The sequence below is a fragment of the Pantherophis guttatus genome, chromosome 7 (assembly GCF_059756535.1).
Source record: "Pantherophis guttatus breed Tessera chromosome 7, ASM5975653v1, whole genome shotgun sequence".
NCBI classification, from domain to species: domain Eukaryota; kingdom Metazoa; phylum Chordata; class Lepidosauria; order Squamata; family Colubridae; genus Pantherophis; species Pantherophis guttatus.
In genome coordinates this window covers 32,855,791-32,977,686 of record NC_142069.1, presented here as the reverse complement: position 1 = coordinate 32,977,686, position 121,896 = coordinate 32,855,791, and the positions used below count along the sequence as shown (strand labels likewise).

Sequence of the window (121,896 nt, the reverse complement as noted above, 5' to 3'; positions counted from 1 at the left end):
ACACTTTATTAGTGTGAAATGTAGAGTGATGACTGCATAAATGCAGTTTTCTTGGCAGTGTTATGCCTTCTGCTTTCTTCCACAGTGTTGTTTTCAACTTCCCAGTTGAAAAAGCTAGTTAAAAGTCCTGGGATTCCCAAGCAGTTCTTCATCCATGTTCTAATACCAGTTGACTTGGACCAGCTTCTGAGACAAGATCAGCTAACTGCTGCCACCTATTGAAACATGCCAGTGTTACTTGATGTTTATGAAATGGGATGTAAAGACCAGCTCAAGAAAGTCCTGAAAACATTCCATCCAAAAAGTGCATTGAAGTCACTTTTTAAATTAGAATTAAAAACAGCAAGAGGGGTAAAAACACACAGTAAGGCTCAAGAGTAGATAAAATCTCATATTTATAAAGCTAATTTAGAATGAAAATGCATCTAGATTTTTCTGACTACATGAAAAGAGCTCCCCCCACAAAAAAAATTCCCAAAGAAAAGGAAAAAAACCTTATTTTGTGCTCCTTTTGGAGAGAAGCAACCCTTTTCTTTTCTTTTATGAGAACATATGAGCATATGCACCAAAATTCCTTGTGTGGCCAATCACACTTGGCCAATAAAAAATTCTATTCTATTCAAGCTAGAGCAGTGTTGGTGAACCTTTTCGGCACTGAGTGTCGAAACGGAAGCGCGCATGCGCACATGTGCCGGAAACTGGAAGAGCAGCACCCGCCCCCGCACATGTGCATGCTGGGCGGCTGCTCTTCTGGTTTCCAGCACATGCATGCGTACCAGAAAACTAGGTGGCTGACAAAAATGCACGTGCCAGAAACCAGAAGAGCAGCCACCCGGTGCGCACATGCGCACTGGGTGGCTGCTCTTCCCGTTTCTGGCACTCCCACACACATGAAAACCAGTTGGCTGGCATGTTGGAACCCAGAAGAGCAATGGGCGATGGCTTGCGTGCCCAGAGAAATGGCTTTGCATGCCACTTCTGGCATGCGTGCCATAGGTTCACCGTCACGGGGCTAGAGTATCTTTCATAAGAGCACACATTTGATAATCACAAATTATCCCCTTTCCCGTTGAAAAGTTCCTTTTCTCAGTCTCTTAATTTCAAATATAAATGCTGTTGTCCTCTGAAAAATGTGTTTCTCACATGCAATAAATTTGAGTGCTTCACAGGTTCTTCTGGAGGGGAGGAATTTTTAAAGGTTGGCAAGCTTTGTTAAGATTTCAAAAGATGTTTAGAAATGATTTGATCCACTAGGAATAATGGTCAGTTCCACGTGGCATCTCTTAGTGTGGCATCCTCACTGATGTCAGTCTATCCTTTGAAATTTTAATAAGGCAATTTGTTTCCTGTCGTGATATAAACATATTCCTTAAGACTATATGCTAACTATCTAGTTCAGGGTATAGACTGCCTTTCCAGCGACTAGAGAAAATAAGAGTATTCTGAACAACATAGATAGCTGAAGATTTCCAGCTTTCTAGGTAAGAATTCTGGAGGTAATCAAGATTTTTTGTTTCTTGTAAACTGCTTGATCAGGAAATACAAATTCTCTTGCAGAAATGTTTTTGCTGGATAATCTTCTAGATTATGGTCCTGGATTTCCTCAAAAATATTTTGCTCAAAAAGTGCCTTCGTAGTTTTGGTAGTGAACAGAGAGCAAAATAAGTATAGCTTCCATTATTCATACTTAGAAAATAGCATAATGTTTTAAATTAAAAGACTTTTGCTGATGCCATGTTCAATGAAAACTTGTTTTCAATAAGATTGCTTTATTGATGGGGTCTGCTCTCCCCCTCTCCTGAGAACTACCCTACTCTACCCTACTCCTATCCCACCTATTATTTATTTAATATATATCAAAGGAAAGGGCTAAGTAGTTCTCCCAAAACTTGAAATGGATGGGAATTGGACACTACTATTGAGGACAATGGAAAACAGGAGGAATGGTGTTGCTTTCATAGTTACAAAGCAAAGGCGGGAGGTTTGGTATATGGAGCCAATGTCTAACTAACTAGATTTCATGAATGACCATTATGATTATTCAAGTTACAGCTTCAACTGTTGATGCAGAAGTAGAGGAACTTGATGAATTTTAGGATCAATTAAATTGACAGAACATGCAAGCAAGAAGTATTGAAAGTGTTTGGAGGCTAGAATATTAAAGTTGGGAATTATAAGGTGAAGAACATAATTAGACTGTATGGCCAAAAACCAGGACTGGAAAAGCAGCAGGAAAATCATTTATCAATATTTGTTAGTCCATTGACATTGCTAACATACTCTTCAAACAATAAAAAATGATACATATACATATTCTACCAGATGGAGATACAAATTACAAATTTGTAATTACAAAATCAAATTATATTATTGTTACAAGGAGGTGGAAGAGCTCAGTTATAAAAGCAACAGCACTCAGGCTAGGAACCAACTGTAGAACAGAATATAAACTGGATGAATGTGGAAAAGATTGCCAAAGAATGAAAACAGAAGAAAACTAACTAAATGCCACAACCAACAGTAGAATTTGTCGAGAAGCCAAAGTTTAAGAATGACGTTTCACTTCTCATCCAAAAAGCTTCTTTAACTCTGAAGCTGAAGAAGCTTCTTGGATGAGAAGCGAAACATCTTCAAAGAAAAACCAGAAAGTCCATTTGCCTCTTGAAAAAGCACCTTTGGGACAACCATGACCTGGATGACTGATAATCTCCATAGACATCAAACAAAGATGGAAATGTATAATTAAATTCTGTACAATAGACATGTCAACATTCAAAATACTTAAGAAGATGTTTATTAAAAAATTTAGTACTAGGAAATGAAGTTACATCAGTATTTCATATTCCGGGATGTGGCTATACCTCAAAGAACAGAATCATATGGGCAATGGTTTTCCCAGAGAGACACTGTGGAAGTCAAAGTTGGACTTTGAAGAAGCAGGAAGTTTATTAACCCCTTTGAATATTGATGTTGGAAAAGTCTCTTGAGAATAGCCAAGAATACACAAACAAATAAATAGAAGAAACAATTCAGAGTTTTCACTCTAGGAACAAATTATTATATTTTGGGCACTCTATGAAAGTGAAAGTTGGACTTTGAAGAAGCAGGATAGTAAAATTATTAACCCCTTTGAATATTGGTGTTGTAGAGGACTCTTGAGAATAGCCAAGAGAACACAGTTTAACTCTAGGCACAAATGACCAGATTCAAATTAACATTTTGAATTGATATGTAAAGACCTAGCTCCCTTTTAAAATCCCTAGTGTTGCAAACAGTGGAAGGAATACACAGAAGAGGACAACAAGTAGCAAGGTGTATGAGCTCAATTACAGTGGTAGTTGGAAGACCTGTCCTGAAGGGGTTCAGAATAGATTACCCCAAAGATAATATGTGCAATCACCAAGAGTCAACACTAAATTGATGATAGATTATCAGTCAATCAGTCTATTTTATCCATTGTTTTCTACTACCTTCAACCTTTCCAAGCATAATCATTTTATCTAGCTCATCAACAGCTCGTGTCCCATGATTAAAATGTATTACTTTCTGTTCATTGTTCATGCCTCTAAAGGAGCAATTAGCTTTTATTCAGTCCAGGAGTAACTTATTTTTCTTACAGTCCATAATACTCAGGACCTCCAAATTTGAAGCTATGTATCTTCTTTCTCTTGCTCTTTCTCAGTGTCAAGCTTACAAAGCTACACCTTGCCATAAAAAGATAATAGAATTAAGAATTCTAATCCTTTCTATCAGTTAAATTGTTATCTTTCACAATCTTGTTAACTTCTCTTCCTTCCTAGGATGACTTTCATTTTTACTTCTCTGGTACATTGCCCATCTATTTTTGAGCTCAAGCAAATCAAACCATCTACCATCTTCATGTCCTGTGAACTGTACATTCAAGCCTGCTGGTTGACATTGCTTCTGTTTTCTTAATAATTAATCTTAACAGTTTTTTCCATTTCATGTTCATAATGAATCCTTCTAAATCTTCTTTACTTTCAGGAATGTGGTAATGTCTTAACATTGCAAACTGTTAGTATTTGGCTTTCTGAATTTGTTACTGTTTATTCACAATAAACTGAGTCCTAGAGTTGGGAACAACTGGCACATATGTGCGAGGGGAACCTTTACCTTTACCTATTCACAATATAAGAAACTGGGACAGCGCATCATTGTCTCACTCCTTTCCTTGTTCTGAACCATTCTATTTCTTCAGATCCAGATGTTAACAGTTGTTACAGTTATTCATAGTAGATTCCTCAGAAAAATAATCAGGTGTTCTGTCCTATTCCTTAACCTTAATATGTTAATATGTTAACATTCTGACACAATTTACACTGTTATCAATAACAGGAATAAGCCTTCTAGTATTCTCTTGCTCTTTCCCTGTTAGCAATGTGATCTGTGTTCCTCTTGTATTTTAAAACCTGTTTATTGGCATTTTACTTTCCATTTATGGATCAGTTCTAAGTATTGTTCAGTACAGGATCCACTGAAGAGTCTCTGAGAATTTACTATACTGCTGCCCTTGTTGCAGACTTCCATGATGAAGAACTCACTGCATTGTATGGCAGGCTGTTTTATTGATTGACAGTTTATAAAGTCAGAAGTCCCTTCTGAGAGTATTTTTATATAGTTTTAATCCACTGGTTCCTCTCCAATTGGAATCAGAGAAGAAATCCATCCCCCTTTTAACCCTTCATGTATGTGAAGACTGCTATCATATCACCCTGTCCGTTGGCTCATCCATGGGCTAAAATCTATTAAGACCCTCTAACTGTTCTTTATAGGGCTTGGATTCCAGATCTGTCACTATCTTGGTATTCCCCCATCCACCACCCCTTTCAACTTGCTAAAATTTGCCTTCTTCCAAACTGTGATGCCCCCATAACTGATTTCAAATCTATGCTTTTGTTAATACATTTCAAAACAGCATGGCCTTTTAGCAGCTGCATCATACTCATGTTTAATGTGGCCTTGCTTGTCCCTTTTTGGTATAGCTGTATAAACCAATCTTTTCCTGTCTCTGGGCCATAAAGGATATTTTGGAGAATGAATAAATGGGTCTGCAAGCAACAGATGGCATCTTCTGGAAAGAGACAGGTTAATTTTATATTCATCAGTCAATTTGATTTCGAGAAGTTTTGCTGAATTAACTGAAGAATGTGGCAAAGTGCTTAAGAGCAAGTTGATAATTAAATAATTGAATTTTGCTTCCTGGAATTACTTAACTGGGTGAAGTTGCCTAGAATGTTGAAAAGTCACAACAGTAGTATATGCATTTATGAGGAACCTACAATTCCCTAGCACTAAATAAATATGGCTAGGGATTGGCTACAATGCAGTATAAGATTACAAATTTTAAAATAAACTCTGAGTAATAAAATGTGTTTACTTGTACATGAATGTGACCTTACTGTGTAATAAGAAAAATTCGGGTAGACTGAAATAATTAATACTTTTTTGGAAATCTGAGCCCTCAGAGAGTAGGGAATTTATGCAACTTATGTGAAGCCATGCTATAAGTATGAATGGGGCAGAATTCCCAATTTTTTTTCTCTGACTTTCAAGACTTCTTTGACACTTTTTCCTCTCTGCCTCCCCATTAAACCTATGTTTTAAAAGGAAACGATACCAATGTTTATACCTTATAATTTACTGACTATATGCTTTTCTGCTTCAGATTAGTTAGAAATATTGCCATTGATTTTCAGCACATATCTAAAGGTGGGTCTAAAAACTGTAAAAGAGATCTTTCAGACTGACATTTAAAAAAAAATGAGATATTTTTGGGACCATTCTTCTTTTACAAGGCAATGATATTATGTAGACATGTATTGTTCAAAAATCATATCTGTCATCAATCCTGTGGGGTAGAAACTTAATGATTCTGAAAGTAATATTTGTAACCTTACAATTGTACAAACATACATTAAAATTTTAGGAACAAGTTCATGAAGATCCCAAGGCTTTTCTTGATTTCTTCACTACTTTGATACTATATTCTCTTTCTTAAATCTTTTCCTCCTGCTTTCCCTTATCTTGCTACATTTTTTTCTATTGAATATTTTTTCCTTTCTAACTTTTTTGTTATTCTGTATTTTCAGAAAATCTACAATGAAACTAGCAAAGGAGTAAAGAAAGCAGTCAAGTTGACAACAAGCATGATTTCCTCTAATTAAAAGTTTCAATAGGTGTAATGGTTTCTTTGAAAAGGAGACATTTGCTTCAGCCCATAAATATAAGCATGTCAACAAGCAGGTGTCATTTGCCTGACTCGTTCTTGTCTTATTCTCTATAGTCTGTACAATTGTTGCTAATGCTAATACTGGATTTTAGGAAGTAATATCCAATAATTTTATTATACTACTGGTCTCCATTCTTGTCAACATAATTTTTCTTTGTTTGAATATATGTTTTATGTAATAACAATGAAAATAGGCAAATAAAATAATATTTCTGTCTATAGATAATTCTGTTTCAATTGCCAATATGTTGATACTGCTTTTTCTCTGTTCCTTTAATTCTTCCCTTTCTTCCACCTCATCCAAAGGACATTTTGTCCAATAAAAGTGTGAATTCAGGTCCCACACATTTGGACAGCAGCAAGTTGAAAAAGAGTTTCTCCTTTAACCAGTTTGATAAAGGAGAGGTAACTATAGCAGATATACTATTCCCATCAGTTTTAGGCTATTATATAATCACCTTTCAGTCATGAATTAAAAGCCTAACTTGAAGCAAAGTCCCTTCAGCTATTTTTCTAGGGCAATGGGAACATTTTGCATCTATATCAGCCCGTTGTATTTTCCAGAGTTTGAATGAGAATAGAATAAATTCCAGGTCACAAATAGTTTCTTCCAATAAATATCACTCTTAATGTAAAGTAGCTTTTTAAAACCAGCTTGTATTAGCAAATCCATGGATATGGTAAATAAGTATTGTTAAAATGGCATAATGACAGACATACTAAATGCCATGCGAGCCATATATAGGTTCCATTCAGATTAAAGACTGGCAACCCTTGTACAGGCAAAAAAAAAAAATGTGTGGTCTCCGTTATTGATCTATATTCTGTCACAATAAAATATTAGTAGATGATATTGCCCTTATTTAAAGAGGCTAAGTGAATGAGTTTGTTTTCCATCTCACCAAACACTGGAAAACCTCCATCAGTTTCTTTCTCCCTAACATAAGGTAAATGGGGTGGAGTGGGCATAGAATGATGGATTTAGCTGCCTATTAAGTTGCCTGACTAATATATAGTAAGTACTAAGTACTGTGTATGCTTTGTAAGTACCACACATGGAAACTGCAGCCTGTTCAGGTGATAAATTCTCAGAGATAATAAAAATTTAAAAACACAGCCATAGGGAACCCCTTATTAGTAGAAGCTGTGCAAATCATACAGTGCAATCAATGGTGATAGTTTATTGGGCTGTAAAGGGGATGTGGGGGCGGGAAATTATACTCTTAGACTTGCAAGAGTGATGCAGGCTGTCCTCTTTTTTTATCCCACTGTTCCTTTTGCAGCATCTCTTTATCTAGTCTCCCAAGGTTTTCCACCACATACCATTACAATATGTTAACAAGTGCTAGATGCTCTGTGTTTCTCATTTGGTAACTTATATAATCTTGTCTATAAAATAATGGCAATTATGTTGTAGGAGCCTGATCCAAAGTCAGGTTTAACTTCAAACTTGAAAAATATATCAGGTATGTATTGAATTTATTGAATTTAATTCAATAAATAAACCTTTTCCAGACTACAAATTGATAATGTACTGCATCTGAAGTTTGGGGTTCTCTTCATATAAAGTTTTAAAACTTGTTAATTATAATTATTAATTAAAGCTAGAATTTTCAGTTAATACAGAAACTAATGCAATATTTTTTCTTGGTTTATAATTTGAAATTCATATACTCATTACTGTCATTATTACATAATAATTTTAGTATTGATTAAAAGTTTTAAAGTTGAAGTAAGGTTTTCTAATATGTATAGCTGAATCCCTGTTATCTGAAAATATTTTATCTCATCTCACAATGTTTGTAAATCTTGCTCCTTTCTTTTTTAATAACTACATTTATTAAAATTAAACTTTTATTAAATATTTATTAAATATTTATTGATTGACACACACTTTCTAAATTATATTTCCAAAGCATAAGCGCAGGGGGCATGCATAAGCGCACCAGTGTGCCTACTGTTCCCATTTATTCGTACTCATTTCTTATGTATATACTTATACCTGTTTATACTTATATGTTTATATGTTATATTCATACTTATGCTTGTTTTATCATACATGCTTGACAAACTAAATAAATAAAATAAAATAAAATAAAATAAAAAAGAAAGAAAGAAAGAAAGAAAGAAAGAAAGAAAGAAAGAAAGAAAGAAAGCAGTGCAGAGCAGTAACATATGTGTCTTTCCTTACTATGATGGCACCAAAATAATAATGTATGATGATGCCACCAATGAAAGTGTCATCCTTTTACATTTCCATTGGAACATCATATGCTTGGGGGAGCTTGTATCATATCTACATTTCATCACTTCCCCTCCCTTTTCTTCCCTCCCTTGCAATTGCCTACTACCCTAATATATATTGTACGAAGTATGAAGCTTGTATATCTTATTTTACATTGTCTGCAGATATCTGACCAACCACTTCGGGTTAGATAGATTAGATGGACCATTGATCTAATAGAGTTTTCATGGTCTTCCAATTCTTGACCAGCCATTATACCCTTCTAACCATGCTCATTTTGATTCATCCCATCCATTTGATTAGAATATGGCTGATCATAAATAAGAATCTTCAGTTCAAAAGATGCCAATGATAAAAGCAATATTCCAAGTAGATTTTTATTTTTAAGAAACTATGAAAATCATGTGAAGTTGTTCTCCATGCTACTCCTTTTTGTATATTCCTGCTGAGAAATCAGGAAAGGTGCTTGCTTGACATACTATCCCATTGGAATCTAGGAAACTCTCTGGGTTATATTTGTATGGTTTCATTCACATGTTCATCAGTTCTCAGGCTGATCCTAATTAAGGTGCAATTTTTAGTATTGCACATTTGATAAAAAGAAGTTCTGGATTAAAGTTAAAAAGAAACACTACATAAAAATCCCAATTTGGCTATCCACAATGGAAGCGATGATCCACCTAAATAATTTAGATTTGAACATAATGTTAAAATATGAAGACCTATTAGATAACCATGGAAAGCTAAAAAACAATACAGGACCTCCAAGAACAAGGGCTACGAGTTGACTGGTGGGCTTATCTCCAATTACAAAACCGATATAAACAAGATATAAAAGATTATGGAATATATCTTAAACCACAACAATCAGATAAAATTTTATTAGGACCAGACCAAAAAAAATTACTAAAATTTACAAATATCTTCTGGAAGTAGAACTGGAGGAAGAAGTAGTGAAAGGATGCATGATTGTGTGGGGTCAAAATATTGGACACAGCATAAAACTATCAGATTGGGAGAACATATGGAACAGAAACAATAAACTAACAAAATCAGCATCATATAAAGAAAACACATATCAAACATTCTACAGGTGGCACTTACCCCCTTTGAGATTAGCGAAAATGTACCCTAAAATTAGCCCCATATGTTGGAAATGTAAAAAGAAAGAGGGAACATACTACCATATGTGGTGGTCCTGTCCTGAGGCTCGAAAATATTGGCTAAAAATTAAAGATTGGTTACAGGAAATTACTAATGAACAATTAGACTTAGAACTGGAACTCTTCCTATTGGGGATCTTTAAAAAAAAAATGTTAAGGGCACAAAATATCTAGTACTACACATATTAACCACTGCCAGGATTGCCTACACTCAATGTTGGAAACAGCCATGCACACCCGCAGAGAAACTGGTCATACAAAAGATAATGAATTGCGCAGAAATGGACAAATTAACACTGAGTCTAAAAGATAAAGAGGCATCAATATTTTACAATGTGTGGGAACAGTGGTATAACTGGATAGAATGGAGATAGATTAAAGATAGATACTTATTAAGTATAAGTAATAGATAAAATAAGAATGTAAATACGCACAATTTAATTTTTGTAAATAATGCACGAATTATCATCACAAGAAAACCCCCACAAATAGCTGTTGTTGAGTGAAATAATTTTTTATGTTTTTAATGTAATAAAAGCTTAATAAAGTGTATTGAAAAAAAAGAAAAACAATATTATGTAACAGTTTCAAACAATTCTCACACGAAGCAAACAGAGGAAGATTTGTTTTTATTCATGTATATTTATTATAGCTGCCCAACTCCAATGGACTCTGGGTGATGTACAGAGCAAAAAAAACACAAAAAGAGATAAAACATAAAACTAGATAGATAGCACTGAAATGATCTAAAAAGACACAAACAAAACATTTATTGGTGGCCCAATTTATTTTGGATGGAATTCTTTGTCATAGGCATGATTAATGACCTGATTTATTCAGCATAAACAGAAAACTTGTCAATGTCTCTCAGAATTCATCTGAAACAGGCCACCAATAAACCTTTTCCATGTATTTTGGAGTTCATCTCCTCAGTTCTTGTAGAGTACTGCCTAGCTTTTTCTATTTGTATTCTATTTGTATTTTGTATTCTATTTGTATTTTGTATTCTATTTGTATTTGTATTTTAAGACTAAGCAGAGAAGCATATTACACTGTAATCTCTTCAAGAACATAGATAATATACTTACAGTTTCTCTTGCAATCCTTTGTACAGTTACATAAGAACTACACTAACCAGTCTTTTTGCTCTTAACTCTTGCTGGTTGTGAGATGTGTGAGAAAGACCTTGAGAGATGGGGGAAAAGTTGCCTAGGGAAAGGTCAGGTCAGCAAACAAGGCATAGCTTGCAACAATGGCCTGACAAAGAGAGCTCAGAAGAATCCTCCCCAGCTAGCTTTTCAGTCTGTAAAGGAGATGCCAGGAGATTTATACACTTGAAAGATGCTGTTAATCTAGCCCTACAATAAAATAAAATTAGTTCATCTGGTCATGTTTTCTGTCTGTTCTACTTGGGAAGCTTGTCAGGAACTATTAATCACTGTAACGTACTAGCCTAATGAAGAAACAAGTTGTATCTTTCCAATTGCTTTGGCTTATTCAATGAGCTTTTGCCACCACACAGAAGTGGAAAATTGCCAGAAAATTGTCTATCCTTGTGTTTAGCAGACACAAAGGTAGACAAATATGTGACTATGTACAAATGACCTTGGGAGACAGAGTAAAGAGTTGCAGCCAAGGAAACATAGATGTATATATGATAAAAGACAACTTAGCCCACAGCAGGACTAAGGGCAGGGCAAAGGGTTCCTAAGAGCTCCTCCCTAGTTCCTTGGGCTGTAAAGGGAATGGGGAAGAAAGATTTGCAAGATTCTGCTAATGTAAAATCTGGCAGTTTGGTTTACTTTACCAGGCTGACACAAGGTGCCTGAAAATTCCACCATATGGACCAGAAGCATCTAACTCATTTTCATAGTGATCACAGTCCTGTCTTTTTGTGTGTTTTGTGTTTGCGTGGGTCAAAAAGCAAATTTTTAAGAAATGTTTCAAGATTAATGTCACAGCGCTTCCACCACACATAAATCTCTACTCCTCCCACCTCTCCCAGAACCGTAAAATCACTCTGGCGAAAGTCAACTGTGTTGATATTCCCACATCGGGACACTCAACTTCCGGTTTGGGCGGTAGCAGAGCCAATCTGAGTTTACTAGGCAATGTTCAGCTTAAATTCTCTCAACGCTGTTGGTCAGCATCCGTAAGTGGGTAGCCCACTCTTCCAGTCATAAAACTAGAGATTAGCCAATCGTCGGTCACCTTTAGGTGAATGTCATAATTTTTAGCCAATAAAAATATTAGCCACTCCGGAGGAAAGGTTGAGGGCCGGGTTTGTTTAGCTCAATAAGAAACATGGCGGCTGCCGGGGCTGGGAAGGTGGCGGGCGCCGCTGTCGGAGCCGTAGTAAAACCAGTCTTCAGTCGGGATTTGGCTGAAGCCAAACGGCACGTGAGAGAATTATATAGAACTTGGTACCGCGAAATCCCAAATACTGGTGAGGGGCCGTGATTACGCTCGCGATCTCCGCCGTCAAGGTCGTAGGGATAGGAAACGTTTAACTTGGCTTGAAAAGGAGCATCGCAGTCCGGAGTTGTATTTATATTTCCTTCACGACTTCTACGATCTGAAGATCACAAAGGGATACTTTCAGTTTTTCACGGAAATTCCTTAAAGGGAATGGGTACTTTAAATCGCCTTGATGACTTGACGCATAAATAAGTAGGAGATAGTAATTTGGGATTAGGTTCTTAAAGTTGGAAGAACCTAAGAGGTCATGTACTACAACCCCTTCCATTCTGCAGCATTCATTACACTACACCATCCCTGATAGATAATTATTCAGCCAAGATTAATTAACGATATATATATATACATATATGATTGTATGCATTTGAAATAAGGATTCATGGCATAAGTATAATTCAAACTGTTTTATTGATTAATATCTTGTTTTTCTATTATCTTGCCCCATCTTCTTTGGTTGCTAGGATTCATCCTTATTCATTCATCTTTATATTCATTGTCATTGTTGAATATTCAGTGTATTCTGAATGTAGCCGGAAACTAAATGGAACTATGTCATGATCCAGATATAAATGTGTAAATATTAACTGCATGCTAGGATATAGTACAGGACATTTGTTTGCAGAAAAAATGCATGTGAAATAGTTGGTGTTAATAGTTTCATAAATAGCCACAGAGTGGAAAAGCTTTAAAAATTAAGGTAGATTTAGAAGGCCACAGGGGTTTCAAATGTATGCTTGTAAATTGTAGTTCCAAGTTTTGATCAAACTGATCCTCAACATAATTTACTTGAGAATCCCAATTATAAAAAACTGCCTTGTAGTTTGAGATTTTGTATTGTATTGCATTACCTCAAATAATACAAAACTTTTGCTTCTGCTTAGTAAATGAAAGTAACTGTGCTACATACATATAACAAAAATGAGGTTTTTAAATACCTATAGACTATATTTCCACAGGACGTTATCTAGTATTGTATTTAATTTTGGGGCGGGGGTGGGGTTGAATTTTGCCTGTGGAGAACCACTTGTTTAAGTGTACTAATAGCTCTAAAATATAGTTAGACATGGCAAACTCAGAATAATCTCGTACTTTATAGTGGTTTCTGATTTTCCTGCAGCTTAAAAGATCTTTTTCTACTAATTAATTTTTTCACGCATGTCCCATAATTTTCAGTAAAACAGCCTGTGAATTAGTTTCATCAGAAGTGGTGATAATGTTGACAATTGATTTACATGGGATTATTTTTCACTCATGAACATTATTTTGCTTCTGGTCTAGTACATACATACCAACTGGAGATCACAGTGAAACAGGGGCGTGACAAGGTGCGAGAGCTCTTCATGAAGAATGCCCATGTTACAGACCCCAGAATTATTGATTTGCTTGTTATTAAGGTAAGACAATACTTGTTCTAAATTCATAGCAGATGAAGGATTAGGGATATTGTGATGATAATTATTTCATCTTTTGTCAATTCTGTGTGAAAAGAGAGTGGAAAGTTGTAATTTACATAAAATACTTATTTGTATCAGGTTTTTTTGTCTGAGTTTTCTTCCATGAATGCTAAACATATTTGGTAATATATTAAGATTCTAGCACAATTGATTTGTAACAATCTCATACTGGCTTCTATTAATTGTAGCTTGTCTATCCAAGTGCTTAGAAACATGTTGCTTGTCAAAAGACCAGCTAGCCAATATAGATGTCAAGTTGCGAATGTTGAAGTTTCCTAACTTTTTCCCCTTTTAGAGATAGGGATGACATTTGCTCTCCTCCAATCTTTTGGAACCTCATCAGAAGTTCTCAAAGATTATTGAGAGCAGGTTCTGCAATCCCCTCCATTATTTTCTCAGTATTCTGAATGTAACACATTTTGGAGCCATCTATTCAATTAAATTAGTCAAATGTTCTCTTTTAAGTCTTTTTGTGTATCCTAAGCTCCTTCCTTCCTCACCATTATAATTATGATCAGCTATGACTACACTTCCTTTCTGAGAGAAGACAGATGTCTTCACTAATTAACAATTCATCATTTGCTCCTCACAATGGGCGCACATTCTCTTCAGCTTCCTTTTATTTCTAATATACCTATAGAAACATTTTCTGTAATCTATCAGAAGCTTTAGTTTTTGTTACGTCAGAGCAGGGGTGTCAAACTGGCGGCCTGTGGGCCAGATGTGTCATGCACAGGCCACACCCATCCCAGCTCCGCAAAGGCAAAAAACTTCACGATATATCACGTGACGTGATCAAGTTTGCCACCAGTGAGTTAGAGCTTTCTTGATGGTGCCTTTGATTACTTTCTATTCACCTTTGTATTTTCTCCTCCAATTTCCTATATGTGTTCCTTTTTATCTTCAGCATTCTATAAAGTTGACTCACATCAATGCTAGACTATTTAGATTTATCTCATTTCTCCTTGTAGGGATTTTTATAATTCCACTTTCAGTGTACGGTTGCATTGAATTTACCAGCTTTCCTGAATACTTTATAAAGATTTGTAGTCATTGAGTCCAACCTATTTTCCTTCAAAATTTATCAAAACCCAATCTTCTGATAGGCAGCATTCAGGTCTATCTTCTTCTGGATAATATGATCACTTTTCCTCAGTGTGCCAATCACTTTTACTTCTTCAACCAATTCTCCTCATTAGTGAGGATTGGGTCCAGGATATTGTGCCCCCCCCCCCCTTTGTATTTTCTTCCACTTTCTGACAAATGAAGTTGTCAAGAGAGATGAAAAGAATTTGTTGGAGTTCTGACTTGGCAGAGTTAGATTCCCATTGCATATCAGGATAATTGAAATCCTTCATTCAAGACTAAAATCTATATCACACAGGGCCAGGTTATCAGTGGGACCACATTCCCCTATCTACCCGTCCTACTAGATCAGATACGGTGGGCACACTCCTAGTCCCGTCCCTTAAATTTTGCCATCTTGTGGGATGTGGGAAGCATGCTTTTTAAATGGCTACCCTGCCTTATGGAACACACTTCCCCCTGCAGTGTGTCAGACCTCTACCCCCTTAGCTGAACATCCAGTTTTTTCCCTAAGTCTGGGATAGGGTTATCTGCTGCATGTGAAAGCTTAAATTTGGCACCAGAGTTTTAAAGACTCTGGTTTTTAATAGATGTATATATCTATTACAGGTAGTCTTTAACTTATAATTGCAGTTGAGCCCAAAATTTCTGTTGCTGAGACAGACATTCCTCCCATTCCTCCCAGTGGGAGGAAGATGGCAAAGATCAGCTAGGGGCAGTAGGAATGGTGAAGCACAGGACATCAGGAATACAGGGCAGAGCATAGAGTGACGGGGTTGGCAGAGGGCAGGACAGCCGAAAGAGCAATGCTGGGGGGAGATAGGCAGGTGGGAGGAGTTGAAGCATCCCTATAGTTGTAAATGTGAGTGGGCTGCCAAGTGCCCAAATTGGATCATGTGACTGCAAGGGAGATGTAATGGATGTAACTTTGGGGACTGGGTGTATTCATTCAATGCTGTCATAACTAAATGGCCGTGAATGAATGGTTGTTAAGTGAGAACTACCTGTATTGCATGACCCTTTGAAAGAGTGGTCATCTAAATTAGAAAGACCTCTATCTTTTAACCAGGTGGTTCTACAACAGTATCACTTATTCTTTCCTTTTACTGTTATCCAAATGCTTTTAACAATATTTCCACACCGATTCCTGAATTTCCTGTATATATTTGGAACAGTACATACTGGATCTGTTCCCCCTGAATAAGTTGCTGTGGGCCACTTATAAGCAACACTCTGCCGTTTCAATGTTGTCTATGACTGCATATTTGTCTTTCTAAGGTCAGATCCTTTGTTCTCCCAGTTCATTTTCCATATTCTAAATTTAGTATAGAAACATTTTTATTAGCATATATATTGCCATCTCATGGGGACACAGTGGCTCAGTGGTTAAGACACTGAGCTTGTTGATCAGAAAGGTCAGTGGTTCGAATCCCTAGCGCCATGTAACAGAGTAAGCGCCTGTTACTTGCCCCGGCTTCTGCCAACCTAGCAGTTCGAAAGCATGTAAAAATGCAAATAGAAAAATAGGGACCACCTTGGTGGGAAGGTAACAGTGTTCCATGCATCTTTGGCGTTTAGTCATGCCGGCCACATGACCACAGAATCATCATCAGATAGCGCTGGCTCTTTGGCTTAGAAATGGAGATGAGCACTGCCCCCTACAGTCGAGAACGACTAGCACCTTTACCTTATTGCCATCTCCTTTATAGTTCTGAAAAACTCTGAATCTCATCTTGATGTCCTGCTTCTCACTTTGTGTTCTGTTTTCTTGGCCCAAGTCCTTGGTTGTGTATTTGGTTCTGGGCTTTTGCCTCTTTCTCTCCATTGTAATGCCCTCCTGATGAGACCAGTTTTTGGAAGATATGTCATTTCTCTTCCCAAACCTCCTTCATAAAGGGATTATAGATAGAATCCAGACTCTTTTTGGTGTTACTATGTGCAGAGCCTACCTACAGAGTACTAAGACTCACACTAAGCTAAGGGTCTCTTGCAAGGCAGGAGGAGTGGACTGTTGACAGCTTTTTTCCCAAGATTTACAATAGGCAAGAAAGAGGTATTGCCAGAGGCAAAAATGTAACTTCTTACTTCCTTTGTTTCCTATTACAGAGCTAACATGATATAACAGATTTTATAGCACATGTCTGATTTCCTAAAGAGGGTTTTGAAATTAGATGGGCCATGGGTTACTTACCCATTCTGATTTTCTCCTGAATATAAACCTGTTTTTTTTAAAATCAGTTATTACCAATTTTTGATAATTTTGTTCTTAAAACTGATTTGACAGGTATTATCACCTCGTATATTGGTAATTTAAGTAATAATTGTTCTCTTATTCTTGGTATAGGGAAAAATGGAATTCCAAGAAACAATCAATGTGTGGAAACAAAAGACCCATATAATGAGATATTTTCATGAGACAGAAGCACCGCAACCCACGGATTTCCTATCCAAGTTCTACATAGGCCACGATCCTTGAACTAAATCATCAATAGAGAATAATGACTATGGTTTCTGTTCCAAATAAATGCCTGTATCTTAACACTCTTCAGCAAGAAAGTGTTCAAGTAGGCATGCATTATTTATATTGAGTCTGAGTATTTGGTGCTAATATTTCATCCTGAATTCATTTTGCAAAATCTACTTCTTTATAGTTAAGTATGTTATAGCACTTCTACTGCAAATAACGTCTTAAATAATATATAACACTGCCATCTAAAAAGTAATACTAAATTTATCTTTAATATATGGTGAGATTCTGTTAGATACATATGCAGAAAAGATTTTATTTTGGAGAAAAAGAACCAAATGCAATTTAAAGTATTACATTCTTAGGGGTTTAATGAATTTTTAAATATTTATTTTAGGGGGTACATTACAGTTTTCATGTGTTTACTGCTGCAAAATTCTAGCAATATTCCCAAATTCTGGAATAAAAATCTCACACTGCTTAAATGTTGGTAGCAGAGATGGAGGTTACTTATTAGTTTTTAGAAATTTAGCAACCTATGTAATACTTCCATTATACATCCTAATCCTATAAACCTAAGGTATTAGGTTTATAACAGCTGCATGTAATACAAATAAAAAGCTAGGTAACAGGAAAAATCTAATAGTTATACAATAGATGTCTAAACAGTTTGCTTTCACCAAAATTATAATTAAAACTTTCTCAAAAGTTCTATAAAAATGTGTATTTACACTGGCAGCTGTTAAATATTATATAGCTGATTCAATTGAATCAAATAACAAGATTGAGGAGTTGCTTTATGTACTTTTCTATAGGCTTGTGATTTTATTCCTTTCAGAAAGAAAGCTGACATTCTATTTTATATAGTATCAAAGATGGATAGCACAGTCCAAAGCATATTCATTCAGAAGGACATCTCAATTCAGTAAAACATACATTCCCAAAAGGATAAAGACAACAGCTTAGTATATAAAAGAAACACAAGAGCCTTGATCTCTAATTCTTAATTTACTATTCAGAAGAATTCTTCGTATTAATTAGGGATCCAGTGTATTCAGAAATAAGGTACACTCTAAGCGTGCAACAATTGTTAAATCAAGACATATGTATTCTTAAATAGATATAGCATTTAACCATTCTTGTTTATACATGCACAGAACAATCCGTAGTACAATGGGAAGTCCAGCTGTTCCCAAAATGTTCATTAGCCATCTGAGAGGAGCGGTGATTAAACATTGATATCAGAATATTTTATTATGGCTTTGTTCCTCTTACTGCCACATTGTAGACCTGTAAAAAACAGGAAATATTTCACACTGTGGAACTATTTTGCGATTGCAGAGTATGAGTTATTTACTATACAGAACTAGTAAAGCTTAGGATAAGAGACTTGAGCACAATTGGATAACACTTTTAAAATAGGCAGCTTGCTCTAAAATAGCATGAGGGAGTAATTATTGCCTGATATTATTTAATTTTTGGAGTGCTACTTCAGCCCGAAAAGAAATGGTGTATACCTGTTTCCTGATCAGAAAACAAAGAATGCATTGGCTCAAATGGAAAAGATTCATATGCATATCAATATGCACATCACAAACATCACAAACACAATACTGTTGCATGATCACATATACTGTTAAATCAAATTTAATGTGTCTATTTAATGTAACATACCTCTACTAGGCTATTACAGAATAGAATACCAAGTACCTACAAAGTCTTGGAATATCAATTTCCATTGTGTTATAATTATTATACAAAGACTATGGACATATATAATTAAAAATAGGTAAAGCATAACTTGCATTTGCTTACTTCAGCTTTACTGCAGAACTGGATGTAGAAGATAACAGGAAAAAGAAAGGAAGGCATCAGAAGAACAGGGACCATTCATGCTATGATAATGAAAAGATGTTAAGATATGGAAAAGATATAAGTGGATGGGTTTCTGTCCCCAGTTTGAAGCTGCAAGTTTTCTTTAGAATATGTAGGCACAATTACATTATAAAGTTGTTTGAAGTTGGCAGCAAGGAATTTTTAATTCTCAATTGTGTAACCATAAATAATCCAGTTTCTTCATCCTAAATATGTAAATTATGTGGTCAAAAATACATGAGGGAAAAACAAAAATAGATTTTGTTCAGTTCTTTCAATTCATTCAAATTTAATTTTTACTTGGAGCTATCAGGTTTTTTTTGTCCTAGACCAACTATTCATTTAACCACTTCCCCAAACCTCCCAGCATGGCAGTCATAGGCTATATGCAGCTGTTAACACTGAAAAGGGTTGGGCAGCTATAACTGTACCTGTTAGTCATCATCATCGTCATCCTCTGGTACAAAGATATCATGTTCTTCAAGCAAGGCTGCAAAACTTTTGCTGATTTGTGTCCCAACGTAGAGAAAGGGAATTACAATGGCAAACACACGAATAAGTCCAAATGGCATCTACAGGGATTAATGAAAAGCTGGTTAATATCTCTTGGCATATATACAAATGAACACATGAACAAATTTATAGCTGCCAGAGTATAACTAGAACTGATGGAAAGAACACAAAGAATCAAACAGCTGCCTCAGTATATTTAACTATTATCTTACTGTACTTATTTTCAGGAGCATTTTTGAAAATTACTTCAAATAAAGAAATCACGAAGCATCCATAGACTGAATAGGTACCCAACACCCTTAGAATAATAAAGATAGTTAATAAAATACATCTTCAGGATGTTTCCTTTGCTGGGCATGAATAGAATAGAATAGAATTCTTTTTGGCCAAGTGTGATTAGACACACAAGGAATTTGTCTCCCTTGCCATAAGCTCTCAGTGTTATGTACAACAATCTACAAGGAAATCTACTTGTTTCAAATTACAAACACAGAGATCAGGGAGCACAATGGTATCCGCGTTTGGATTATCTCAACTTCCATATCCCAGTCTTTGTGCCCGGCTACTTTTTTGGTTCTCAATTTATGCGGGACTTTTGTGTCCCCTCTACGTCAGGGGTCTCCAACTTTGGCAACTTTAAGCCTGGAGGACTTCAACTCCCAGAATGCCCCAGCCAGCAAAGCTGGTAGATGCCTTAAGCAAAACTGGCTGGGGCATTCTGGGAGTTGAAGTCCTCCAGGCTTAAAGTTGCCAAGGTTGGAGACCCCCGCTCTACATCGGTTCTCCTGGAATCCCAACCACTTGTCAGGCGAAGCTGCCGCTGAGTTTCTAAAATAACTGCAGCGCGGTTTTCGGGGATGACAGAATAGGAAACCGCTTGCAACGGGATAATGGCAGCCCTAAAGATAAAGACGGCCTGCTGCATAATTAATTGGCCAACCGAATTAACAAAAAGCGTTTACTTCAATCACGACAAGGGCAAGTTCTAGTAATATTTTCTCACACTGACTTAAGGGGGGCGGGGGAGCACGACTTGAGCTTTTTTTTTTTTTAAGTAACTGTCGCGGGGGGGGGAGGGGGGGCGTCACAGAAAGGAAGAGAGTCTGGCTGCTTCTCCGACACGAAATAAAGTTCTCGCCCTTTAACAACCTGTTATTTCCGCGTCTGCCCCGAACGATTGTTTTATCGCCAGGCAACGGTCGAACACCAACAAAACCCGCCTTCCAAATAAGCTACACGCGATTGGCTGAGACAACCTGCCAATTTACCTCATCCTTGCTAAACGATTGCTCGGTTTGTTCCTACCCGTTTCTCCTTTTAGAAGCCACGACTATCTTTCACGCTCAACTCACTTTGACGGGCTTAGGCAAGATGGCGCCAGTCCGAGTGACGGTCATATTTCGTGAGGATAAAACTGTTGCTAAGGGCGCCTTCTGATTCTCGACGGGTCGCGACCTTGCCCAAGAGCCAGCCGTTGACCACAACCGCGAAGCCATCTCCTCTAGGCAGCTCCTCCCCTAGGAATCGGACACTTTCTCGATAACCGGAACTAGCGACAGTGGGCGGTGCCTTTTCAAACCTCGCGAGATATCAATAGGCGGAAGGAGAGATTATTTAAATCGCGGGTGTCTGAAAAGTTTGAATTAGGTGTTTTTTTTAGTTACCGTTTAAATGACATGTTTAAATTCTTCTGGAGCGGCATTGAAAGTTACCAATAAAAATAGAAGAATTTAATAGCTTAGTAACGGAATTGTGTCTTATCTTTGTATCTCTGCTGTCCTCTTGTGGTTCGTTGGAGTCTTGTAACCTGGGCTTTCCAGGCTTATTTCTCAGTCTCTTCCCTTCATCTTCATGTGAATTGGGCTGGGCTGCGGGAGGGTGGGGGTGGGGGGTCAGAATGACCAAGGTTTTGGTCTGGATTCAAGTCACCTTTATCTGATTGTTGCCTTTATAAACGATCTTACCTCTGCCTTCCAAGGTCGTCCTCTATGAAATTTAAACAGGAGAGGGAAAACATGAGTGTGGCTTCTGGATTTAATTCCTTATAATAGTGATGGGAAGGTAGATGGAGGTGGGCTAAGAATGGAGACCTCAGCAAAGTTCTGGATTCCTGGTACAGTAGAACCTCTGGTCACAACCATATTTCGTTCCATAACTTTGGTCGCAAACCGATTTGGTCATGACTCAAACCTAATTTTGGAAATTTGGTGCTTACAAAAAAAATGGCGCTGAAGGGGAAATCAGCTGCAGAAAAAAAAAATTGTGAATTTTTTGGTCGGAACCCGATTTGGTCGTGGTCAGAAGCATTCGTGACCAGAGGTTTTATTGTATTTTCTTTGCAGCTTCTGGCCAGTTCCAGTCCAAATTAACCCTGTACTACAAAGAAAAGACCTGCTTTCCACTTTAAAGTCAGCTAACCCTTCTAATTCTTCAAGGTGCACTTTCACCCTGTTTTGTTCCCCAAATTCCCTTTGAAAATTTTAAAGCCTACCTTGCTGCCAACTTTGCTGCAAGCATTCTGTTATCTGTCCAATAAATAAATGGTTCCATGATTGGACATTCAACCAATGCTCACTTCACATGCTTCATGTTCCATACTACAGTGGCCCCCAACCTTTTGGGTACCAGGGACTGGTTCCATGGAGAGAGATTTTTCTGTGGACTGGAGGGGTCGTGGTTTCGTGTGCTGCCTGCATCCCACAGATGGGGCTTCACTTGTTTGCGCAGCCCAGTTCCTGGTATGCCACGGACTGGTGCCAGTCCATGGACTAGAGGTTAGAGACTTTTGCTGTACTTCCACTGTGATGGGAGGTTGAAGCCAGCAAGGCCCTTTTTCTCTGCATAAAGGATTGGTGAAATCCTAGCTATTAGATAGCTGCTGAACCTCCCAGTGACAGTGGTGGTGGTGGAGGGAGTATCTAGAAACAGGCAAACAGAAGTTCCCTTTTAGTGAAAAGTTCCTTCTCAAGAGCTCCAACATGCCTACTGTAAAAAAAATTCCATTACAGCAATTCTTCTTATACTGTGGTTGAGCTGGAGAAAAGTCAATTCAATCATCAAGTTTAGATAAGGGCATAGGAATGTGCAGAAGCTAAACTGATAAGAGCAGCACAAACAGCATGTAGACGCACCCTCCCATTCCAAACAAGAAGATAAAAACAGAAAGTGATAACTTTACCAAAAGTATATCAATAAAGAATAAAACTGCAATTTTGGGAATCACTACAAAATGTGATGGCCTTCCATGATAAGGCAAAGATAAATTATCAGAGACTGCCACATGACAATCTATATGCTATTTCTAAATGCCAGTTGCTTGGGGGGAACAGCTGAGAGGCATTGGTGACCTCTCTTTTTCTTACGGGCCACAGACTGTTAAGTTTCTTTATTCTTTTACAAATGTATAATTTTGATAAATTTTCAACTCTAAAGTAAAAAGTTTTCTCAATACTTTTAAAACCAACACATTTATTATTTCATATTTTTGTGTAAATAAAGTAAAACATGATTCATGAAAATCTGTGCAATTCATAAATTTGTTTCCAATGTAACATACTTTTCTTTGGGTTAAGATAGACACCCTTCTGGAAAGTATAAAGTAAGTGTACACTGCTTTAAAAAAATAATTAAGTTTGAGCCACAAATAATTATGAAATAATATTGTATCTTCCTATTTTGGATAAAATGCAATTTATAAAACACATTTTATTTAAAATAACATGCAATGTATATGTAATATAACATTACCAGAATGTTATAGGAGGTTATTAGCTTTATTATACAATTTAGCATGCTTTTTTTAAACTACTAATAACAGTGTTATTGGTTGTGATCAAAACTACTGGAGGAAAAAATGAACCAGGTATAAGTCACATAAAGTAATTCATACAATTCCCCGAACTTAATTTTACGAGTAGGTATCATGGCAATTTAGTTTTATCTTACTGAGCAGTCAAGATAATTCTTTTTCTTTCTGAAATAATAATCTTAATTAGATTATTGCAAATGACCAGTAAACTACTGGTAAGTATATAACTGCTGGCTATTACTAATGCTGTATTAATCTGTAAGGTAATAAATAATTCTTGTTTCATTAATTCAATAATTAGTTATGTTCAAGGTCATAAATGTAGGCCATTAAATTGTGAATGGGCCTCCACAACCAGAAAGCAGCAGAATAATAGATTATGAATGCTGAACACTAAATTAAACTCATAATCACATGAAATTATGTAAGATTGGTTTGGATGAATATTTGTCATTAATCTGTAGCAATATTATGGATGGAACTAGAACAAAGTACCAAAAGCAACAAATACATTTAGTCGAGTCTTAGGAAACTATTGTATAAAAGTGATATTGAGGGATGATTAGATTATCACACATTACATTAACAATTTGAGAGCAGCTGCTGTTATTTGGCTTTTGATATCTAGATTGTGTTGCTTGGGTAATCTTACTTGTGCTTTTTCTGCCTTTTGTGTTAGTATACGTAATCCTTGATTTATTACAATTGACCCCAAAATTTCTGTTGGTAAGCAAGACAGTTGTTAAATGAGTTTTGCCCCATTTTACCTTGTTTGCCACAGTTAAGTGAATCACTGCACTTGTTAAGTTAGTAATGTGCTTGTTAAGTGAATCTTACTTCCCCACTGACTTTGTTTGTCAGAAAGTCACAAAAGGTGATCATGTGACCCCAGGATACTGGAACTGTCATAAATATGAGTCAGTTGCCAAGGGTCTGAATTTTGATCATGTGGCCTTGGGGATACTGCAACGGGGTTGGTGTGAAAAACAGTCATATTTCAGGGGTGGGTTGTACTTACCTTTACTACCAGTTCGCAATGGGGCTGCATGCGCATGCTCAATTCACTCGCGCGTGCATGCTTGTGCTTCTGCACATGCGCAGAAGCTTCCTGATGACGTCGGGGTCGGTGGGTGGAGCTTCCCGCCGGTTTTACTACTGGTTCTTGTGAACCAGTATGAACCGGGGGCAACCCACCACTGTCATATGTCAATTTTTTCAGTGCCAACAAACTGTTTTAATTCAATGTCTGTATATGAAGATTAAGTTCCAAAAGATAGAAAAAGCACAAGTAAGGTCAGCTAAAGGCATACCTAAGGTATGACTATGAATCATATACTGTTCTTACGTTTTATGAGGGCTGCCCAGTGTTGCATTTGACTCTTATGAGATGGAAGTTCCTGAATAATATATATATATATATATTGACTATAAATTCTTGAGATGGTCTTAAGGAAGCAACTTTTCACAGCTTTGTCCTTCTGCATGAAAATCTAAAGTATATGAAAAGCCTATAATTAAAATATAACGTATAAATTGTATGATCTGTTTTTTCTAATGAGTAATTAAGCCAACTCACTACTATACTGTTCCAGCAGCTATCAAAATAGCTACAATATACAGATGAAATACAATTAATAGTACTACATGGAGCAAAAAGGAGGAAATGACACATGGATTCTTCTCTTGCATCAAGAAGTAGACTTTCTGAAATAAAGTTCTGGAACATTCTTTTGAGCTGATACAGCAATTTCTTAAAAATATCTTCTTGAATTCTGAATGGTGCATAATTAAGAGTATGCTGTTTTTAAAATTCCTGGCAATAACATGTAGTGGCAATAAATAATAGAAAGCAGACTTGAATTAATCATCCAGTCTGGAAGATGCAATAATGGTGTTTCTTAGATTTTATAAACTAGGAGTAAAACCTGAAAGTAAAATAAGGACTCCTGTCTTGGGCAGGGTGTTGTACTATAAGACCCCCAAGGTCCTTTCCAGCCATATGAGAATCACTTATAGATTCAAGGGGGCTTGCAGAAACCTACCTTAAGGTCCATTTCTCTTCAGTCCTGCAAAATGCATTTTCTTCAATGTGTTCCTATTTCTACTGTCTTCTTTCTTTCCATCCACTCTCTTCTCACCTCTGCAATTTCCTGACCATACCAATTATGCAACTTTGAGAAGCAGGTAGTCTCTGGAGATACTGGACTTTCCTGTGTGGCAGAGGCAGACCCAGCCAAAAATGCTCCACCTACAGCACTGCCTATCAGTTTTCGACGAGGTGGTAAAGGTGGGGGCTTCAGAAATCCTTCACTGAGATCAGAACTTGCCATTTCTGCATGAGTGCAACTACTGTCCCATGTGGAGTAACCATTCTCCAAGATGACAGGATGCTCTTGAATGGATATCATCATGGGATTTGATAAATGCCTTTTGCGGCCTGAAGACAGTTTCTTTGGTGATTTATGGCTAGCAGCTAAGCTCCTCTGAGCATCTTCCAGCTGTTTCTCTAGTTCCTTGACTACTAGCCTCATATAATCAAAGCTGGCCCGTGAAAGTGCCTTCACCCAAGCCTCCATGGCAACTTGGCAGTCGGCAACCAACACATAAGATTTGCCACCACTGCTATCAAAGCGGATGGCAAAAGCAAATTCCTCAGCAGCTTCGCATAGTTCCACTGTGCATCCCTCTAACACAATGAGACCCAGGGGGGTCTGGGTCTCCCGCTCTTCAAAGTAGAACAGCAAGTTGCCCTTGAGAATGAACCAGCGGCGCTGGTAAGAGGGGACATGATGGTTGTGGTGATGGCGCTCCATTCGCTTGCACAGAAAGCCAGTATGATCGGCTGGAGAGTCACATGTGGCATAATGTACCACGCTACGTTCATTGAGTTTCATTGTAGTAATATCTGCCTTCCAGAACAGAATGAGAAGAAATGTACTGAATTATCACATGATGCGTATTATTAATCCAGATAAAACTGAATATAAAACTATGCATACACATATGAACTATTGCTTTAAAATACTGATTGCCATTTGGGGTGATTATATGCAGATGGCCATCACAACCGTGCAGGCAAAGGCATGACTCTTTTTATGTGCACCCCAAACATGATCTATTAAAAAGAGGCAGGGCTTCAATCATGTCATCATGCACACCACTTTTAACACCCACTTTCCAGCGGATGCTCCTGTCTGTTGTTTAACCTTCCTTTCTAAGGATCTTATTGTGGATATTTATAAAGTAGCAAACTCTATGGAGCTTGCTCAATAGTAGTAACTGTGAGAGGGATCTTGGAGTCCTAGTGGACAACCATTTAGATATGAGCCAGCAGTGTGCAGCAGCTACCAAAAAAGCCAACACAGTTCTGGGCTGCATAAACAGAGGGATAGAATCAAGATCACGTGAACTGTTAATACCACTTTATAATGCCTTGGTAAGGCCACACTTGGAATACTGCATTCAATTTTGGTCGCCATGATGTAAAAAAGATGTTGAGACTCTAGAAAGGGTGCAGAGAAGAGCAACATAGATGATTAGGGGACTGGAGGCTAAAACTTATGAAGAATTGTTGCAGGAACTGGATATGTCTAGTCTGATGAAAAGAAAGACTAGGGGAGACCTGATAGCAGTGTTCCAATATCTGAGGGACTGCCACAAAGAAGAGGGAGTCAAGCTATTCTCCAAAGCACCTGAGGGCAGGACAAGAAGCAACGGGTGGAAACTAGTCAAGGAGAAAAGCAGGAGTGAAATGCTCCCAGTTCGGACCGGATCGCCCGATCCGGTAGCGATGGCGGCAGGTGGTTCGGAGAACTGGTAGTAAAAATCCCTGCCTCCCCCCCCCCCCACATGCTCAGCTGAGCTGCACGATCAGCAGAGGCTTTTTTTTTTTTACTTTTAAAAGCATTTTTTCTACAATTTCTTCCAACAAAAAATGCTTTTAAAGGTAAAAAAAAAGCCTCTGATGATCGCGCGGCTCAGCTGGGATCATCATAGACTTTTCATAGCATTTTTTTCTGCAACCTCTTGGCCGAAGAGGTGGTAAAAAAAATGCTTTGAAAAGTCTCTGACAATCCCAGCTGAGTTGCCTGATCAGCAGAGGCTTTTCAAAGCATTAGAAAACATGCTTTGAAAAGTTGGAAAAAAAAAAAGTTGGTAGACCCCAATTCTGCTCTTTTTAGGCTGTTAAGACCTGTCTTTACCCCTAGATATTTGGATCCAACAGCAGTCCCTTTTGGTTGCTTTTCATAACAGTATTGGGCTTGATCACCATTTTTTATCTAATATTTAATAAAACCCAGTTTGAAAAAAATGGACTCACCTATTGCCCAAATCAGAATGACTATGGAACACAATGCCCAAGGAATAGCCAGCAGAGGGATGCCCACACCGGTCTAAAGTGGCCAGTAAGTGCCAGGCTGATCTTACCCCTGACTACACCACAAAGGAACAACTGGTGAAGCATGTGGGATTCTAGCTATCTGTCAGGAAAAAGTGGAAACACTAACGGCAAGGACCCCCTAAGGCAGCCTGAGATATGAACTGGGAATCAGATGAAGGCACCGTCCTGAGGATACAAAAGAAGTTGTTGCAGTTATACAGGTTCCTAACAAACCTAGCAGACAACTTTGTTTCCCAAAAAGTAGAAAAGGGAACAAGGGGATCAGCCATATTGGACTTAATTCTCACTAACAGAGATGAAATGACAGAAGGTGTTGAAGCTACAGGAACCTTGGGGGCAAGTGGGGGCAATATTGGAATTCAACATAATGCAAGCACAAGTAGTAGAACTAGAGTCTTGGACTTTAAGAGAGCTAATGTCAATAAAATTAGAGAGAGCTTGGGAAAGATTCCATGGATGAGAATCCTCAAGGGGAAAACAACTCAAGAAGCTTGGGAAATTTTGAAAAGTGAGATTATAAAAACCCAGTCTAGCACAATACCAATGAAGAAGAAAAATAACAGCCAACACTCCAGAAGTTACTCCAGGCTTACGATACAGAAGGATCTTGACAGACTTGAACATTGGGCGCTATCTAACAAAATGAAATTCAATGGTAAAAAAAGTAAGGTTCTACATTTATGCAAGGAAAACAAAATGCACAGGTACAATATATGTGGTACTTTGCTCAAGAGTAGTAACTGTGAGAGGGATCTTGGAGTCCTAGTGGACAACCATTTAAATATGAACCAGCAGTGTGCAGCAGCTACCAAAAAAGCCAACACAGTTCTAGGCTGCATAAACAGAGGGATAGAATCAAGATCACATGAACTGTTAATACCACTTTATAATGCCTTGGTAAGGCCACACTTGGAGTACTGCATTCAGTTTTGGTCGCCACGATGTAAAAAAGATGTTGAGACTCTAGAAAGAGTGCAGAGAAGAGCAACAAAGATGATTAGGGGACTGGAGGCTAAAACATACGAAGAACGGTTGCAGGAACTGGGTATGTCTAGTTTATTGAAAAGAAGGACTAGGGGTGACATGACAGCAGTGTTCAAATATTTCAGGGGCTGCCACAAAGAAGAGATAGTCAAGCTATTTTCTAAAGCACCTGAGGGTAGGACAAGAAGCAATGGGTGGAAATTAATCAAGGAGAGAAGCAACTTAGAACTAAGGAGAAATTTCCTGACAGTTAGAACAATTAATCAGTGGAACAACTTGCCTGCAGAAGTTGTGAATGCTCCAACACTGGAAGTTTTTAAGATGATGTTGGATAACCATTTGTCTGAAGTGGTGTAGGGTTTCCTGTCCAAGTAGGGGGTTGGAAGACCTCCAAGGTCCCTTCCAACTATTCTATTTCTATTCTATTCAGTTTTACAGGGCACAAGCTCCAAGTATAAGTGCCACTGTGTTGTAAGCAAGAGGCTGCAAGTTTAATTCCTGGCATCTTCAGGTAAAGATAGGAGGATGAACCCAACTCCTGGCTCTAGAACAGCCCTCTCCAACTTGGGCTGACTGTCCAGATAAGTGGAGCCTGCATTTCAGATAAATAAATTTCCCAAGCGCCTGGGGAAGGCCAAATAGATGGTTTCTCCAGCAGAGTCATGGAGTGTACTTCCTCATCTCAGGCAGTCACGGAACATTCAAAGACTAAAAATTACCCTCGAAATTTCCTTTTTTTCCCTTTTCTCTCAGATAGAAAACCCTTTTCACAACCTTTTAATGACACAGAGGAAAAGGCAGGCTAGTTAGTTCAGGAATGTGTGGAAGTGGAGTGAAGAGGAATCTCCGTATTAACGGAATTGGAAACCTTTTTTTAAATTCAGGGACAGGCCTATCCTAAAATGCTTATCCATAATCGTACCTTGTTCACACCACTACCGAGAACGACGTTAGCTTCGGCTTTCTCTGCTCCCTGCTTTTCTTAAGCAGTCGCGTGTCCTCCTTCCTCTGCTGGACTCCCCTGTTTCGGTGCCCTGGTCCTCGGGCAAAACCCGGAGCGTAGGATCATTAGAGCAGAAGCAAATCTTGCCACTATCCTGGGGGGAGTTTTTTTTTTTCGCAATCCAGATTTTCCAATAGCTTCCCGAGGGGAGGTTTTCCTCTTTTTAGCCCCCCCTTCTCGTGGGGTCCTGAAAGCCAAGTACGAAAGAAGCAGGCCGTCTGTCAACAAGTAAAGGCTGCTCCATCGTTTTTCTCTCCTGCGCGGTAGTATCGCTTTGCATTTAACATAAATTGGGTGGGTAAGCTCCCAAGTCAGCCGAAGTTTTCTCTTCGCAGCCCGAAGAATGTTGCTTTCACTTGGAGAACCTGTATTTGAGACATAAGTGATATTTATTTTTCTATGCACTCCCACTTTTCCTCCAAAAACACATGGTCACGGATAAGAGTCCCTCCCTCTCCCATTTTGTTTTTCCGACAATACGGAGGAGATCGGTTGGGAGGCGATTTCAAGTCACCTGCGAGATTGGTCACTGACTGGCATTTGAATTTCGTCTTCCCCAGTCCCCGTCCAACCTCCCCTTAGTGTAACTCCTTGTCTACCACAACGCATCACCTGGAAGAGGCGAGGTAACTCCCCGTTGTGACTACTCGTGTCCTACCTACCTATAAACCCCAGCGTTTTTTTAGTGCGTTAGTTTTATTTTCGGCCGCGAGGGGGCATCGCGAGGCCACGAGTACATCTGAAGCAGACGGAAGTCAGGAAGCAAACAGGATCCGCAAGCAATTGCTAGGAGGCGGATTGCTTTAGCTGGGCGTCGTGAGTCGGTCGTATATCTGAGGAACGCTTCTCAGTGTGGGCTGGCACTGGAGAGTACGTGTTAAAAATATTAATGAAGTCGACTTTCTGAGTCCGAGAACGATAGTTAATGAACGAAAGGTATTGCATACCTGTTCAGAAGGGAGAAGTACAGCTGCTGCAGGGGGATTTGAAAAAGATGAAAAAAAGTGGACTGAAATTAGGCATTGCTTTTTGTTTCTTCTCGGCTTCCCCTTCCCATCTCTGAAATGAACTCATTAGAAAGAGAGAAGACAACCTGTAGTGGCCCAAGAAATTCTGCAACACCTCCTAGCTCTCCCTCCTCCCAAATTCAGCAGAGACGTTCCAATGCCTTAAAATAGGATTTGTTTCCACTAATGGGAGCAGACTAGTTTGTAGGTACAACATAAGGTATGTCATGTGTTCTGTCCCGTCTTAAGACATACTTTGGTTCTCTCAAGGCTCTGCCTAACATCTGCTTGCTGCTCAAACACATTCTGCAGTTGAATTATATTACTATCACAGAGTACCAATCATGCATGGACACACAAAAAAAGCCCACTTAAGCTATCAGTCATTTTATTTAAGCTGGAGCCTTTGCCACCACTGTTGATCTTGCCATGCTCTTAAAAAACGCCAGCATTTCTGGAGCTGGAATATCACTTGGGAACAATTTGAGATTGAATAGAAAATTAGTGATGGTAAGAAACCTGTACTTGGCTGAAACAGAAATCTCATGGTGCCTAGTAGTAAGTAGTAAGGCCAGCCTAATTATTCAGACATAGTTCATCTTTTCATTCTATATTCTCACCTGTCATAGCTAATATTTACTAGAAAGGGGGAGAGGATGGGTGAGTTTAAAACAGTGCAGAAAGGGACAAAAGAGATCTGAAGAATGGATTCTGTAATTAACCTGCCACCACTGGATATTCACACTTGCATCTCTGGTTCATGCTATGTTAATTCCTCAGGCATAGGCATAAAAGCAACCTGAAGCCACTTTTACTAGTTTGTTTTGTAAACCTTGGACCACTTCAGCTCATAAATGTGTCATCAGAAGAATGTCCTGTATTGTGAGGAGACATCCAAGCAAATTAAAACTTTTGAGGCAAGGCACTTTCCTAATGTCCCTCTTTATCCATTAGAGTAATAAACAGGGGATGCATCTCTGCTAAGAGACGTGAAAGAGACGGGCACTACTCTGAACCTTGGACGATCCAAAACCTCCCTTGGAGAAACGGCGCATGAACTTCAGTTCCGTCCAGCGCAGAGTGAAAAGGGCTGAGCTCAAACGACGCTCGCGTACACGTGTCACAGGGAGCGTCTGCTTCCTCTTCTCCTCGGGACAAAAGCGAGGGCGGTGGCGGAGTTGACGGGGCGCTGAGATCAGCAGTTTATCGACTGTACTGGGGGAGCGATCGAAGGGATCAGCTGATCTGTGGAAGGAAGGAAGGAAGGAAGCACGTGATTAGCAGCCTTGTGCAGGGAAGCGACCGACTTGCAGGCTTTCGTTTGCGGCTGATGCAGTACTGGTTGCGGCTTAATGTCTGATAGCGTAAGTGTCCCGAATGTGTCTTGAAGTTTGGATGGCTGATATTACGGTCGGAATGGGGAACTGTCTTTTTCTTCTTCTTTTGTCTGATCAAAGATTGCAGTGTATGAAAAGGAACAGAAAAACGAATTAATTGTTCCAAGAGCACCTACTGATTACGATTACAGTTATAGATTTGAATTAATTTGGGCCGTTTGTGCCATCCATGAAATATGCTTTCATTAAATGATAGAAATACCGAATTTACACAATTATGTCCCCCCACTGTCTTGATGCATCCGGAAGAAGGCTTCTTTGTAAATGCAGAAGCTGGCTTGCAGCAGCCATGGGCAGAAGGAAAGGGGGGGGGTGGAGAATGGATACCTGGGAATTTCATGGCCACAGCGATAGATTTGACAACAGTTTGCAAAAAAAATTCTATTGCCTTCCTTCATGATTTTTTAACTTTCAGGTTAGCCCATCTTAATGGTTTCCCATTCAGATATAACCAGGTCCAGCTGGGCCAGGTGCTGCAATTCTGTTTCATCCCAAACAAGAAAATTGCATGTAATGCATCATTGCCAAGTTGGAAGTGGAACCAGGCGTTATGCCTGATTCTGCATCTGCACATCCCAGAAAGGTTTAAATTATTCATAGGAAGCTACTTAACACTGAGTACATAAGATTTATCTTAGTGAAAACTATAATCACATGATTGAAAGTAGGTCTCCACAGACCTCTGGCTGTGCTGTCTGAGATTCTTTCATAGCAGATGTCAGATAGTGAACTTGGGAATTGCTATATGCTAATTATCCTACCACAAGCCAACTTTCCTAACTTGATGCCTTTCAAAGTGCCAGGCTGTGTCATTTCATGAACTCCACAGAGATGTACAGCACTTAATTTAGTGAACCTGAGGATTCAGCATCTTCTTTATAAAAGTGTAGTGTAATAGATGCTAGTTAGGAATGCTGTGTCTGTAATTTTGCTTCCATCATTGTGTGTGCTTCAGGATCCTGCTCTAACAGCAGCATGAGTCCCAGAATGCAACACTGGGAACTTGTGTGTGTGTTGTGGTGCGAAACAGGGAAGGGTAAGTAGAATCCAGAGTCAGTGTCTTTTTCAATTGTTGTCATACAAGTTTGCTGAATTCCTCCTGCAAATTGGGTGGGTCACTCTCAGATACCTAAATCACAAATAAGAGCGATAAAGAGCATGTGGATTATAGATAAAATAGCCAAAGAAAAGAGCATTGTGCTGATGGCAACTAGTGGCATTATAGTGTGAAATGGAACAGTATTGGTTGAGGCACTGTTTTAGAAAGTAAATTTAGACAGAGCTGGCACAGGGTGGTTGGTAGATGGATGTGAGCTTCTACCAGGGCTGTAGTTTATTATTTGAAAAGGTTGTTTTATTGTATTGTGTTTGCATTTTGTTTGCTGCCCAGAGTTATTTTGGATAAGCAGCTATATAAATTTCTTTAACAAATAAATGTGGGGTATATCAACAGTGCTCTTAAAATCAGTGATAAGATTTAAAATAATATGCAAGAGAGAGTCAATTTGGTGTAGTGGTTAAAGCACCAGGATAGCAACCAGAGGTTGTAAATTCTAATCCTACCTTAGGCACAAAACTAGCTGGATGACCTTGGGTCTCAGCCCTAGAAAAAAGGCAATGGCAAAATATTTCCAAAAATCTTGCCAAGAAAATTGCAGGCCAGTTACCAAAATCAAATTTCACTCAAAGGAAAGAAAAAAGAGCAAGGACTTAATGACAATTTATAAAATTTTATCTTGGTGATATGCATGTTTTGATTGTGTAAGATGTTCGTTTGTTCTGAAGATGATAATCCTAGTTTCCGGGTACAAGGCAAAAAAGGTAACTGTCTAATTGAAGATTTCAACATTTTTTTTTTTAATTTGATTTATATGCCGCCCTTCTCCGGAGACTCAGGGCGGCTTACAATGCATTAAGCAATAGCCTTCATACTTTTGTATATTTATACAAAGTCAGCTTACTGCCCCCACAAATTGGGTCCTCAATTTACCTACCTTAGAAAGGATGGAAGGCTGAGTCAACCTTGAGCCTGGGGAGATTCGAACTAGCAGTAATTGCAGGCAGCTGAATGATAATAACAGGCTATTAGTCTGCTGCGCCCCCAGGCTCTTACAACATTTCACTGCTGCATATCGTGAAAGAAAGAAAAAAGGGTGCAGGTGGAACTGAAAGCTTATAAATATTTAACTTCATTAGATATGGGTGAATATTTCCTTATGTTTCCTCCCCACTCTGCCCATCTCTTTTGCAGTGGTCACCCCTCAAATCCATGGTCATGAAATGCGTTGCCTTCCTTCTTTTACTCCATGCCTTCTCCCTGGCTTTGGAAAATGGACTTATGAGAACGCCTCCAATGGGGTGGCTAGCTTGGGAGCGCTTTCGTTGTAATATTGATTGCAAGGCAGATCCCCATAATTGTATCAGGTGAGTGGAAGAACCTTGGAAACGGTACAAAATCCAATCTTTTTCCAGATATGTTCCTGAGTTTCAAAATCCTGGGATTCAAGATGAGGGATGGCATGAAACCTAGAACATGTCAAGCTCCAGGGCAGCATCTGCCTCCCCTAAAAGTCTTCATGCTTCTCTGAATCTTGTTGCCAAACTGTAATTTAATTTTCTCATTGTGCATAGTTGAGAAAAGAATGCTGAATCGTTCTGCTGTATAAAATATTAATGAAAATGAAAATATGAGGAAATCACTAATTAATTTACCTTGTATACAAACATGTAGTTGTTTGAAAGAACCAATAAAAGAGCCCAGCCTACAAGCTTTTAGTTTATTCTCATAGTGACATTGGTTGAGTGGGGCATATTTTAAAGAAAAAATAAGAAAAGGATCCTGTCCATAAAGAAAAGCGTTGATGAAAACATAATACTGTAGGAATCTCTACTTTAATTTTACTTCCAGATTATTGCAGCAAAATATTAAGTATGAAAGAGTGGTAGTGGGGACCTGACAGAGAAATGAACCTTTTTATCTATTATGGAGAGTAAACTACTGCATGACTGTGGCAGATTATGTCAGTGCAGTGTGAAGCCTGACATTGTCAGAACAGTAATTTTTATGCTGATAGTTCCCAATGGCTATTCTGCATTGTCCACTTGGCTTGTTGTTCTTGTTTCCTTATAAACTGCTTTTCCATTTGTGGGACAGTGAGACTCTCTTCATGGAAATGGCCGACCGTCTGGCAATGGATGGTTGGAGGGAGCTGGGCTATGAGTACGTGAATATTGATGATTGCTGGATGGCAAAGAAGCGGAATATGATGGGACATCTGATTCCGGATCCTGAGAGGTTTCCCAGAGGGATCAAAGCCCTGGCAGATTATGTAAGTGAATATTTCTGAGGTGAGAGTGAGATCAAGTGATCCAGCTGTGATTTTAAAAAAAGATCAAACATTAGCCAACATTCCAGAGAAATTCCAGAGGAACTTTGTGAATTCTCCAAAAGATCAAGGGCTTGGTTCTTAATTGCTGTAGAAGATTTTTCAGGTCTGGCCAATTTTCAGCCATAGACCGGGATTTGTACAGTAAATTGAGCTGAGTGAAAGCACTTTTGCTCTAAGTCAGCGGTTCTCAACCTGGGGGTCGCAACCCCTTTGGGAGTCGAACGGCCATTTCACAGGGGTCGCCAAAGCCCTCTCTCGCCCCCCCCCCACGCCTTCACTCACCCTCACTCTCTGCTCTGTTGGATCACCGGCCGTTTGTTTACCCCGCCCACTCCCAATCTATTTCTGCCTCCGGAGTCTCAGCTGATGGCTAGAGGAAAAAAAACTGTTTAAATTCTTGCCGCGGGGCTTCAAAGGGCCGCCCTATAGCCAGTGGTGCAGCCGAACTGTTTGTTAAATTGCTGGCTTGCCCCGCCCCTCCGCACCACTATTTATTGCCAATAAATAGTGGTGGGCGAGGGGCAGGCAAGCCAGCAATTTAACAAATGGTTCGGTGTTTTTTTGTAATTTTATTGGCCCGCGGAGCTTCAGCATAGGCTAATTAGCCCTTGATTAGATCGGCTCCTGACTCTCAGCTGATTTGCTCTCAGCTGTTTTGCTCAGGGCTCTGCGGCTTCCTTGCAAAGAGTCCTGGAGCAGATTTTTTTTCCCCTAGCTATGCTGAAACATGAAACTGAAAGTAAAGCAGGCTGTTGGCTTTGCTGTTGCTGCAACGTTGGAAAATTAGGCAGGCAGATTTCTTTTCTTTTTCCTCACCAAAAAAGGTAGGTGCAAACAATGGGAAATTTAGGGAAAAAGAGGAGAGTTCAAGATTTTAAAACACAAAAGAAAAAAAGCTCTTTAACTAGAGAATTGTAATAATTGAGATACTATTAATTGTATATTGTGTTGAAAGCAGAAATGGTTAAGTTGTGGTTTGGAGGAATATATGGGGGAAATTATTTGGTTTATTATTACTGGTAAATATAATTAATTGATTTGTAAGAAATTGGATTGCATGGAAATAATTGGAATATTCATGTTCATATTGATTAATATACAAAAAAGGTAGTTATATAACTAATTGATTTATATTAAAATGTTGAATTTATATTAAACAACTGTAATATTACATAATTAACCAATGTGAGGATGGATATAAAAATAGATGACAATGGGAAGGGGTATAATATAGAATAGAAGGGAAAAATTGAATTTGATTAAGATTAGAGATGAGGATGAAGGGTAATATTGGTTTTTACAAAAATAGATGAGGAATAAATATGGCAAAAAGGAAATATAGAAATTGTAAATTTAATTGAAATGAGTAAACACTGTTTAAATTTGTGAACCAGCCAAATACTCTGTTCAAAGTGTTGGAAGAAATCTCCTTCTAGGTTCTGCTCCAAATGGGGAAAAAGACACTGGAAACATGGAGACTGCTTGGAAAGATGGTTTAATGGAGGACAGGATCACATGGCTTGCGTTCCTGAACAGAAAAGGGCAGATACAGTAAATCCTCGGGTTTTTATGCTCTCTCTGGCTCTGCATTTCTTGGGACTCCAAAAGAGTATCCTGATTGGTTGTCAGACTCCCAGGGGGTGGGGATCTTAGCTAGCCTTGCTGGCTGATGGTCACATGTGCTTCCCAGGTCACATGTGAGTTTCTGTTGCTAGATGGGTAGAGGGCTAATCCTATCTTTATTGGATCTTTGGCAATTCCTACTATGGCTCTGCCTGAAGGAGGTAGATTTTTGTTATGTAGAATAGACTGGCCCAGGCCTTAATGGCCCATTGACAAAGGGTGGGGGCAGGAAGATGGGAGCTGCTTCAAAACATGCTTATTCCAGGGAAATATAATATTCTGCCTTTTTCATATTTCCTAAAACATTTCACTCTTCCAGGAAAGGGGTGGGTGCTAACTTCCTACAAAAGAAAATACATTGTATGTTTGTATGTGTGTTTCTAATTATTGCTATTTATTCATATTTGTTCTGTTTTATTCTTTAAAGTTTAACAATTCATTCTTTATCTTAATATCTTTATATTTGTTTGGGGTTGGCTTTCTTCCCTTTCATCTTTTTTATTGTACAGCAATCTTTCTCCTCAAACCTACCACCTCTCTCTTTTCTTTCCTTCTTACTTTTTCTTGCTCCCCCTCTTCTTCTCCTCCCTACTTCCTCTTCCTTTCTCCTTCTCCTCCTCTCTTCCTCCCTCTCTTACCCTCACTCCTACTCTAATTTCCCTTCCCTTCCTTCATCCCTCTCTATTGCTGCATCCTTTTATGCATATGGACTACTCAGAGGGCTGAAAAAGTTATTTCTGACTGATCCTCACACTTTTGACCAGTCCTCGAACTTACGACTGTCCTCACATTTTACGTTTTTGCCCTATCTTGTCACCATGGTGAAGAGAAGCAGTTGTGAAATGAGTGACATGGTTGTTAAGAATGCTACAATGGGCATAAATGATGACCAATCATAAGTGCGAAGACCGGTCAAAAGTGCGAGGACCTGTCAGAAATCACTTTTTTCAGCCCTCTGGGTAGTCCGTTTGTGCATATGGACTACTCAGAGGGCTGAAAAAGTTATTTTTGACTGGTCCTCGCACTTTTGACCAGATCTCGAATTTACGACTATCCTCACATTTTACGTTTTTTGCCCTATCTTATCACTATGGTGAAGAGAAGCAGTTGTGAAATGAGTGACATGGTTGTTAAGAATGCTGCACGGGCATAAATGTGAGGATGGTCATAAGTGTGAGGACCAGTCAAAAGTGCGAGGACCTGTCAGAAATGACTTTTTTCAGCCCTCTGAATAGTCCCTATAAACATAGCCATGGCCACCTGGTCACATGACCAGCTAGCCACGCTCACCCAGTCACATGACCTCCAAGCCACGCCCACAAAATAAGCCACACCCACAGAACCGATAGTAAAACAATTTAGAACCCACCCCTGGTTGGGGGTCACCACAACATGAGGAACTGTATTAAAGGGTCGCGGCATTAGGAAGGTTGAGAACCACTGCTCTAAGTTATCCAGTGAGGAACATCCAGAGGGCCATGTTGCTGGGCCAGAAACTCTGCATCTAAACCACTTGATTATTCTTCCAATTCAAACTCTATGTTTTCAAACATAATCCTTGGCAATGGATATTTTTGAAAAGCTCATCAGTTTTCTGTTGTGTCAACCAGCTTGGTACCCTCCAAATATTTGGACCTTCAGTATTCCTAACACATTTCCAGCATAGTGAATGGCTGTGCTGAATAAGGATGATAGGATTTAAAGCCAACATATCTGAAAAGGATTAGATTGGAAAAGAAAGGGTTGGTCATTGAGTAAGAAGCAATAATGAAACATACCTTTTAAATTTTTTCTGTCTGTCATCTTATACAATAATAGGCAGAAGCACAATTTGAACTGGCCACTCAGTCAGCAGAAATGTTTGAATCCTTATAAAATGGGGAAAATTCTGTCACATAATAAATATTGATGGGGTCTACTGTTTTAAATTGGTTTTTAGTCTGTTTTAGTCTGTTTTAATTTGTATTTATTGGGATTGTTTCATTTGATGTGAGCGCCCTGAGTCCTTTGGAGAGAGGGCGGCATATAAATCCAATAAATAATAATAATAATAATAATAATAATAATAATAATAATAATAATAATAATAATAAATATTGCTGTATCAGTGTTCTATCTAGTTCACATTCGTATCTTTCCATTGATGGAAACTTTTACAAATTTACATACTGCAAAAGAAGAGTTCATCCTTGGGGAGTTTGTTTGGTTAACTAGTTATTCATAGTTTTAACACCCTACTCATTAGGTAACTACTCTTCCAGTAACCAATTTCAACTTAAACTAAAATTGTTGAGATAATCTGCAAATGAGGAGGAAGAGGAGAAGATGAACTTTTGAGGGAAGTGATTAAAAAAAGACGCTCACCAATACCAACAATAACAATGTTTCTACTGTTTCCTCCATTGTATATATTTTTCCTGCGTCTTCTGTCTTGATCTCATAAATCATGACATATTTTGGCAGGTTCATTCACGGGGTCTGAAACTTGGCATTTATGGTGACCTAGGCACCCATACTTGTGCAGGTTACCCAGGTACTACATTAAATTGTACTGAACAAGATGCTTTAACGTTTGCACAATGGGGAGTGGACATGCTGAAACTAGATGGTTGCTACTCATCATCAGATGAACAGGCCCAAGGTAAAGTTCAAGGCTTTAGCATTCCTCTGTTCTGCTTCTTTTGTCAGTGCACCAAAAGCTGCTAAAATAATATATTTTAATTGGCTTTGTTTAAGATGTCAAATGTAGACTTGGGATATTAATTACATTAAGCATCAACCAGCTAAAATAATTTGGTTTAAATGAATTATGACTTTAACTCAAATGGATAATTATTCTTGTTTTCCAAAGGTTATCCTAGAATGTCCAAGGCCCTGAATGCAACAGGTCATCCCATTGCCTATTCCTGCAGCTGGCCAGCCTATCAAGGGGGACTTCCACCTGCAGTGAGTTGTATTTGAGGAAGGATGGGGCTGATCTTAAAGCTTCTGTCCCTTGAACTTCTTCAGAATTTTAAATGAAGGTTTTGCATCACATTTTAACAATTTGGTGTGACATGGGTTCCATAAATGCACTCATTTAATTTGCAAGGGACACACTTCTTTAATCTTGTATTGGGGTTTAGCATCAATCCATCTAGATCTGTTGGCACAATGTTTTAGTTGGTTGAAGCAGTAATTTTTATTAACAAGCTTATTACTACTATATGTGGTACTACATAATAATATAGTGCTATTGGATGTTACATATTTTGTTAATCATTAGTGATACAGTGATACTGTAATTCTGAGTGATAGTTACTCTGTTAACACATCCTTTGAACAGTTCTATCCATTTTTCTTTGCTGTGGTGACACAACTATGTTGCTTTAGTTCAGGGGTGTCAAACTCAATTTCATTGAGGGCCGCATCAGGGCTGTGGTAGACCTTGGACCGGCCAGGCATGGCCAGCCTGGTGGGTGTGGCCAACTGGGTGTGCGTGGCCATCTTGATGCCATTCCCCAAACTGCTGGCATGTTTCCTCTTCACATTGGGTAGACGGGGCTGAAGCCATTCTGGCCCGATCTTTCCTCTTCAAATTGGGTAGATCAGGATGGCCCCACGGGCCGGATCTGACCACATCCTGGACCGAATCTGGCCTGCGGGCGTTGAGTTTGACGCCCCTGCTTTAGTTGGATAGCAAAGTAATTAAAGCTAATCGTTTAACTTAGGTTTTCTTCTTTCCAATATATACAGTATTTCCCCTATATATTAAATACATCCAGAGGAGCCAAAATGATGTAATTTGATCATCATTTCCAAAAGATAAATCATGCCAAGCTGACTGTAATTATTCTGTTTCATGCATTTGTTTTGTTTTAGGTTAACTATACGCTTTTAGCAAATATATGCAACCTCTGGAGAAACTATGATGACATACAAGACTCTTGGGAAAGTGTCCTCTCTATTGTGGAATGGTTCTCAACAAATCAGGATGTACTTCAGCCAGCAGCTGGCCCTGGCCATTGGAATGACCCTGACATGGTAATGTTGAGCTGAAGAGGATAATATGAAAGCTAAGTGGATGAGAGAGGCTCTCTTTGGAATGCTAAAGCTAGAAAAAAGCTAATGAAGTTGACTGCTGGCAGGAATTTATATGTTCTTTCACCTTGTTTTCAACTCTTGCAGGTAATTTAAGTAGACAAGCCATTTGTGTTACATTTATTATTATTATTATTATTTATTTGATTTATATACCACCCTACTCCCGAAGGACTCAGGGCAGTGAACAGTCAAACAGTAAAATACATAGATACAAAATTTAAAAAACAAAGTAAAATCGAATTAAACAATTTGGCCCAGACAAATTAAAACACCCCAATCATTTAAAAACCGATTAAAATTTGCATAATTAAAAAGAGGGAAAAGATTAGGCCAGGCCCGCCTGGTGGAATAAAAAGGTCTTAAGAGCGCGGCGGAAGGTGCACAGATCTGGGATCCTCCGTATCTCCGGGGGGAGCTCGTTCCAGTTAGTAGGTGCCCCCACAGAGAAGGCTCTCCCCCTGGGGGCTGCCAGTCGACATTGTTTGGCCGACGGCACCCAGAGGAGCCCCTCTCTATGAGAGCGTACCGGCCGGTGGGAGGCTATTGGTGGTAGTAGGCGGTCCCGTAAATAACCAGGTCCTAAGCCATGGAGCGCTCTAAAGGTGGTAACCAAAACGTTGAAGCGCACCAGGAAGACCACCGGAAGCCAGTGCAGCTTGCGCAGGAGAGGTGTTACATGGGAACGCCATGTCGCTCCCATTCTTAAATTTGTTGCACATACCCGTTATTTTAATCTCAGTGAGTATAACCTACACTAGAAATACCATAGAAAACCTGAATTCTATTAGTAAAATAATTCATACAAATAGGCATATATTGCTAATTTTTTCAAAAACATGTTACATTGAAAGGATAAGTAGCTATATATTGTACTGATTTGGATACCCTGCGGTCCTTTGAAAATATAGCTTGTTTTGCTTATGTATGGATTTTTTTTTAGTTTTTAAAGCTTCATTATCCCCTTCTACCCTCATTAATTTAGTAATTTTTGTACCTAATGTTTATATTAGGAAACTGACATCCCTAGGATGCAGGACTTAATACAGGTAGTCTTTGACTTATGAGCACTATTGAGCCCAAACTTTCTGTTGCTAAATGAGATGTTTGTTAAGTGAATTTTGCTCCATTTTACAACCTTTCTTGCTACAGTTATTAAGTGAATCATTGTAGTTGTTAAGTTAGTAACATGGTTGTTAAGTGAATCAGTCTTTCCCATTGACTTTGCTTGTCAGAAGGTCTCAAAAAGTGATCATATGACCCCAGGACACTGCAATTGTCATAAATAGGAGTCAGTTGCCAAGCATTTGAATTTTGATTGTGTGACCATGGAGTCATACAATGGCCATAAGTGTGAAAAATGGTCATAACTCACTTTTTCAGTGACGTTGTAACTTTGAACAGTTACTAAATAAACTGTTGTAAATCAAGGACTACCTGTAGTTATGTCTGTGTTTACCCAGTGGGATATTGGAATTCAGTCAGCCTTGATATTATTTCCTAAACTTTCTTCTAGAAGAAAATTGGGGAAGGTTAGTCCAATCAGAAGCATTGAGTAAACATACCTAGTTATCTTATTTATTTAGCATATGAGTAAATAAATTAATAAAAAATAATAATAACAATAATAAATAGTCACCTTTATTCAACAAGAGTTCTCTTGAAACCAGTCCATATGCAGCTCTTGTTTTCTTTTGCTTTCATTCTTGACTTTATTACTCACCTCTGGGTTAACCTCTTCTTTGTTCTGCAGCTAATCATTGGAAACTTTGGTCTGAGCCTTGAAGAGTCCAAGTCCCAGATGGCTTTATGGACAATTATGGCTGCTCCTCTTTTCATGTCCACAGACCTCCGTGTTATTTCTGAAAGTGCCAAAGAAATTCTACAAAACAAATTGATGATTACAATTAACCAAGATCCCCTGGGAATTCAAGGGCGTAGAATCCTTCAGGTAATGAATACCAAGCGTCTGGAGAACCTGGCGTGAATCCCTGGAATTCAAGGATGTATATTCCTGCTTTTTGACCCCCCCTTATGTGGGAAGATCATTAGTCAAGCCAAGGATATTTATTACTGTACGTTCACGCTCCTCTCTTCTAAGGCGCTTAGGAGACAATATATTATCTTTCAGCAATTTGGCATACTGCAGATCCATTGTCACTGTTGTTTTCTTAATTTATCTGTAAGGAAGAATGGTAGGAAGCCTGTGTGTATATGGTGATGTTTTTGGCCCAAATTACAGCACTATGAATTGAGTTAGATTGAATAGGAGCTCCATAACTCATAACAATTTTAGTTGAAGAATTGTCTTTTCCTATATGACGACATCACCATTTCCTGTTTATGTCCTGGGAAAGATTGCCTTTAGAAGAACGTGCTTTTCAATCTGATTTTATAGGAGAAATCTCAAATTGAAGTATTTCTGCGGCCCCTTTCCCACTCAGCCAATGCTCTGGTTTTCTTCAGTCAGAGGACAGACATGCCATATCGCTACACAACTTCCCTTGCACAGCTCAATTTTACAACGAACACTGTCTATGAAGTAAGTAAAAAACCCACCCGTATGTGGTCTTCCTCTCCATTGCTGAAAACATTTTATGGGAGGGGGGGGATGACAAGCTGACAATCTCAAATACTACACAGTATTGCTTATTTATATTTTGCCCCATGTTATTGAATTTAATATGGCCATATCTTGGCTTTAAAAAAAACTTTAATAATCATGTTATTTTCTGGAGTGATAAAACTATATATAGCAAAATAACTCATAAAGCCTAAACTCCATCCCCTCCCCCAACACTACCATTCATTTGTGACGAAGGAGTAACAAGATTATTTACTATTTTAAGACTTTAGAATTCAAGTTGTACAGCAAATAAGCGTTAGTATTTTTCATTGGGATAAAACATTGCTATGGAACAGCTACTAGAATTTGTGAGTAGTTCCATAGTAGATGCACATATCATTTATCCATTTATCTGCTTTTGTTTTTGCTAGGCACAGGATGTGTACACCAGTGAAATAATCAGTGACCTGAAGATTGCTACCAACTTCACAGTGGTGATTAATCCCTCTGGAGTAGTCATGTGGTATCTGTACCCAACAATGAAGTTGGAGCAGCCTTTCAAGTTCATAAAGCAGCAGGAGAAAGCAAAGAAATTCAGTCCCTTTAATCTGTGACAGCCAGTAGTTGAATAACTTATTGGAAAGCTGCTAAGGATTAACCATTCCCTATTGGTACGCTTGTGGTACCTCAACAGAGGGGGAAAAATGGTTTGTGTAGGATGGCAGTTCTACACAATATATAAATTGAGATCTACCTCTTCACACAATGGAGATGCTATCAGTTCACTAGTATGCAATCCAACACTTCTAAGTAGACATAAATAAGAATATACATGTGTTTTTATTTATGTAGATTAGACAGCTAATGATTGTCACATGCATTGAGATAATCAACCAGAAGCCGGTTGCCCATATATAAGCATAAGAAAAAACCCCATCATAATTTGTATAAGGAAATTCCTATAGGTCACTGAAAGATAAATTTCCTGGATTCCAAAATTGAACTGGAATTGTCCTTTAATGCACAGAATTTCAAACTATTGCACTATAGGTGTTTGCTTGTAATGCTATCAATGATGTCAGTAGCTGAAATAATTGCTAACTTAATAATTGCTAATAATAAAATAACTATTTTTTCAATAGTTGAAAAAAGTTCTTTTTGTTACCATGCTAGCATTTCTTCTATAGTAGCTTCTCTGGCTCGCTTGCTTAATTTTCCAGGATTTTTGTAATTTTTATTCTTTTTTATAAACAACTCTTCAGGGACTGTTTTTTTTTCACCGTATGTTCAGATGTTTATATTTTAAAATCAGGTTTTGAATAAAGATTGTTTCAGAAATGATTTGATTAAAAATGAATACAATTCCAAAGTATCGGCTAATTCTGTGATTTATTTTTTCTTGTACATTTTTCCTAGTCACATACTGTATCTTTGGATGTAACTGAATCCCAGAATTGCCAGCCAAAATATAATCTATCGCATCTGGAGATTACCAAAATAAGTTTCCTTAGTTTTATCCACCCCATTGTTGAATAAGCTGCTTTTAGTACTGTGACAGTATTTATCTAGAAACTATTATTTAGGTTATTTCTTTCATAACAGAAAACATGGACAGCATGCCACTCAATTTTATATATATGAAATGGATTAAAAGGCAGCACTGAAGCACTGATCATAGCACAAGAACAGGCACTAAGAACTAGATCCATAGAAGCAAGGATTTACCACCACTAGATAAGACTCATGGTGCAAATTATGCAGAGGCCTAAAAGACAGTCTTAATACATAATAGCAGGGTGTAAGATGCTGGCAGGAACAGCATATACTGAATGATACAACCAAGTACCAAGTAACAAGAACATGTGCACAGTATATGGACAAGACGCAAATCCAAATGGGAGATCCTGCATAAGGTCATGGAGAATAAGAGGACTAAGATCATGTAGGAAAGCGGTGCCCAACCTTTCTGGCACTAGGGACTAGTTTCGTGAGATAATTCTTCCACACACGGGGGTGGGGTGGGGGCTTCACATGCAACCTAGATCCCGCGCATGCGCAGATTAAGCTTTGCTTGCTTGCCTGCCACTTGCAAGGCCCAGTTCATAACAGGCCATGGATCAGTACCAGTCCACAACCCAGGGGTTAGGCACTCCTGCTGTAGGACTTCCAGATCCAAGATAGACAAGTACTAACCAATCAAGCAATCACTGTGATAGACAAGAACCAGAAGATAGCAGTGGCAATAGAGGTACCAGTGCCAAGTTATAGCAATAGGAAGGAGTAGGAGAAGCTGGATAAGTACCAGGGCCTGAAGGAAGAACTAGAAAGGATGTGGAAAGTAAAGGCCAAATGGTCCCAGTCATGGTAGGAGCAATCAAGGCTTAACTCCACCTGACATGGATCTACAATGAGGAGTTTGGGATGTCATTCAGATTGGAGAAATGTGACTTGATGGTAGTCAAAAGAGGGAAAGTAGTTTCAAATGATGAGGTGGAACTCCCAGTGTAGCAGGTGTACAGGCCAGTTCAGGCACCTTGGTATCCCAGTCACATGAGAACCATGAAGAGGCAAGGAAGACAGCAACATCAAAGTACCACAGAGGATAAGACAGGTTCTGAACAGCCAGATCAATAGATAGATCCATGTCATCAATATATATGCCCTGCTAGTTATCAGATACCTTTCCAGTATAGTGAGCTGGCCAAAGGACATGGAAGCTGCTGGTGTGAATACCTTAAGGCTCCTCATAATTTACAGAGGTTTCCACCCCATGCCCAACTTGTAGAAATTGTACACTAATCAGAAAGAGGGTGGGCAGGGTCTAGTGAGTGTCAAAGCTACTGTCCTGGACGAAACTCAGAGCATCCACAAGTACACCAATATGTTGGCACCAGGGGTGAAATCCGACTGGTTCGGGCGAACTGGTAGCAGACATTTGGCTGGGTCACTGAACCGGTAGCGACAGCTGGCTGGTCACGCTCCCGAACCGGTTGCCTGGTCGCCACTCACTCGCCACGCCCTACCCCATCTCTGCTCTGCAGCTTGCCTGCCTGAAGAGCTGCACCACAACTGAGTGGCCCTGATCTGCCTGCCAGGTAAGCCTGTGAGTCATGACCTAGTTAGCTCCTCTTGCCCCCCCCCCACCATCCCAGCCTGCCTCCTCTACTTCATTCCCTGTGGCCCGCAGCCCCTACATGCTTGCCTGCCTTCCATGCAACCTTCCCAGTGTCCCCGTGGCCAGCTTGTGAAGTCAGGCAAGTGGAAGGGCGAGTGGAAGGCAGGCAAGCATGTTGTGGCTGCCCAGCCACTGGGAAGAGAGCTAGCAGCCTACTCCCTTCCCCGCAGCCCTGCCATCCTTGCCTCCCTTCCACGTGGCCTTCCCGGCGGTCTCCCATGCCTGCTTGCCTTCCGAGGTCAGTGTCTATTCCGGCCCAGCCAGTGGGTGGGTAGCCGGCCCTTGATGGAGACGCAGCCGCTGTGCTGGGGCTGAGGGGGTGGGGGCGGCCACAGCAGCGGTGTTCCAGAACATCCACCTGCCCCCCCCAAAGCTCTGCCACGGTGGCGGCGCTTGCTTTCTTCCTTCTCCCACCGCAAAATGAAATAGGATGGCAGCGCCGCAGCAGGCGTACTGCATGTGCAGCACTGGGATATCCCCCTGCCCTCCTGGAACACTGCCGTGGTGCCACCATTCACTTTTTTCCTTCTCCTGCCGTGAACGTGAACGGCAGGAGAGGGCAGGCACACCGCATGTGCAGCACCGGGATATCCGCCTGCCCTCCCAGAGCACCACCACCATTGCCGCCCCTCTCAGCCTCAGAGCAGCAGATGCGTCTCCAAGGGCCACCCATCAGCCTTACCAATGCGCTGGCTCCCTTGGGATGATGGGCATGCTGAATATGCCAGTGGAGGATCTAGAAGGTAAGGCCGATGCTGGCAGCGAGAGGTGTGTGTGAAACCCGCTGCACTCGGCCAAGGAGCTGCCTTGAGGGGACATGGCGAGGCTCGTTCACCTTTTGGGCGAGAAGAAAAAAAAGAGGAAGAAAGGGAGAGAGAGAGAAAAGAAAGAGAGAGAGACAAAAAACAAAGAGGAAGAAAGAGGAAGAAAGAAAGAGGAAGGAAGGGAGAAAGACAAGAAAAAAAGAAAAAGAGGGAAGAAAAAAGAAAAAGAAGAAAGAGGAAGAGAGAGACAAGAAAGGAAGGAAGAAAGAAAGAGGGAGAGAGGCAAGAAAGAGAGAAGAAAGAGAAAGAAAAAAAGAGGAAGGAAGGGAGAAAGAGAGAAAGAGAACGAAAGACAGAGATAGTCCTTGACTTATGACTCGCCCTCTGGAACAACCTCCCCCCAGAGATACGTACAATACCAGACCTCCGGACTTTTCGTCGGGCCCTGAAAACTTATTTATTTCACCTAGCCGGGCTGGCTTGATCCCACAGTTTTGGTTAAATTTAATTGATTTTAGTTGGGTTGTTTTAAATTGCGGCCAAAAATATTTAATTATTTTTAAACTGTTTTTAAATTTTGTATGTTCTGTTTTATTCTGGCTATTCACCGCCCTGAGTCCTGCTGGAGAAGGGCGGTATACAAATTAAAACAAACAAACAAATAAATAAATAAATGACCAAAAATGAGGCCAAAATTTTGGTTGCTAAGTAAGTGTTGTTAAGTGAATTTCACCACATTTTACTCAATCCATGACATCTCCTGGCTCTAACAGTGAGTGACGTGAGTGATGTCAAGTTGGCCACGCCCACCCAGTCACATGATCACCAAGCCACGCCCAGCAAGCCATGCCCACAGAACCGGTAGAGAAAATTTTGGGATTTCACCACTGGTTGGCACCCAAAGATGAACTGTTGAGAGAACGCCTACGGCAGCAGTAGACATGGAAAGGTGAAGCAGGAGTGCCATGGTAAGACAAGACCTTGCATGGAAAGTACCATCAATAGATATCTGAGATGGCAGTTTAATATTGTACATTAGTCTTGGCAAGAAACTAAGTCTTCTATTTAACTTGATCTCTAAACCTTAATTGGGACTTGAAAGGTTTATTTTTGCAGCTTGTAAAACTCACATGCTGCTGACAGCAAAATAGTACAAACATGATTGTACATTTTTAAAAATCTTTATTTGTGCTTTATTTTTTGTGCTCTATATTGTAATTCTACTTTGTAAGTTTCATTTAAGAAATTTTATTTAGTCTGGGTCACTGACGTGTAATACAGAATGTGATTTGAATGTATGTACTGGTATGTAAGCAAAGTTTGAAGCAGGCAAGAGCAAACTACTTTTGAATTGTTACCAAATAAATCTAAATATATAAAAGTGAAAACCACTCACGCATTAATCATGAAATGTCCAGAACCATAAAGCCTACAAACTTGAAATTGGCCACATATATTCCTGTTGGCTTCTAGGTGCTCACTAAGAAAGAATTTTTTGAAATGACACGCTCTGATGCTAATTAGTTAGACGTTCTACTCCTCCTCCCACCTTGAAAATAACTCTGGAGAGAATGAGATAGCATAGAACAGGCTTCTGTGGGGCAAGCCTCATGGAGAGAAGGGGCTAGAAACCCTGAGGGAGAGAGCGGGATAGGATAGGAGACGTTTCTGTGGGGCAAGCCTCATGGAGAGAAGGGGCTAGAAACCCTGAGGGAGAGAGCGGGATAGGATAGGAGACGTTTCTGTGGGGCCAGCCTGAGGGAAAGAAGGGGAGAGGCTTCTATGGGGCAAGCCTGAGAGAGAGAAGGGGAGAGGAGAGGATCTATGGGGCAAGCCTGAGGGAGAGAAGGGGATAGAGAGGGGAGGCTTCTGTGGGGCTAGCCTGAGGAAGAAAACGGTAGAGGAGAGGCTGATTGTAACTAGTTATTAATTTTCAAACTCGTTAAGTGTCAATTTATCAAGCCCGATCACATTTGTAGCGGAGCACGGGTATTCAGCTAGTTAGTCATAAAGTCATTGGAGGTCAAGTTTGAGGAAGATCTTAACCAAGCACAATATTCAAATAGATCTTGTTAAGGAGAGTTTTCCATTCTTTAAAGAAAGGAACTATATCGCCTCCCAGCCCACACCAATTGAGCCTTGCACAAAATAATAAGTTATCAACATACCAATGCAGACACAAATATAAAAGTTTCAATATTTCTGTATTAAAGTGCAATTCAAAAATAATATAAACAGAGTTAGCTATTTAGTTATGGAAAACAGTTACGCTTTTGTGTTCAGAATGAAGGTATTTGTTAGAAAAAAGTTTATTTCATACTTTTTACTGTATAATTATCTCATTTACTAAAGGGAAAATAGATGAGTATCCATAACACACCAGTATGTCAAGTTTTTTCTCTGTGAAGTAAAAGCCCTAACATCAAGGAAGAAAAAAGAGATGTCCTATATGCAAATTATATTCTCCACTACATTAGTGGAACAATAGTTCTTTTAAGAACAAATATAAGAGGAATATACATATGATAAGTCATTATTAAATAACAGTTTAACATAACCCAGAATATTGGTTGCTTCTTTCTAGCTCGGACAAAAACTATTTTTAGTTTTCTCTTCCAATACCATTTAATTACAGAACTCTTATCAAATATAATTTCTTACTCATGTTTGGAGTTTTAATATTTTTCCACCTCATTATCTCTGGCCTGATGGTGTAGCTCAGCTAAATCTAAATAGAGGCCTAAACAAAGAGAAACTACTTTGACATCTATGTCTGGCTTTACCAACATACAGCAGTGTATAAATTCCCATTTTCTGTAGCAGAAAAAAAGTATTTTCCTTTTAGATATAACATTTAGTATTGTATTAGCTGCTGCTAGTTGGAAAAGAATTGATTTCCAGATCAAAGATTGAGTCTTGTTCTTAGAATAACCAATATGTTTTTTTCTGGATCAGGTATTATGTTGTTTGCTAAATTACATTTTATTTTAGTCCTCTCAGTTATAAAGCCAATCTTTGGTTCCAGTTCACATAAATGGTTTCAATTCCAATTTTATTTCTCCTGTATGGATAGGGCAGACAGATAATTTGGCCTAATTTGAGTAAGACTCGCTGCCCTACTCTTATACCAGGCAGATGATGTTTTAGAGACACAGAGATACATAAAGACGTTTTAGAGACATAAACCCTGCAGCCAAATTGAAAGCAGAAAAACCTGCTGTGCATTCCTTCAGATGTAGATACAGTAAAACTATTTCTACCTGGCACCCTTCTGCAAGGACAAAGAACCAATATTGCAGAAAATGAAATCTTTAAAGCATGGTTGGATGTGGCAAACCAGAAGGCAGCAACAGTTACTGAGAAGAAAGGAATTGATTAACCTTTTGGATCTTCTTGTCATCCCTTCCTCTTCAGATATCAATTTTTAGAAATCAGTGGAAAGCTTTCTTCCATTCTACTTTGCAGGAAAGATAAAAGTCTCTGAAAATTCCCTGTTATTCATTAATCTGCATTAATGAATAATGGAAGAAAGCAAGGAGTGAAAATACCATGCAGATATAGATGGTATTAAACATACAGAGATGCAGAAAAACAAAATGCTCCTTCATGAATATCTGTGTCACATTAAAGTGTTTTGTTATAGCCTACCCTCAGGACAGAAAACATATAAAGTACTACTGTCACCGCTCTTGTATTGCCATTGTGAAAGTGTAACAGCAGGTGTAACATCATCCAATATTATGCATGCTACTGACATAAGATGGTCTAGAGATTAAAAAAAACAAGGCAGCAGCAACGGCAAAATCTTCAAAGTCAGGAAACATAAGAAAGTGGCGCTGAGGCTCCTGTTAGTTGTTCTTCTTTTCCTCAGGTGGTGCATAAGGAGGTGGTTGATCCTAAAATGAAAATTAGGCACATTTAATTAAATTGGCACATTACTATTAAACATTTTGAGTTTTGATTCTGCCCACTATCAAAATATCTCAGCATTCTTAAAATTATTCAATATTAAATCAGTGTGTAAGACATTTCAATGCAGTCTCATATGTGATCTATCTCCTAAGAAGATGGGCAACTATAATGAAGGACCTCAAGTCCCAAGATTTCATGTTCTTCATACCTTTATAAGGAAAGTTCTTGTTACTCAGTAATATGTTATAAGCCAATATTATGCAACATAATATGTTATAAGCCAATATTATGCAATATTTTGCAGCTCTCTGCAAAAGGCTCTAATGCATGGAGAGGTGGAAAGAGAAGGGGACAGCCAGCAGCAAGGTTCAGCAGATGGACTCAGTTACAAATGGGTGTGCCTTTGGAAGGTCCGAAAGACCAGTTTAGGAACAGATCATCATGGCAAAAATCTATGTGGTTAAGTGCCTTATTGGCACATAATCTGTCAACGTTATTATCACAGGGATGGGATGAGATGGGATAGAAACAGACAGTCAAACATGGATGTAGCTGTTTCGTTTTTGTTTCTTTTTTAAAGGAGAGGAACAGCCTGAAGTGAATAAATAGAGTGTCTGTTGTGTGTGTAATTTCCTCTAGAATTCAAAGTTTCTCAGTGTTACTATATAGAAAGCAAAAATGGCAGATGCTTTTCGTATAATGTTAACATATTCAATGTAATTAGCTGCAAATTTTATTTAACTAAATGCCAGAACAACAAAAATTTTAGAACTACAAAGCTAAACCTGCTCCTCAGGTTGTGCTACAGGATGTCCATTCTCACTCAGTGATTGTACCTAATATTACAATTGATAATCAGCTAGTTCAGATCCAATCGAGTTAGCACAACAGAGAGTAAGTCTATGACCAAACTCATTACTCATTTCTCAGAAATCCCTCTCCTGGTTTTCTCAGATAAAACAGTTCACCTAAAAAAATGTGGACAATCACTACTCCCTTGGCCCCATCTCCTGCCACATACAATTCTAGAGAAAATCCTTACCATAGGCATGTAAACATTATGAGGATTAGCTGGGTTATAATATGCACTGGAAGTTGCCTCTGCTGCTTTATTGCCACCTACATCATTAATAAAAGAAAAAGGGCAGGGAGAACTTTTAAGACAAATGCAAACACTATTCACATTCACAAATGCTACCTGGTGTCTTCTTAGTTTCTAGATAAAATTAAAGTACAGATTTGTAGCCTCTATAAGGAAGAATCTGGACAAGACAAGGTAATCATTTTTAGATATATTAACCATGTATATTTGGGTAGGCAAAAGAGAGAATATTCCACAATAATCAGAGATTGAGATCAAGATCTGTCAGCTAACTGTATCTCAACAATTAGCAGATCAAACAGAATTTATAATCTCTAAAACAGAATCTGGTCACATTTTTGAAAGGAAGGCCACAGGCTCTCTCCTTTTATTAATTTTTAGTTAGCAAATGTCCATAAGTGGAATGGCACTGATGATACAGGAAGGGATGGAGACAGAATTTCTGACCTCAGCTTTTGGGTAGGAGGGAAGTGGGGGGGGGAGTAACCAAAATAAGGAATACTAAGTCTTAAGTCTTACCAGAGCCTTAATACAAAATTTCAGTAGCACAATCCTGCACAGTTTTGAGTACAAAGATAAGACTGGGGGTGAGACTGGGGGCACTAGGAGACTTTTGCACCTATCTTTAGAGTTTATGTTTAACAGAGGGGTGTTTCAAAGAACATTTACTTAATTCAAAGAAAATGACTTGGATAAATCAGCATGACAATAATTGCTCTTTAAATAACTTATTTAAAACCCAGAAAATAAAACCTGGGAGCACAATGCAACTGACCCAGTTCTAAGCAGAAGCAATCCTAAATTCTTACCTGGCATCCCAGGTTCTGTCCAGGTCCTAGGAGCTGTAGGTCCTGGATCAATGGGAGCTGAAGGTCCAGTACCAGAAGGGCCAGGATATGGGGGAGGAGGTGCCATGTACATGGAGTTCATCCCAGGAGGTGGTGGATATGCACCTAAAGAAAAAAAAACTATATTTGTACAAGCATATCATAGATGTATTTATGTTGGTGCAAATTCACACAAATTGTTTTTTTTTCTTATTTTGCACTTTCTTTAAAAATCAATCAGGAAGTATTTTCCAAATAATTTACACATTCAAAGAGAGATGACTACTGTGCAATTGGTATTCTTGTGCAGATCCTACAACTATTCCCTTGGCTGTATAATATAATATAATATACAAAATATAGGGCAGTAACAGAATCATTTGTGGGAAATGAATGTGTGGAATAGCATACCCAATGTCCGAACCCTTAATTCTATCTTTATTACAACTAATTCCATTCACTATGAATATGTTCAATCATTCCAAATATTACCCTTTCCCTAGTAGCAATTTTATAATGTTGCTAATCATATTTTTCAGATCCGGATAATTTTTTAAGTCATTTCATCTACATGAATAGTTATAAATTTTATAATGCTACAGTACATTTTATTGACATATTTAGACTTATTTATATAAGTGTGATTTTTAAAAAAATGTTTTATAGGTTAAATGAAGACAAAAAAAGGAACAAGAATCCCAAAACTTATCTTAGATCAGGGGTGTCAAATTTGATTTCATTGAGGGCCGCATCACAGTTGTGCTTGACCTCAGGGGTGGGTGGCCATCCTGACCTCACTCCTGTCGAGGGCGCCTGTGGTGGCCTGAGCGCTCTGCCAGTGAAAACATGAACCCGAGCTCTGTTTTTGGCTGCCACGGCCTCCTGCAACCCTCTGCCAGTGCTCTGTTTTCACTGGCAGAGGGTTGCAGGAGGCCGTGGCAGCCAAAAACCAGAGCTCAGGAGCACATTTTCACTGGCAGAAGCACCACCGGCCAGTCCTTCGCTGTTCCAGGGTGGCCCTGCAGGCCAGATCTACGTACCCCATGTGCCAGATTTGGCCCCTGGGCCTTGAGTTTGACACCCCTGTCCTAGATAAACAAAAAGAGTCAGCTTAATATTGAATAACAATATTTTATAAAGTTGGTTGAGAATTCACCTGGAGGAGGTGCATATGGATATCCCATAGGCTGCGGAGCAACTCCATATCCATTCATTTGTGCAGGCATATAAATATAGGCTCCAGAAGCTGGCTGTGGCATAACGTAGCTTCCTGGTGGAGGTCCATAAGCACCAGGAAAAGGTGGTGGTGCATACCCATAGCCAAAACTCGGAGCTGGTACTCCTCTAGAAGCTAAACATAGTATATTTAATAAGCCAAATGTAGCACATGAAATCTTGGAGTTTAAATAATTATGTTTAAAATCAACCAAAATTAGAGAGAATTTAAGCAAATTATCTGATCGGTTTACCCATTATGATTATTGTATTTTTGCAGGAAATGCACTCTATGTGATAGTGAAATTAAGCGAACTACAGAAAGCATGCAGAATATAGCTTTGTGCTGTTTACTTGCAGTGGTCATTGAAACTGTCTGTATTTAATTCTAAGTAACAAAATGTGTTTGCAAGCATGCATGGAAGCACAGGGCAGGCTGCACCAGCTCCCCTCTGGGTCATGTGCCTGGAAGGAGAGGAGGGGCTTAGAACAGAAGAGGCAGCATTCCAAGTCACTGCCCAATGCACATTTGCCATTGGGGAATATTTTCCCATAATGTTTTCTTCTCAGCTACCAACCTAATCCAAGTCCATTTTTGTACCCAGTTTTTATTTTTCTTGCTTCTTCCACTATATCAAATCTGGACCCATTCTGTTTAGAGGAGTTATCTTGCTGATAGACAAGAGCTCAAGTCTCTCTACATAATTTTTTCTCCAACATTTTGTTGAGTTGGAAAGAATGAAAAACATATAATAGAGGTGAGAATAGCAGCATTTAGCACTAACCATACATTAGGGTTTAAGCATACCTGAAGAACTATCAGCAAGTACAACTGTCAAATATTATCATCAAAAGTAGAAATCAGTACCAAATTATTTGCCTGGGATGGGAAGAAATGAGAAGAAAGTCTTACCATCACTTGCAAGCTTGAACATCATTTGTCCAAATTCTACAGCACCTCCACTGAAAAAGCTCATTTTAAATGAAGCCTGACCTTCCCAGCCACCTAAAAAAAAATGTTGCATTAAAAGTCTTAAATTAGGACAGCTTCCCAAAATGTTGTCAAGACAAAAACATGGATAAACTGAACATGATTTGATATCAATATCAGTTTACAAAGTAATTCAGAAATAGTTTTAACAAATATTCCCATAATAAGGTCCCTATACCAGTGGTGAAATTCAAATTTTTTTACTACCGGTTCTGAGGGCGTGGCTTGTTGGGCATGGCGTGGCTTGGTGGGCGTGACAGGGGAAGGATACTGCAAAATCCCCATCCCCTCCCCACTCCTGGGGGAAGGATATTGCAAAATCTCCATTCCCACCCCACTCTGGGGCCAACCAGAGGTGGCATTTGCCAGTTCTGTGAACTACTCAAAATTTCTGCTACCAGTTCTCCAGAACCTGTCAGAACCTGCTGGGTTTCACCCCTGCCCTATACCAGTTTTGAGAAATCACCTCATTTTTGCCAACTCCAGGTTCCTCAGCATTGTATTACTGAAATCCAGAGATAAACTACCAACTTTCAATAGGTGCATTAAACCTTTAGTAAGATTTGCTTACTTATGTTATTAAGAACCCTTTAAAATCAAATAAAAAGGACCAAAACCTCATCCTATCTTTACCAAAGTTCTGGAGAGGGCAGAAGATGCCCCAATAACCCTAACTTCACAGTATATCCCATCTATCTTGCACAGATTTCAAAGAGAACAAATTTCAAGGTAAGAACAATACTTAAATTGTTTTTTTCCCTTTTCACAAGCAGCTAAAAATGCTCATTCATCACTTTCCTCTAAACACACTTATATGTAAAAAGTGCATTTCTTCCTACAAGCTCAGAAGTGGATAGCTTCTTCCAAACTCTAATCAAATGTTTTCACTGAATTTAATCAGGGACTGTGAAATTTAACCAGAATGTATATCAGGAAAACAGAATTTCCTATTACCTTATGCAAGCAAAAATTTGCAAATAAATATAAATCTAATTTGAAATAATTGTCTTTAAAATAAGTTTTCAAAATAAAATATAGTTTTTCTTTTTCTTCCAAATCAAGTTAGAGTGAATTGTGAAGTTTCTCATAAATATTGAATGAAGGATGGTGAACCTAACAGCTATCAAAACCCTTCATTATTGGTATTTATGTACAAAGAAACATTGCTACACATTTTTGGTGAATGTATAGTTCTCAGCTACAATAGAAATTTAAACCAAAATTTTTACATTTGATTTTACATATGATTACTCCAAGAGCGCAATTTTTTGAAATTTGCCTCTCTGATGGATGACACATACCTCCCGGTTCTGCTTGTATTACTCCTTTGATATAATTGGCAGAAAAGACAGGTTGTTCAATGGAGCATCCCTTCACCAAGTGGAATGGCATCATGAAAGACATCATTGGGTCTTTGCTTTTTGACACAAAAATAACCTGCAAAACAAATTCATGCCTTCACATTTTTAAAAGAAAAGCACAAGAAAACCACACAGAAATGAAAACCTTGTTACATATAATTGCAATCTACATCCATATCAAATCATCAACTTAAGATTTAAAATTGGACTAATATTTTTTTATCCCAAAGCTAACCCATCCTAAAACACTTTTCTTAAAAACATAAAATGGACGTTGTCTTACCTGAACGTCCTTTTTCTGGGCGCTGCGTACACTATCCATGTATGGGTTAATACTTCAGTATTTGGCAACAACTGAGTGAAAGAAACAGAAGGCTCTTCCCCTTTCCGGCCCCCTAGCCACGCCTCTGTTCCCATGATCCCCCAGTCTGAACGAAAGGCGCAGCTAAGAAGGAGTCGACTAAAAGTAACCTTAACAAACTCAACTTTATTAACACCAACTTGATAACACGGAACGAAAGGGACCAACAGTCACCAGGTGAGCAGTCAGCCCAAGAGGGAGGGTTATGGATAGTGTACGCAGCGCCCAGAAAAAGGACGTTCAGGTAAGACAACGTCCATTTTCCTGTGCGCTGCTCCCACTATCCATGTATGGGATATACCCAAGCTCAAACCCCCTGGGTGGGGGGCTGACTGTCTCCACCGTTGTCCTCCGACACCACTTTCTGAAGTACTCTACGGCCAAACGACGCCTCAGCGGAGTTGTACACATCGATCTTGTAGTGGCGAATGAACGGCGTGAGGGACGACCAGGTCGCTGCCCTGCAGATGTCCGCTACCGAGGCTTGAGTGGCCCAGGCCGCCGATGTGGCCGCACTGCGGGTAGAGTGGGGGAGGATTCTGCCCGGTGCCGGCCTGGAGCTTGAATCGTAGGCCATAGCGATGCAGGCTTTAATCCATCTGCTGACTGTGGCTGGTGATACCTTCTGACCCATGGACCTCGGACTAAAGGAAACTAGGAGGCCCTCGGTCCGGCGAAAAGGCTTAGTCCGGCGGATGTAGATGCGGATAGCACGTCGGACGTCCAGCGTGTGCCACCTCTCCTCCCTAGCGTCTCGAGGTGAAGGGCAGAAATCCGGTAGGATGAGTTCCTGGGCCCGATGGAACCACGAGTTGACCTTCGGGATGAAAGCCGGGTCCAGGCGTAGCGTCACCGTGGATTCACGAAATATGCATAAGTCCTTGCGGACTGAGAGAGCCACTATCTCTGAGACTCTTCTCGCCGAGGTGATCGCCAGCAAGAAAGTCACCTTAAATGAGAGGTACTTGAGAGAGGTTGAGTCTAGGGGTTCGAAGGGGGGTCCGGTCAGTGCCCGCAGAACCAGAGTCAAGTCCCATGATGGGTACCGGTGCACTGCAGGGGGTCGAAGGTTTGTGGCCCCATGTAGAAACCCCTTGATGCGCGGGTGGTGCGCGAGCGACTGGTACGGGGGGCAGGTGATGACCGTCGATAGCGCAGCTGTCTGCCTTCGTAAGGTTGAGGGGGTCAGGCCCTTGTCAAGGCCGGCTTGAAGAAATTGCAGGATGTCACGAACATCCGCTGATGTCGGGTCGGTGTGTTGTCGGGTACTCCAGCGACAGAACGCCTGCCAAGATGCCTCGTAGATGCGGGTTGTAGACGGACGTCTAGCCGCTTGGATGGTGGCCACGACTTCGTCTGGTAGGTTGTCCTTTTTCAGGATGACGCGTTCAAATGCCAGACGGCTAATTGGAGCCACTGGGGCTCTGGGTGCGTGACCTCCCCCTGGCGAAGGACGAGCCGCCGTGGTGGGATCACCCACGGTTGGTCCACGGAGAGTGCCACTAGGTCGGCGTACCACGGCCGCCGGGGCCAGTTCGGGGCTACCAGGAGCAGGTCGGCCTTCTCCGATAGCAGTTTCCGGATGAGGCGGGGAATTAGAGGCAGTGGTGGGAACGCGTACAGGAGACCCTCGGGCCACCTGCAGCGCAACGCGTCGTGGTCCTCCGCCAGAGGTGTCGGGTAGCGTGACACGAAGCGGGGAAGCTGAGCGTTGGCCGGGGTTGCAAAGAGATCCACCACCGGGCTTCCGAAGCGTGAGGCAAGCTCCCGGAACAGTTGTGGATGGAGCTGCCATTCCGCTTGGTCTATGGTCTCTCTGCTGAGCCAGTCTGCTCTGACATTGGATGCCCCCGAGATGTGATCCGCCCTGATCGAAAGAAGGTGGTTCTCTGCCCAGCTGAAGAGATCGGCGGCCTCTCGCATCAGGGCGCGGGACCTTGTGCCCCCCTCTCTGTTGACGTGCGCTTTGGCCGAGATGTTGTCGGTCAGGATCAGAACGTGATGTCCTCGCACCGTCGATTGGAACTCCCGAAGGGCCAGTCTGATCGCCCGAAGTTCCAGAAGGTTGATGCTGCACTGACTCTCTCGCCAGGACCACTGTCCCTGTGCCACCAGGTTGTGGAGGTGGGCTCCCCACCCTCGAAGACTTGCGTCGGTGGTGATGATCAGTCGGTCCGGCTCTAAGAAACTGGACCCCTTGAGAAGCGAAGGCGATGTCCACCACCTGAGGGACTGGCGGACCTGAAGAGTGAGGAGTACTGCCCGTTTGGAGTTGGCCCTGCCTGCCCGCTGGAATGGAAGCAAAAACCACTGCAGAGGTCTCGAATGTCTGCGTGCCCACGGAACGATGCCGAAGCAGGATACCATCTTTCCGAGAAGGCAAGAAAGATGGATCAGGGCGACTCTCCTCTTCGACAGGATCTGTTGTATCAGAGCGCGGATGCTCTGGACTCTGTCCGGTGATAGGTAAACCTGGCCGTTGGCCGAGTCTATCAGTGCCCCCAGATGAAGTAGTTTGGTGGTGGGCTGCAGATGGCTCTTTTCGAAATTTATGGTGAAGCCGTGATCCTGGAAGACCTGCAGGACTCTCCTCATGTCTTCGGTGGCCTGATCTCGAGTGGAGGACAGGATCAGAATGTCGTCCAGGTAGCAGAGCAACCGGATCGGGATGGTTCGAAGCCTGGCTGCTACCACCGCCACCAGTTTGGTGAAGGTGCGGGGGGCTGACGAAAGTCCGAATGGCATCGCTCGGTACTGGTAATGCGTTCCCGCGAATTCGAATCTCAGGAACTGCCTGTGCCCCGGGTGAATGGGCACGTGAAGGTAGGCCTCCCGGAGGTCGACCGATTGGAGCAAGCCTCCCCGTCTCACCCCCGCTAGGATGGACTTTAGGGAATGCATTTTGAACCTGTGGTATTGAACCGACAGGTTTAGCCGCTTTAAGTTTAGTATGCCCCTCCAGCCCCCTGAGTTCTTGGGTACTAGGAAGAGGGTTGAATAGAACCCGGAACCCCCCTGGGCGTGTGGCACTGCTTCGATGGCATTGACTTGCAGGAGGTGTTCTATCTCCTGTGACATTAAGTTCCGCTGTTCTGCAGAGCGGGGAATTGGACAGCGGACAAACCGATGGGGCGGCTGACCGGAGAATTCGATAGAAAGTCCCGAACCAGTCGTATGCCTTACCCAGGAGTCCGAGGTTGATTTGGCCCATTGCTGGTGGAAATGAATGAGCCTTCCCCCGATGGGGCCTGCGAATCTGGAGTCATTTCCCTCGTTTGGCTGGCTTTGACCCAGCACCACGGAAGTTGCGCCTCGGCTGCTGGTTTTGGCCTCGGTCTCGGAACTGCTGCCGGTCCTGGAACCTATCTCCTCCCTGATAGTGGGGACGATGAGAAGAGGACCCCCTGGGTCCCGCGCTGGCACGAAAGGGCTGTTGTAGAGGGTAAGGAGAGTACCGGCGTTCCTGGCGGCGGTAAGTCGATGGGAGGATCTTTCTCTTATCCTTCCCCTCCACTAGCAACGGCTCCAGCGCGGCGCCAAAGAGCTCTGGGGCTTTGTAAGGTGCGGCCGCCAATTTCCATTTTGCTTTGAGATCGGCCTTCCAGGGCCGGAGCCAGAAGAGTCTTCTAGCCGAAAGAGTTGAGGCTAAAGTCCTTGAAGCAAATTTGGCTGCGTTTAGTGAGCTGTCAGCTGAGTATTCAGTGGCGGCTATTATCTTGTTTATATCCTGCTGGAGCCTGGTGTCCTCAGGAGGTAGTCTGTCCTGCAGGTGCCGGAGCCAAATAAGCGACGCTCGGTTGAAGAAGGACGTTGCCGTCGCGGCTCTGATTGCCCAGCCCGCAGCCTGATGTGCTTTCCGGAAGGCCCCCTCCATCCTCTTCTCCTCTGCCTTGAGAGAGTCAAGAGGATCGGTGGAAATCAGGGAACCAGAGGACAATGCTGCCACAGGCTGGTCAACTGTAGGGAGCGTTAGGAGGTCCTCTAACTCTGGGGCTGCGCAGTAGAGCTTTTTGTCCAGGTTGCTGGGTGTGGCCAGGGAAGCTGGTTGTCCCCAGGGATTCTGAATGACCTCCGTAAACAGCTGAGGGCACGGGATGTAGTCCTTCTGCGGCTTTGATGAGTTGAAAAGCGCGTCATGAGGGCCCGCTGCTGGTGGGGTGGCGGCAGTGACATCCCCTGGCACTCCAAGATTGGTTGTGAGACGTGCCTTGTGGAGCAAGGACTTGAATAGGGCCGGGCGGAAGAGGCCTGTAAATGCCGGTGTGTCAGGCGCTAGGCCCTCATCCTCTGAGAGTTCCATCTCCTCAGGCCCTTCCTCTGCCTGGTCTGAATCCTCAGAGGAGGAATCCTGACCTCGTCTAGGGAGAGGCTGGGGTTGGGGCTGGTGGCGTCGCGACTGGCTTGGAGTGGCTTGGACTGGAGCCTGAGTCGACTGCTGCAAGGTTGCACTGAAGAAAGATGACAGTGCGGCCGAAAACATGGCCTGGAAGTCCAATGGGGAAGCCATTCCGGTCCCCCCCTGGGGCTGCGGCTCAGCTCTTGGTGATGGGCCCGTTGCTTCCGTGGCCCGATGATGTTCTGCAGGAAGGAGAGTTGGTGAGGCCTCCGCTGCGAGCCCCCTGCCTGTCTCCAGGCGGGGTGTGCTGTGACCAGACCTGAGCGCCTCTGGAGTTCTTGGGGTTACTGCAATGTCGGATACAGTTGAGATCCCCAACTCCGCAGCTCTAGGGAGCGCACGCACTTGCTCCAAGGCTGTGGGCTCCCTGGATGGTGTCTCTGCCATTGCCCTCTGAGCCCTCTCCCACTGTCTCTCGAGCGCGTTGTGCCTCCTTAACGCATCCCTGTCCTGGAAGCGCAAGGCTCCCTCAGAAGCAGCTCTGCTGGTGGCGCTCGTATGTCTCTTCTTTGATTTCTTCTTTCCCCCTTTACTGCTCTTGTGGGGGGGGCTAAGCTCCAGTTCCATGTCCGAGGATGGGGGGGAGTGAGACATGGTTGAGGCTTGATACCGCTGGGCAGACCCCTTAATCTTGCACTGCGCCAACTGCAGAGAATTCTCTTCACGAGAGTTCAAAAAGTGCAAAATCTTCTCCTCAGATGGTAGAGGAAGAAGATGCTCGGCCCCTTTCAGGCTCGGTGGGGGGGTCTGCAGCCGGCTCGCAGATCACCGAGGATGCCGGCTGGAGAGTCTGACCAAAATGGCGGCCCGCAGGTCCACCAATATGGCGCTGGCACGTGGCTCCGCTGTGCCCGACTCTGGCGACGGTCTTACATTGGCGGCCCGAGGGTCCGACCAGGTGCCGCGCGATTCCCCTTGCAGAGGGAGGCTGCTTCAGCGTCTGGCGCTTTCTCTTCTTCGCGCTAGCGCCAGGCAGATGGTTTGGCGGCAAGCTGCGAGCAGCGTTGCGTGGGCGGCCGGGGATTCCGAACCCGCCGCCCAGCTGATGAGCGCAAAGTCGTCCGCTGTGTTCTTCTCGCGCTCCGGGCTTGCCTCGATCGGGGGCGAGGGAATCCGAGCCCGCCGGCCAGCTGGGGGTGCGCTAATTAGTAGAGGCTGCCCGCGCGTGGGGAGAAGCTTCCGATCAATTAGGGAGCTCGCCGGCAGGAGAATCGGCTGCGACGCTCCGCTCCCCCCCACCAGCTGGTAGAAAAAACCTTGCGCCGAAGCGCCAGGCAAAAAGGGGCGCGAAAAGCAACTATTCAAAATAAACACAACAAAATGCCTAGACGCTTAGAAGAGAGAAGAGCCAAGACTATAAGAAAGAATTTATAGAAAGGAAGGAGCAAATCCCCACAGAAGCACAATACCTTTTTTTAAAAACCTGTGGAGCTCCAGCAAAACACTGCAGTAGTTGCCAGCAACTGAGTGAAGACTGGGGGATCATGGGAACAGAGGCGTGGCTAGGGGGCCGGAAAGGGGAAGAGCCTTCTGTTTCTTTCACTCAGTTGTTGCCAAATACTGAAGTATTAACCCATACATGGATAGTGGGAGCAGCGCACAGGAAAATAATCAGTCAAGATAGATATCTTTTAGAAGGCTGTTCAGCATGGTTTAGCTTATAACTTTTGATTCTTGGCTTGTGTAGACCTTCATTAAAGATCTCAATAACTGTTTATGGACCAACCAAAATAAAAAGATAATATACAAAATATTTAAAATCCGAAATACAATCCTTTTAATCTACACACAAAAGCAAACATTTTAAATATTATTTTTAAAATAGTGATGGAGCTGTGTTTAATTTTCTTTTTGAGCTGGAGATAGTTCCAGAGACAGAAGGATTCTATGCTATACAGAACTCATTTGTATATCTGTCAACCTAATAAATCCTGACAGCAGGCCTGCAATTAAAACTTAATAGGCCGTTCTTAAAGTTCACACAAGATGAGTGCAGTCAATCTTTTGAATAATCTACTCTCAAGTATTTAAAACACTAAACTGTCTGAAAACTGAATTGTTAATGCAAATAGTACTATACCAGTGTTACTGGCTTCAAAAGCTAACTCACTATAACTATTTTAGTGACTTCAAATCTTCAAGTCTTTTAAAGACTTCCACATGGAAGGCATTAAGCAGTTCAATTTAGATTTCAATCAGAGTATGTAAAGCATGACTTATTTTAGATAGCCCTCTAAACTATGAGACACTTAAATCAGGAAAGAAAAAAAAGCTAACCACTGGCTTCATTTCTGATGTCACAGCTAATTTTCAGTCTAGTAAAAGCATCAAATTGAGAAGGATTTTGCAGAAAATCTGTATTACTTTATGTATTGCTAAAAATGTCATTTCAGAAACTGAATATTGTTTTAGAAGTTTAACTGAGGAAATTTTCCAACTTAGGAAGGTTGGATTTCACTCAGAACTTACCCGATAAGGAGTGAGAAAAACCATTCCTTTCTTAGTGCCTTTGAACATCTCTGGATTGCCAGTAATCTCAGAGAAAGTCAGCTCCACATCTTTACAGTGCTTGAGAATACTTCAAGGAGATACAATATAGATGTATTAGTATATTTAATAAGGTTTATTAAAAATAACAATACAGATGAAGGACCCAGTTTGTGGGGGCAATAAGCTGACTTTGTATAAATATACAAAAGAATGAAGGCTATTGCTTAGCGCATTGTAAGCCGCCCTGAGTCTCCGGAGAAGGGCGGCATATAAATCAAATTAAAAAAAAACAAAACTTAATAAAAAGTATTTACTAAGCTCAGTCCAGAAAACGTAGCTCAGAACATATTTGTATAAACCTCTGAACAAATAACACCACTAGTGAATATAATATTTTATCCCCAGAATAGATAACACCAATATCTATTATTATTATTTGCTCTTTGTATTAAGTCTTTAAGATTTCTCTTCTGTATTCTTTCATATCAACTATATATATAAAAATGTAAAGTACAAACTTCATAAAAGTATTCCAGATTACTCAATAGTGTTGTTTGGAAATAGCTTTTGTAAGAAATCATCTTTATTGGAAGTGGACTGAACAAACTGATAGTTAACTATTAGGAGATGAACAAAACTATTTTGACTGTGAGGAGGTGAGTTTTCCTTCTCTGTGCATAAAACGTTAAGTTTATTTCTGTGATAACTAGATTTAATCACCAAAGTCAACCAAAATGTGGAATGAATTCAACCAATTGTGATTGATTTGTTATGTTTCAACAAGCACTGGATTAGTTTGAAAACCTATAGCTTTAATCTTCTGCAGTTAGTTCAGAGCAAGGCTTGTTGAGCACCAAGCAGACTTGCATATAATCCAATTATAATGAAACACAACTATCTATTCTCATTTCAATAGCTGATAAGGCAGCTATCCATTATTCCCCCAGCATCCCACCAAATGTCAGATATTTATGAATATTAAGGATGATTGTGTGAACAGTTTTACTTTCTTTTTTATTCTCCAGTTCTTTAGAGCTGCATAGTTTGTAATGAATTACTTGATATAACTGCTTATAAGCAGCCTCTGTCATCCAAATCAGGGGACTCTGGTTTATTGAAGACCTCTAGATATAAGCATCAGAAATGATGTCTGGAGCACCACTGGAGGAAGATTAACAGCGAATCTGACTCAAAATAGGTAAGGGTAATTGTTCAGATCTATTCAATGAAAACAAGGGTGGCATATTATCACAATTTCTTTGCCCTTGCTGTTGATAAATTACAGCCCAGTAGCATTGTATAAGTAGCTTGTTCAGTTTTGAACAAAGGTGGGCAGGAAGATTTGCCATCAGTCTTTCTGCACTACATTTTGCCAATAAAGTCATTCATAGTCATGTAACTTTTGATTCTTCACGGTAGGTGTAAAATGGTGATCAATGTCTTTTACTATTATTTGTGACTGATGAGTCCAGATAGCAGTAAGTGCCTCATTTGGGGAATAAGTGATCCTGTCCTCATTCCCTGGTCCCAATCATAGTGAATAACTATTGTTGTCACCAAGCTCCTCTTCCTGATGAAGTTTTTATTTATTTATTTAATTTCTATAGCCACCCAACTCAACCAACTGACTCTGTGAGGCTTTCTTTTGGGGAAGAATGTGGGTGTCAGAGCATCTAGTAAAAATGGATAATCTGACACCCTTTCAGTCATAAATCTAGAATAAGTACACGATGGAAAGTTTTCATGTTTGATGAATGACCTATGAAGGGACCTGGATGGAGAGAACAGATGTCTCGTGGACCACTCAGCAACATTCAATACAATTAATCACGATATTCTTCTGGACCATCTGCCCAGTTTGAAGTTGAGAGCACTGTTTTACGATAGTTCTGCTCCTTACGAAGTAATTCCAATGGTGATGATGGGTCAGGTTGGCCCAATGGGTGGTCCTTTTTGTGTGATGTCTCAGGGTTTGGTCTTCTCTCCCTATCATGAAACTGCTAAAAGAGGATGTCTATCTGTTTGGAGACAAGTATCATCAGTATGCTGCTGAGCTGATCCCTAGTTAAACATTTTCATCTTGGGCTGGACCGACCTGAAGTTCCTGACTCTGAAGGCTGTTAGTCTGGATAACACAGAATAGAATGAAGTTCAACAGGAAAGGGGTACTATTCTGTTCTGGTTTTAACTCTAGACAGAGTAGCATTCTTCTGAAACAAAAGTTCTACAACTTGGGAGTTCTTCCAGGTTTCATGGCTTACAGCTGGAGGGGCAAGTGGAGGCCATGGCCAGAGGAGCCTTTACCCTGGTTTGGGTGATGTGCCTACTCAGCCCTACATGGAATTGGAAACACTAGTGATAGCAACTCATGTATTTAACTCCATTAGACTACCACTACATGATGTCCCAAAAGCTGCCTTTTAAAATTCTCAGAAATTGCAATATATAAATTGGGGAAAATGCACAAATTCTGAATATCTTCATCAAAAAAAAAATCTTACTTAGGATTTTTTTTTTTTTAAAAAGATGACCTATCACTATCACAAGAATGTTGACAATTTAACACTCCAATGATCATGTAGAAATCACATGAGTCTGGTTTAACTCATACTGGCTTTACTTTCAGGCCTACCGTCAGTATCTCAGCTCTGCTGTTCTATTTTTTTGTCTTGTTTTCTTCAATTATTGCTTGTCTTATTCCAAAGTAAACCAAAAGGAAGAACGAGTCAAACATGTAAATTATTTGCCCTCATTTGTTTGATAATTATGGCCGTGAAATTATTCATCTCTTCAATGTATTAGTTGAGTACTACTATTTTAACATAAAGAAATTATTAATGTTTTCCTGTGAAGCCAATTACTTCAAGTCATGTTTCCTCTTAGGTAATGAGCCTGCCAGAAAAGTAGTTGAGAAATTTATTTCGGGCCACGCTTTATTTCCTTTTCCCCATCAATTTGTACTTATCTAGGGTGTGATGGAAAGAGAACCTGTATTCAGTAATGCAGCCTCCTTAACTCTCTAGCCTCCCCGAAAATTGTTCTCCGGATACACCTATTATTCCTAACCTAGACGGAGGAAGGCGGGATTAAATTCGTGCTTAATGAAGCCTAACCTGGGAAGGAAAATGTAAGTCACAACTACTACGGCCCACGTCATAAAACAACATTACTGTACTCAGATTATTGCACGGGCCGGAAGTGGAACTAAAGGCCGCTTAGACTGTCGAAACAAAACAAAACAGAACAGAACAGAACAAAACAAAACAAAAGAAGCTATCACCGCCCTCCCCACCAAGAGTCGAAGTCCCGGGCATAGCAAGACTGTAGAAAGGGAGGGGAGCGACGCAGGTTAACACCTCTACGGCCTCTCTTAACACTTGGGCAGAAGTCACAATCCTTCTCCGGGTGATGATGGGAAGACGCGGGCACTCTCGAGCCCAGACGCCCCCCTCGAGGCCGAGGAAACCAGGCGGCTCCCCAGAGGGAAAGGTCGCTGGGCTTAGAGGCGCCCGTCCCACCGCTCAGGTAGAAATGCTCCGCCTGTGTTTCGCGATCCCCGAGGATACGCAAGCTCTCCCCCACCTCCCGCCTTCGCCCGGTCTTCCCCCCGCCGCCCCTTGCTAGCCAAGTCCATCCTCGCCTCCGGTTACCTTTCCCCGTGGGGCGGGACAACACCGCCACCGGGCAAATGGTTCCTGTTCAGCGCCATGTTCCCGGCCAATGGCACCGACCGAGGCGGTCCGTCTCTTTCGTCCCTTGCCAAATAGGGCAGAGCCGCCCCGTAGCAGGCCGTGATCTCCTGGCGCGCAGGCCTGCCTCTCTCGGTGGAGTGGAGGCGTGGCGGCCGGTCGGTCAGTCAGCTGTGGGGGAGCCTGTCCCGCGGACGCCTCCTGGCCACTTGGGAAGCCTGCAAAAGGCGCGGTGGTTGCTACTACAGTTCTACTAAATTGATTCTGGAAGGAGGAGAAGGAAGATCAGTGAGCACATAAGCAATGCAGTTAACGTTGATCGATGAAAAAGGTCCATAGCTAGGTAGCGCCTTTCTTGGGATTAACCTAAATTAACAGTCATATTTTTATTCGCTATGGAAATGTGACATTTGTTGACCGCATTCCCTCCAACCACTCTGGAAAGTAGGAGACATTAGGAGACAGCTACTGGCACAAATATTATATAATCGAAGGCTGCTTGAAATCAGCTGTCCATTTCTACATCTGTAGATGGCTGAAATATGTACAGTGCTCAAAAAAATAAAGGGAACACAAGCAAAAGACATCCGAGATCTGAATGAACGAAATAGCCTTATTAAATACTTTGTTCTTTACATACAGTAGTTTATACAATGCTCAAACAACTAAAGGGAACACAAAACTACTTTATGTAATGAACAAAGTATTTAATAAGCCTATTTCATTCATTCAGATCTCGGATGTCTTTTGCTTGTGTTCCCTTTATTTTTTTGAGCAGCATATTTGGAGTGAGGGCTTCCCTCCCTCACAAAACATGTTGCTTCCTAATCCTGCCCCTTTAAGAGCATAAGCAGGGATTGTTTTGGTTGCATTTTTCTCTGAACTTGAACTTCGGTAGGTTTGTGGCTGTGCCTGGCTGGCCAAGGTGGAAAGCCGGAGTCCAAACAGAATATGGTAAAATAGACCCCAGGCTGGCATAGGAATGAGACAAAATTGCATTTTCTTATCTTGTTTATACGCTGAATACATATTGAGGGAAGTTGAATTGGAAGAAGATAATGTGAACTTTTAAACTTGGAGGAAGCAAAAGTGGCCTTTGAAGAAACGGGATAGAAAGATTATTAATGCTTTTCAACTTTACTGTTGAAGAAGACTCCTAAGTATAGCATGGATAGCCAGAAAACAAACAAATGGATCATAATCAAATTATCATCTAGATATATTATGCAACAACCAGGCCCCTTGAGAAGTTCATAATACTGGGAAAGGTGGAAAGAAAATTTTGTCTCAGGTTGCAGTTTATAGAATTTGGAATTATGTAATGCGCCTGCCTGCTGTATTAGATACTGAGGGACATTTTTTTTTCTGTTTGCTTTATTTTTACATATGTAATACTTAAAAATAGATGCATAGTGATATTCAAATTTTCAAATATGCTTCACTTATGCTTACTTTTTCCTCAAGTTAACACATAGTCTGAGACCCTTCAGAATATCAAGGTTAGGGTATACAATTCTAATCTTAGCCCTTTGAGATTGCACGGGTTTTAACATCAGTCAGTTTCCGGTAAAATTTCCTTATCTTTTGAGAAATACCTAGTTTTGGTTCTGCATTTTGGACTGTTCCTAAAGTGAATGATTATAGGTTTCTGTCTTACATATTCCTGTGGCACTAGTTTCTCCAAAACTGCGCTAGAAGTACTGTAACATCTATTTAAAACAAGTGTCTTCCCTATATTGCTGTTTCTTATATTTCTGCAAAACCTTAACATTTCTATTAGGAATTAATATGAACTTACCAGTTTAACTAAACATAGGTTCATTTTATAATCCTAGTTAAAATTAATTTGTCTCCCCAGTTAATGTATTATAGGTAGTCCTTGACTTACAACCACAATTGAACCCAAAATTTCTGTTGCTAAGTGAGATAGCTGTAAAGTGAGTTTGATCCATTTTATGACCTTTGTTGCTACAGTAATTAAGTGAATTACTGTAGCTGTTAAGTTAGTGACATGGTTGTTAAGTGAATCTAACTTCCCCATTGACTTTCCTTGTCAGAAGGTCACAAAGAGCATAGACCCTAGGACACTGCAACCATCATAAATATGAACCAGTTGCCAAGCATCTAATTTTTGATCACATGACCATGGGGATGCTGCAACAGTCGTAAGTGTGAAAAATGTCATTTTTTTAGTGCCATTGTAACAAAATGAATGGTTGTAGGTAGAGGATTACCTGTAATATTTATTTATGCATCGTTTATACACTCTCTTATTCTCTCTCCCCGTACCAAACTAATGGTAATACAAACAAACCTTAAGATTCCAATTCCTACAAAATAAAAGAGTTGTCACTATTTTCTCAATCGTAGCAAGAATGGGAATGCCTGGAATGTCCATTCCATAGAGATGGAGTAGTCATCTAAACACTTCCAGATCACATACTTCTGGTGGGGTAACTCAAAGCATTATTTCCTGGATCAAATATACAGGGTGGTCAGATTCAGTTGGAAGGATGTGGTCCTGAAGATATCTAGAAGTCAAACTACATAGGACTTATTCAATAAAACAGCACTTCAAATTGTTCTTGAAAACCTATATAATGTAAATGTTAATATTGTATATTAGTAACAAAACATAACTAAATGTAAGAGTGTTCATGCAGTATTCAACATTTATATGAAGCTGCTTGGGATGATTTTTGGCAGATTTAGAACTAGATACAGATATGTTGACAATACCTAATGATAATTCCCTTTTTTGCAAAGTCAGCATTGGATTCCTCCAGGCTTCCGCATGTCTCCAGCTTATAAAGGACAGGATGTGAGATAATAAGCTGAAACTGAATCAAGATGGAACTGTTACCGATTCTAAGGGATGGACCTCAAACCATAGAGGTACAGCAAGCTACTAATAAATCACTCAAATTACATATTTTAATCAGACAGTGGAACACAAAAATTAAGTCTAGCAATATTTACATCATTGTGGCATGTATTTTTTTCAACAAGATTGGATCAGTAACAAGAAAACGTCATTGTGATACTTTAATGAGCTAAATATATCAAAAGACTCTAGGCATTATTCAATCCCGTAATTGGTTTTCTTAATACAAACAACCCCCACCCACCCCAGTCATAGTATAATATACTAATTCTCCACAAATTAGCTTCTAAGACAATCTACATTATCAAAATGTTTTCATTAGATTTTGGTATCCACAATGGCAATGGAAGGTTTTCAGAGATTATAATAGGATATTTTCTTTCTCTATACCTGTATTCTCTTTATGGCTTGATTTTTACAATACAGACCCATATGTAACATAAAAGGGGGGAAACCACTATATTGCTATGAGGCATTTTCTTTTCTAATATATTTGTGACAGTGGTATGGTGATGCTCAAGTAAGAGCTATTTCTGTAGTTTTGATGTCTTAGTAGGTATTTGAATTGGGGAAATGAAACTGAAAAAAGGCAATTTTGTAATAGTGCATACATTGGATACAGCAGATGGCCATGAATACCTGATGCTCCCACAACTGGCTCTAAAATGCAAAGATCTGCATTGGGAGCAGGCAGATCTTTGGCTTTTCTCAGCAAAGTTAGTCTAGCTATGATGTAGATGAGAAATGCTTTAAAAATAAATGGGCCTACACAATTCAGCATCAAGATGGAATTTTAGAGCTAATTTTACTGTTAAAAAGTAAAACCAATAAGCAAGAATATTCTACTATTCTTGATAGTAAAGGAAACCAGAATTAGTCTGCAAAAATAGATCTTGTTAAAACTCAGTTTGAGATCCCCAAGACAAGTTATCAATAATGTCATACCTCAAATTCATTGCTCCTATATACAGTCTAAGAAGATAAAACTTGAAATGGTTTAAGGTAGAGTGAAAATCAAAGTTTTTCTCTTTGTACAACTCATCTGGAATATACCATACCTACATAGGACAGTAACATCAGAGCTTTGTATATTTTGCTGCATTCATTGCCAAGGATTAAACTGCGAAGAATGTGTTTATAATTATAACATACAGTGCAAGGCAGTGCAGTAGTTAGAGTGGGACTGGGATTTGAAAAACCCAGAATTCAAGTTATCTCTTGAATAAGACAGTAACAGTGCAACTTTATACTTGTCACGTTTCCTCAATCCCAATAGCCTAACAAATTTGCTGTGTGTATATAATAGTGACTGTTTGTACTGTATTAACATGAGCTCTTTAGAAAAGATGGATAAGAGTTGCTTAGGAACACTGGCCACCAAAACATTTTAATATATTTAAAAATATGTGTATTTGACAGAGGCAATTTGAATATTAATAGGAGAAAAGGGCACACAGGTGAATTTGTGTGAATAGAAAAATAGCCGATATGCATGAATTAAAGCACCATTGTTGAGGTTTATTCTCCCATAGTAGGCACAATAATGCTAATGCATGTTAAAGGGCAGTAGAATTTCTTCGAATTTCTTCAATTAGGTTTCTTATGCCCAAGAGTTCTAAAAAAGAGCAGATAAAGAAGCAGCATGCCCAGGGATGTTATGCTTTGTGTGCTCATTCTCATTTTATGCCTAGGAGAATCAGCACAATACTATAGAATTCTCTGATAACCTCTTCCATTGAACATCAAGTTTCTGAGTCTGTATCATTCCAATAACATAGCTTTATATTTCCACAATTATATTAGAATATATTAGTGTTCACACTTAAATATATTGAACTAAAGTGGGACTTACTTCTGAATAAATATCTATGCAATTGCTCTATTATCTTTTTTATATTTGACAAAGGATACTATACTAAGACAATCCTTCTCATAAAATTATTTTCTGAATAACTATAGTGAAACATTTCTTCTCTTGCAGTCATTAATTTGTCATGGCTTTGACCATAGTTTTCAGAAACAACATGCAAATTGTATCTTGCAATATTATGGAAAGGCTGTAAATCACCCTTTCACAAAAACCTGCTCAGAATCAGACAATCATATTCATTTCAGCTAAGACTTAAGCTACATTTAATTCAGAATATTCATAACCTACAAGCAAACTAGCCTCCCAATGGTTAAACTAAGCTAAAGAAGCAAGTAATTCTGCACAGAAATGAATGAAAGGCCTGCCTCCTTATCATGCAAATGTGTTTCACTGACTAGGCCTTTGTTATAAAACAAATCTTAAGAAGAGTATCATTTATGCAATTCATATAAATTCATAGTGTTATGGCAATGTGAAATAGAGAAATTATCTACCTTTAGCTATTTGTCAGAACTAGAAGTGGGAGTTAGGAGTCTTCCTAGTATATAATAAAAGTATTAATCAATTGAATCTTTCAGTCTCAACTGCTGATGATTACATGGACATATCCAAGTTGTTTTCTAGGCAATAATTCAGAAGTCGTTTGCCTTTGCCTTCTTCCAGGGTATTCAGAAAAAAAGGACATCCTTGGGAATTTCTGTAAGTTTCCCATCCAAATATTAATTTATGTAATTATGTATTAAATATCAAGAGGGTCATAGCTTGCTTAGCTTTTTGGGACTAGCCAAGTTTCCTATGTGTAATAACATTGTGGTATAAAGCAGCACTCAATGGATTTACCCAAAATGTAGCGAGGATTCAATGATCTCTCTCTCTCTCTCTCTCTCTCTCTCACACACACACACACACACACACACACACACACTTGTCCCTCTCATTCTTATGTTTGAGTGATTGCTTCAGTCAAATATTATTTGGATTAATATTTCATATTAAGCCACAGTTTGATTAACTGTAATGAATAAGCAATAATAGGTTAGGATCCCACATACTGCAACATCATAAACTATGCTACAGTCTAGAATGGCTAAGTTCACATCATATGGTAAATCAAAATCAAATCACATAACTTATAGTAATATATATGTGAACCCAGACTATATTAAGATCTATTGAAATAAATCCAAAATTATAGCAAACATTTTCTTATTAATTACTAATATAGTCTTGAGGTTTTATGGAGAGTCCAAACAACTACTTCTGCTAAGGCTTGGAATCTTGAAGGATTCCAAATACACTCCCCCCCCCCTTTTTTTTGACTTAATGGAAGAGGATTAAATTCCATTGGATGAAACCAGACTTAAAAATCAAAGAATATCTGAAAAGAAGGCTCCAACAAACCACTTCTATGCTATTTTTTTTAGAAAAGTACATTATTCTTAACTTGGAGGAGACCTGACATTTATCTAAGCTAGGAACAAAAAATCAAAACATTTATTCTTTGATTAAGTTTGTTAATTTAAGTAGTTATTATATACCACATAGTTATGCATACTGCAAAAAAATCATGTATATTGTATTTTGTAGAACTCGATATGTGGTAGTTAATTTTTCCAGATTGCTATACCCAAAAATCTATTTGGAAGGACTGAAAACATTTTATGGATGAATTTACAGACAATTTTTCTATATTGTGATGACATCTTCTGCTCCATTTCTGATCAGATTTTAATCATTTGTAAATTCAAGAATTTTTGTTGGATTTTTGTTATTGTGGCTCCAATTCAATAAAATATCCTCGCTAAGGAGATTCTTAATCCATGGAACTTTAGTTTTACTGATTAAACTTTGATTTTTAATTTAGTGTTTGCTGTCTTAGAATTGTTTGAATTAAGCAATAAATTATATAACATCAGCTACAAATTTTATTCCATTTCTAATATTTCTGTGATATATTTTAAAGAGCCTTATCCTATCATAAAGAGCAGACACTCTTTATGTAAAGAATTCTGTGTGCAATTCTTGTCTTCTTCAGGATTGGATGGGAAGAACTCGTGCTTCAACACCTAGGAAGCCACTACCAAATAAGACAAACAGTACAAAACTGGATGGGACAATCATCAGATTCAGCTAAAAACAGCTTATTTTGTTCTCTGTATTGTTTAATGTTTTTGTTAGCCCATTTCCACTATGGAGAACTCCATAGAAGGAACATTTGACCTTGATATGCACATTTAAAAATGAAAGAGGGCTATTTTCCCCCCAAAAAGTGGGGTTACAATGGTTAATAATCGTGATATTTTGGGAGACAGCATGAAACAGCAAACATGGTGGCTCTGTATGTGGCAGTGAAATTTTGATCCTCACAAGTCACTTCTGTTTTCTGTTTCTATCCACAGCGTTTGAACATATAAACTATATGTTTATAAACATATAAACATATAAACCTGCTTTTGCTTAAAAAAAGAGAACAAAGCAGAAGTTCTAAGGATTAGATTACTTTGGCCAAATTCCATATTTGGAAATCAGCAGTACAATTTGCAGTTGAATGAAAGCTGACTGCCTAGGCAAACTTACAAGGATCTGAGTCAGAATTAAAATGCCACATTTTAGGATGAAAGAAGGATGTGTAAATATCCTTCTGAACAGTGTCTTAGTATGGAACAGCTACAGCATCTTTCCCATAGTCTGTGGGTTATAGAGGACACAAAGGCACAGTTGGAAATGTTGCATTGTTTCCTTTCCAGCTGCCTCAGACACCTAGAGGGATTGTTCCATTACTGTAATATCAAAACTTTATTAGGGTAGGTCTGACAATATCATGTGCCAGATTTTGGGGAGTGGACAGTATGTGTGTATGAATCTGAGATACATAATGGTGATTTAAGGAATATTGTGGTACTGTTAAAAAAGTTATTTCCCCTGTCCTAAGAAAACAATATTTCCAGATTAGCTTTTATCTCTCTATAATAATTTGCCTCCTATGATAATGAGAAAGAAATGGGTAAAAAACCTGACATTCTTATCTACACCTGCTTATTAATTATAACTAAACACATTTACTTGGCAACTAATTCCTCCCACTGATTTCATTACACTTACTTTTACAGAAGTGCCTGTAAGATCCCAATCTCAGTCTAACTTTAACATTTCTACATTGAGAAGTGAATTTATAACACAAACCATCAACCACAATGCAAAGTATCCAGACCTGGAACGCTTGCATCCAAAGTATGTCTCTGTTTTCATCACACTGCTCAGCAAATTGATCTCATTTCCTACCAACCCTTGGAGGTGCTTCACATGCTCTCACAGTTTGCGTCACGTCCAGGATTTTTTTTACATTTCCCACAATCAGGATGCATAACTGAGTACTGGAAAACAATGGAAGACTAGAATTTTGTGTACAAAATTAATAAAAATAATAATAATGATGGACAAAAATGCCAAATCCAATCTAAACCTCTGACTGTGCAACCAACCACAACAAGATGAGGACATATAGGGAAAGTGGGAAATCCATATCCAGTTTCTTTCCCCCATGCACTCATGAAGGATATCCCATATGCTTCTAAGAGAGGCCTGGATTCAAATAAAAAGATAGAATGAAAGAAATAGTTAATATGCTTCTGAATATTAACTAAACAACAATATTTATCATTCACAAATTGCTTTCATGATTTTCTTCTGTCTCTACGGTCACTGGGGGGAGTCCCCCATTGTCATTCAGTCGTTTCGCCCTGTAAGTTTCATAGTGGATGTTGTGAGTGACTTCTTTTAGGTCTTGAAGGTGGGTCCTAAAGAACAAGTGAAAAAAAGGTGAAAGGAGACAAAAAGTGTATCCTGTTACAATACAGAAATACAAGAGCACATATGTTCCTATTCCGTTATTTATTTAATATGGCAAATGGTCAAATTATCCAACAATATTAGCTCTTATATTTAAATTGTTTAAAGACTATTTTCTTGCATTTTCATCTTTCAGAATTGTAATATATCCGTGATGGCGAACCTATGGCACGGGTGCCACAGGTGGCACGCGGAGCCATATTGGTGGGCACGCGAGTGTTGCCCTAGCTCAGCTCCAGCGCACATGCATGCACCGGCCAACTGATTTTCAGGCCTTCCGGTCCCACCGGAAGTCGGGAAACTGTCTGTTTCTGGCTCCTGGAAGGCCTCCGGGGGGATGGGGAAGACTGTTTTGCCCTCCCCAGGCTCCTAGAAAGCCTCTGGAGCCTGGGGAGGGGGGAAAACGGGCCTACCGGGCCCACCGGGCCATCATGTGCCAAAAGCAGGGAGAACTGTGGGGGGGGGTCACGTGCGCATGCGTGGGATGGCGGGGCATATTGAATTATGGATGTGGGCACCTGCACCCGTGACCCCCCTGCTCCCCCCACTTTTGGCACGCAATGGCAAAAAGGTTAGCCATCACTGTAATATATGATTGATAAATTTCTGTAACCCTTTTTAGAACTCTAACCATAACTGTAAGACATTATCACATCTTGTGGCAGAACATTTCTTAAGTGTCTATTATTTGAAGAAGTATTTTGTTTGTTCTAAATTTGTCCTATATTGTGCTCATGAAAAATCTAGCCAGCCTAATGAACTATAAACAATAGGGAGCAACTGAGAAAAAAGAAATATTTACACCTCTCCTTTTTATTACTTCATTTGTTCCCATCCTATGCAAGGTGGGAGGAGATTAGCAAGTTCTTTGTTGGAAATATAATCTTTGAGGTATGATAGGTCATTTAAATATTCAAAGTTACAGTAAAAATATGTTCCATTCGCACATATGTGCTAGTCGTTCCCGACTCTAGAGGGCGGTGCTCATCTCTAGAGGGTGGTCCCCATTTTTCTACTTGCATTTTTACGTGCTTTCGAACTGCTAGGTTGGCAGAAGTTGGGACAAATAACGGGAGCTCACCCCATTACATGGCACTAGGGATTTGAACCACTGAACTGCCGACCTTTTGATTGACAAGCTCAGGGTCTTAGCCACTGAGCCACTGCATCCCTATGAAGTTACAGTAAACTTCCCCAAAGATCAGTTTAATGCTATAGTATGGCAATAGCTTATTTAATTTTTTCAATTTATTTCAGTAAATTATTCCAGTTGAATAGGCAACACCTTTAAAAGTCATTCTCACCTAATGACAAAATCTCGTAGTAGAGCAAATTCACAATGGGTGAGATTTTCCACTGTAAATAAAGGAAATTACAATTATCATACCTTAGATAAGAATACAGTAATAGAATCACAAAACTGAATGGAAATCTTGAAGGCCAATCCTTGCCTGAAGCAGCACTAATGTAAGAGGATATCTTGCCATTCTTAGGTCTCTCACATTATCTGAATGGTAGTGGATTCCATAAAACATTTCACAAGAATTCCTTAGGAGAAGGAATGGCAGAACCTGGGGGCAGAGTTGGAATCTTTTCAAACTAGAATTACTACATAGCCATAGCCACAAGTGAACTAAATTCAACCCCCCCCCCTTAAGTGCTATTGACTTTTACCTAACTCTAACCAGGTGCTGACTGCTAGTTGATAAGATTCTTATGCTTAGGTATTTAGCAATAAATCAGCTTAATTGAACCTTCTCAAGTGACCTGATCTTTCACGCCTGCCAGGATGGGATCTAAAACAAAAATACCCCTCCCTAGAAGACTAGGAAAAAAATGCTTTTCCCACCAACTTCTGCCCTCAGGTTTATCAAAAACTTTTTCTGACGATTGGGGAAACCACCTGAATAATATGGGCTGCTGTGCAAAAAGTTCCAAAAATATCCACAAAGCAAGTGGAGCAGAGATTTGTGAGAAGGAGAAATTTACCTTCACTTGCCTCTTTCCACATTCTTTCCTCACTCATTCTTTTAACAACTCCTTATTTATTATAAATTATTTTATGTCAATTCAGTTACATGGTTTTAAGAGATTTATAAACAATAGCATATGAACACAAAGCAAAAATTCACTAAGCATAAAAAGTTAACATATCAGAAATTACAATCAACATGAATACTCTAGTAAAATCATGGTGTCATATATCATCAAAACAAAAAAGTAATCTATTCCTCATTTTGTGTCCTAATTCAGACTGAAAGAGTCACATTTTTAAAAGCTTCCCAAATGTTAGAATTTATTATGTATTATCCTTCCTAGTGCTTAAAACATTTAAAAGTTAATATCAAACTATTATTCATTAACTGAGATTTTCCTTGTATATTTAAAATTAAAAACTGATCTAATGGGATTTCTCTTTTTCCTGCTCACCCCCTCCCCGCCCCCAGTTATTTACAGAAAATTCACCCTTGAAAATAACTGCTGTATTTTCCTATTTTATAATTCAGTATTTCGAGTAAGCACCCCTCAATGTATTCATCCAAATCATGAATAACTAATGAATCCAATTTAATTCATTGGGGAAGATAGTGTACATGTTTATAGTCATTGACTTTTTGTGAAGAATCTTCACAAAAATTGCAACTGGTACCATTTGCAGACTGGCTGCTATAAGTGACATCTAAATAAGAAATTACAGAATAATTATTTATGTACCTTCAATGACTCCCCAAGGTGTTTTTCTTCCTAAGACTCTTTTCCCATTCACTTGATACTCTTTGTCACTGCCCACCACAGCAAATGGCATACTTTCCTGCTGAAAATACACATAGAAATTAAGTTGCTTCTTTCTAGTATAAGTAAGGATGATTTTATTATTTATTCGTTTGTTTGTATCCCACCTTTATTGTTTTTACAAATAGCATATCCAACTTCCTATTTTTCTCACAAGAACAACCCTGTGAGGTGTGTTGGGCCAAGAGAGAGAGTGACTGTCCCAAAATCACCCAGCTGGATTTCATGACTAAGTCAAGATTTGGTTCTTTCCATTTCACCTTTGTATCACATGTATCTTTATAGAATAATATGTGTATACGAGCTGTCATTGCTAGTTTCTCTCTGTACAGTATATCTATACATAGTACATGCAACGTATAATGCAAAATACATTTGAATACTAATGACTCCTTTAAGCATCTTAAGAAATAAAAAGGCAGGACATAAATATGTCTAAACTAACAATAATTAAATTAGTTTGTAAAAATGTATTTAAAAAATTATATTCTCTCACTAGATGCATAAGTTTCAAATGTATGTAAGGATAAAAATTCCTTACATTCCAACTTTGGATTCAGTCTCTAAAAGCTACATATGATCTAATTTTAATCTAGTAGAAATAATAGTTTATCAAAATCTAAAGTTTATATCTTCTCAATAACTACATACACCCATATATGTAAGATTAAACTACCTCAGAACCTACTAAAAAGGTCAATTGGAATTATAAACGGCGCACCCTGATTTTGTCATTCTCTGCTTTGTCTTCAAGGTCTTCATCAAACTCTTTCTGGGGATAAAATTCAATTCCATTGACTTCTAGTTCCTTACGGACCTGGTTAAAAAAAAGTATTTCAGGCTGAAAAGCCTATGCGAGCAGATAGCATTTCTGACCCAATCCAGAAAAATATCTGGATTGTGTGGTTTCCTAGATGCTTTCCCAAGGGAGACTCACCCTCTGTTTGAACTCAATCTTTTCTTCCAGAGTCATGGTGTCTGCCTTGGCAATAACTGGAATAATATTTACCATTTTGCTCAAATGTTTCATAAATTCCATATCCAAAGGTCGCAAACTGCAGGAAGAAGATGATTAGACAATTATAACCATCTTTACTATGGAAAAGCATCTTAATAATTCAATAATAATTAATAAAATTAATTCCTCTAATGTATTCAGCTCCAGTTTGGAAGGTGGGGGATAAGATACAGGAAACTAGCTTATCTGTAACTCCAGACCCTTTCCTATTAATTTATGGCCCTCAGGAACACACTTTGACTGGCAAAGAAAGAAAAAATAAATAAATTCTAAGCATAAAAACTTCAAGGAATAGAAAATAAGCAAAAGAAAACCTCAGGCACCTTCAGGTAAAGTGCTAAATATGAAGATTACGTAAGTGCCTGTTTTGCCAAGTACAACTCTTGTTGGCAATCATAACTGATATCAGTTACTAAAGACTATGGATAGAGCTGGTAAAATAATTATATCTGTGTGATCACACATATTAATACATTTATACATATTAAATATCTAGAAACATTGTGTTTGCCTACAGTACACTTGAATTTTGAAAATTTTATATATGAACCAGCCTTAAAATATTTTGTCCTGGAAACATGCACACAATAATTATAATGAATAGGAATAGCTCTTCTAGGTCTTCATATGCATAATAAAGTATAGAAATGCAACATATCTCAAGCATGGATTTTATTTTGACTGAAGGTTACCCCTTTCTTTTTTTTTGATCTTTGGAAGAAATATTACCACAAAATCTGTGCTGACCTAGATGACTTTAGCTGGCTGTGAAAGTTACAGGGGAAATTTATTCTAGCATCCTGTCAGTCCCAAGAGAGTATTTTTTTTCCTCCATTAATAAAACCTATCAGTGACAGTTCCCCCCTCCTCATTTTATGGACCAGCCCCAGAACTAGGAGAAATACATACGAGTGGCCTGTGGGAGAGATAAAGTAGAGGCAACAGTGGACTCTTGTATCTGGGATTCGTTTCTTTCTGGCAATATTCACCTCTTCCTTCAAGAATTTCTCATATTGCTCATTGATGTATTTTTCAATGGGCTCCCAGCTAAGCAAGCAGAAGAGATAAAGCAAACAGACAATTCTTCATTTCATATTCTGACATGGGCTAATAGGTTTTGGAGAGGAAACAAACCACAGGCAATTTTACAAGACCAAAACGATTTTTGGCAGGGTCCATTGTATAGCCTAATAATCTGACATTCTGATTTAACTGATACTACAAAATGAAATTGGAATCCTGCTAATATGATTTCAGATTTAGATTTTAGAATCTCTGTATTTTGTAATGGTGTCACCAAATTTCCCAATTATAACAAATTACTGAGGTACTTTATATATCATGTATGGAACAAAATATAGTAGATCATGCTTTATGAGCAACAAAACAAAAGTAGCTAGATAATTTTATAGGTCATGGAATAAATATCTATATGAAATTGCTAAAATGGCTAAAATGTACTAATGCTAAATTTGTTCTCTGTATGTTCTCTGAAATTATTTGTGATATTTTTATGTATGTTAAGGTGGAAATTCAAAATTGCTTTGGTTGCTTGGGGCTCTGGGGTAACACATGTTTTTCATATTGAAGTAGGGTCCTTCATGCAGCATGTCCAATTTGTCATTTAGCAGTGCAGTAAGCATAATGATGCTTATGATGGTAGAACTTTTCCTCAAAAATACCAATAGTCTCTAAGCCACTACAACTTTAAAATATAAGCAGTTTCCCAACTGCTCTTCATGTTGGCAGCATAGTAATCCACACTGAAGGGATCTTCAGTATTCCACTATTGCGACCACTTAGGGGGAAATTAACCTACTGTAATCAGTAAATCAGTTGTTAAAGATAACTTACCCAATATGAGATTACAGATAGTCCTTGATTTACAACCACAATTGGGATCGGACTTGATTTTATGACCATTTTACTGTGGTTGTTAAATGAAACATGATCATTAAGCAAATCTGGCTTCCCCATTTAGTCAGCTGGGAAGGTTGCAAATCATGACTGTGTCCACAGGGTGCCACAACCATTGTAAATGCCAGCTGGTTGCCAAGTGCCTGAATTGTAATCATGTGACTGCAGGGGAGGTGCAACAGTTGTAACTTTGAGGATAGGTTGTAAAACACTATGTCTGAAGGCATCATAATGTTAAATGAACACTCATAGGTCAAGGACTACCTATGTTAAAACTTTCCTGTTGGCATTTGTTTAGTAAATGTCATCATATCATCAAAACTATAGTTTGAAGTAACTTGGAGTACAAGGCAGATACTATATTTCTGTATGCTATTTCTGAAAATATTTGTGTCTGTGTCTACTAATCAGAATTTGCAACTGAGAATTCTACTATATTTAAAGCCTACCCACTTCTCTATTTACATGAGGAGGAAAGAAAGTTAGATTGAAACAGAAAATCAGTGAAAAATGAAAATACTTACCAATTTTCATTGTTGATCTGGTCACCAAATCCAGGGGTGTCAATAACCGTCAGCTTCATTTTGACACCACATTCTTCAATAACTGGGGGGGAAATGTTGCTGTTACTCATCTTCAAAACTAATCTCTCTCCCTCCCTCCCTCCCTTCCTCTCTCTCTCCCTCTTCCCCCCCCTTCCATTTATCCATATAAGGACAGTCCATCTCTTCACAACTACAGTATGTATAAAATTGTATGCAGCTAGGCAAACCCTCCCCCCCCGCCCCAATAACAATCACAAAGTTGATTTCCAAGATAATATTGAGGGATCAATTTCAGTATTTTGATATATTCATATAGGATTATACCTGAATAATACTGTACATTCCTGAATATGTCCTGCAAGGGTGGATGGAATAAGTAACGGATGGTATACTAGACTGGACCAACTTTTCAGAGATGTATAAATGAGGTCTTTCAGGTATATCAGTGCTTCCAAAGCTTCTATAAACCTGGCCTGATTTTCCATTATGGCCTAAACCATTTTTTTTTTTAGCCTGGAGGTTTCCTAGTATATAATAATTACACCATTGTGATTAATGTATAGTGTAGGCACTTTCACAAATGAAACAATGGTGTGTCAGTAACACTATTTGACATACAGCATTTTGCATAGAATAACAAAGTTTAGTGATGATAATAGAGCATATAAGAGGGAGATATGGAATATATCTTAAGATGGTAAAGTTTTGCATATACTGTATATACTCTTTCCAGAAGCAACCATACATATTCAAACCTGTGTCTACAGAATGGAATCAAATGTAATATACCAATCTGTGTTACTTAAGAAATGGGAGCAAAGAGATGAGGCCAGTATCACAGCATCACTGTCCCTTACATTATTATATTTCCTTTGTGTCAAGAAATATGGTTGTTTTACTTAGAGTTTCATGTTATAGGTAATTGAGCAAGGGAAGTGAGTGCAGTGAAGTCTCCTTTTGGCAAGTAGGTGGGTTGCTTTTCACATTTTAAAATTCTGCCATTGCATATCTACCCCAGGAAAACTACTGTTTTGTCTGTCAGACTACCACCCAATTTTGATTCTATTTAGCCTGGCATTTCCCCCGGAACTGGCCCTTCATCTATTAACTGGAATAGCACAGCAAATTCTTTCAGATTCTTGTCATTCTCCTGGGAGACAGAACCCAAATTACTAGATGAAGAAAAGGCAAAGAGTTCTATTTCAGTCCCTTCTTTTAAAAGCCATGCTGCTCTGACCCTAATTCCTTTTGTAGATAATAAAGAAACGGCTTAAAAGCCTGGCACAATAAGCCACAGTTTATCTGCATACTAGGAAGAACTGGCTTTTACCATGCCCAATAGCCTTGATCTCTACAGTCTTGGGGATCTTCTCCTCACGGTTCCAGCCTGAAGACTTCCTGCTTACTTGGGATTTGAACAGGGTGTTTACAAGTGTTGATTTTCCAAGTCCACTTTGGCCTAGGGGAAACAACATACAAACAATACAAAATTGGTGTTTGGCTAGTATAAATTGCTACTGTATTTGTTTGTTTGTTTATTATTATTGCTTTGACTACCAAATCCTCTCAGGGAGGTCCTTTTAATGGCTTTTTCTTCACTTGCAGAGTATACCCCCATCAATCCCAATGTTCCTCATTGATTGCACAACATAGGCCGTATCTTGTCTCAGCCCTGAGTTAAAATAGTAATAATCTTACATCAATCCTTCCTATAAGAACAGATTTATCCTGTTTAGGCCAGTTAGGTCATGCCAGTGAGCCTAAGAATACACACACAAACACACAGGATTTATATAGCTGCCTATCTCATGGAAATGACCATTTTTGCAATGTGTGATTTGGGGTATATTCTAGGCATGTGGGAAAACGTAGTTACACTCCTCACTTAAGTTACTGGCCAACTAGATATATTAACCATTAATCAGATTTTGACCAACTACCTGTCTGAAATATATGAAAACAATAACTTGGTTATCAACCCTAAGAACACAAAAGGGTGCATAATCCAGACAACCCGTTGTCTCTGTTTAAGGATCTCTGTTTAATTGTCACAGTAAATGCTGAATGGTAAACTGCTAGTGAAAAAAGGACCATTGGGTAGAGTTAAAACATAATAAACAAACACTGACAGCTTTTCTCAACTTGGTACCTTCCAGTCATGCTGGAATCAGAATTGCTGTTGCCCATGCTGGCTATGGAGCTTGAGAGCTGTAAAACTCATTTGCACATCCTCCTTGCCAGATGTGAGAAGTCTTCCCTCCCTCCCCCGCCGCTTTTTCTTGATGACAGAAGCAGGTAACTTTGTCCAAGTCCACTGTGAAGGCAACTATACCACAAAAGTTGTGTTTTCTTTATGCCTCTGCAAGTGGATTTGAACTGTCCACCTGCAGCACAACATTTCACTGTAGGCAAATACTTCTGCTCCAGTTGGCTACCATGCATTTTGGTGGGAAGACCTCTTTCCTGCTCACTGATATTTATGTCCATGTTAGCTTGGCTGCAAGGCTGGCCCCTATTCTGAAAGGATTTTCATTGATGGACAGGTAAAATGCTGGACTGCTTAACGAATGTACCCAAAGGCTGGAGTGGTCTGATATTGTGTTTTTGTTTTGTACAATTTCCTTTTCTTTAATCAGGTGAAGTTGACAAATGTTCTGCCACGTTCTTCTGGCATAAATGTCAGGAAGAACAGTAAAACTGAAATCATCTTGTGCTGGATTAGAAAATGTCAAGCACAAGAAGGAATCAATGGAGGCAGCTCAGATAAAAGCCACATTGTCTTTAAACTCCTCCCCACCCCAAAAAAAAGTAAAGATGCTTTCCTGGCATGGGTAATGTGGGGGGGGGGGGCAAGCAAGGGAATCTGTCAATCAGGGTCTGTGATTATTGCCTGGCCAACACTCTTGTCAATGTAATTTCCAACTGGTTTAAGTAGAGACAAGCAGTTTAAAACTGTCATGTGGAAGCAGCCATAGCGTAAACTTGCTTGGGGGATATTCATCTAGGCAAAGGCTGGTTTAAGCTTGGTTACTGATTGCCATAAGAGGTAATGCTAGTTCAAAAAAAAGAACTATTTAGGATGAGATACCTGTTTGGTAGGGCAACAATCAGTAGCAGAAGTAGAGCCTCAAGGAAATAGTCATGCTTGTAGGAAATGCTGCAAGGCAACCTCAAAGAGAGTACCCAGATGAAGTCTCTCCTACCCCAAGCCTGTGAACCAATCTTTCCTACCTACAACCATGATGTTGAAGTCAAATCCGGTTTTCATGGTCTTCTTCCGCATTTGCTCTATGATAGTGTCAATCCCAATGTAACCCAGTAGGTTGGAATTAATACTGACAGGTTTCATTGGTACTACCGGCTTTTGCCGTGGCTCTGGTACCAGTTCAGACATAACTGCTTCAGACTTGGTATCTGCTGAACCTACAGATGGAAGGAAAATAAAAATTAAATTATGTGCCACAAGCAAGTTGAATATAATAAGCACTGGTTCTTGGGGTTGATATTCCTGACCACTGCCCTGTCTTGAGAATGGGTCATTGACATACTTTGACATTGTCCTCTGCCTGACCCAGATCATCAGGAAAGCAATTTCCACCTGTCTTTTTTTCTGTTGTACATTAACTGCCAGTTCAAATGGTGCTGTTCAGTTCACCTATTGAATTTGACTTCACTGTGGGGGCTCTTTTCATGTTCCCATTAAGTTGCCCACTGAAGTGGTATTCAACTATCTACTTGTGGTTGCCCACTTTTGGATTGCTGGGTCGGCAGGAACTGGAACGAATGACTAGAGCTCACACTGCCATACGTCAGCAACTGGGTCTCAAACATGAACCTGCCAATCATCAGAACAGTGTGCTAACCACATGAGCCACCATGCACTACTACTACTACTACTACTACTACTACTACTACTACTACTACTCTACTAAAAATAATTATTTGGATTGATCGGCTACCTCTACTTGATTGCCTTGGATTGTTTGGATTAAAATGGCCATGCTATTTCCCAATTTATTATTCCTTGCTGGGAGTTATGGGACTTGCAGGCCAATGTATCTGAGAGACTGAAAAAGATCCAAAACATTATTCATTGACAGGAACATTCCTCCTCTGAATAATTCTTTTTCCTATTATTTTCAACTGCCGTTTGCACTGAATCTTCAGCCCTGCTTCAATAAATGGGTAATGTTGTTTAAGACTGATGTCAGACTTTACTTTACTATAGAAAAGAATCTGCAGATGTGGGAGCCAAATTGAGCTAGCCAAACAGAATTGGCAATTTTTTTAATCATTTCCCAATCTCAGTTTGTGATATAATTTGTGGGTTACTAGAGAACTTTTTCTTCGTCATTTTTTAAATGAGAACTCCAAGAGCACCCATAGGGTTGGGAGTGGTGGGGCAGGATCAAAAAATTGATGGCAGCTCCAGTTAACCATGCTGATAGTCATGGCACTGTCTTGCTTCTTCCCCCTGCTATCACAGCTTAGCTCATGGAAGTACACCATGTCATATGCTTGTCTTGCATAGGCATAATACGTTTAAATATTTGTCTTTAGAACAAAATACTTATTCAATTCAGTTTCTCCAAACCCTTGGAAGTCACACAGTGGAGTTGTTGCCAAACTTAAATTAGTCTGTCTGTCTGTCTGGTTCTTTCTTTCTTTCTTTCTTTCTTTCTTTCTTTCTTTCTTTCTTTCTTTCTATCTCATCTCTCCCTCCCTCCCTCCCTCCCTTCCATCTATCTATAACATCTGCTGTCCCACACATACATGGAAACCATTCTTCTCTCCTCTTGGCTTTTGCCTGAGTAGCTTCAGAAGATAGAGCATAAACAATATGCCATTTTTCTTGGTGTGTGTGGAAATCTTCACTTATAGGATCTCAAAAGGAAATTGAACATATCCCAGGAACCAAGCTTTTGATACTTAGATTATTTCCTTATAGTTTTCTAATTGTCAGTCTTTAAAAACTCTATCGTAGGCAATTAAAGAGTCACATGATAACAGAGGTTTCCAAAAGTGCTTCCAACTGCTCCCACTGCTACCAATCAAAGCATATTATGAAGTTGCTTTCTCTTTCTCCTCTTTCCCACTTCCATCTTCCCATCTCTCCTTTGTCTTCTAACTTCATGTCAGAGGGAAGAAAGTACTCACACCAGGGGAAGCCACTTTTATTAACAGAAAGTCTAATCTAAAACAGTCCAGAACTGAGAAACTATTTTTTAAATTTCTATGCAATGCAAAAAACATGTAGGTTTTAGAAGAAACTCTTCTCAAGTAGGTCACAAACTCATTTTTATAAAAGAAACGGATGAAATCAAGACTCTGTTACTTCCCAAATGCTCAGGACTAAAGTTTCAAAGCTATTGGATTTCAAAAAAAGGGATCCTGAGCTTTGCAGAATCTTTTATATTGTGAGTAATCCCTTCACATGGCTTCTCAGGAGATCTGAATAGTGACTTCTATTTTTAAATTATTAAAGAAATCACTGCACAGTCTTATTCATGCCTTTGCAAAAGTAAGTCCTCTGAAACACAGTGGGCTTCACTCCCACAGATATCTATAACAGATGGCTGTCTCTGTCTTAGCCTGTTCGAGCTTTTGAAACTGGAGCTGATTCTGTCAACAGTTAGTCTCCTATCTTTTTTCATACTATATTGAAGCTATGTTGAAATGTAGGAAAAGACTTGTGCCATAGTTCTGTGAATAGATTTTTATATACTGCAAAAAGACTGGTTCAGTGTAAATGGGAAAAATCCATCCATGCTAGATACCCAATGAGGTCAGTGCCCTGATTAGGATGAACTTGCTGATTAATGTGAGATGGCTTACTGTGTTTCTGTGAAAGACAGTAGGATACATTTCTTTGCCTATGGTGGTGTAAATTAAAAGCAGGTTTTCCACCCAGCAATTTCAAATTACCATAAAATATCTGCAACTAATTATAATACCAGTCATATTTCTTTCTCTAGTTTCCCTAACCTGGTTTCTTCTCCAGATAGACAGTGCTACAACTTCCATCATTCCTAGCCAGAAGAACCACAATGAACGGGGAGGGTAGGAAGTGTTAGTTCAACTGACTTGGGTGGCTTTAGTTTTGGAAAAACTGCCTTAGTCTGACAGTTCTTTGTATTTGCTCATTTATTATCCCTCCCATTCTTTCTCCTCTGCTAATGTATGGACGTTCTGTTCCTGTTATCCAACCCCAATCCCATCACACCCCTTTTTCCCCCCTTTCCTCTGATCCAGAGTTGTTTCCACTGCCCAGCATTCTAAGTCATACCGGTCTGTCATCCACAATTACCCACCGAACAGCCATAGACCAATACATTTTGCCATGCTGAAGGTTCCCATTACCATCCCTCCATCCCTGTTCCAGGCTCAGTCCCTGAGGATTCTCATGTGGGTTCAAATGTTAGCTGCAGCTGCAAATTGGTACTCACACCCCTGGGCCAGCTGGGATGAATGAATGCCCTCCTTCACAAAAGCCTCAGTGTCTGATGCTCAGCAGCAGCAGGCGGCTGCTCCTGCTTCCCTCTTGATACCAGATGGAAAAGATGAACAAGAAATGTAGCGTCTCCTTTTGGCAGGCTTCTCTGGGGAGTCTTGAATTAAAGCAGTGGTCAGTCTCCATTCCAAACCCAAATGCATGGTTGAGCTGAGAGCGCATGCAAGAGCACAGCATCCCTTCCTGCATCTCTGAGCTCAGCCAGATCCAGAAAGAGCGTGCAAACCCCTGCAGGAACCACCTACCTTTGAACATGAATCTTTCTTTGTCTCTGGCTGTGAACCTTCGGGTGGGGTTTCTCCTGACTTTTTCCTGCCCCACGGGTGCCTATGAGATTCTGGTCGTCTTTGTTTTTTCCGTAAGTGTCCGTACCCCTTTTTCTTTTCTTCTCCAATGGATATTTCAGATAAGCAAAAGATGCTGCTGCTACTGCTGTTACCACGATCACGTGATCTGAATATTAAACATCGCTGCAAAATCTCCCCCACACTCTGCCTCTCTCTCTTCCCAGGATCCAGAGCATTATCATTCAAGCATCTGGGAGACCTTGATTGGATTGATGTGCATTAAATTGTGCACTGGCTTCTGAAGGGAGGTGCTGCTGGGATATGAGGGTTAGCAGTAGCCTGGAACATGTCCCCTCCCCATCACATATATAAATGTTTCCTTCTCTGCCTGGTCTCAACACCCTCCTTCCTTCTCTCTGTTCCCAGGCAGCATTCATATGGCTTTGTTTGCCGAGTATCTCTAGAGGCAGACACTAGTTAATGTATGAGGATCATTAACCCCTTCATCAATCATAGCATTCACATGTAAGGAAAAGAGGAAATTTATTTCACATCTAAGTATTCAGGGATTTTCATCTTGGCACTTGCTTTCAAGAAGGTTATGATAAATCTTGTGACATTTTGCATCCACTCATCGTCACAAGATGCTGACAACAATAAGAGGTAATAAGATACTGTATGACAAGACATGGTATATGTCAGCGATGATTTTACATGTCAACAATAATGCAGGCAGGGAGAAATCTGCCTTTGTGTCAATCTAAGTAATGCATATTGGTGTGTCTCCATGTGTTTGTAGGCATCTACATCATGTATGTGAATTTGCACAGTTGTCACAGTAAGCATAAATGCCTTAGAAAAAACATCTGGCATCTGTACTTACTTTGACAATATGCAGAGACCTATTTGCAATGGGAAACACTGATCCAAGATAAACTCTACAAAACACATACAGTATATATTGCTTCATGTGAAATTTATATATGTGTGAATTTCATGAGCAGGCATGACTTTATGGTAAATATGTTAACATATGTATTTGAAAATCTCACACGTGATATCTGATGCCCATAGGCAAGATTTCTTAAAATATAAAATATTCTGGGTGCTAAAGGAAACACTAGGAATCTGTATAACTGGACCAGATGTCTGCACAGTAATTTCCCAATCAGCTGGAATGAACCATATTCACTGAATTCATTATTTTCTCATTTCATATTTGGAGAACAAGAGTTCAGAATGGAGATGGATCTAATTTGGAGTCAGGATTGTGGATATTATGTGCATTGAACAGGAGAGCTAGGCTACAGAGAAACTGTATCTGACTATTAAGTAGAGTGCATGTCAGGGTGCAACAGCTCTCAGATCCGGCTGTTAGAATTCCTATCTAGAGTGGAAAAGAGACCTCCTGGAGAATGTGGTGCTGAAAAACATCTACCAGTCAGCACACTTTTCTTCAACTAGGTTCTACCAGATACCATTTCTGACATTTCTAGTTAATGTTCTCCATATTATTTGAAAAAACTGAAATATATGAGGAAAAGAACAAGTAGAAGAAAGTTGCTATAGACAAGACTGACTTAGATGGACCAATTGTTTTATATCAGGCAGATTCTACTATCTGTGCTACACTGTCTAATCTGGAACATGAACAAATGTTCACAGATGTATTATGACCCTTCCTTCACTAAGCTCAGGCTCTCATAGGTGAACCAATCACTTACTGTGTTCACAGACAATTGGAGTAATATCTATTCTGCTCTTAATCAGAGGTCTCTTAGAAATGGCTATTGTCACTTAACAGTACAGCACTATATGACAGTACAGTCACTTCAATTGAAATGATATTGAGTAGCGTAAAAGTATCAGATGAGATAAAGAACCGGTCTGATGTGAGTGTAGTGATTAAATCATTGATTTGCTGCAATGTGATTAACTGTTTTGTTTGGTCTGAATATGGATTTCAATAGACTTCCTACATTGACTGAAATTCTAGAGTGGGAGTTCAACTTATCTGGAGGGCAGAAAGTTGGAGAATGCTAGTTTTAAAATACTACATATTTAATGCTTATATTTTAAAACCACTTTAGAATGCTATGTTCTTATTGTCTGTCCTTTTCTATATAGATAATCCTCGATTTACGATCACAATTTTGGGCTTAATTGTGGTCGTATGTCGAGGACTACCTGTAATATGAAAAACAAAACAAAACAATGATACAGATAACTCTTGTGTGTGAATTGGATCTGATTTTATATTTCTGCAGAGCTGTTGCTCTAAGATAATAAAACATTATTCTGTCCAACGAGAAGGTGCGTCTCAGGTAGGACCAACGCCCCTTTCATGGAACATGCAATCCATAGTATGCCATTATTAACTGAGAGACTACAACCATTGATTTCATATACTGTATATATGCAATAATATGTAGCAGCACTTACCATTTTGGGATTTACATTCTGACTCAGTTGCATTTACCACAGAAATGGTTGTAGAATTTTTCATAAAAGAGTGGTCCATACTAGCTTGCTCTTCAGGACACTCCTGAGGAAAGGGAGGGAGTATCTTAACAGGCCCTGATAAGCCCCTGAGTGTAACTCTTGGAATGCCGTTTCTGGCCATGAAAACCTGGGCTTCATGTATAGTTTCTACCAGGATAGAATTCATGAGATCCTTTCCCATGGTTTGGGTATGTCTCTGACATGATGGAAAGCTATCAAAGCCTATTTTTTTCACCGAATCTGGTGTTTCTGTCTCTGAAATCTGGATTGCATCGTCAAGAGACGAGTTGACTTGTGCATCAGGAATGAACTCAACTGTACTCTCTGGCAAGGTTTGTGGTCCAGATAGCAGCTGAGGACATGGCAAAGGCTGTTTCTTGAAACTCCCTGGTGTTTCCTCCATTGAAGATACCTTCTGGAATTCTCTTCTTGCCATGGGATGCCAAATGAGTTGCCGGCTGGTTGGAGGAATGCTGTTGCTTTGATGAAAAGTAAAAGATATGGAGCTGAGTTTCTGTTGTTCCAAACCATTAGCTGCTGTCTGCTGAAGTGACTGGTATCTAGTGGAAGGAGGACATGAAACCTGAGTGTCATGGCTCCCTGGAGATTTAGGAGAAAGAAGCCTAGAAGCAGGCCTGGGAATCCCTTTGCCTTTAGCCAGAAGAGTCTGTTTTGGAGAACCTTGCACGAATAAGGACTTCTTTTTCAAGCTAGGGTTAACAGACCCTAAACCACCAGTCCCAGGTGAGCGAGCTGAACATCCTGGAATGCTGTTGCAATGAGAGGAGGCACCTAAGACTGGGATACACCTTTGGATCCTGTGTGGGGAGGGAGTACAACCTTTATCCATCATGACAAGTGGTTGCCTTTGTTTTTCCTAATGAAATAAAAGCAAGTGAAAGATTAAAGAAGTGAAAGAAGTTAAAATTGCTTTTAACTGCTTTTCAGCTATTAGGAACCTTTAGATCAACAAGTTTTTTACAACACTGGAAGAGTTTCCTTCAATCCCTAGTGAAAAAAGTTTTAAATACAAGTTTAAGTGTTAAAAGCAAGGTTTTTTTTCTGGAATAAACAGCAAATTAAAACTTTGATTTTATAAAGTTACAAATGGACTAGGGGTCTAGATAAATTTGAAATAAAATTTTGGATTTTAAGAATCTTGCTATGGGAAATTCTTTGAAATCATAAAAAAGAGATAAGTTTTTTTTAAAAAACGGGATATTAGAAGGAACTAGAAGATTACAATTAAAGGAGAAGAACACTCACTCGGCTTAGTCATACAGAATGAAGCAAAATATTTTATCATTGTACATGTTAAAGGATATTTTTGAACAATGGACCCAGAAGTTTTTTTTTTTTTAAGTTTAGTCAGAAGCTGCCCAGAGTTATTTTACAGGGGAGATTTGACAGCATAAAAATTTAACAAATAAATAAATAAGTAAAGTTATTTTTAAGAGGGTATGCAATTCCAAATAGACTGTGTTTAAAAAATGTTATGGAAGAACAAGTTTACCAGACCAGACAGACTGTTCTGAAATTGGGTTTAAAAAAGACAGGTTACAAGAATATTGGGAGGAAATACTACATTGGATATACAAATAAAATCAATTAATGTCTTAATAATTAAAAGGGATAAACAAATAAAAAGAATGATATGAATAACTTTCCCATATTGAACTTACAAGAGACTTGTTAAAATTTTGAACAATTTTCTGAAAAGAGACAAAGAAAAAAATGAAATCAAATTCTAGAACGTTATTTGAAAGGACTATAGATCAATATTGTTAGAAGTAAAAAGAAGGACTATAAAGTTGGTTTATTGATCAAGTTTATAATATCTATATTCTGCTATCTCTGCTAATTCTTATTGGACTTTTGCTAATATCAGGACTAAAATGACTTTATGGATATATTTATAGATAAAAGATATGGGGGGAAAATATGGGGAAAAGTCAGCAACTATAGCTGGCAATGACTAGTGGAGTAGAATCCATAGGGACACCTTTAAGTTTTTTTTAATAGGGAAAAGAGATTGTTTTGCTGAATTTTAAGAGAAAGTGCTAAGTTACTAAAATAGTTTATACTTGTGATGAATTGTCACTTGTCACTTCTTTATATATTTATTTTCTTTCACTTTACTATATTCTTATTTATTGTTTCTTAATTTTACTTTCTATTTATCCTTTTCTGCATTTTCTAATTTTTTCTTTTTCTTTTTTAATCTGTATTAATTTTTTAATGTTGTAAATTGTATTCTTTAATAAAATTACTATTAAAAAAACAAGAAATAGAATTCCTGGTTGTCACTCATCCTAATTGTGTTTCTTATCAACAGGCTTAGTGACCTTTTGATAGACTTTTATAACTTTTATTTGATTAGCGGTGCAGTGTGAAGACTTTTTACCATGTCTTCCAGAATTCCATTAAGTTTTAGTCCCGGGGCTTTTGAAAAACACCTGATTGGGAATGGCTGCTGTAAGCCATTGAAAGAAATAAACTCTCAGTCCTCTTAAAAGCTCTCGGGTCTAAGATATAGCTTGGCCATTCTGACCAAACATTTCTTATTTTTTCAAAGGATTCTTATACTGAAAGAGAATGATGAGTGCTTACCTGGTAATGTAAGGGCAGAAAGCAGCTGAATGCTCATCAGAAACATCCCAAAACAGCCTTTCATAGATTGCAAAGGATCCCATAAAGATGTTTACATGAGCTTTAACAAGGCACATTAAGCCTAAGACATCCAAACTTTCTGGATGCCATGAAGAATATGTTTGTCCTTCTTTCAAATGTTTTGCTCTTCTCTTTCGCTGCCTACTGCATCCTCTTTTAGCTGTGGAGTGTTTTCTCATTCTCTTGAAGTGGGAGAAAGAGCATCTGGGGTGCTTGGAGCAGCACTTTGCTGGATGCAGAGGCAAGGAGTGGGCACAGGCTTTGAACGAGAGCACTCATAAACAACTTTGAATTGGAAATTGTAAAAAGGAAAGAAATACGTTCTGGAGATCTCAGCGCATGTAAGCATCTAGGAACAGCAAATAGCATTATTCTTCTGAACCACTGAACAGACAGTAAATATAGGAAAAGGCATTGTATATAGGAATTTTTCCCATTGCTGCATTGACAGGCATTTCTCTAGTCACCAAGTTGGCAAAAAAAAAACGAAGTCTTGCCTGCTAAATAGTGCTATACCAATAGCTTCAGTGACAATGCTGGTGACAGTTGCTGTCCTTATGATTTCAACATGAGACACTTTAAAGGCAGCAAATGCTGGAGTCCCTGGCTGCATTTCCCCTTTAATCAGTGTTACATGACAGGTAGGAAAACCAGCAACCAGCAATTGCTGGCCTTAACATGGTAGGCCAGGTCTGAGCAGTTGTGAGCAGATGCCTGGAATGTTTCAGGTTATCAGAATGTTACATAGCTAACAAAGAACTAAGCCGTGCTACTGACCTGTTAATTTGGTCTATTTATGAACATAAATCTACTGCTCTTATGAAAAGGTCCTGGACCTGTTTAGTTTGCATCTGGTTGTCTTCTAGAAGAGTGCTAAACTCATGTGTACTAGTTGCTCATGCAAGAAGGGGATATGGGCTGAAGGTTGAAGGAATAATAATCTCAGTTATTATTAATTCCCATGCAGCAGAGCAGACCTAAGTTGGACAATTCTTTATTGCTAAGTAAATGGATGTAGATTTAATAATGCAAAAATATCACTCCTGTGTGCCGAGTACTATTTGATATATTGGACATACTGTAATCTCTATATAAGGGGAACATGTCCATATGAAGAAGAGTTGAAACTGATAGAACTTGGAAAATATACATATTTCTCTACAACTTAGAAAACATCATGTCACGTTTAGATACAGTATCATAGCTCTAACATTTTTTATAATACCCCTGCTTTTCCAGCAGAGGCCTGGCAGGAACAGTTGTCTTCACATCAAAAGCATGTACTTTTAGTTTTTAAAAGTATATTGGCATGTTTTAAACAAAACATCTGTAACTGTTCAATAAATGCTTTTCTGGTCAGTTATTCCTAGCCCAAGAGGACAAAAAAGAGAAGATAGATGTGCAGAGTTTTTAAGTTGCACTTGAAAAGGGGTGGCAAGTGCACACAATCCTATTAAAATTGTCTTTAGTTCACCACCACATGCCTTCATCTGTTTGTCGCAGACTCTGGCTTCTGCCTGTTTTAGGTTTAATTTTAAGGCCATATTTGAGTGTCTTGATTTATCTATATCACATGACATGGCTAAGGGTTATGAGAACTGAAATGCGAAGTACTCGGGCAGGAATTTTGGGAGAAAGTGGCTAGACCCTTTGACTTTCATAGTAGCCGTCTCCAGTTTCATATGGAAATAATGTATCAAGCATTTATTTACAGAGGACAACAGCAGGAACAGGCGGAACAATATGCTTTTTGTGTAACTTTTAAAGGGCCTAAAATCCGAGCATTACTTCCATTCCAGGCTTTGAATCTCCCACACTCTTTCTAATCTAACTCTTCAACCGCTGGAAAAGTCTAAATAACTACCTAAGCCTATGAAGATGGTTTCCTTAGTTTTAGGTGATTTTTTTCCTTACATTCAATTGTGTCTGATTCTCAGAGACTGCTCAGACAAGTCCCTGCAGTTTACTTGATAAGACTTTTCAGAAGTGGTTTGCCATTGCCTCCTTCCTAGGAGTCAGAGAGAGTGATTGGCCTAAGGTCACCCATTTGGCTTTGTGCCCAGGGAGCAACTAGAACTCATGGTCTCAGTAACAGTAACAGAGTTGGAAGGGACCTTGGAGGTCATCTAGTCCAACCCCCTGCTCACCGTCCTATCTTGATGCCTTAACTACTACACCAAACTGGCTGTCTTTTAGGTGAGAGAATCATGCTATATTTGTTAATCATGTTTATCTGGGCAACATTTATAATATTAATGCCAACATATAAATGTTTTTAAATGGTAACACTGGAATATGTTTATTTGGCACACCATACCACATCTTGGCTGCAAAATCTGGATGATACTGGCTGATGGCAGAAAGTTACAAAAGAGAGAGAGAGAGAGAGAGAGATTTTGTTTTTTGTTACCATATAATTACCATTTTCTTCATGCGTTGTAGCCCATGTTGGCTAGCTCTAGTTTATATCCATAGCATCATTCAATAGATCTTTATTCTCAACTGATTTTAAAGTGGAGGCAAAGATTTTGTTCTTTTATCCTGTATTTTGTCTTTTATTTAACAATGGAAGATGAGGTTAAATCCATTTTTAAAAAGAGGCAATAAGTTCCCCCTTTGAAAAATGAGACAAGATGGTGGGCATTTCAGTTCCTTTCAGTAATATTATATCACAGTTTACCTACATGTGCATTCATGTCTGTGTAATTTGCATGGTGTCTTAGAATACACAACTGATCATTGGTTGCCAGTATTTCAGCTCATACAGATATTTGTGATGTTAGGTTGTTGGGATCCTCTGATCTTGTGAGGGATCTCACGAAGAACGATGGTTCGTTGAGGGCGCTTCCAAGAAAAGGTCAGCATGCAAGGATGCAATCAAATTAAGTCTTTATTTAGAAGTAAAAGTGGAGTAAAATAAATTCCCAGGCATGGAGGCATCCATGCCTGGATTGAGCCCATGGATCAGTCCCATAGGAGAGTAGAACAAGAGCAGGGAAAAAGGGAAAAGCAGGGAGCAGCCCCTGTGCAGGGGTTCTTATAGGGGCCCCTGGCCCCTCCCTTACCCATGTGTGTGAGGGGGCTGGAGGGCCATTAACTCTCCCCAATGGGGCTGCAGGGGCTGGAGCCCCTTGACCCACCAGTGGGATCAAAGGTGCCTCTTTCCTCCCATCTGGTGGCCTTTGAAGAGACTGCCATGGCTGGCACAAAACACCTAACAGATCTTGCTTTTCTTCTTGCAAACGTTTCATCATCAGGCATTAATAATAATCAAACATTATCAGTGGAGTGAGAACAAAGTTTGCTGGTTGTTTATATATGGCATAAACATGATAAACAAATATAGCATGATTCTCTCACCTAAAAGAGAGCCAGTTTGGGGTAATAGTTAAGACATCAAGCCAGGAACCAGGAGACCATTAGTTCTAGTCCCTCCCTGGTTTGTCCTACCAATCTTGACCAAGGTAAGTCAAATACATTCTGAGCTACATATATTCTCCCCTATTGCAGGTATTTGTGAATTTGGATGTTAAATTTTTTCAAGAAGTCCCATCCGAGATGGATATGAATCCATGCAAATGCTAGCTATATTTGAAAAAATACATGGGGCCAAAATATACATACTATAATCATACAATTTAAATAGATGAAAAAACAGGCAGATATCTTGGTTTTTTAATGTATTCCTGATCAGGATTAAAGCGTGCACCAGTTCTATAACAAAAAGCTTTCAGAATAAGGTTGCTGCCTCCCCACCCCATACAAATTACTATATGTGTGATTTGGCCTCCTATTCACCTTCATTCATTTGATCTCTGTGGCTGAGTCTTCATTAGCCATACTGCTGCACAGTTCTGATTTTTTGATATTTTTATGTACATATCTTTTAGTAAATAATAGTACATATCAGTTTTCTGATTACTTAAAAAGTTATGTATCATAAATAATATCATCAGTTAGCCTACATTACATTAAGGTTTACATAATTACCTAAATCTAGTTACACGTTTCTGAAATTAAATATTGCATTTAGATTTACTTACAATTTGGGTACTATTATAAAATAGAAACAGTCATTTTTCCAATTACAATAAATTACATCGGAATTAATTACTTACCTATGTTCCATGATGTCATAAACAGAATTAAAATCACCTACCTTTACACCAGGGGTGTCAAACTCACGTCATCATGTTGTCGTCACATGATGTATTGCGGCTTTTTTCACCTTTGCTAAAATGGGGAGAGGTGGCCAGCGCGTGATGCATCCGGCCCATGCTCTACTCTTTGTTTAAAGTGAATTATTAAAATAAATATCCATTGATGAAATAATCCAAGAATTTGCAAATAGAAAATGATATAAAATTAAAATGTAGATAATAAATTTGCACACATACATAGAAAAGTTGCTGTCTGAATATAATGATATTTACTTTTCTCAGTTCTTATAATTTAATATAACAAGTTCCTATTAGGATTATTAAATTATCTTGGTAGCATTTAATATCTGACTGAACTTTTAATTTTAATTGTATGCATTTTTTGTTTTTTGTATTGGTATTTTATATATGTACGGTGTACATTTTCAGAGCCAAAAGGCAAGGCATGTAATTAAATAATCTATTCATTTTTATTTTTTCTAATTTAAAAGAAATTAAAACATTTTGATAGGCTCAAGGCACTATGCCTCTTGTGTTTGATGGATATTTTGGTCCTGCAATTCCTGTAGCTGTTCATATGCATAAAAAAGAGGAAATTCTTTGTCCCAAACAGAACAGTAGGCTACATTATGCTTATGTAAATTTGTCTACTGTGAAAGGAACAAAATACTAAGACACTGTATTGATTGACTCTGACTTGTTTATTAGAATTCTGTTCAAAATAAGCATTACCATTATAAAGCACAACCATTAATATTACAATACGTTTCATCAAAACAGTTTATACCAGCAAACAAGTCAAACTGATTATCTACTTTGCAAACTATAGAAAGTGCTATTGTAGATTTTATTTCAGTTTCTGAAGCAAATGAGTTAAATTCACAGTTCTGTACTAGATCATCCGACAGAAGGAGAAAATGGTACACAGACTATCATGGTAGAAGTGATGGTCAGATGGTCTTTCGGTTTTCTCTGTCCCCCTACAAAATATTCTCAAAAGCTTCATTCAATCTAACAATCTCTCAATTGCTAAATTTCAGAGTTCCCTTAATATATGATATTCTGTAAGAAGGAATATTTCATAGATTTGCTAATATTTATCCATTATTAGAGTGACAAGGTTATGGGAAAAACTGGATCAAATTTTGAAGCTTTGTTTTAAGATAGCTATTTGTGCTGTTTCTATATCTGGACCAATATTATAGGATTTAATAGTCTGACAGTGTTAGGAGTAGCATCATTGGCCATTTTGTACGGCTGTGGTGATTTAGAAATCTGATTAGCAGATAGATCCACAAACAAAATTCTAAGGTCCACAGTTCTATAGGCACCCTCATTCTGACCACCACAATCTACAGCCCTCAGCACTTTCTCCTTGGCAGTGAACAGTATAGTACTATATCTCTGTACTCTTCCAAGTAGGAAAACAATGATGACAGAGAAGAAGCATCATGTGCTTTACCCTTCTGGATCTCTGTACAAGTTAAAACTGTACAAGGTTTACTTGATGAAAAACTCCAACCACCCCATGAACATCACATGTCAGGCACAGCTGTGGAGTTTTCTCCAGATGTATTCATTTAACATCAGTCTTAACAACATGAACATAACTTTAATAACTCTAAGGCAGAGAATCATCAGCACAATGCAGTTCATCAATAAATTATCCAGTCCAGAGCATGAAACACCTTCGTAACAATTCTGAGAAGTTAGTACAACTGGATTCAGTCCAGGATCCCTCCAATTCCACACTCCCCACAGTAGATCAGCATTGTTCACTATTAATCAATTTAGGGGACATAAAATATGATATTTCAGAGCTGTTTAAATTACACTGTCAAGTAGCAGATTTAAACTCATTGAGGAAAAACAATGCACATATTACTTGCTGATTTGACTTTAGTTTTAGGCTGAATATTTGAAAAATTCCTAGTAGTTTAAAGAAACTCAACTCCTGATCCTCCCAATACCCATTTTTTCAAGTAAATACATTGTTTCTGGGATTGAGGCATTTATGTTTTTCTTTGCAAAATGTTTCTTTGCTAATAAAAAAAATAAATAAAAGCAGAACAGATCTGGCATCCAAAAATAAGTACCACATACCTTAAATTGACCTAATTTTGTACAAAGATATATGTACTCCTGTTCCTATTTATTCAGAATTAATGCTTAATGCTTTCTATTTAGTTTGGTCCTTAGTTAAATGCAATTAGGATTTTTATGGGTTTTTAAAATCTGAAATAGCAATATTTTAATTTATTTATTAATGAATGTTTTAAATATGACTTTTTAAAAATCAGCCAAAGAGTTTTATGATCAAAGAAGTATTATTTTAATCATAAATAATAATGTGTTTTTTCTCAGAAAAAATGCACCATATGGCTGTCCATTTATGTGTGCTATACGAGTTCAGAGCTAACACTGGTGTTATATTTGCAGATGAAGTTATTGTGTAAGATAGGAATATTTCATTTGTACAGTAGTGGCCAAAATTGTGAAAACCTTTTGGGAAAAGTGTATTTTTGAGGTTTGATGGCTAATAACACCTCTCTTTTTTTGGAGTTTCGAGATAATCATATTCTACTGCTGGAATAGCCTGGGAATAGCCCAGACCTTAATCCAATTGAAAATCTATGGAGCCGACTAAAGAAACTTGTTAGTCAGAAGCGACCCAACAATAAAACCCAGTTAATAGAAGCAATCATTCAATCTTGGTTTCACATTATAACAGCTGCAAAACTAAAAGACTTGGTTCACTCCATGGGAAGACATTGTAAGGCTGTAATTCATTCTAAAGGTTACCCAACTAAATATTAACTGATGTGATAATTTTTGTATATCTCGTTTTTTCTATGGTAATAATTTTTGTATATCTCATTTTTCTACGTGTTTCACTTTTCTTCTTTATACTGTAACTGCTATTCTAATAGCAAATCCTTCATAAAAGGTATTGCATTACATTCTTGATTAAATTATCCTCCATTGATATATAATTTTATGGTACTACTTCAAAAAAAGTGGTGTTATTAGCTAGTTTTAGAAAATACACTTTCCCCAAAAGGTTTCCACAATTTTGGCCACTACTGTACACACAAAATGTTTACAAGGCAGCTGGCACTTATGGGCAATATAAAACTTGGCAACAGTTAAACAGTTAAGAATTGGTGCACAAAACAGGAGAAGCAGCCAAGACCTGAGACAATGCAGCCACTGACCCTCAAGGTTGGAATTGATGTTCATCAGGCCCAGTCAAATGAGCTGGCATTGTGAGAATTCAGTAGTATATGAAAGGCCAGCTATGTTCTAATCTCCTTCTTCTAAAATAATTTTCAGTAATCTTGAAAAACAGGATTAATGAGCTCCTTTTTATAGGTAATTAAAAATTCCATAGCTTAGTTACATCGGATTTTTGTCTAATTTTTTTCCTGATAGTTAAAAGAAGAGAAATTGAAAACATATTGTGGACTTTATACTTGTTTCCTGTTTGAAAATGGAGTTTTCCTCTTACCATAGAAAGTATAGAAACAGAACAGAGATCTCAAATGTTAATAAATCTCTCATTCATTATTGAATAATAAAGAGCCATTAACGGGTGGAAATATTACAAGAAAATTGATGAGCCTCTGTAGCTATCAGGGTCAAAATTATGATTACTAGACATACTGATCTGAATGGCTGGGTTCATCCCCCATTTTAGTTGGAAAGTAGGATAAATAGCATTGCTTACTCACAGTACATATCCATACTAATTATTTGGACTAAGATCAAAGCACCTACAGAAAACTGACATAATTGCTTAATCACTCCTTAATGGTTGTTTTGATCCTCTGGGTAGTGTTACACTCATGTGAAAGCATGCTCACAACATTGATTCAGGATGGATATTGGACATACTACAAATGCATTCTATTTTTTATAACAAGTGATACAGTCCTGAGGAAAAAATCTGGAACAGAAGAAAGGTTTAGTGCAAATCAATGCCATAATGCCCCTATGCACACATATTGCAACTGTACATTGGCTATGAAAGCATACTGTTTCAAAGTCTTATATTTGTTAATAAATGACTTATTGCTACCCCATTGCTCTGCTTGGGGGTTGTTCATTTGCATTGGTAGTCTAGTTGCCACAAAAGAGAATCAAGGTTCAGAAAAGAGGTCTCTTAAGTATCACTCAGAGACTATGGCTGTAGCTAGCAGCAGTGCTAATGGATAAGTCACAGACAGAGAGGAATGGCTATTTATATACAGGATGGGAAGAGGAGGATATTATTTTAGAAACTTTATGGTGTTGCTGCTTCATTGTCTTCTTATAAAAATAGATCAGGTGATATAAATGCAGAAGCAAGCTTGTTTACTTACACCCTTTCTGGCTCAGAATGCTGCACTTACTGAGCTTGGAAAAATGCATACTTCCTTGCCCTTTCCCCACCCTACTATTTTTACATCTACTGTAAAATAGATGGCAATTTGCCACCCTTTGATAGCATCAAAAAGTTGCAATTGTAACGTAAAATTTGGCCCTTTCATTGCATGTGCAAGAATCTCTGAACTGGAAACACTTAACATTTTGGAAAATTTAAGACACTTTGAATACTTAAAATGATGATTCCAGCAGATGATTCCAAGCCAAGAATCCATTTTGCTGTATTAGCTATTTTCAGAAGTGGAAATTTTCTTACCTGTTATGTATATTGGAACTAAAGAAGTCCCATGCAAATGTTACTTTCAGGAATGATGCCTGGAACAATATTCACATTGACACAGCAAAAGGGCTTTGAGACAAGTTCCCTTCTGTACAAAAGCAACACTGCTCTTTAATAATATTAATGGTATCTTCAGATATCTACCATAACTTACATATAGTATCACAAATTGTAATGTACTATACTTAAATTCAGTTACTGCTGAAAAATTGGTCAGCTGTTTTCAAGTGAGAGGAATGACCGGCTATGAACCCATGACAACTCATAGCGAACTAGTCAAAGTCCTTCTGTGCTATATTGTTGTTAGGGTCTATGGCACTGCATTAGACAATGGAAGCTGTCAAATGTAATGAAGTGTAGGTGAGGTAGATGTGAGAGGAAATTACAGATGTAGAAAAAGATCCTTATGCTACAACACTAATTCCAATGTAGCATGTAATGTACAGAAAGATGTCCAATATTCAAGGAATTGTGAAGTAGAGTACAGTGGTACCTCAGTACACATCCTTAATTGGTTCGGTGAGATGCAATGAGTGCCAAAAACGATGCGTACCAAACCATTTTTTCCCATAAGGAATAATGTAATGAGTCACAAAGCAGCTGACACTGACAAGTTCTAGCTTGTATGTTAAGTACCAAACAAATGATGAGTACCAGGACAAAATTTTCACATCAAAATGCACTGAGTACCAGATTTGATAAATTTTAAAGCATTAAGTACCAAGGTACCACTGTATACATATACTATAACAATGTTTGTACATTCTTAACTTGGAATGTGTACCTGCGAGCACATTGAAGAAAGAAAGGCACATGTTCCTAGCATGGAATGTGTACAAGAAGAGCTGGTGATTACAGCATACTATTCCGCTCCTGCCCCCAAGATATAATAAATGGAACCAGTGTATTAAGTTAGCTCAGCTTGAGATATTATGCCATCAAGGGAATAAAACTGCAATCAGTGATGCCTTAATGCAATTCAGCAAAAACAGGATATTTATAATAACATAGGGCTCTAGAGGTTGTTATTGTGTAATTTTCATAGAAACAGAGATTATTAATAATCTTTTTGTGCATGTAGTTATGTTTACACCAGCTATAAAGAATTATACACCAGCTTTAAAGAAAATGTGGACAATGTGCAAACATTCTACATGATTACTAACCTATATCATATACAATGTAGCTCTAGACAATTGCACTGGAATTATGCAATCATGGTCTGTAGTTCAGAAGCTCTTATATAAGATGTACATAGGTAGACTGTGCACTTCTACATTTTATAGTGTTAAGATCAATTGTACATATAGAAAGAATAGTGCTAGATGGGGCATTTGAGTTTTAAAAGTCTTGTCAACTTCAACAGACATAGCAGCAGAGGACTGGAAAACTGCAGCATTTCAAAATTCTAGGAATAAGGAAGGGTGTAAGATCCCATTCTAAATAATGAACGTAGGTTATTTTTTCTCCATCCTTAACCTGCACAGAATATGTCCTTCAGCATATCTGAGCTCAGTGCTGGAAGTGAAAAAGTATGTAATAAATTAGGATGGTTTTTTTTTACTGTACCCAAGTGATTTTTAAAAATGGCATAATGTCAGAAGTGTTTTCAAAGCATCCAGAATCTATACTGGTTGCCCTTGGAGTAAAACATAACCATCTAGTTCCTCTTTAAGTGTAACAATTTCCAGCAGATTAACGTTTTACAGAGGATCCAAAAATTTCAAATGATGGTATAATGTACAGAGCTTAATTATTAAAAGTTAAAACCAGAAGCTTCAAAGTGACATTATTTAAAAGGTGTGTTTTAGATAAACTAGCCACATCGCAAAGAATGAAGTTATGAACTGACCACATAATGAGTAGCAAGAAATTGTCCTGAACAAACCAAAAGTTTATATGTCTTGAGGAGCAGAATACTAAACTTCAGGCACTCCAAATGCTAGATTGTCTCGTATCATCAATGTTTTCCGGAGGTCTCGCTCCATGAGTGGTCTTTGGGTTCTCCACTTGTGGGCTTCCTGAAGTCCTGGCTCAAAATAGTATATACAAGCTCCAAAGCCCACCAATATGAGAATTGAGATCATCAAATACATTGGCACAAACCAATCCAAGAAATGAGGCATAACCACTAGACAAAAGGAAAATAAATATGAAGAGCTGGTATTGATGAATAGAAAAAATACAATCTTATTTATTTATCTTAAACATTGCCATATGCTAAATAAATAAATAAATCTAAAACATTTATATAAGTACCGTACCTACCTTTCCACCAACTCTGGGCAACTCCCAATCAAAGAGTAAAAGACATATTAAATAGTTTTAAAAACTATAAAACACATCCAGTTAAAACATTGAATATTAAAAACAACAAAAACCTGCCCCAATCTGAGCTAATGTGACTTCATCCAATTTTCTCCCAATGCTTGAGGGGAAAGCCGGACCTGATGAACTTCAAGGAGCAAGATGTTTCACAGGGCATGGGCTATCATGAAAAAAGGTGCACTTCTAGCTCCCATTAAATGACAATATTTGGGGAAAGAAACAAGGAGTGTGCCCACCCTATCTGATCTGATAGGAAGGGTAGATATCCTTAGGGAAAAGCAGTCCCACAAATAGCATGGTCCAGTGCACATAGGGGTTTAAAAATGATGAGCTTGAATTGCACCTGGAAAAAACTGGAAGCCAACACAGCTTGCACAACAGAGTGTTACATTACTGTGTGCACTGCCACATTCTGGAGTAGTTGAAGTTTCTGTATGCCTTCAAAGGCAGCCGCATGTAGATGGGAGGTGACCAAGGCATAAGTGAGTGTGACAAGGCCTGTCAGTCCAGGAAAGGGCACAATTTTTTTTTTGTCTTCTATGATGCAATGAAATTCAATTTGGCATAAAATAATCTTTTTTCTATTAAACCCAAGGAACTTACCTTGAGAAGCTGGCCTTTTTTCCCCTCTAAGATCTTATTTTAGAACTTTTTCTATTCCTAAGAAGAAAAATAATATATCAGAATAAATTATACAAATATGTATATTTGTTTCTTACAAATCGTCAATATTTCAAAATAGATTTACCGATTATTTAAAGCACTTTTTTATTCCTCCTTTCAATCTTGTTACAATATCCAAACTAAAAACACAGCTGTTACAGCAAAGTTCCATAGCCTCCTGCTCCATATATATAGAACTACAACTTGTTCTCTTCCTTGATCTGGTTTAATGTTGGAATCCACATGTATTTTGGTATTGGGCATTGGGTGACTTCAGTCTTAGTGCTTCCTACCGCAGTTGGCAAGGCCATGAATTTCAAGGTCTACATGCTGACAATGATCTTGTCCCAAGCAATCTTTGGCCTCGACCCTTGCAGGTAGTCATACATTAGATCTTTGTTTATCTTGGAGCAGTTGTGTGATGATCTGAATATGGAGGGGATTACTTCTAACTCACTGTCTTGGCCAAAATCACTTCCTAGTCTAACTAAGATTTTCTGTCATTTCTCCACAGAATATGAACATTTTGATTTATAAAACCCTATATGGCTTGGCACTTCTGTATCTTCAGGACCCCTTTCTAATAAGTGGTAACTCTTTTGATGAAATCATCTCTGGAGAAGCTGCTTGTGAGCCCCCAATTCCATGAGGTGAGGAAGCTGAAGCCAGAAGGTGCTGCTTTTCAGTCATGACAAGTTAGCTTAAAGCAAAGCTGGCTGTTCCTGGAAGATAATGAAAGCCATATTTTACTGGAGAAACTTTTTAAAGTGATTGCGCACCATCTGGAACTGAATTTTGTTCCTAGTTTATTTGGTATTAGATATCAACTGTGACGTTTGGCTATGCGAAAATATATATTATATGACTTTTTAACTCTGTTTATTTTTTAAATTAAATATTTTGAAATAAAATAATTCTAATTTTGTCAGCTATTTTGACAATTTCATTTTTATAGATCCTAATGCTCCAATTACAGACACATGATGATGATTCATTTTACTTATGTGCCACCTTTTTTTCAGAAACATGATACTTCTTCCACCAGCTTTTTCCCACCATAATAACCTTGAGAGAAAGACTGGACTAAGAGATACTACTGGTCCCAAATCAGCTAATAATCTTTCCTTATTAAAGGTGACTTGGACTTTGGTGTCTCAGTCCTAGACAATACTTAAATCCCAATACTCTATTGATTGAAGCTCTCTATCCACTTTGTGCATTGCTTTTTAATTTGTAAACCCAAGGGCAAAATCTATGCATTTTTTAAAAAAATAATAGAAATACAGAACTGATAGTGATCTTCAGAGTCATTGGATCCAAAGCTCTTAGTGCAATAATCTATTAAAGCATATCCAATAAATATTTAACCTCTGGCCAAGCATATTCAATGAACGGAAAAATACAACTTCAGAGTAATTTTTGCTGTTAAACTATTTGTACCATTAGGAAGGGTTTTTGTTATTAATCTTTTTCATATTCAGCTGGAATCTGCCTTTCTTAAATCTTTTACTTGGTGTTCTGCATTCTGGAATGAGAACAGATTTTCTGTGTAACATCTTTTCAAGTTTGCTTTTTCTCAAGGCTGAATGTTTCCAGTTCAGTTTAATTTGTCTTTACAATTTCTAGGCTCCTGAACATTCTCTTCTCTGAACCTGTTCCAATTTGTCTGAATTTTTTTTAAGTGCCCAGAATTAGGCACAAGACTCATGCTGTGGTTAAACCAATATTTTAATCAATGTAAGTGGTTTGGGGAGAAAAATAATAGTTTGAATCTTGGGCTAAAAAATACAATAAAATATGTAAGTTTGATAATAGAGGAATATTATTCACAATCCTACAAATCTGTAATTTCCTAGGAATAATAAATATGTTTTGAGTAAAGAGACTCCATCTTAATTTTGTTTTAAAGAAATGTAGAAATGTCCAGATTGAACAAGAAAAAAATGAACTTGGACCTCATTTAAATCTCTGTATACTATTAAATGTCTTGCTATATTAAAAAATATCTTCAGGGAGACATATTTGATGAATTTTATCATGTGCTAAGTCCAGTCAAAGATAGTTTTCCAACCAAATGGTCCAGCTATGGTCAAGTACTCAACTATTCTGGGAAAATCCATACTTTTAGTCAACAGAACTGAATGTTCCAGAGCCCCAAAGTTCTGTTTCCCTTCCAGAAATAACAAATACAAACCATGGAGATGTCACAATGACAAAGTATTTATTGTGGCATTACAATGCAAATTCTGGCCTTTTGTATTGTATTGTGAGATTGGATGCAAATATTTGTATAATGGCATTGGATGAAAATCATTTAATCTGTGCCTTGTGATGATGCAAGTTTCATCATTTATTCCTCCCTTGCCCCATTCACAGAATCCTGTGTTCTGTGAATGGGAAATAAAATAGAGAAGCTATATTCCTACAAACCGCTGGTTTTGTGAAACTCTTGGTTGTGCCAGAGACATAATGTAAATAAATTAGAAAGCAATTTTCCTCTTTTCCGAGATAGAATCAAATCCTGTTTTAAAAGGCTTTCTTGTATAATCCAATAGGATAAAAATATGGGGAATTTTTAAAGGGCTACAATATAAAAATTGTTATAAAGAAACATCAGAAAAAGGAACTTAATTCCAGAGCTTTGCAGTGCTGTGCTAACTCATTCTGATACTTTTTAAAAATTACTTTGTGGCAGTGGTAAAATGTATTTTTTTTTGCTACCGGTTCTGTGGGCGTGACTTGGTGGGTGTGGCATGGTGGGGGGGGGTCATGTGACTGGGCATGACCAACTTAAAAAAAAAACTTTTATAAAGCATTTTTTTACTACCGGTTTGGGTGAATAGATAGTAAAAAAATGCTTTAAAAAAGTAAAAAAAAGGTTATGACAATCACAGCTGTGCCGCGCGATCATCGGAACCTCTTTTTACTTTTTTAAAGCATTTTTTACTACCGTTTCGGGTGAATAGGTAGTAAAAAAAATGCTTTAAAAAAGTAAAAAGAAGGTTCCGACAATTGCATGGCCCAGCTGTGATCGTCGGAACCTTTTTTAAAACTTTTTAAAGCATTTTTTTACTGCCAGTTTGCCCAAACTGGAGCGAACAGGTAGCATTTCACCCCTGCTTTGTGGTCTAGATCCAGTTGACCTCTGCCCTCTCTTTAGACCAATCCTATGGGACCTTTTTGAAAAAAAATATTTTAAACCTTTTCTTTCAGAGAAGATTACTTTAAATTTTCATGCCAATGCCCTTGAATTATGTATCCTTTTGCTCTTTTTCTATTTTTGACTTTGCATTTCAATTTGTTTTGTATTTTGAACTGAATTACTGTTTTCCCCAACTAAATTAATTACAATTTAGACTAATTTAAGTATTACCTAAAGAAATCACTTGTATACTTTAATTCTGTGTGTTTTATGTACAGTATGTCACTAAAAACATTTAACTGAAAGAAATTACTGCATGCATGACAATAGATTATCATTTGATAATAGATTAGAAGATCCTTCAGTGAATGAATCCTAAAGGAGGCAATTTATAGTTCAAATCGAGTTCTTGAACACACCTGGTAATACTAGAAAGCTAAGACTCAACTAATCTCATAGCAAAAATAATAGAACCAAAGAGCCAACCCAAGGAAGTCCTCCACATAACAAGCATATTTGACCCTAAATATTTTGAAATCATCCTTGGAATGGAAATAAACAATAACAAGAAGCTGTTTGCAATAGCTTCTAAAACCAAAACAGAATATTGTATTGTCCATTGTGTCTAATTATTGTCTAATGTATTATCTAATGACCTGAAACATCTACATTTTGCAATATAAAAATCATACCCACTTCTAGGTTATTATTGCTATCCCACCTCTATATAGTATTCACAAATATTATTGAGTAAACAGTATTAATTCCCTAAAATATGTAGATTACAACTAAGTTATTAGGACCTCAGTTCTATACACTTACCTGGGAACAGAGGGTATTTTTCAACACTCACTATAGAAGAAAACAAAATAAAACAATGTAGGGATTATTAGCATTAAATATATCTGAAAGAGAGTAATTCATTTAGCAATTTACAGTATTTACTCTTCAGCCTCTTGCATAATCCTCATTTCTATCCCTCTCCCAATATGATGTCTGGATTTCAACATATGTATACTGTGAGATTTTTTTCTGCTGGTTTATGAAATGGCTGGTGATGTTTAAATGGCTCTTATGAATCTAAAAGTAGACCTTACCTGCATATTTGTATTCCACAGACATATGGGCACAAAATAAAACAATTGGATAAAATCATTCTAATCCCTACTCTACCATGAATAGCTGGATCTACATTCATTTTTGATGTCTCAAACTGGTGGTATATCTAAGGAATGTCACATCTACAGAATTCAAGCTCAACAGAAGTTCTAAAACACTTGAAGTCATGTACCACAAAATAACAAGATATTTCATCCTATTAATTATGCTATCTTTATGCATTCAGAAGTAGGTTCAGAATTAGCACAGCACAGAACTCACAAAGATATTTTAAAACATGATCAAAGACTTGTTAAGGGCTACCGAGTAAAACCTGTGTACACATATCCCCACAGAAATGCCACAAAAGATGCATCACCTACCTCAATCCATGCTTGCTTGCTTCAGGAGATCACAGCTGCTAAGCAAGCTATTCTAGTACCAGGCAGCTTTTGAAGGCCAGTCGCTCTCTGCTGTGTAGTCAGATGACAAGGCAAAGGGATTCTTCACCCAAGGCAGCCAGAGTCCTCAAAGTGCCAGAGCAGATTGGTCCAGATTGAAGACAGATGGAGCTGCACTTGCTCTGCATGCAGCATGCTGGTGCATGCGGTTGTGAATCATACACTCAAGCTCACTGCTTGATCATCTGCTGTTGCCAAAGGACACTCCCCCATTCCCCCCCACCCCCAATAGATGTACGTTACACTCTGGACCAGTTTGGCATCTTTCCATCCTGCTCTCATTCGAGTGGGCCTCCTCCTTTTTCACCCTCACAAAAGAAGCAACATTGTCCCCAACCAATCAAAATGCCGAAGCAAATGAGGACTATCAACGGTTGTCATAGCAACAAGCCTTCTTCTCTGCATGTGATACAAAGGATAAGGGAAAAGAAAGAGGTTGAGAGATGCTCTAAGCTTTGGAAGATAATTTTCAATTTGACAGATGCTTTCAAATGCATTGCTAAAACATGACACTTCCCACTGACTCCCATCTCAAGCACCACATTCAGGCAATAGTCAAGCTTTTTCCCGCAGAGCAATAATAGCCTTTCACATGCATATTGGAACACGTTGGTAGGGTGAACTCAAACTCAGGACCACAGAAAGGGAATTCAAAGCAAACATCAGATTGAGTATCTATTCTAAATATTAAGGTTGCTCAGACTCTTTGATTCAATCTCTCAAAGGTGCTTTGGAGCACTTGGCACTACAAACACGGCACTGCAGCTTTGAAAGTCAGCCTTTTAACACAAGGACTATTGTAGATTTGACTAGTACTTAAAGTATTGCAGGGAGGGACTACATCCACACTTGGAAATGCTTTTTGGAGATTGACTTTACACCCTATACCAGGGGTCAGCAACCGCGGCTCTGGAGCCACATGTGGCTCTTTCATCTCTCTGCTGCTGCTACCTGTTGCTGGTTGGCTCCACAATTGATAAGGCTTTCGGTTAGGACAGGTAGAGGAAAAAGGATGCTGCACTAGGAGGAGACTCTATGATGGGGGAACCAGACGTCCGGTCAGCAGAGGAAAAAGGATGCTGCGCTAGGAGGAGACTATGATGGGGGAACCAGACTTTCGGTTGGCTCCAGAATTGAATGGGGGCTTCCAGTTAGGACTTTTGTGGCTCTTTGAGTGTTTAAGGTTGCTGACCCCTGCCCTACACAGACCTTCTAAACATTTAGTGAAAAACAGTCTTGCAATACTGTCAACATGAACTTGAATTTTGTTAATCTTTTCAAATATTTTTGAGTACATGGACTATATATATGGATTGTAAAAGTTTATTCCAGAATCAGTTAAACGTTTTAAAAATATTGCTTTTATCCTCCTAAACGCTCATTAATTTTCTGTAGTGCACCTTTGTTTGTTTTTAAAGACAAGCACACTAATTATAATGGTTTGCGAGATTTAGCATCACAGTGATTGGCTTCACAGTTTCAAATTTTGGAGTGGTAGTACTGTTGCAATTATGGATGTATTGTTGTTCCTTTGGGAGTAGATTTAGAGAAGCTAAAATCGATCTTCTTCATATTCCATTGGTTGGCCCCAAACTTCCACAGTATACAATAAAAAGCAACTTAATAATATTGAAACAGCAATATTGCAAAAGTATATTTGATATTTATCTTTGCTTAAAATAGGTTTTGAGTGATATCCAGTATGGTATAGTGATTAAGGCAACAGGCTAGAAACCAGGAGACTGAATTCTAGTCCCACCTTGGCATGAAGGCAACTGAGTGAACTTGGGCTAGTAACTTTCTCTCAACCTTAGAAAGGAGACAATGGCTAGCCACTTTTGAAAAAACTTGCCAAGAAAACTGCAGGCACTTTTCCAGGCACTCTCTGAGAATTGGATACAATTGAACTGAAGGTAAAAAAAGCCTTAATATTTTGAATGTTATTTTGTCTCCAAAATGGGGAAAAGATTGGAATACTCTTCAAGGCTAAATACCTAGTGGACAGTTACCTTCAGGCATGGAATCTTTATATTTATTGGACAACTACTCCTTTCATTCTTTCATAACATGAAAATCTTAAGGGGGAAAGGGGGGGGGAAGCAATCATATCCATCTCCATATCCTTCTCTGGTGCTCTCCCCCTCAGGCTTCCAAGCAGAACTGAGCAGCATTAGCATGAATTTCTCTAGGGGTTAGTCAAATAATAATAGCAAAGAGGAGGAAGCTGTTCCTGCATTTTGAACAACTTCTTAAAGAAATACATCTGCCTTTGTTGTCTGTTACTCAGAAAAGTACTCTGGATTTGGGACCAAAATTGAAGTTCCATATCTAGCATAGCACTGTAAATCTCGAACACTTTCTTATTTGAGGGAACGTGTATAAGCTTGATTCCAAATATTGGTCTGCTTGAGTTTATCCATTTAAATTTCCTCCATATTTTTTTTTCTTAAACAGTGACTCATTCCTATTGTCTTCAATTTTACATTTGGAATACCATTTTAACTTTCTACAGTGATTGCAAAGAAGTTTATTTCTGGACTGAACATGCTTTTGATTAGAAGTCAATGAACTGTGATAGACTAACAGAATTCTTTTTAAGAGACAATATATATGATATATCCTTGAAAAGAAAAAATATTCAGTAACCCCAAAATCCAGGGCTGCTAAGTAGTATTGGAGGAAGTGGAAACCAATCAAGGTTGTAGCTTGCTTCCTCCTTAATTTTTCTCACAGAATTCTCTCAAATGCTGTCTTCAAGTCCTTACTGAGTCCATAATTTTACCGTTCTTATCAATAGATATTTCCATAGAAACTTCTAAGATGCTGTTTCATTACAATTAAAAGTCAAAAGCCTGAAATTCACCCAAACCTACATTGGCTGGCTGTCATTTAGTAGATAAAAAACTAGCATCACTATTTACTAATTGGATTTATACATTTACATACCTGATTTGATTTCATGCTTTTAATTTATTTGCTTTGTTTGTATTTTTAAATTGTAGTCTTTGCTCATAAACTAAAAATAAAATAAAAATTACAATAGAAAAATTAAGATTTTTCTTAATTTGTTTCCAGTACAAAAATAAAAGCCATTTTTAAGAGGTCAATGCAGTTCCCTTCTATTTTGGTGTTCTTCCAAGGACTAGGATGGACAAGAAAGCCCCTGAGCCTCTGGGTTTTGAGTTATGGTTTCAAATCTGTGGTGCTATATATTCAGAAGTCAAACTGCTGCTATATAAAGCTATACTAACAAGCATTTAAAGGATACAACCCAAATGAGTCTCCTTGGAAGTCACAGCTGACCTTCTAGAATGGGGCAAAAGATGTGGCTGTTCCAACTAATTTTTGGAGTAGGACACTCATTTGTGCAGAGTTGATGCATTATTGTTCTATTTTGAATATTGTGTTTCATTTATTGTTTTAACTGTTGGAAGAAACATCCTTCTGGGTTCTGCTCCAAGTGGGGAAAACAGACACTAGAAACATGGAGACTGCTTGGAAAGATGGTTTAATGGTGGACAGGATCACATGGCTTGAGTTCCTGAACAGAAAAGGGGCAGATACAGAAAATCCTCGGGTTTTTATGCTCTCTCTGGCTCTGCATTTCTTGGGGCCACGAAAGAGTATCCTGATTGGTTGTCAGACTCCCAGGGGGTGGGGGTCTTGCTGGCTGATGCAATCTTCCCAGGTGCCATGTGGTGAGCCTCGTCTAGATGGGTCCCATTGTGTTAGTTTCTGTTGCTATTGTGTAGAGGGCTAATCCTATCTTTCGCAATTCCTACTATGGCTCTGCCTGAAGGAGGTAGATCTTTGTTATGTAGAATAGACTGGCCCAAGCCTTAATGGCCCATTGACAAAGGGTGGGGGGCAGGAAGATGGGAGCTGCTTCAAAACATGCTTATCCCAGGGAAATATAATATTCTGCCTTTTTCATATTTCCTAAAATATTTCACTCTTCCAGGAGAGGGGTGGGTGCTAACTTCCTACAATCCCTACTCTTTTTTTTTCAAAACGTGAGTTTTGAAACAAGTTCTTGGCAAAAGATTAAAATTGATCACATCAGGGAGGCTTAATGGGTGCTTTTAATTTTTCTAATGCAAAGGGGAGGCATTGATAGAGGCAACAGAAAAGGATTCCTTCAGTGGCTTCCAAAAGCTTTCAACCATGAAGGTCTAGCAGCCAGGAAAAAATTTCTTGTAAGAATTTTACAGTATCCAATTTTCCATGCCAATTAATTTCAGACTTCAGATATTACTTTCTGTGAGCTTCCAGTCAGGTTTCAAGCAAACACATGTCCCAAAATTTTTCACAGCCATGATTTTCCTTTAAATTGCAGGCTGCCCATTTCCAAGGGTTGGTTACTGAACCTGCCCTAGCTCTTTATTGCATCCAGGATTTGTGAGTCCAAATTGAGGTTAGCCAGTGTACAATATCCATTCTTTTTTTTCTTTTTTTTTTTTTTTGGGTGTTACACATAATGAGCCCTGGGATTTCTACTCATGAGACCACCAGTGCAATATATCTTCCTTTACTGGGCAACTGGGCAGCATCATTTGTGAGTCACAGTCAGGGCTTGGGTTTTGGAGATCACTTTTCTGCTGTCTCTTCAAGTGAGGAAATTGCCTGAGGGGGGATTGCCCCCTCCCCCATGGAATTAGCAGGGAGATATGACTCCTTGGGCTTTTAGTGCCACAGAGCAAAAATCAACCTAGGAGAAGCTTTGTGTGGAGGTAAGGGAAGGGAATAGTTTCAATCTAATTCTGAATAGTGTGTGTCTCTCTGTGTGTGCATGTGTATGCAGCTACTTTTACAATACAGGCAATACAAACATTTTGGACATATTTCTCCTCTCCACCAGACAGAAATCTAGAGTGTACATAACTTGCTGTGGCAATCACTCTCAAATACAATTCTTACAATAAACTGATTACAATATAAATGAGACAAGAAAGAAAACCTTACAATGAATTTCCACCCTCCCCCATAGTCTTTCCAGCTGTCTTCTGGGAATTGAAAAGAATCTTTTGGTCTTTACTTGTACATCTCAGGGTCTTTTCTTTCATGTCTGCTGGGTAGCATGCTTGGTGGTAAGGCTGGTCAGTCAGGCTTGGAAAGGTCTGCTCCACTCTGGTTGCTGTGCTGACTTTCAGTGGAGACTGGATTCAAACCCAATTCCTGGTTCAAACAGATGGAGGGTCTCCTTTGGAGGCAGCATCTGGATCCATGTGCTCTGCTTCCACAGGTTGCAGAGTCCTTTGTGCAGGGCTGAAAGACATTAGAACAGGGTCCCCTCCTCCCTTTTGTGGGTAATCTTCCCAGGAAAGGCAATGTAACAGGATTAGAGATGGGGGGGGTAGATAGCTTGCAGGCAGAGTTTGAAAAGAAACAACACAACAGTATTGCAGTTACTAAACAGATAATGCAGTTTCAACAAAATGGAGACACAACAGATAAGAAAAAACTGGATTCACATGCTTCAGGAAAGAGATGAACAGGTAAAACCCATTTAAACACATACAGTAAATGCAAGACTGATTTTTTTTCTTGTAAACAAACTTAAAACGTTTCCTCATAAACTTGAGTTATTACTTTAAGATACAGAGAGAGGAGGAGAAAAAAAACAGAAATGAAATGAAATGCTCTCTTTAATCTGTGTTTGTTGGCCAGACAAACACAGGGCAAAGGCTCTTTCTTTCTTTTTTCTCTCTCTTCCCCATTTTCATTGCTTCAACCTTTTTTTTTTTCCTAACAATTTAAAATTCTTGTCTCTAGAGATCAGATACATTTTACAGTTACAATTACCTCGAGGGTGCACAAAGACTTAAGACACACACACATAAAACAAGGAAGACAAAGAGAAGACAACAGAACTCTGAGATTTCACACACACTGATCATTCCCACATAAATCTCAGTTAAATTAGGGAAGGCACAAATCTTAAAAATACCACGTGGTTGCATAGAAGACAGAGACAAACAAATAAACAAAACAAACAAAACCCCCAACATTCCTATTTATATATTTCCCTTTTCTTTTAAGTACCTTTATTTAGCCAAATTTGTCTCCCGGTGTTATCTCTTAGCAAAGCCCATTTTTGACACAATTTTCCTAATTTCCTTTTATCCATGCCCCTCAATATGGGCACCCGCCTGGCGTCCCAGGCCGCGAGCACTTCATCTACTGGGGTCCCCGCCACCCGTGAACTATCGCTACCCATGACCCTTTCCTTTTCTCCGGAAGGATCACTTCGACTTAGCCGGGTGGCACGCTCTCAGTTTTCAGAGGAAAAAGCTCTGGGAAGGACTTCGATTCCCTTGCGAAGTATGGGCCCCTTCCTCTAGGGAATCACCACAACTTTTCGGATCCAAAAAGGGGATCCGCGAGGACCTGCTGACCCCTGCAGCCAGGTGTGGGCACCTCCTCTTACACACACACACGCTCACCCCGTGTCTGGGCTGGACAAAACCGGGTTTCCCTTTCACAATTTATTAACCCCCCTTTTTCACACGCTTGGCTTTCGCTTGGCTTCCATTCCTTTTAAACACAAAGTTCCACATTTGGCAACCCCCCCCTTGCTTTCTCTATCCTACCGGTCATGGCTCGGTGGAGCTAGCAGTAGGCAGAGGGGCGGCTAGAGGTCACTCAAAGAGGTGAAATCAGACTGTTTTCCAGGTGGAATCCCACACACACACTTCCTCCTTCCCTAACAGAAGGTCTTGTGCTCTGGCAAAACCCCCATGCTCTCCAGACTGTTAGTCTTTCTGCGGCTAGGAAATGCACAGAGGAAGCAAGATCCAGCTGTACTTGGGAGAAGGGCCTTCACTCACACACATGCAGGCATACACACATTTCCCATACTTTTTTCCCATGCTTTAAATTAAAATTTAGAGGTACTCACCTTCTTTCCAAGCAGCCTTTGAGCTCAAACTCAAAACCCCTTTAAAACCTAGTTCCAAATGGCCAAGGTCCACGAAAACATGCCCACAGACTCAATGGGTCTGCTGCTAGCAAGGGAGGCTTACCTGGGCCTGGTCCATTGGTTAGGTTAGCTTGGAGTCCCGCTGGGTCGCCAATTGTTGAAAGAAACATCCTTCTGGGTTCTGCTCCAAGTGGGGAAACAGACACTGGAAACATGGAGACTGCTTGGAAAGATGGTTTAATGGTGGACAGGATCACATGGCTTGAGTTCCTGAACAGAAAAGGGGCAGATACAGAAAATCCTCGGGTTTTTATGCTCTCTCTGGCTCTGCATTTCTTGGGGCCACGAAAGAGTATCCTGATTGGTTGTCAGACTCCCAGGGGGTGGGGGTCTTGCTGGCTGATGCAATCTTCCCAGGTGCCATGTGGTGAGCCTCGTCTAGATGGGTCCCATTGTGTTAGTTTCTGTTGCTATTGTGTAGAGGGCTAATCCTATCTTTCGCAATTCCTACTATGGCTCTGCCTGAAGGAGGTAGATCTTTGTTATGTAGAATAGACTGGCCCAAGCCTTAATGGCCCATTGACAAAGGGTGGGGGGCAGGAAGATGGGAGCTGCTTCAAAACATGCTTATCCCAGGGAAATATAATATTCTGCCTTTTTCATATTTCCTAAAATATTTCACTCTTCCAGGAGAGGGGTGGGTGCTAACTTCCTACAAACAATTGGCTTAATATGATTAGATACAGTGTTACTGTAAATCACCAAAAGTTTAGAAACAGGTATATAAATGTTATAAATAATCGGGACATAACAGTCCATGCTTTTAAAGAAAAGAAATTCCTTTAAAATCAATACTTTAAATATGTATATTTATTTTTACAAATTAATATACAAAATGATTTTTGTAAAAACTACAGTAAAACTTTATTAAAATATTTGTGTATTTGGATCCATTAACAAAACCTGAAAATTTACAGTAAAACACACCTTACTGCTACATAAACAGTATTTGGGGCTAACTCTATTTCCTTAAAGAGAAAAAATAAAAGAAAACTCAGTATGAGAATTACAATCGCTTATTTTTTTCTATTATTCTTAACCTATTCAGTGTTCAAAATATCTGATTCTTATCGAGAACTGAACTTGAAATTTCAAGCAAGGGATAACAATTTTCTCTTACAGTACAACACTTGGGACAGGTAACAGCAGAGGAATTTTACAAGCCTCTGAATGAGGCAGGGCACAGGAGCGCGTTCTGTTTTCCCCTTGAGATAGCAAATAAAAATTAAGTAGGTCATGCAACAAGCAGCAGCATTATGTTCTTTGCAGCCTAGGTTTCACGAGCAGCCCTAATTTTTAGCTTGCCTTGATAACAGAGTAACTGAATGAAAACTAGGTGGTGCTCTTGGTAGCCAAGAGTCATAGTTGCACAATGGAGGGGTGTCTGTAATATAATTTACTCTCTTTCCTTTTTAATGGAATGTGTCTCCACGGGTAGTGACGCTATAGTTTTTTTATTCATGCGGCTTTCCAAGCCATCAGTTTTTAGTTTATTGGTATCCAATAAGAGCAAAAGGGCTGCATGCAAGCTTCGAGGAAAGGTTATCCATGCTGACTTAGCAATTCCGAAAAGAGAAATTAAACCTGTGACAACATTTCCTCTTTTATATAAAGTGCGTGTTTAGAGTTTCATTTGTGGTTACAATCATTTCATTCACGAGAGCCCAGCGCTCCGGGTACTTATCCCTCACTGCCCAAGGGAAAACAGCGAGACTAACGCACGCATGCTCCAAAGCGCCGGACCCGGATCAGGTTCTGCAGCGCAGATCAGCAACAGAACCAGGGCTTCTGAAGTAGCGCGCATGCGCACAGTCTTAACGTGCTCCGTGCAATCGCCCGAATGTACATGCGCAGTAAAAAACAAAAAAAAGCGGTCTAGTTCCGGAATCCGTCTTCCAGCTTCATCTTCTTGACCGCCCGCAGGCGACGATATGATGACGTCACGGCGACGCTAGTTGGCGGTAGTTTGAAAAAGAGAATGCGCTTTTCTGAGTTGTGATAATGTCGACGTTGAGTGCCTTTGGCAAACTCCCAACACTTAATTCTGCGACCATTTTGGTACGTATCGTGACGTCTATAAAACAATAGTTCACGCGGGTAACGTCTGCGCTTGCCGTCCCTTCTCCGGTTATCGGTTCTGAGGTCCTGAGTTGAAAACCGGTTAAAAAAAGCCATTCCGTCCTTCAGCCAGTGGTCGCCAGGTCCGTCTCCTTTTAGCCCGCTTTAACCAGCGATTTGGGTGTTTTCAGCTTGACACGGGAGTTGCGCTGAAACTTTCCAAGGAGCGACATCCTGCGGAATGATTTCGCTTATGGAATAGTCACCCCTCTCGATCCGAAGGGGAAATCTGCAAAGTGGATGTCTATGGAGATTCTCAGTCATCCAGGTCGTGGTTGTCCCAAAGCTGCTTTTTTCAAGAGACAACTGGGCTTCCAGAAAGTCCAGTTGCCTCTTGAAAAAAAGCACCTTTGGGACTGCAAAGGAAATGAATATCTTTGTATAGGCTAGATTGGGAAGTTGAAAAAGGATACTGAAAGAAAATCGCTTTTTGAATGTTGCCAAGTAAACTAAACTAAGGAAGTATTGACAACAACACATTTGTGACCTGAAAATAAAGACTGCCTATTAAATTCCTCCCAGTTAATGGCTATTTTTTCTATTGAGTCTGATAAAATTCAACTAATTGAATTTGATAATAGAAGAATGAGGACAGCAAAAGTATAGCAGATTAGAACTGATCACTGTTTTTCTTGCAGCTATTTGAACTAACTTTTTTCCTCATTAATAGTTGGTGGGAACAAATGATGTTTTCCAGCAGCAACTAGCAGAAACTATACTTAAGGAAAAGCAAGATTTGAAAATAAATATGTAAGTAGTAGAAAAAAACCTCCACTTTTATTATTGCCAGAATTTTTGTTCTCAACTACATTTTGTGGAATTCTATACAACATTTGTTAATCTAAAACGATGACTATTTGTGGTCTATGGTATTATGGTAAAGTACCATGCTAAAAAATGAGGAAATACTATATACTGTATGTTCAATCTGCCCCTGCAGAGCCCTTGCTTTTGATTATGTTATCAATTTCTGGGAATGATCTGGGCAGTGCCCCAATACATTCTATTTTCTATCCCCCCCAAAAGGGGGGGTTTAATCCTAACTAGATAATTAATAGTTTGCTAGTTGATGACTGAAGTAGAGACTTTGAATATTTAATGGAGCTGTTTTATTGTTCAGCAATTGTATTAATAATATTTCTTGCCAATAGCTGGCATATAACAGTTTTATGTCACTTTCTGGCTTGTTATAATGCGATTGTAGCCCAATACACTTGGAACTAGCAGAAGAAGTTAATCTTCAGATAAAATCACACAACATAGCTAGTACTTAAGTGTAATCATACTATGTTACATTTGCGACTATTTTTTTTTTCTGAAGTG

The 121,896-nt window shown here is 39.1% G+C and overlaps 8 protein-coding genes and 1 long non-coding RNA gene across 21 annotated transcripts in view; 4 read left to right on the top strand and 5 right to left on the bottom strand.

Annotated features, from left to right (window-relative positions):
• Window positions 1-11,925: 11,925 nt before the first annotated feature.
• NDUFA6 (NADH:ubiquinone oxidoreductase subunit A6) lies at window positions 11,926-17,258 on the top strand. The gene is made up of 3 exons (XM_034403699.3): window positions 11,926-12,104; window positions 13,415-13,530; window positions 17,021-17,258. Exons 1-3 carry the CDS (start codon window positions 11,963-11,965, stop codon window positions 17,150-17,152), a joined length of 390 nt encoding a protein of 129 aa, XP_034259590.1. The 5' UTR covers window positions 11,926-11,962; the 3' UTR covers window positions 17,153-17,258.
• Window positions 17,259-18,138: 880 nt separating this feature from the next.
• On the bottom strand, window positions 18,139-21,092 carry SMDT1 (single-pass membrane protein with aspartate rich tail 1). 3 transcript variants are annotated; one of them, XR_004588812.3, is made up of 4 exons: window positions 20,884-21,091; window positions 19,450-19,590; window positions 18,959-19,038; window positions 18,229-18,433 (listed from the first exon to the last, which is right to left on the bottom strand). XR_004588812.3 is itself a non-coding variant. In XM_034403700.3 (3 exons), exons 1-2 carry the CDS (start codon window positions 21,025-21,027, stop codon window positions 19,453-19,455), a joined length of 282 nt encoding a protein of 93 aa, XP_034259591.1. In that variant the 5' UTR covers window positions 21,028-21,090; the 3' UTR covers window positions 18,139-18,433; window positions 19,450-19,452. The 3 variants fall into 3 exon arrangements, 2 of the variants coding, with proteins under 2 accessions (XP_034259591.1, XP_034259593.1); XM_034403700.3 differs by lacking the exon at window positions 18,959-19,038 and having other exon boundaries at window positions 18,139-18,433; window positions 20,884-21,090; XM_034403702.3 differs by lacking the exons at window positions 18,229-18,433; window positions 18,959-19,038 and adding an exon at window positions 19,085-19,224 and having other exon boundaries at window positions 20,884-21,092.
• A 1,887-nt stretch (window positions 21,093-22,979) lies between these two features.
• PHETA2 (PH domain containing endocytic trafficking adaptor 2) lies at window positions 22,980-30,845 on the bottom strand. Of its 7 annotated transcripts, XM_034403663.3 has the most exons (4): window positions 30,676-30,788; window positions 30,391-30,591; window positions 29,648-30,093; window positions 22,980-26,248 (listed from the first exon to the last, which is right to left on the bottom strand). In XM_034403663.3, the coding sequence occupies exon 4, from the start codon at window positions 26,231-26,233 to the stop codon at window positions 25,424-25,426; it is 810 nt and encodes a 269-aa protein (XP_034259554.1). In that variant the 5' UTR covers window positions 26,234-26,248; window positions 29,648-30,093; window positions 30,391-30,591; window positions 30,676-30,788; the 3' UTR covers window positions 22,980-25,423. The 7 variants fall into 7 exon arrangements, with proteins under 7 accessions (XP_034259554.1, XP_087729262.1, XP_087729260.1 ...); XM_087873136.1 differs by lacking the exon at window positions 30,391-30,591 and having other exon boundaries at window positions 22,980-26,244; window positions 30,676-30,845; XM_087873134.1 differs by lacking the exon at window positions 30,676-30,788 and having other exon boundaries at window positions 22,980-26,244; window positions 30,391-30,526.
• On the top strand, window positions 30,201-45,159 carry NAGA (alpha-N-acetylgalactosaminidase). Of its 2 annotated transcripts, XM_034403660.3 has the most exons (10): window positions 30,201-30,354; window positions 31,690-32,099; window positions 34,384-34,556; window positions 35,287-35,461; window positions 39,608-39,785; window positions 39,996-40,090; window positions 41,006-41,167; window positions 42,978-43,175; window positions 43,623-43,766; window positions 44,222-45,159. In XM_034403660.3, the coding sequence occupies exons 2-10, from the start codon at window positions 32,088-32,090 to the stop codon at window positions 44,402-44,404; spliced, it is 1,320 nt and encodes a 439-aa protein (XP_034259551.2). In that variant the 5' UTR covers window positions 30,201-30,354; window positions 31,690-32,087; the 3' UTR covers window positions 44,405-45,159. The 2 variants fall into 2 exon arrangements, with proteins under 2 accessions (XP_034259551.2, XP_034259552.2); XM_034403661.3 differs by lacking the exons at window positions 30,201-30,354; window positions 31,690-32,099 and adding an exon at window positions 33,048-33,168.
• Window positions 45,160-49,916: 4,757 nt separating this feature from the next.
• On the bottom strand, window positions 49,917-70,946 carry WBP2NL (WBP2 N-terminal like). The gene is made up of 10 exons (XM_034402979.3): window positions 70,813-70,946; window positions 70,388-70,546; window positions 68,035-68,337; window positions 64,364-64,472; window positions 57,078-57,213; window positions 55,699-55,791; window positions 54,727-54,921; window positions 53,553-53,696; window positions 52,684-52,760; window positions 49,917-51,625 (listed from the first exon to the last, which is right to left on the bottom strand). The coding sequence occupies exons 3-10, from the start codon at window positions 68,091-68,093 to the stop codon at window positions 51,578-51,580; spliced, it is 861 nt and encodes a 286-aa protein (XP_034258870.1). The 5' UTR covers window positions 68,094-68,337; window positions 70,388-70,546; window positions 70,813-70,946; the 3' UTR covers window positions 49,917-51,577.
• LOC117655470 (uncharacterized) lies at window positions 67,514-74,983 on the top strand. 2 transcript variants are annotated; one of them, XR_015728721.1, is made up of 4 exons: window positions 67,514-67,909; window positions 70,844-70,968; window positions 73,406-73,526; window positions 74,863-74,983. It is a non-coding gene; the product is annotated as an uncharacterized LOC117655470 (long non-coding RNA). The 2 variants fall into 2 exon arrangements; XR_004588676.3 differs by having other exon boundaries at window positions 70,840-70,968.
• On the bottom strand, window positions 74,972-93,102 carry SEPTIN3 (septin 3). Of its 2 annotated transcripts, none has more exons than XM_087873132.1 (10): window positions 92,190-93,102; window positions 86,181-86,372; window positions 84,280-84,408; window positions 82,929-83,010; window positions 81,397-81,534; window positions 80,407-80,524; window positions 80,191-80,286; window positions 79,392-79,491; window positions 77,981-78,032; window positions 74,972-76,624 (listed from the first exon to the last, which is right to left on the bottom strand). In XM_087873132.1, exons 1-10 carry the CDS (start codon window positions 93,100-93,102, stop codon window positions 76,489-76,491), a joined length of 1,956 nt encoding a protein of 651 aa, XP_087729258.1. In that variant the 3' UTR covers window positions 74,972-76,488. The 2 variants fall into 2 exon arrangements, with proteins under 2 accessions (XP_087729258.1, XP_034258866.1); XM_034402975.2 differs by lacking the exon at window positions 92,190-93,102 and adding an exon at window positions 89,706-90,117.
• Window positions 93,103-103,873: 10,771 nt separating this feature from the next.
• Window positions 103,874-111,685, bottom strand: SMIM45 (small integral membrane protein 45). 2 transcript variants are annotated; one of them, XM_060694590.2, is made up of 4 exons: window positions 111,399-111,685; window positions 110,740-110,769; window positions 106,716-106,772; window positions 103,874-105,915 (listed from the first exon to the last, which is right to left on the bottom strand). In XM_060694590.2, exon 4 carries the CDS (start codon window positions 105,908-105,910, stop codon window positions 105,704-105,706), a length of 207 nt encoding a protein of 68 aa, XP_060550573.1. In that variant the 5' UTR covers window positions 105,911-105,915; window positions 106,716-106,772; window positions 110,740-110,769; window positions 111,399-111,685; the 3' UTR covers window positions 103,874-105,703. The 2 variants fall into 2 exon arrangements, with proteins under 2 accessions (XP_060550573.1, XP_087729259.1); XM_087873133.1 differs by lacking the exons at window positions 110,740-110,769; window positions 111,399-111,685 and adding an exon at window positions 106,861-106,928.
• Window positions 111,686-120,271: 8,586 nt separating this feature from the next.
• The window catches only part of CENPM (centromere protein M), a 5,641-nt gene continuing 4,016 nt past the window's right edge, over window positions 120,272-121,896 (top strand). Inside the window, exons 1-2 of the mRNA XM_034403097.3 lie at window positions 120,272-120,513; window positions 121,244-121,323. Coding sequence (XP_034258988.1) covers window positions 120,457-120,513; window positions 121,244-121,323 — 137 coding nt within the window. The 5' untranslated portion in view covers window positions 120,272-120,456. The remainder of the gene's footprint in view (window positions 120,514-121,243; window positions 121,324-121,896) is intronic.

Excerpts from the sequence above, each read along its gene's own strand:
- SMDT1 (XM_034403702.3), bottom strand. The coding sequence starts at position 21,027 with ATGGCTTCGCGGTTGTGGTCAACGGCTGGCTCTTGGGCAAGGTCGCGA. Across the intron at positions 19,591-20,883 it reads TCTTGCCTAAGCCCGTCAAA|ATGCCATTTGGACTTATTCG; the intron begins GTGAGTTGAGCG and ends TAATCCCTGTAG.
- WBP2NL (XM_034402979.3), bottom strand. The coding sequence starts at position 68,093 with ATGGCGCTGAACAGGAACCATTTGCCCGGTGGCGGTGTTGTCCCGCCC. Across the intron at positions 64,473-68,034 it reads GTCCCGCCCCACGGGGAAAG|TATTCTCAAGCACTGTAAAG; the intron begins GTAACCGGAGGC and ends ATCTCCTTGAAG. Across the intron at positions 54,922-55,698 it reads GTTCAAGCTTGCAAGTGATG|CTTCTAGAGGAGTACCAGCT; the intron begins GTAAGACTTTCT and ends TACTATGTTTAG.
- NAGA (XM_034403660.3), top strand. Across the intron at positions 34,557-35,286 it reads GATCCCCATAATTGTATCAG|TGAGACTCTCTTCATGGAAA; the intron begins GTGAGTGGAAGA and ends TTTGTGGGACAG. Across the intron at positions 43,767-44,221 it reads CAACGAACACTGTCTATGAA|GCACAGGATGTGTACACCAG; the intron begins GTAAGTAAAAAA and ends TGTTTTTGCTAG.
- SEPTIN3 (XM_087873132.1), bottom strand. The coding sequence starts at position 93,102 with ATGATGGATAAAGGTTGTACTCCCTCCCCACACAGGATCCAAAGGTGT. Across the intron at positions 84,409-86,180 it reads CTTCAACATCATGGTTGTAG|GCCAAAGTGGACTTGGAAAA; the intron begins GTAGGAAAGATT and ends TGTTTCCCCTAG. Across the intron at positions 80,287-80,406 it reads AGATTGAGTTCAAACAGAGG|GTCCGTAAGGAACTAGAAGT; the intron begins GTGAGTCTCCCT and ends TTTTTTAACCAG.
- PHETA2 (XM_087873136.1), bottom strand. The coding sequence starts at position 26,233 with ATGAAACTCAATGAACGTAGCGTGGTACATTATGCCACATGTGACTCT.
- SMIM45 (XM_060694590.2), bottom strand. The coding sequence starts at position 105,910 with ATGCCTCATTTCTTGGATTGGTTTGTGCCAATGTATTTGATGATCTCA.
- NDUFA6 (XM_034403699.3), top strand. The coding sequence starts at position 11,963 with ATGGCGGCTGCCGGGGCTGGGAAGGTGGCGGGCGCCGCTGTCGGAGCC. Across the intron at positions 12,105-13,414 it reads CCGCGAAATCCCAAATACTG|TACATACATACCAACTGGAG; the intron begins GTGAGGGGCCGT and ends CTTCTGGTCTAG. Across the intron at positions 13,531-17,020 it reads TTGATTTGCTTGTTATTAAG|GGAAAAATGGAATTCCAAGA; the intron begins GTAAGACAATAC and ends TTCTTGGTATAG.